Below are 110,350 nucleotides of genomic sequence, written 5' to 3'. Positions count from 1 at the left end.
GACTATTGTCACTAGAAACGGCTGATTTTTACATAGGCGTACAGAGGCCCATTATCAGCAACCATCAATCCTGTGTTCCAATAGCACGTTGTGTAAGCAAATCCTAGTGTACCATTTAAAAGGATAATTGATCATTATAAAACCCTTTTGCAATTATGTTAGCACAGCTGAAAACTGTTGTTCTGATTAAAGAAGCAATACACCTGGCCTTCTTTAGACTAGTTGAGTATCTGGAGCATCAAATCAAATTTATTTGTCACATACACATGGTTAGCAGATGTTAATGCGAGTGTAGCGAAATGCTTGTGCTTCTAGTTCCAACAATGCAGTAATTATCGTTATCGTAAGAGTAGGGGTGTTAAACCCGGTGTCCTGGCTAAATTCCCAATCTGTCCTTCACACCATCACGATCACCTGATCATCCCCAGTTTACAATTGGCTCATTCATCCACTCCTCTCCCCTGTAAATATTCCCCAGGTGTTCTCAGTCAATTTACCTGGTAAAATAAGGGTTAAATAAAATAAATGAATGAATAGGTGTCCATATTTTTGACTGGTACTGTATATACACACAAAAGTGTGTGGGCACCCCTTCAAATTAGTGGATTCGGCTATTTCAGCCACAACAGTTGCTGACAGGTCTATAAAATCTAACACACAATCATGCAATCTCCGTAGACATAATATTGGCAGTAGAATGGCATTACTGAGGAGCTCAGTGACTTTCAACATGGCACTGTCATAAGACCCCACCTTTCCAACAAGTCAATTTGTCAAATTTCTGCCCTGTTCCGGTGAACTCTTAAGTGCTGTTATTGTGAAGTGGAAACGTCTAGGAGCAACAATGGCTGAGCCATGAAGTGGTAGGCCACACAAGATCACAGAACGGGACTGCCGAGTGATGAAGCATGTAGCACATGAAAATTGTCTGTCCTCAGTTGCAACACTCACTACGGAGTTCCAAACTGCCTCTGTAAGCAACATCAGCACAATAACTGTTCATCGATAGCTTCATGAAATGGGGTTTCCATGTCTGAGCAGCCGCACACAAGCTTAAGGTCATCATAAACAATGCTAAGCGTCAGCTGGAGAGTTGTAAAACTCGTCGCCATTGACCTTTGGGATCAGTGGAAACGCATTCTCTGGAGTATTTAATCATGCTTCATCATCTGGCAGTCCAATGGACGGATCTGGGTTTGGTGGATGCCAATAGAACGCTACCTGCCCGAATGCATAGCGCCAACAGTAAAGTTTCATGGAGGAGGAATAATGGTCTAGGGCTGTTTTTCATGGGTCGGGCTAGGCCTCTTAGTTTCAGGGAAATATTAACGCTACAGCATAAAATGACATTCTAGATGTTTCTGTGCTTCCAACTTTGTTATAGAAGTTTGGGCAAGGCCCTTTCCTGTTTCAGAATGACAAAGCCCCTTGTGCACAAAGCGAGGTCCATACAGAAATGGTTTGTCGAGATCGGTGTGGAAGAAATTAACTGACCTGCACAGAGCCCTGACCTCAACCCCATTGAACACCTTTGGGATGAATTTGAATGCTGACGGTGAGCCAGACCTTATCGTCCAACATCAGTGTCCGACCTCACTAATGCTCGTGGCTGAATGGAAGCGTCCCCGCAGCAATGTTCCAACATCTAGTGGAAAACCTTCCCAGAAGAATGGAGGCTGTTATAGCATCAAAAGGGGGTCCAACTCCATATTAATGCCCATGATTTTGGAACGATGTTTGACAAGCAGGTGTCTAAATACTGTTGGTCATGACCTTGATCACTTCAGTAGCCCTGCACATCGTAATATAATGGTACTGGAATTGACCTGTACATAACTTGCTTTCTTGTGGGTTTTTTTCTTCTCATTTCTTGTTCTTCTGTCATCTGTATTACATTTATTCTGCATTGTTGGGAAAGAGCTCGCAAGTAAGCATTTCACTGTACTGTTTTACACCTGCTGTATCCTGTGCATGTGACAAAACGTGGACATACTGAGGAGAGTCCCTTGTGAATTGGATGTACCAGAAGAGATTAGGAGATGCTGGTAGTGTAGTTACAGCTGAAAGTTACGTAATCCTTCAAGGGCAGTAACATGTCCACTGCTGGTCAGCAGTCTCTTCACCTCTCCAATTTGAAAAAGTAATCGTTTTTATTATTAATGAAATTGTATAACTAATAGGTAACATCCAGACAAAAAATAATAAGGAAACACTAGGTCCTATACCATACCAAAATAACATTCAGCAAGGATCATCAAGTCAATGTGCCATTATGGTTAATGTATAGAAGAATAGACTTATATACTTTATGTTCCATCCATTTTAGCTAAGAAGTCTCATAACTGGGGCTCTACACTAAGGGAGGAGCTTATGGTATAATCAATTGTTTAGTTGAACTGGTAGATGGACTCCTTGTGAAATATGGCCCTTGTCTGGTTGATTTTGTTTGATATTTGGAACTATAAAATAATTGAAATTTTACAGTGTTTTCTTTTCCAAATAATTTCAAAATTATACTTTGACAGAAATATATTCATGTTCAGGCCAAATTAAGCTCATCTGACAAATAAACTCAGATGCGTGGATATTATTTTATCTGAAAGAAAGGCACAGACCAGTAGCCTATGGAGTAGTCCAGCATACACCTGGTCTATGCTGCCCAAAGCCACAGTTATCTTTACTATGCATTTAAAACAGTAGTCAAGTCAACTGATTTGTTTTATGATTGAAACCAATGATTGACACGGGATGTAACCATGATCATCAACCCTGTCATGGCAGCGCACATTAACGTAAACGTTGGGCAATGGCATCACAATGTGGCTATCTTATTACGCATGGGTTGTAGTCTCTCGATTTGGTCCATAAAATAAATGTCTCAGTACTGCCTGGAGTTAATCAAGTAGAAAACTGCCTGGCTCATGCTTTCCCTAATGTGGTGTTTCACTATCTCGTGAAGGTGAACCTCTGAGGGCGCACGGCACTGTGTCATATTAAACAATCACAGGACAAGTGTAACATCAAGATTTAGTAAAGCGTCAAGCAGAAACCAGGGCAAGAACGACTGACTCAACAGGACTGCGCACACAGAACGCTGTATTGGCGAGACCTTCACAAAGATCCAGCGCTTGGACGCAAAAGGATGGATTCTTTCAGACCGGGCTCCAGCATAGGACTGTCTCCCTCTCCAAGAGACCGACAATCACCCATCCGTTTTGATCGGGAGCACTCACAACCGGGAACAATGGCCGGATGTCGGGCGGGAACACTTGGCTTCCCATCTGAATCGTTGTGCGTAAAGTACGGGGAATTTTTAAAGAACACCGCCGCAGCAGCGGAGAGCAGTGGCGGGGAGCAGAGTCAGGATGATGACAGTGATGGCATTGGTCGGAGTGACATGGTGCTTTTTCCAGAGGAAAGGCTCATGGCATCAATGGCCAAATGTGACGCAGCAGGTAAGAAACACAAAGAGCAGAAGGTGTTGAGGCTCAACATTAACGCCCGAGAGAGGAGGAGGATGCACGACCTGAACGACGCGCTCGATGAACTGCGGTCGGTGATCCCCTACGCGCACAGCCCATCCGTACGGAAGTTATCAAAAATAGCCACTTTGCTCCTCGCCAAAAACTACATCCTCATGCAGGCACAAGCACTTGAAGAGATGAGAAGACTTGTCAGTTATCTTAACCATGGACCTGGCGTTACTGCTGCGAATACTGCTGGTGCACCCGGATTAGGGCGGTATGACCAGCAGACAGGATACCCATTCTCTGCTGGCGTTCCGGACCCTTTCAATAGCAATGCAAATCTCTTCAATAAATAAAAATGTCAACAATAAACCTTGAACAGTTGTGTCCGACACTAACAGGGGACTTCAAGCTTCGTGAACACAACTGAATTGACCGGATCAGCGTGACTGACAGAAGTAGTCACATATTACGAGAACATGGAGTTCTATAATATATGACTCTGTTCTGCATGGTGATTGCGTTTCGAAAATAGTTTTACAAAATCTAACTAAATGACAGCTAACATGGTCAAAAATGGTTAGCCGTTTAACAAATTATGTTTAGTCTTATTTAACCATTATGTCCTACGGTACATTTTCTTCCGTTTGATTAGATGCTGTTCGATGGATACATTGTATTGGTGACATAAGATAGATATGTTATGGTCTGTTTTCCAGTAGCCTATAACTCAATGCATGGGCTATGTACAATCAAACCCAAATTAGTTACAAAGAGCAATTGTGAATATTGGGTGAATTAATAGGTAGCCTATAGGCCTAAGTTTGATAATGATATCAATCAATGATAGTTTTACCGTCAAGGACTACATTGGAAGTGTTTTAATTCATCTTTAAGTGCTATTGTACATTTTGTTTTAGGCTATATATCTTTTACCCAAATAAATTCAATACAAATATTTTCATACATGTAATTTGGTCATTAATTGTGTAATTTACATTTCTCTAAATACTATTTAACAATGCAGGCATTTGACAAACTTGAATGGAATCATTTTATTACCAGGGACAGCATTAATGACAAACAACGATCAGAACGCTGTACTCACACAAGAGAGTTGGTCAAACAAAATAATTCCTCTGAGTATGAACCTTGCAGATTCACTGGACCAATTGAGAGAATAGGTCACTATTGGTAAAAATGTAAGGAATATGTAAGGAATACAATTACTGCCACATGCAGAACTGATTTGTCCAGTTTTCATTTATTTCATGAATTGTACATATTCTGTAGGACTCTTGAAATAGGAAAGACATTTGAATGTATAACTTAAATGGTTGGTTATTTGGTTAATGTTATAGAAAAATGAAACTAATAAATCAGTCATGTTTTAGGGACACCACCATATTTACAACATAAAGCTTTTATCACATTGTCCTTTTACCCTGTAATATAGTTCAACTATTTGATTCAACTACTGTTGTACAGTATAGATCAGGGATGGGAAACTTTGACAGTGAAAAAATGTAAAATAATTTGAGTTCATTTCCTGCAATTCTACACATTTTGTCATGTGGTGGAGAGAAATGTTTGCCGTTTTTTAATATGATATCTGAGTGAGAGTGACTAACAAAATCAATGGGGGTCCCGGTCGGTAATTCAACCACAATTACTACAGGTCAAGATAGCTGGCTAGACTAACTTACCAATCAAAAAAATGTATTGCTGACATGAGGTAATTGAGTGACTGACATAAGAGGTGAACTGCTGATGCACAAACACATTTTGAAATTGCACATTGTGTATTCTAATATTCTAACTCAACAGGAAGTTGAGACCCTGACAGTTCCTATTTCAAAAAATATATATAAATGAAATATTATTTCATTTTGCAACATTAATCCAGGGCCCCTATATACCCTGGTATATATGGTTTTATAATGCAAGGCATAATAAACAAACATATTTTTAGTATTCAAATAAAATACTATCTGTTATAATCAGCAAAAACTGTTAACAATTAATGGATCATTCTGTCCTATGGGATAAAACACCAAAGGTCCCTAGCTAGCAGATTCGCCAATCCTGCCCATTGTTAGAGTCTGTCCTAATATAATACATTGACAAATTAGCAATGCATTGCCGTTCAGTCAATAGCTACTTGTGTGAATAATAATCCATGTGTGTGTCCCAAATGGCACCCTATTGCCAATATAGTGCAGTACTTTTGACAAAAGCCCTATGGTTCCTGGTCTAAAGTAGTGCACTATGTAGGGAATAAATAGGGTACCATTTGGGATGCATCCGATGAGAAATCAAATCCATTAGCCACACAGGGCTCAGCCCTCTAGTGTTTGTTCATATACAGATGTCCTCCTCCTCTCAGGATCGACGTAGCCTGTAGCGGATCTGGACATCACTGGTAGGGAGCAGGATGCCCAGGCCAGCACGGCTGGGGTCCAGGGTACACGGCTTCTGCCCCTCCAACACATCCATGTCAAAGTAGAGTAGCAGCAGAGAGAGGAACTGCTTTATCTCATTCACCGCAAAGTGCCTTCCTGGGCACTTAGTGGAGCCCGAGCCGAAAGACATCCGGTAGTACTTCAGCTTCTGGCCGTCCTTATAGAAGTCTGTCTTTTCCTTTCCATTTTCGATGTATCGGTCAAACTTGTAGCTCTGTCAGAGGGGTAATATAAATAAGTATGTAAAACCTTTATTTTTCAGCGCCTTAAATAATAAAAGTTAATATTCTATCTTATTGCATATTCCAGGAATGTTTCCATTTTGCTTAGTCACAGATCATGGCAAGGTTATCAACAGTCACACCCAGATTACATTAGCATGCATGCAGTGACCTTCTGAAGGCCAGTGGGTGGATTCAATCTTTCACAGTCCATGCATTCTGCTCATTAATCTAACCTGTGGACACACACACCAGGTGGTGTGGGAAGGCAATTCAGCAGAACAACGAAACCCCCAGACCAGACACAGTGAAGGCGAGAGAGCCTACAGCCATTCTAGGACGCCCACAGAATCTGAACGATTGGTCTTCTTTACCTCTGGATTCTCGTAGATCCCGGGGTCCATGTGCATGCTCTGGGGATACAGGGAGATGAGATCTCCTTTCCTCACTCCAATGGAGCGCTCTCCCTCCAGCCGCAAGCTGAAGTCCTCCTGGGCCATGCGGATGTTCATGGAGGCTGAAGACAGCCGCAGACTTTCATTTATGGAGCTTTCTGAGAACACAACAGAACAGTTCAGTTAGTCACCAGAGGTATTTTGTTCAGGCCTATCTGAGGTACTTAAAAAAAAAAAATGTAAACCTTGAGTGGCCCAGTACTGACTCACTACTGTACATACACATACTCACACAGGAGGGAAAGCTTTGAGACTTGAAGGGCTATTCGTTAGAAACATGAACTGCTCTAGCAAAATGGATAAAACACAAGCTGAATAATCATAAGTCATACATAGCTTTATTTACAAATGCATACATAAAGGTATCTTGACTAGCAGTGTTTTTCATTAAAACCAATTACAATCTTAAGAGATAACACCATAGGAGAGAATAATACAAAACGTAGCTGAGTACCCCCTATCACTTATAAGAACAAACAGATGTGGAACAGATATTCCACTGTCTTCCCCTAAGGGAGATGACATCATTAGTAGTGTGAGAGAGAGGGAGCCACAGAGAATCTACACCAGTGGCATTTGTCCCTGAGCATGCAGTTGTCAGAAGAGATGAGGCTACAGTCTGCATGGTGGGTGCAGCAGTGTGATTTAATGTGACAGGTACAGAGCCTGGAGGGATTCTTTTGGGGGGTGGGGACAGGAGGATGTGCCTTAAATTGTACACACAGAGCACCTGCCTCTACAGAGTAGGAGTATAATAAGAAGCCCTGTATCTCTTTGTATAGTCAGACATATAAAGGATTGGAAGGCCCTCTCGAAGCCGCACTACCATTGACTCAACTGAACCCTGTGTGCTTGGGGCGGAGACCATTTAACACAATCAGGAGAGAAAATTATATGAAAAATGCTAAGGAAACTTGGACACTGCAGACAAACCTAATCTCTTATGACAGTAGAGTAGCTGATTTGGTTCTGGGTGCTGCGATTAAGACCAACCTAACAATAATACATCATAACAATAACCTACCCAGATTCAGTAGGCTGTCCAGCTGTTCTCTGGTGAAGGTGAGGTCTCTGTTGTGGTGTGTTTCTATTCCTGAGACCTGCAGGACACCATGGATCTCCTCACGCACAACTGCAAGGGCCTCTGGGTGCGTCAGCAGGTAATACATGGCCCAGAAGGTGGCTGGGACTGTGTTTCCCACCGACGCCCATAGAATGGCAAAATGATGAGCTGGGGCAGGTAAAGGTAAGAAAGAGATATTTTAATTAAATTAAAGTTCACAGATGTTAACAAAGGTGCAGTGAAATGCTTGAGTTTCTAGCTCTCACAGTGCAGTAATACATACATAATCCCAAAAAATGCTTGAAGAAAGAAATTAAGAAATATTAGCACAAGCAATGTCAGTCTGGCACAATAAAAAAATATATACACTACCGTTCAAAGGTTTGGGGTCTCTTAGAAATGTCCTTGTTTAAAATAACATCAAATTGATCAGAAATACAGTGTAGACATTGTTAATGTTGTAAATGACTAATGTAGCTGGAAACGGCTGATTTTTAATGGGATATCTACATAGGCGTACAGAGGCCCATTATCAGCAACCATCCCTCCTGTGTTCCAATAGCGCATTGTGTTAGCTAATCCAAGTTTCAGTTTAAAAGGCTAATTGATCATTAGAAAACCCTTGCAATTATGTTAGCACAGCTGAAAACTGTTGTTCTGATTAAAGAAGCAATACAACTGGTATTCTTTAGACTAGTTGACTATTTTTGAGCATCAGCATTTGTGGGTTCGATTACAGGCTCAAAATGGCCAGAAAAAAAGGCTGTCCTTCTGAAACTCGTCAGTCTATTCTTGTTCTAAGAAATTAAGGCTATTCCATGCGAGATATTGCCAAGAAACTGAAATTCTCGTACAACGCTGTGTACTACTCCCTTCACAGAACAGCGCAAACTGGCTCTAACCAGAATAGAAAGAGGATTGGGAGGCCCCGGTACACAACTGAACAAGAGGACAAGTACATTAAGAGTGTCTAGTTTAAGAAACAGACTAGAGGTCGACCGATTATGATTTTTCAACGCCAATACCGATTATTGGAGGACCAAAAAGTCGATACCAATTAATCGGACGATTTTTAAAAATTGATTTGTAATAAATGACAATTACAACAATACTGAATGAACACTTATTTTGGTCCTTCTGTAGCTCAGTTGGTAGAGCATGGCGCTTGTAACGCCAGGGTAGTGGGTTCGATCCCCGGGACCACCCATACGTAGAATGTATGCACACATGACTGTAAGTCGCTTTGGATAAAAGCGTCAGCTAAATGGCATATATTATTATTATTATATTATTACATCAATAAAATCAATTTAGCCTCAAGTAAATAATTAAACATGTTCAATTTGGTTTAAATAATGCAAAAACAAAGTGTTAGAGAAGAAAGTAAAAGTGCAATATGTGCTATTTAACAAAGCTAACGTTTCAGTTCCTTGCTCAGAACATGAGAACAAATCAAATCAAATTTTATTTGTCACATACACATGGTTAGCAGATGTTAATGCGAGTGTAGCGAAATGCTTGTGCTTCTAGTTCCGACAATGCAGTGATAACCAACAAGTAATCTAACTAACAATTCCAAAACTACTGTCTTATACACAGTGTAAGGGGATAAAGAATATGTACATAAGGATATATGAATGAGTGATGGTACAGGGCAGCATACAGTAGATGGTATCGAGTACAGTATATACATATGAGATGAGTATGTAGACAAAGTAAACAAAGTGGCATAGTTAAAGTGGCTAGTGATACATGTATTACATAAGGATGCAGTCGATGATGTAGAGTACAGTATATACATATGCATATGAGATGAATAAACTAGGGTAAGTAACATTATATAAGGTAGCATTGTTTAAAGTGGCTAGTGATATATTTACATAATTTCCCATCAATTCCTATTATTAAAGTGGCTGGAGTTGGGTCAGTGTCAATGACAGTGTGTTGGCAGCAGCCACTCAATGTTAGTGGTGGCTGTTTAACAGTCTGATGGCCTTGAGATAGAAGCTGTTTTTCAGTCTCTCGGTCCCAGCTTTGATGCACCTGTACTGACCTCGCCTTCTGGATGATAGCGGGGTGAACAGGCAGTGGTTCGGGTGGTTGATGTCCTTGATGATCTTTATGGCCTTCCTGTAACATCGGGTGGTGTAGGTGTCCTGGAGGGCAGGTAGTTTGCCCCCGGTGATGCGTTGTGCAGACCTCACTACCCTCTGGAGAGCCTTACGGTTGAGGGCGGAGCAGTTGCCGTACCAGGCGGTGATACAGCCCGCCAGGATGCTCTCGATTGTGCATCTGTAGAAGTTTGTGAGTGCTTTTGGTGACAAGCCGAATTTCTTCAGCCTCCTGAGGTTGAAGAGGCGCTGCTGCGCCTTCTTCACGACGCTGTCAGTGTGAGTGGACCAATTCAGTTCGTCTGTGATGTGTATGCCGAGGAACTTAAAACTTGCTACCCTCTCCACTACTGTTCCATCGATGTGGATATGAAATCTGGTGGTTCCTTTTAACATGAGTCTTCAATATTCCCAGGTAAGAAGTTTTAGGTTGTAGTTACTATAGGAATTATAGGACTATTTCCCTCTATACCATTTGTATTTCATTAACCTTTGACTATTGGATGTTCTTATAGGCACTTTAGTATTGCCAGTGTAACAGTATAGCTTCCGTCCCTCTCCTCGCTCCTCCCTGGGCTCGAACCAGCAACACAACGACAACAGCCACCATCGAAGCAGCGTTACCCATGCAGAGCAAGGGGAACAACTACTAGAAGGCTCAGAGCAAGTGACGTTTGAAATGCTATTAGCGCGCGCTAACTAGCTAGCCATTTCACTTCGGTTATACAAGCCTCATCTCGGGAGTTGATAGGCTTGAAGTCATAAACAGTGCAATGCTTGACGCACAACGAAGAGCTGCTGGCAAAACGCACGACAGTGCTGTTTGAATGAATGTTTACATGCCTGCTTCTGCCTACCACCGCTCAGTCAGATATCTAGATACTTGTATCCTCAGTCAGATTATATGCAATGCAGGACACGCTAGATAATATCTAGTAATATCATCAACCATGTGTAGTTAACTAGTGATTATAATTGATTGTTTTTTGTAAAGATAAGTTTAATGCTAGCTAGCAACTTACCTTGGCTTACTGCATTCGCGTAACAGGCAGTCTCCTTGTGGAGTGCAATGAGAGAGAGAGGCAGGTCGTTATTGCGTTGGACTAGTTAACTGTAAGGTTGCAAGATTGGATCCCCCGAGCTGACAAGGTGAAAATCTGTCGTTCTGCCCCTGAACAAGGCAGTTAACCCACCGTTCCTAGGCAGTCATTGAAAATAAGCATGTGTTCTTAACTGACTTGCCTAGTTAAATTAAGAAAAATACCAAAAAATAAATAAATCGGCGCCCAAAAATACCAATTTCCGATTGTTATGAAAATTTGAAATCGGCCCTAATTAAATTGGCCATTCCGATTAATCGGTCGACCTCTAAAACAGACGCCTCACAAGTCCTCAACTGGCAGCTTCATTAAATAGTACCTGGAAAACACCAGTTTCAACGTCAAGTGAGGAGGCGACTCCGGGATGCTGGCCTTCTAGGCAGCATTGCAAAGAAAAGCCACATCTCAGACTGGACAATAAAAAGAAAAGTTTAAGATGGGCAAAATAACAGAGACACTGGACAGAGGAACTCTGCCTAAAAGGCCAGCATCCCGGAGTCGCCTCTTCACTGTTGACATTAAGACTAAGGTACCACGTTCATCTGTACAAACAATAGTAGGCACTGCTCCAAAACCGCCATTAAAAAAAAGCCAGATTACGGTTTGCAACTACACATGGGGACAAAGATCGGTCAGGAAGTTAAAGCTTGGTTGCAAATGGGTCTTCCAAATGGACAATGACCCCAAGCATACTTTCAAAGTTGTGGCAAAATGGCTTAAGGACAACAAAGTCAAGGTATTGGAGTGGCCATCACAAAGCCCTGACCTCAATCCTATAGAACATTTGTGGGCAGAACTGAAAAAGCGTGTGCGAGCATGGAGGCCTACAAACCTGACTCAGTTACACCACCTCCGTCAGGAGGAATGGGCCAAAACTCACCCAACTTATTGTGGGAAGCTTATGGAAGGCTACCCGAAACATTTGACCAAAGTTAAACAATTTAAAGGCAATGCTACCAAATACTAATTGAGTGCATGTAAACTTCTGATCCACTGGGAATGTGATGAAATAAATAAAAGCTCAAATAAATCTCTACTATTATTCTGACATTTCACATTCTTAAAATAAAGTGGTGATCCTAACTGACCTGAGACAGGTGATTTTGTACTAGGATTAAATGTCAGGAATTGTGAAAAACTGAGATTAAATGTATTTGGCTAAGGTGTATGTAAACTTCCGACATCAACTGTACATAGGGCAGCAGTCTCCAAGGTGCAGGGTACAGTACCCGGGTGGTAGCCGGCTAGCAACAGTGACTCAGGGCAGGGTATTGTGTGAGAGATACCCAGAGTTACTCGGTAGGAGTTACAACTGAAGTTTGGAATGTCCTTGTTGAAGTCAAAGTAGAACATTTTATGTTGTAGGTGTATACAGAGAGAAAAGCATCTGTGTTTACCTGCTTTATCGACATCTCCCAAGGAGTCATACTGTTCAAGCACTGCTGCTCTTTCCTTTATGAACCCTGAGGTGTTGGACCATCCAGACATTCTCTGAGGGTGGAAGTAGTTGATCAGTTTATCCCGAGTGGCCTTGGTTCCTCCCAGCAGAGAGATGGGGATCCTGGCGATGAGGAGGGGAAACATGGTGTCGAACTTGACAAAGTCCTCTCGAAGCGTCACCATTCCGCTGTGTCTGCTGGAATGGGCAGGCTTGCCAAACAGGGTCAGGAAAGTAGCCTCAAACATGATTGAATTGCAGAGTTGGTACACACTTTCAGTCCTCCACTCGCTCTCCCCAGTAAGGTAGTCTTGTCGGAACACAAACATGAGATTTCCCATCAAGCTCTCTGTCAGGTTATTGAGGTTGTCGCCCTGTAGAAGGTGGAAGGACCTCTGGATGTGCTCGCTCATACCGGGGAACTTTCCGCTCCCGACAGGGGGGTAGCCGAACGTCAAGGGGGCCACTTGGTCAGAAAACTCATGGAAGTCCAGCTGTTTTTTATGTTTGATGACATACGGATACAGCAACGGATTCATTATGAAGGTCATGTATTTGCCTGAAGGGAAAATGTGAGGACAGGATTGTATTTCAATAGACATGAAACGTGTGTACTGTCTAATCATATTGTTAGTAACTTTACTATTTTTAAAGACCATTTAAAGACGATTATTTCGTAAGAAGCACAATACATATACATTTCATCAAAATTCCTTTGATCCTTTTTTAACCATTTTTAACTATGATCAAATGTATACATTAAACACCACTATTACCCACCAGCAATCAGCACAGTAAATACATCTCCATGTTTCTCCTTATGCACTGCCAGAAATCTATGTGCATTCTTCCCAAACTCCAAAGCCTTTCCAACGAACGGGATCCAACCATTTATAAGTGGAGGCTCCCCATCTCTCCTATAATAGAGAAGAACATAAGAAATGTGTATTTTACATTAGGTAAAAACAGATATACAGTATGTCATATCAACAAATATATCCATCAAAAATCTTTCAGATGAAATAAGAGAAAACATAGATCTGACTGATTCAAATACAATATAAATGCAAGCCTAAGTGATTAGAACTTAAGGACAAAGAAACTACAAACATCTTTGCAATATTCATGAGACAAGGCGTACCATGTGATCAGGGGTCTCCCAAAACTTCAAGGTGGATTGGTAGCAGCTACAACTCTCCTTTACCACATACAGTGTAACAACAAAAAAATACAGCAGCTACTGGTCAGCAAGGTATACTGAAGAAATCATTTAAAACCTGAAAACACAGACATGACACAGAGCATCATCTCAGACCGAATTAGCTGACAGAGCAGGAATCACTCCAGGTTTATAAAGAGTATCCAGCTCAAACAGCTGTATATTAAGTGAATGCAGATGGGAAAAAATTACAAAGGCAACATAGGAGTGAGTCCTGCATAGCAATGTCATAGCTCAGAGCGATTCCAGGAAGAGTTAGCTGATTATTTTCCCAAGGAAATAACATGGGCGGCAGGGTAGTGGTTAGAGCGTTGGACTAGTGGCCGGAAGGTTGCAAGTTCAAATCCCCGACCTGACAAGGTGCAAATCTGTCGTTCTGCCCCTGAACAGTTAACCCACTGTTCCTAGGCTGTCATTGAAAATAAGAATTTGTTCTTAACTGACTTGCCTAGTTAAATAAAGGTAAATTAAAACAAATCGTTCACTCTATCCTATAGTTCAAATTAAATATTATCTTCCTATCCGTATGTAGCTCCCTTTGAGGCTCATCACATGGTTTCTTTTATTTTCAAATCAACAAGCTTTGACAAACATTTGCCATTTAAGGCTATCAGAATCAGAGACAACAAAAATATGTTTCTGTCCCTAGGCCAAGGAATGTTATGATGGGCTATTAATAACTGTGGTGTCGGCGGGTGCAGTAACAACCATGCATTAGATTTGGCCTAAAGAAATGCTGGGGGCAATTTGTTGATCCTGTCAACAGGACTTATCCACCCACACACACACACACACACACACACACACACACACACACACACACACACACACACACACACACACACACACACACACACACACACACACACACACACACACACACACACACACACACACACACACACGACAGGCCTAATATTTACTACACTTTAAAGCTAGGCTTAGGCACAGGACATTATTTCTCCTTTATTGTGGATGATCTTGCGGAAGTGGCCAGAAAACTAATACAAAACTAGCTGCTTCAAAAAGCTATTATCAAATATTTTGCTAACACTTTACGTGATATGTAGCATTCATAACACTTTTATATGCATGACATAGAATCATAATGCCCTTCATATTATGATCTTTGAAGCGTAGGGATATGTTTACCAATCAGGATTCATTTGACCAGTTAGGAGATAGAGCTGGTGAGACATTTGCTTATATAGTCTATAGCCACAGGGTGTGTACACTAGACTATTAGCATACAGTGGCTGACCTAGGGGCACAATGTTACCCGTCATCTTATCCCATCTTTGCCCTATAGACACACAATGTCAGTGGGTTATCATACTGATGAAATTGAGGCAACATTGTAAGGTGCATTATCCTACAAAGCATTGTGCCATTAAACAAATAGATAGGCTAACTGTTACATCATCCTTCCTTTGCTGTGTATTTGTTTTTGGAAACACGTCTTATGCAAGGAAGTATCTGTGTATCTGGAGCTGACTTGGTGCAGCACAGATCAGTCTTCTTTGCCACAAAATAATGCATGAGATCAACAAAACAATACTAATCTGTGCAACATCGGTGCTAAACTAATATGTGTGCTTATCCATCCCAGGGCTAGTGTGGAGAGAGCGGGTCATGAGACGATCTGCTATCTGTGAGACCTCAAGCTGACAAGTCTCAGCCCAGGCTTACTTGTTGTTGCTATGCTTGTGCCCCCCCACCTAGTCCACACTACTGCCTGCCAGCCACTTGTCAGAAGCAATCAGGGAGTCTGATAGTGTCTGCCAGCAGTGAGCACATTTGAAGAGGCCAGCATCAGAATAAGGACCCCATGCATCAGTAACAATATTAGAACAGATGTCCACATAGCAGTGTATCAATTAGACCGCTTCTTCCTGATTCGGCTCATAACGCGGCTCGAACCCAGGACATCTGCCTTGCTCGTACACCTGACTAGGGCTTTTACAGTGACCGTATTACCGCCACACCTGCAGTCAAATTCCACCCTGATCATTTAGTCACGGTTATTAGGCTTCTCCAAGCTATGATGCTGCTGATCATTAGTAGCCTACCAAACTCGCTAACTGCCTGGTACTCAGCACTCTATTGTCCCTCTAATCACTCTGACATCAAGCAAAATCGAATCAAACATTTCACGAGAGCCCATGTTGCACAACATTTCTATAGGCTATGCAAAAAAAATCGAATCAAAAAAGAGCACCCTATCCGCTTTCTATAGGCTAGGTCTACTATATATTTTTCTCAACATTCCTAATATTAAGCACATTGCTTCTCTTTACAACTGGAGTACAGCCTACGTGGCTGGCATGAAAATAAACCACGGGGAAAAGCCTCCTCCATTCGCTATTTAAGTACATAGATGACGTATTGTTTTCCCCCCTACCTCCTGCTTCGAGACAGGTGCATGATAATGGCCCATTGTAAATCCCCAAAAATGTACACATATTATTTAGTATATGTAAAGACAAGATGAAATGAAGAATAGTCTGATGGGTGACAATATTAGCCTAGTACTTGTGAATGATGCTCCAGCTTGTGTGCAGTAAGGCAAGAAACGGCACATGCCTTTTTTGGAGTACTTTTTCAAATCATAGTCCCACACCTCATGTTGCCTAGCCCATAGGCTTATATGTTTTGGTAAAGTTTGTATCACAATTAAAGTGGCCAAATAACTTAAAATAACTTAAAATTAAGCACAATCGGTGTAGAGCCTAATAAGCAGTTTCAAGTTTGGGGAAGATCATTTTCACTACGGGGGATGGGATAGTAGACATAGGCTAGTGCTTTTGCTGTTTGTTAGGCCTACTCATCTTCTTGGCGGACGAAAAGTAAAACGTGGAAAGTTGTATAATTATTATATTCAGCCCAAAGGCACAAGGGCCACAAAAGGCAAGGATTTTTTTGGGGGGGGATTACATCCACACAAATGGGATGCCACTGGGAAATTTGAGGTTTTATCAAGTACTTGTCAAATTGTGAATAAGAGACTGATGAAGTGTGTACAGCCAGCACAAAAAAAGCAGAGCTCATGCCTTTCATGCAACTTATTTCAAAGCATTAGAGTCGCATCATGCAGCCTTACAATGTATTAAAAATCAAAACATATAGCCCAACGTATGTATCACAACTAAAGTTGGAAAATACCTAAATTAAGCATATAGGAGGACCTGTTTCTTTCTCTTAGTGATAGCCCACCTTTTACATTTTTTTTATTCTAAATGTCATACCCAAATCTAACTGCCTGTAGCTCAAGTCCTATGTGGACAACTACAAATACAGAGGTGTCTGGTTAGACTGAACTCTCCTTCCAGGCTCACATTAAGCATCTCCAATCCAAAATTAAATCTACAATCGGCTTCCTATTTCGCAACAAAGCATCCTTCACTAATGCTGCCAAACATACCCTAGTAAAACTGACCATCCTACCGATCCTTGACTTCGGCGATGTAATTTACAAAATAGCCTCCAACACTCTACTTAGCAAATTGGATGTAGTCTATCACAGTGCCATCTGTTTTGTCACCAAAGCCATATATACACTACCCACCACTGCGACCTGTACGCTCTCGTTGGCTGGCCCTCGCTTAATATTCGTCTCCAAACCCACTGGCTCCAAGTCATCTATAAGTCATTGCTAGGTAATGCCGCGCCTTATCTCAGCTCACCTGTCACCATAGCAGCACCCACCCGTAGCACGCGCTCCAGCAGGTATATTTCACTGGTCACCCCCAAAGCCAACTCTTACTTTGGCCACCTTTCCTTCCAGTGCTCTGCTGCCAATGACTGGAACGAATTGCAAAACAATCAATGGAGCTGGAGATTTATATCTCCCTCACTAACTTTAAGCATCAGCTGTCAGAGCAGCTTACCGATCATGGCACCTGTACATAGCCCATCTGTAAAGAGCCCACCCAACTACCTCATCCCCATATTGTTTTTTTTGTTGCACCTTTTTGTTGCACCCCAGTATCTCTACTTGCACATTCATCTTCTGCCGATCTATCACTCGAGTGTTTAATTGCTAAATTGTAATTATTTCGCCGCTATGGCCTATTTATTGCTTTACCTCCCTAATCTGACTACATTTTAGATGTTGACAATTAATCGGAATGCCCTATTAATTAGGGCTGATTTCAAGTTTTCATAACAATAGGTCATCGGCATTTTTGGACACAGATCATGGCCGATTACATTGCATTCCACGAGGAGACTGCGTGGCAGGCTGACTACCTGTTATGCGAGTGCAGCAAGGAGTCAAGGTACGGTGCTAGCTAGCATTAAACACATGTTATAAAAAACAATCAATCTTAACATAATCACTAGTTAACTACACATGGTTGATGTTGATGATATTGCTAGTTTATCTAGCTTGTCCTGTGTTGCATATAATCGATGCGGTGCCTGTTAATTTATCATTGAATCACAGCCTACTTTGCCAAACGGTGATTTAACAAGCGCAGTCATGAAAAAAGCACTGTTGTTGCACCATTGTGTACCGAACCATAAACATCAATGCCTTTCTTAAAAATCAATACACAAGTATATATATATGCAGCAGTTTGGGCCGCCTGGCTCGTTGCGAACTGTGTTTAGACCATTTCTTCCTAATAAAGACAGCCAACTTTGCCAAACGGGGGATGATTTAACAAAAGAGCATTTGCGAAAAAAGCACAATCGTTGCACGAATGTACCTAACCATAAACATCAATGCTTTTCTTAAAATCAATACACAGAAGTATATTTTTTTAAACCTGCATATTTAGTTAAAAGAAATTCATGTTAGCAGGCAATATTAAACTAGGGAAATTGTCTTGCATTCATTGCATGCAGAGTCAGGTTATATGCAACAGTTTGGGCCGCCTGGCTCGTTGCGAACTAATTTGCCAGAAATCTACCTAAGTATGACATAACATTGAAGGTTGTGCAATGTCACAGCAATATTTAGACTTATGGATGTCACCCGTTAGATAAAATACGGAACGGCTCCCTATTTCCGGATTTGACCATATTAATGACCTATGGCTCGTATTTCTGTGTGTTATGATATTATAATTAAGTCTATGATTTGATAGAGCAGTCTGACCGAGCAGTGGCAGCAGCAGCAGGCTCGTAAGCATTCATTCAAACAGCACTTTCCTGCGTTTGCCAGCAGCTCTTCGCAATGCTTCAAGCATTGTGCGGTTTATGACTTCAAGCCTATCAACTCTCGAGATTAGGCTGGCAATACTAAAGTACCTATTAGAACATCCAATAGTCAAAGGTATATGAAATTCAAATGGTATAGAGAGAAATAGTCCCCATAATAACTACAACCTAAAACTTCTTACCTGGGAATATTGAAGACTCGTGTTAAAAGGAACCACCAGCTTTCATATGTTCTCATGTTCTGAGCAAGGAACTTAAACATTAGCTTTTTTACTTTCTTCTCTAACACTTTGTTTTTGCATTATTTAAACCAAATTGAACATGTTTCATTATTTATTTGAGACTAAAATGATTTTATTGATGTATTATATTAAGTTAAAATAAAATAAAAAGTGTTCATTGTTCATTCAGCATTTTTGTAATTGTCATTATTACAAATATATATATATTTTAAATTATAATAATAAACATTTTATTTTTACAATTTTAGCAGTACCGGCTTTTTTTTGGTCCTCCAATAATCGGTATCGGCGTTGGAAAATCATAATCGGTCGACCTCTACTACATTTGCACACACTGTATATAGACTTTTCTGTTGTGTGATTGACTGTACGTTTGTTTATCCTATGTGTAACTCTTTGTTGTTTGTGTCACACTGCTATGCTTTATCTTGGCCAGTTCGCAGTTGTAAATGAGAACTTATTCTCAACTAGCCTACCTGGTTAAATAAAGGTGAAATCATAAAAAGAAAAAAGAAAAACATTTAAATGGTCCCAAAACTTCAAGTTTTGAGAACAAAGAGTTACACATTACACCTATCTGGTACTCCATGCAGTCTACTCTAGTCTATAGAGCAAACGCTCAAAGTATTAGAAATAGTTCAAATGGTATTTTAACCCACCAGGTCTGATCCTCAAATCAAATCCTGTGTATCTGCTAAATGACTCAAATTTACAAAATGTAAGACATTCATTAACTACAACCCACTGTGTTAGAAAGGGGAATTAATACAGGTCTTTAAGATTATGCAAACTATGGTCAAAGAGCAAACTCAGTGGTATACATAGGCTGATGCCATAGAATATTTACATTGTTACAATACTATCTATATCCCTCAAATTCAGGTCTAGAACTTAAAGCCCATTGTTCCCCTCTAATCAGGGACTGTGAACTTGTCTAAAATGTACACACATATGAGTGTGCCGAATTTGAAAAAGGCTTCTCATGTTCTTACACAAGTCTGACGCTTTGTCACAATAATCGATTGCTTGATATTAGTCACATAAAGAAAGAACTTGTGTTTAAAAAAACTTGGCCAGGATTCTCCAACAAATATGTTGATCAACTTCAAGGGTTTAGACAAAAGTTTAATTCCTAACATACAGCAACCAACGCGAACACCAACAAAATTAGGCATGGTAGCCACTAGGCAGGGTAGCCTAGTGGTTAGAGCGTAGGACTAGTAACTGAAAGGTTGCAAGTTCGAATCCCTGAGCTGACAAGGTACAAATCTGTCGTTCTGCCCTGAACAGGCAGTTAACCCACTGGCCGTCATTGAAAATAAGAATTTGTTCTTAACCTAGTAAAATGTTCTTTGCCTAGTAAAATAAAGGTAAAATAAAATAAATTAAAATCCACCACTTACCTTGTTCTCCTGAATCGCACGCTGAGTAAGTAGAGAGCCAAAAAGCCGAGAAACAATGGTAAAACAAACTCTAACATTTCGTTTGGAAATGATCAGACACTCCACAATAAATAAAGCCAAGGGAAGTTGTAATCGACAGCTGAAATCAACCGGTCTCAGTCCTACTGGTCGATAAGTTGCTAAATGACGTTATGAAGTTATGACGCGATGACGTCATTTCGTAATAACGTAAAACTGCGTCATTACGTAGAATACATACTCAAATTGACTGGCCATCTCGGCGAAAAATATGATTTGACATTTGTTAGTTTAGATTTGTTTGTTTATTATCATATATTTCTATTTGTAAAAGTAATATAAACACAACGCATTTTATATGATCACATTTTTATTTTTAAATACAACACATTGAATGATTGAACAATTACACATGATTGAACAATTACATTTTATTTATTTTCTTTTTAACTAGTAAACCTACACATTCTGAACAATTATAGTTTTAAGTAGTGTATTGGTAGTTAGTTAACATGCTACCTAACTGATCAACAATTATAGGTACAGGGTACAGTTTATACAGTGGGGCAAAACAAATATTTAGTCAGCCACCAATTGTGCAAGTTCTCCCACTTAAAAAGATGAGAGGGGCCTGGAATTTTCATCATAGGTACACTTAAAATATGACAGACAAAATGAGGGGAAAAAAAATCCAGAAAATCACATTGTAGGATTTTTTATGAATTGATTTGCAAATTAATTTTGTGTCATTTAGAGGGGAAATGTGTGCATTTTGGCATTTGGGTCACTTTTCAAAAGTTGCTAAAAGTTCCAAATACATTTTTAAAAGTTGCTACATTTGTTGCTAGGTGCTGTTTGAAAAAAAAGTTGCCAGGGTACTCTGAAAAGTTGCTAAATCTAGCAACAAAATTGCTAAATTGGCATCACTGCTGCCAACCAGTTCGGTTTTGGTCACGTGGGTTTGCACATAGTGATACAAATCATGAAATAGATTTATACAAATTACAGACAGTAGACTACAGCAAAATAAAACTTGATTGATTGAACATGAAATGTATTCCAATATGACTGAAAATAGGCCTATAGCCAAGTATGGTTTATATTTGAATGTTTTCTTTTTATACGTCACTTGTTTGTATCAATTGCAAAGACATTGGCAATTTTGTTCTGAAATTATCTGCGGTCACAAAGACGGATTAACCATGTGATTATATGTTTAGCAGAGATATTCTGTGTATAAAGTGACGCGGGAGGGCAAAAATCATTATGACGTTTGTATCTGTTTTACGAGTGGAGGCAGACGTTAGATTACGAGCGTTTTCAAATGCAACGTTAAAAACAATGGTTTTGGGAAACAGCTCGGAAGATTTAACGACGCTCCTACTAAGGTTCTAACGATGAATTTTAAGCCTTAAAATGGGCCCTGACCACTAGGCTATCTAACAAAGACCTGTGTTAGGCGGGACAATGTATCCTTTATTAGGCTACAGGAAGTCAGTAGAAGGCCTAAATTCACAGAGTTGATGAAAGAAGCCTTGTCTATGTGTAGCAATGCTATAGTGTTGAGCTCAATACATGTTTTTCTGTTGGATTTTGTCTGCGATCTAGTCTATTGCCATGTTCAAGACACCTAGGAACTCGGGGAAACGAGCTCTGACTGGGAAGACCCAAACTCGTAATTCCAAATCGGAAACATCGGCATCTTTCTAGAGTTCCGACTTTCCGACCTGAAGATTCACTGTCTTCATTATTTGACCTCGTTTTTCCCCCTAGTTCCCAGTTTTCTTGAAAGCACCATACCTCTAGAACATGGTCTAATATTTTAATCAACCTTTATTTAACTAGGCAAGTCAGTTAAGAAAAGAAATCTTATTTACAATGATGGCCTACCAAAAGGCAAAAGGCCTCCTTCGGAGATGGGGGCTGTGATTAAAAATGTAAAATATAGGACAAAACACACATCATGACAAGAGAGACCTAAAACAACAACATAGCATGGCAGCAACACATTAAAACATGAACATGTTTGAACAACACAAAAAAAATCTACAATGCATGAACTCCTGTCTTGTTGCTGCATGTGCACAAACAGCTAAATAACTGAGGCATAGGGCGTAGCCTACCTGCCTGGCCTTCCTGCCTTACCTACTACTGTAACCAAAGAACAATGGCATATAATTACATTAATTTATCAACTGGGTGGTTCGAGCCCTGAATGCTGATTGGCTGACAGCCATGGTATATCAGATCATGTACCACGGGTATGACAAAATGTTTATTTTTACTGCTCAAATTACATTGGTAACCAGTTTATAATAGCAATAAGGCACCTCGGGAGTTTGTGATATATGGCCAATATACCACGGCTAAATCTATGACATTAAAATGCCTATTTACTCTGTTCCATCTGAGCAATCCACTGTCTCTTCAGCCCAGGCACGGAAGTTAGAAACTTGATCTCCTCTATAAAAAGCATCTAGACATGATCTCACATTTCTTTTAGACTAAAATTTAGTTTTCAACAGTGGAGATATGTATAAACCTTACTCTTTGTCTTTGACATTTTCAACATTGTTTAAATTTTCAAATTCGATCTCCAACTGTCCCATAGTAATGAACGTGTAAGGGTCGGGAGTCGGGATGATAGAGGCAGGCAGCGTTTCTCAGCCAGTCGAAATCATGAATCAGCTGGCATCATTTTAATAAAAACAGAGAAATGTCAATTGAAAAAAGGTCAAATGAAACGAAGTGCAGCTCGTTTGCAGTCTTTCTAGCTTCAGTTTGAAGTTATTTTGTGTTATCTGTGTTGTTGGCTAGCTCCTCTGAACAACAGTGTCCTAACAAGAGAGCAAGGTTCTATGCCAGGCGAAATCGTGCCTCATTAGCTCATTGTTATGGACGTATCCACATTAATGTCACTAGGAAACAGCTTAAACAAATGTAGCTACTGTTGTTATTCTTTCTGCACTGTTTGATGTGATTATAAGTTAGCCGTAGTTAGCTAGCTAGCAAGCAAATACCCCTTGTATATAGTGTTGTTATTTTTATTTCATTGTGTTACTATTTTTCCTTTAGTTTATTTAGTTTTTTAAAAACTTTTTTCAACTCTGCATTGAGGTTAATAAGGGCTCGTAAGTAAGCATTTCACTGTTGTATTCGGTACATGTGACAAATAGATTTTGATTTGATGATGTGATAATGCACAGTATGTGAATAAATAATACTGTTCTACTAGGTTCTAACCCTGTATAATCTCTCGTGGACAGATTCGACCAAATTACGCAATATTTTTGTTCTGGCCTAACCGAGATTAGCCTGTCTAAGGTTGAGATAGAGCAAAATCCAAATGGAAGGGATTTTTTTATCAGAAAGAAACCCTCCAGCAACTGCATGCATTGATGATGACATGCCCTTGATTTAAGTGATAATGCCCGAGAAGACGGTTTTTAGTGGACATATTGGCACAGGTGTAGTTAGGCCCAAGACGAAGTCGAAGGTTACCAACATATTCAAATAATGATTGACATATTTTAATTGAAAACTTTATTTTGCTGAATTTATTCATACTATTTCATCCTTCCACAAGACATAGTCCCGAAACAAATTTTGGGTTGCTACCCAAGCCAGCTGATTGTTCGTTCCATTGGCTTGGTTGCCAGAGACGCGACCCAGTAGTTGGTGTGTTTGGACAATGATAGGTCCTTAGTGATGTGGACACCAAGGAACTTGAAGCTCTCGACCGTCTCCAATATAGCCTTGTTGATGTGAATGGGGGCATGCCCTGCCCTCCTTTTCCTGTAGTCCACAATCAGCTCCTTTGTCTTGCTCATGTTGAGGAAAAGATTGTTGTCCTGGCACCACACTGCCAGGTCTCTGACCTCCTCCCCATAGGCTGTCTCATCGTTGTCAGTGATCAGGCCTACCACATTTGCATCGTCAGCAAACTTAATGATGATGTTGGAGTCAAGCGTGGCCACGCAGTCATGGGTGAACAGGGAGTACAGGAGGGGACTAAACACGTACTCCTGAAGGACCCCCGTGTTGACGGTAAGCGTGGTGAATGTGTTGTTGCCTACTCTCACCACCTGGGGGAGGCCCGTCAGGAAGTCCAGGATCCAGTTGCAGAGGGAGGTGTTCAGTCCCAGGCTCCTTAGCTTAGTGATGAGCTTGGAAGGCACTATGGTGTTGAACACTGAGCTGTGGTCAATGAACAGCATTCTCACATAGGTGTTACTTTTATCCAGGTGGGAAAGGGCAGTGTGGAGTGCAATAGAGATTGTGCCATCTGTGGATTTGTTGGGGCAGTTTGCGAATTGGAGTGGGTCCAGGGTTTCTTCGATGATGACGTTGATGTGAGCCATGACCAGCCTTTCAAAACATTTCATGGCTACAGATGTGAGTGCTACAGGGCGGTAGTCTTTTAGGCAGGTTACCTTGGCATTCTTTGCCACAGGGATTATGGTGGTCTGCTTGAAACATGTAGGTATTACAGACGGGGTCAGGGAGAGGTTGGAAATGTCATTGAAGACACTTGCCAGCTGGTCAGCGCATGCTCTGAGTACGCGTCCTGGTAATCCGTCTGGCCCTGCGGCTTTGTGAATGTTAACTAGTTTAAAGATCTTAATCACATCGGCTACGGAGAGCACGATCACACAGTCATCCGGAAAAGCTGATGTTCTCATACATGGTTCAGTGTTGCTTGCCTCAAAGCGAGAATAGAAGGCATTTAGCTCGTCTGGTTGGCTCGCGTCATTAGGCAGCTCGAGGCTCGGTTTCCCTTTGTAGTCCGTTATAGTTTGCAAGCCCTGCCACATCCGACAAGTGTCAGAGCCGGTGTAGTAGGATTTGATCCTAGTCCTGTATTGAAATTTTGGGGGTGGATTTTTAAAAGTAGAAGCTCGAATTCTTTGGGCACAAACCTAGATAGTAAGACAGAACTCTGCAGGCTATCTCTGCAGTAGATTGCAACTCCGCCCCCCTTGGCAGTTCTATCTTGTCGGAAAATGTTGTAGTTGGGGATGGGGAAATTTCAGGATTTTTGGTGGCCAAGATTCAGACACGGCTAGGACATCAGGGTTGATGGAGTGTGCTAAAGCAGTGAATAAAACAAACTTAGGGAGGAGGCTTCTAATGTTAACATGCATGAAACCAAGGCTTTTACAGTTACAGAAGTCAACAAATGAGAGTGCCTTGGAAATGGGAGTGGTGCTTGGGGGTTGCAGGGCCTGGGTTAACCTCTACATCACCAGAGGAACAGAGGAGGAGAAGAATAAGGGTACGGCTAAAGGCTATAAGAACTGCTCGTCTATTTCGTTCGGAACAGAGAGTAAAAGGAGCAGATTTCTGGGCGAGGAAGAATAGATTCAGGGCATAATGCAGAGTTGAAGTCAGAAGTTTACATACATTTAGGTTGGAGTCATTAAAACTAGTTTTTCAACCACTCCAAAAATGTCTTGCTAACAAACTATAGTTTTGGCAAGTCGGTTAGGACATCTACTTTGTGCATGACACAAGTAATTTTTTAATTGTTTACAGACAGGTTATTTCACTTATAATTCACTGTATCACATTTCCAGTGGGTCAGAAGTTTTACATACACTAAATTGACTGTGCCTTTAAACAGCTTGGAAAATTCCAGAAAATGATGTCATGGCTTTAGAAGCTTCTGATAGGCTAATTGACGTCATTTGAGTCAATTGGTGGTCTCCCTGTGGATGTATTTCAAGGCCAACCTTCAAACTCAGTGCCTCTTTGCTTGACATCATGGGAAAATCAAAAGAAATCAGCCAAGACCTCAGAATAACAATTGTAGACCTCCACAAGTCTAGTTCGTCCTGAATGTACCACGTTCATCTATACAAACAATAGTACGCAAGTATAAACACCATGGGACCACGCAGCCGTCAAACCACTCAGGAAGGAGAAGCGTTCTGTCTCCTTGAAATGAACATATTTTGGTGTGAAATGTGCAAATCAATCCCAGAACAACAGCAAAGGACCTTGTGAAGATGCTGGAGGAAAAAAGTATATTTTTCCACAGTAAAACACGTCCTATATCGACATAACCTGAAAGTCCGCTCATCAAGGAAGAAGCCACTGCTCCAAAACTGCCATAAAAAAGGCCAGACTACGGTTTGCAACTGCACATGAGGACAAAGATTGTACTTTTCGGAGAAATGTACTCTGGTCTGATGAAACAAAAATAGAACTGTAGAAGATTCTTGAAAGTAGCTATGCAGCGATGCTCCCCATCCAATCTGACAGTGCTTGAGAGGATCTGTAGAGATGAATGGGAGAAATACCCCAAATACAGGTGTGCCAAGCTTGTAGTGTCATACCCAAGAAGACCCGAGGCTGTAATCGCTGCCAAAGGTGCTTCAACAAAGTACTGAGTAAAGGATCTGAATACTTATGTATATGTGATATTTCAGTTTTCAGGTTTTGCTTTGTCATTATGGGATATTGTGTGTAGATTGATCAGGGGGAAAAACGATTTACTCAAAGGCTGTAACCTAACAAAATGTGGAAAAGGTCAAGGGGTCTGAATACTTTCTGAAGGCACTGTAGATAAACCAACCAATAAATGGATATGATCTCATTAACAAAATATCTGAAATCAAACATAATTTGCTCCTCACATATTTGAGCATAATTGAAAGCTACATGAAGATTACAGTTTTACACCAGAAGTCAGATTATTCTGTTTATTAACCTTCAGTCGATTTACTGGTGTGTCAATCTAAATTTACATAACAAAAAAATCCCCATGAAAATACATCAGTTTTGGCCTCCCGGGTGGCGCAGTGGTTAAGGGCGCTGTACTATCAGAGTCCCTGGGTTCGCGCCCAGGCTCTGTCGCGACCGGGAGGTCCGTGGGGCGACGCACAATTGGCCTAGCATCGCCCGGGTTAGGGAGGGCGTGGTCGGTAGGGGTGTCCTTGTCTCATCGCGCACCAGCGACTCCTGTGGCGGGCTGGGCGCAGTGTGCGCTAGCCAAGGTGGCCAGGTGCACAGTGTTTCCTCCGGCGCATTGGTGCGGCTGGCTTCCGGGTTGGATGCACACTGTGTTAAGAAGCAGTGCGGCTTGGTTGGTTTGTGTATCGGAGGACGCATGACTTTCAACCTTCGTCTCTCCCGAGCCCGTACGGGAGTTGTAACGATGAGACAAGATAGTAGCTTCTACAACAATTGGATACCACGAAAAAGGGGTAAAATAAAAAAATGAAAAAAATGAAAATACATCAGTTTAAACTAGAGATATCATGTTTTTTCCAATTGATGGGTCCACCGCATCCGACAGTATCGCCCCCCAAGTTGTTAAATATGTGTAAAAAAATATGTATATATAAACAATATATATATCCTAGATTTAGGACAGACACTTCAAAACCTTGTTTCTTTTTTAATATGTCATTAATGCGTTTCTATGAGATTTAGTAGTAAAGGCCAAAATCAATATTTTATAAGAAAATACATAAAGGTGTCCTAAAATGTCACGCCCTGACCTTAGAGATCCTTATTTATTCTCCATGTTTGGTTAGGTCAGGGTGTGACTCGGGTGGGAAAATCTATGTTTTCTATTTCTTTGTTGTTTTGCGGAGTGTGGTTCCCAATCAGAGGCAGCTGTCTATCGTTGTCTCTGATTGGGAATCACATATAAATTGTGATTTTCCGTTTGGGTTTTGTGGGGTGTTATTTTCTGTTTAGTGTCTGTGCCTGACGGAACTGTTCGCTTTCGTTTATTTAAAAAAAAAAAAAAAAATTTGGGGGGGGGATTTGTTATTTTTGTTTGAGTGTTTCTTGAAAATAAATATCATTAACACTTTCCACGCTGCTCTTTGGTCCACTCTTCCTTCCCACGACGAGTGCCGTTACATAAAATTCTAAATCAAATAGCTAAATGATCCATAGTATGACCATCTTAAAACAATTCCATATGTCAGCTTAACACCCTTATTCCCCCAATGTCTTAGACTCTAAAGAATTAAAACATTTCACTCAGTGCTATGTTGATCACACATTGCACCAACAATTCCTTCTATAAGAAAGAAAACCGAGTTGTCTTTTGATGGGGCCTGGTGCCCGTGATTCCAATCAGAGTTTAATGAAGGTGAATTTGGTCTTCTTGGTGGGGCCACGAGCAGCAGCCTAGCCATCTGTCAACGTGATTGCATGGCGGCTGGTATCTCTGGAGAGTCATGATGGTACAGATTGGGCTCTGGCCTCCAGTCGGACCACATGCACAGAGCCAGATGGTGCGCGCGCGCACACACACACACTCACACACACACACACACACACACACACACACACACACACACACACACACACACACACACACACACACACACACACACACACACACACACACACACACACACACACACACACACACACACACACACACACACACACACACACACACCAGCACACGCACACGCACACCCACACACACACACTTATTACGAGTCCTTATCTCAGTGCAGGAGTGTAACCATTAGGAGTGTACAACCATTCCCCTCAGGAGCCTCACTCCTCCGTACACCCAAGCTGTTCCTCCTCTTCCTACATGCACAGACAGATAGGCCCCGTAGCTGGCATGGGTTATGCCAAGAAAGATGATTCACACATCGCTATAATCAACGTTGTTGTTTGGTTTGCATTTCTCTCAAGGCCTAGATGTTCTGAAAAGGAATGTGCTGTTTATTTAATATGGTATTCAAACAATTGTAAATAATTGTGACATTTTGTATTATTTTCGGTCCTATCCTAGAATCATGTGTCTGGGATGGAAAAATACCTTGATTTTCATATTTCAACATCCACCTTCTGCACACAGTTATTTAATGTTTCAAGTTTTATTGTCACATGCACAGGATACAGCAGGTGTAAAACAGTACAGTGAAATAAAAACGTACAGTGAAATGCTTAACTTGCGAGCGGGATTCAAATCAAAAGTAACAGTCAGTATCTGGTGTGGCCACCAGCTGCATTAAGTACTGCAGTGCATCTCCTCCTCATGGACTGCACCAGATTTGCCAGTTCTTGCTGTGAGATGTTACCCCACTCTTCCACCAAGGCACATGCAAATTCCGGACATTTCTAGGGGGAATGGCCCTAGCCCTCAACCTCCGATCCAACAGGTCCCAGACGTGCTCAATGGGATTGAGATCCGGGCTCTACACTGGCCATGGCAGAACACTGACATTCCTGTCTTGCAGGAAATCCAGCACAGAACGAGCAGTATGGCTGGAGGCATTGTCATGCTGGAGGGTCATGTCAGGATGAGCCTGCAGGAAGGGTACAATATGAGGGAGGAGGATGTCTTCCCTGTAATGCACAGCGTTGAGAGTGCCTGCAATGACAACAAGCTCAGTCCGATGATGCTGTGACACACCGCCCCAGATCATGACGGACCCTTCACCTCCAAATCGATCCCACTCCAGAGTACAGGCCTCGGTGTAACGCTCATTCCTTTGACGATAAACTCAAATCTGACCATCACCCCTGGTGAGACAAAACCATGACTCGTCAGTGAAGACCAGTCCTGTCTGGTCCAGCGACGGTGGGTTTGTGCCCATAGGTGAAATTGTTGCCGGTGATGTCTGGTGAGGACCTGCCTTACAACAGGCCTACAAGCCCTCAGTCCAGCCTCTCTCAGCCTATTGCGGACAGTCTGATGGAGGGATTGTGCGTTCCTGGTGTAACTTGGGCAATTGTTGTTGCCATCCTGTACCTGTCCCACAGGTCTGATGTGCGGATGTACCGATCCTGTGCAGGTGTTGTTACACGTGGTCTGCCACTGCGGGGGTGATCAGCTGTCCGTCCTGTCTCCCTGTAGCACTGTCTTAGGCATCTCACAGTATGGACAATTTTTGGCCCTGGCCACATCTGCAGTCATGCCTCCTTACAGCAAGCCTAAGGCACATTCACCCAGATGAGCAGGGACCCTGGGCATCTTTCTTTTGGTGTTTTTCAGAGTCAGTAGAAAGGCCTCTTTAGTGTCCTAAGTTTTAATAATTGTGACCTTAATTGCCTACTGTTCTTAAGCTGTTAGTGTCTTAATGACCGTTCCACAGGTGCATGTTCATTAATTGTTTATGGTTCATTCAACAAGCATGGGAACCAGTGGTTAAACCCTTTACAATGAAGATCTCTGAAGTTATTTGGATTTTTACGAATTATCTTTGAAAGACAGGATCCTGAAAAAGGGCTGTTTCTTTTTTTGCTGAGTTTAGTAATAATAATCATAATAAACATTACAGGAACATCGAATGGTCATATGAATTACTATAATCAATCAATCAATCAATCAATTATGGCGGCAGTGTATGTGGTACTTGCATGGTAATGAGTGAGTGTGAGTGTGAGTGTGTGTGATGTGTCAGTGAGTGTGCGAGCATAGGTGCCTTAGTGTGTGCGTATGTGGGTGTGTATACGTGAATGTGAAGAGTGAGTGTCAATGTAGGTGTGTGTGGCTATGGTATTGGAGACCTGAGGATGAGCCGGTAGTCAGTTGTGATAGTCTGTGGGAGAGAGGGAGGGCAGTGGTAGTTATCTATTCAACAATCTTACGGCCTGAGGAAAGAAGAGCTTTCAGAGCCTGTTGGTTCGCGACCCGATGCTCCGATACCCGCTGCTGTACGGGAGCAGAGAGAACAGTCCATGGCTCGGGTAGCTGTATTCCTTAGCAGTTTTTCAGGCCTTACTCAGACAACACCTGGCATGAATGTCTTGGCTCGCCCCCAGTGATGCGCTGGTCCGTCCGCACCACCTACTGTAGGGCCTTGCGGTCACTGGTGGAGAAATTGCCATACTAGGCGGTGATACAGCCAGCCACGATGGTACATTTGATTTTGTCAGCCACACATATTAGTTATTGTTTTGCTATGTGAGTCATGTTGACATTGACCAAGAAAAGATACAGAAATCCTGGAAACGTGTCAGAAAACCCTTTATTTACTCCTCTATTAGTCTGTCACGGCTGTCAGCAAACAGCTGGCCATCACTGACAATAACTGCTTTCCAGTGGCTCACACCCAAAAATACATCTTGGCTTGGCTCAGGTCCCATGACAATTATTGCCAAATTGATGAGGTTGAGAGGTATAAAAATTCTGGCCTTCAACAAAATTGCCATGAGGGGTGGCTAGCTCTTGGAACAGTATTTAATTTAATTCAAGCAATACAATGTAATGCAACACTTTACAGACCATCTGCAGATACAGTATTGGCATTCCATTCCACTCTGGGGATATTAAATCATAGGCTTGACTAAGGCTATTCTAAAATCACCAGTCTGTCGACCGCAAACCGCCTGGCTGATATACAGTATAAACCTTTTCAACGGCTTTTTGAGGTTTATAGACAGCTCATACTATCTCCACAGTCTATTGATGACCTGGGTCCTTTGGTTCGTACACAGTAATGACTACTGTAAATAATCACACACACTCCGCAGGGCCAGTATGGTAATCAATCAGGTGCATGTGTGTGTGTGTGTGCCTCTTCCATGCATGTTGCAGTGTTTTGACACCACACATAGAGAACCAGGCTGGGTGTGGGAGGAGCACCATATGGGCTGGGACTTCATGGTCTGATCTATCTCTGCTTCTTCTCCATAGGCTCCCTCCCTTGAATAGGAAACCGAGCATGAATGACCTTCAATGTGCCATGATCCTTTGTTTACAACATTAGCCTCCAACTGACAGAAACATCAAAAAAACACCTGTATGTAAATGTAGATGTCTGACCAAGATGATAGAGGCCGGTGTTCAGTAAACAATCCCAACCAGTTCAACCCATTATGTTTGGATGTATTTACTTGCTTTGATTCACCTCCAACGCTCACTCTTGAAGTTTAGATGAGATGGTACAGTATCAAATGTTGATCGTATAATTCAGATCTTGATGATTATTGTAAAGAATCCATTTCAGATGGAAACAGTGGTGGAAATAGTCCCCAACTGCCATACTTGAGTAAAAGTAAAGATACCATCATAAAAAATAACTCAATTAAAAGTGAAAGTCATCCAGTAAAATACTACTTGAGCCAAAGTTTAAAAGTATTTGATTTTAAATATACTTAAGTATCAAAAGTAATGGTAATTTCAAAAATATACTTAAGTATCACAAGTAAAAGTATAAGTCATTTAAAATTACTTACATTAGGCAAACCAGACGGCACAATTTTCAGTTAATTTTTTATTTTTCGGACATTCGGGGGCACACTCCAACACTCAGAAATCATTTTCAAATTAAGAATTTGTGTTTAGTGAATCTGCCAGATCAGAGACAGTAGAGATGACCAGGGAGGTTCTCTTGATATGTGTGTGAATTGGACCATTTTCCTGTCCTGTTATGCATCCATAATGTATCTGTAAGTACTTTTGGGTGTCAGGGAAAATGTATGGAGTAAAAAGTACGTAATTTTTCTTTAGGAATGTAGTGAAGTAAAAGTAAAAGTTGTCAAAAATAGAAATAGTAAAGTAAAACACAGATACCCCCCAAAAATACTTAAGTAGTACTTCAAAGTATTTGTACACCACTTGATGGAAAGATGTAATAATCTGAAAAACTCTCAACTCCTAAAAATATAGAATCTAGAGAGCAGGAGATTCAATATTCAACACAGCTAATGAGCCATTCATTTCACAAATAGGGATAATTACTTAATTACCTCAACTAATGATAATGACTTTAATGATTCAGCATTTTGGTTAAATGATCTTGATTGATTGCACACCAAACAGGGAAAGAGGATAAACAAGGTAATTTCCTACTCAGCGTCTTTGATCTTATCTGTATAATAAATAGTGCTATATAAATTAAATAGATTATTATTCATGGCAATGCTAAAACATATATATTTCACATGTGAAGCTACTCCACCGCCCTTCTCATACTTTCATTGAGCCATATTATTTGGACATTCTGAGCTATGTGGGCCCCATACTCTAGTCTAGCCCCTCGTGAAGGACACAATTGCTGTGAAAGCAACAAATCATCTACAACCTCTAATGAAATATCATTAAGGCCATTATCATTTCATAATCATGAGCTTGTTCCACCCACATCAAAGGCAGTCAGGCTCTGATAAGAGTTAATAAATAATGTATTACCAAGTGGTTCTCATTCAAAACAATGTTGCATGCCCTTACCTTAAGCCCTATTCTATTTAACAAAGCTACAATATATCGAACCTCCTGTAGCTTCTATCATGCCACCTCCCTGTTGTCTGTAAAGAAAAACCTGGCTGCGATAGTTTGTGTGCTGCTAAGTAAATATGTCTCAGTAGGTCCTGGCACAGGTCACTCTCATGCCCATCGACACTTCTTCCCCTCTGAATACAGAGTACTAAGAAGAAGTCTAATACACAACATTCATGAACACAACATGTATTGTATGGGAATAGCTATTGGCCGGGGGTAAATTATCTAATTTTACATAGCTCTGCCCATTTCCTTCTGCTCTTTATATTGTACTATTAGATAAGATCAATTTAAGTATTATGCATGTATTTTTTTATCGCTTTTTCTATGAAAAGTATTAACATTACAAGATCGGAAAGTGTATGTATAGCGGACATGAGCCAGGCTCGTGGTCTCATAATGAGGTACAGTAGCCCTGCCTGCGACTTCAAAATCAGTGTCTCCCTCGGCCCATAGGGAATTTCCTCTTGGTCTAACGGTCAACACTTTGGTATCTTTAGTGAGAGGTCAGGGTTCAGACCCGCTTTGATATATGCCCACTCTATAACACATTAAGAACACCTGCTCTTTCCATGACATAGATCAGGTAAAAGCTATGATCCCTTTTTAATGTCACTTGTTAAATCTACTTCAATCAATGTAGATGAAGGGGAGGAGACAGGTTAAAGAATAATGTTTAAGCCTTGAGAGAATTGAGACATAGATTGGGTATGTGTGCATTCAGAGGGTGAATGAGCAAGACAAAATATTGAAGTGCCTTTGAACGGGGTATGGTGGTAGGTGCCAGGCGCATTGGTTTGAGTGTGTCAAAAACTGCAACACTGCTGGGTTTTTCACACTCAACAGTTTTCCGTGTATGTCCCTGTGGAACTCTTTCGACACCTTGTGGGGGGGAGTTGGAACACCTTCCAACTAAATAATATGAAGGTGTTCCTAATGTTTGGTATACTCAGTGTATATGATAAATACACTGCTCAAAAAAATACAGGTAACACTTAAACAACACAATGTAACTCCAAGTCAATCACACTTCTGTGAAATCAAACTGTCCAGGAAGCAACACTGATTGAGAATCAGCCTGTAGTGTGGTTTTCCACTTTAATTTTGAGTGTGACTCCAAATCCAGACCTCCATGGGTTGATAAATTTGATTTCCATTGATAATTGTGTGATTTTGTTGTCAGCACATTCAACTATGTAAAGAAAAAAGTAGTTAATAAGAATATTTCATTCATTCAGATCTAGGATGTGTTATTTTAGTGTTCCCTTTATTTTTTTGAGCCGTGTATATAAATCCAGCAATTTGGTGGATTGACAACTACACAATGATGATGCAATACTGACACCCTATGTCTACTGTATTGTACTGCAACACTCAATATTTTACTCTCATTTTATTATTTAAAGAAAACTGCTGACTAAGTCACTATGGAATGCAAGCAATATTTGGTAGCGTAGAGTTTGATATTCAGACAGAGGTAAGCTCCTGAATATAAGGCGGAAAAGTAGAGGCTTCCTTTTTTATTGTTCTTACAGTATGCATGGAGTGTGCTGCTGAATGCAGTTTGCCCAGTGTTGCATTGTGAATAAAAGGCAGCGATGATGATGATAGCGGGCAGATTCCCAAAGGGAATTCCATTGATGCTTCTCTGCTGAGGTCACATGGGGCTTTGCTTCCTCTGCATTTTCATTGGGATTGTCAGTCAGTCACACAGTCTGCCATATGACAACGGCAGCACTGCTCTTTTCTGTCTGTAGGTCTTGTGGCTGTCCTGTTTTCGCCTCTACTTCAATAATACACCAACTGTGTGGTGAAACTAAACATAGACTTGATGTATGGACAGAGCTCTTTGGGAGTGCAAGTTAACATTTTCCTTCCAATCAGTTGAGCAGGTCACTAGAGCTGGGACTACAGCAAAGATAAGTCTGTGGAAAGAACCGTAGCCTAAACCCATAAATGAGGCTCTTAGCATAATTCTCATCCTCTGTTCTCCTCTACAGGGCCCCACTGGTTTCAAATGTGGGAGGTTAGACATTTTCCAAGCCTATTGGGTCCACCGTAATAGTGAGAAGAGCATGCATTATGGGAAGGAGCTCAAAGACAAGGCCCTTTTGTAATGTCCCTGGGGAACAATATTGTTTCTCTTCACTTTTTGGGGAATTCAAAACACAAGCAAATCATACAGAGGGAAGCCAAGCCAGTGGGAAACGGAGTGAAGCAGTCAGACACTTCTCAGTAATGTGTAAAAGACATCAGTTGTCAGTAAAAGGGAAATGAATTCATTCATTGAAACAAAACCATGTTATATTGTGTACATTTTTAATTGTCATGTTGAACAAACTGTCATATCCTCAATTCAAGGCAGTACCCTATCCCATCAGCATCCATAAAATTAACAATTGGACATTTCATATAATAACATTGTTTTTTAATATTATTTTATATAACTCTTAGGAACATACAGCTCACTCACAATGGCCCATAACACTACAGACAAACTGACAGGCAGCATACATACACACAGAACATTCCTGTGATTGGTGTTCATACATTATCGGTGGAAAGAACCAACTCAAACAGGTTGTAATACGTGAGTGATTAGACCGTGGATTATATGATAGAAATTTCCCCTGAGTCGAATAAAGCTGGCAAACAAAAAGGCCGACCTGATTAAATGTTAGTTGATCTAATAAATGGTTTCTGGGGGGGGAAAAGCAAATCAATAACAATACAAAGACATTAACATATTTCTAGTGAATGACTTTGTTGGTAAACAATGCACATTGATTGAGTGTGAACAACTATACAGTATTTGCAAATAGCATGCATTCTGCCCTGGCATGATGGTCACAATCTAGTCAGGTGTGATTGTACGAGGTGGGAGAGTCTATAGGACATGTTTTTGCAAGCAACACACAAATACAAGGAGAGGACAACAGTACATTTCTAGACAATTCTATACAATGATTTTTTTCCCCCCTCCATAGACAGAAAATTACACTTTCAAGAAACACTTGGCAGAAACTGAACTTTTCCTTGAGACAGTGGCTGAACTTTAAAAAGGGATTGTTATGTGGAGATTTACTTTGAACAGTAATAAACTCAGCAGAAACATTTCCCATTCATACACTGTAACATGCGCTGAAAACATAACCATTTCAGAAGCTGGGTAATGGACAAGTGATCCATTAAATTAACCAAACAATTCAAAACATTCACTGTTCAACACTTACAGATGACCCTGACAGAAGGCAGCACCCACATGAGTTTAACCACAGGTTTAAGGACACTGCTGGCCAATGCATTTCCAATTAAAATCTAACACAATGTGTATTTCCATCTACATATATTTAGAGAAAAATAATGTTAGGTTTAGCCTAATCTCGGTATGCCCAGAACTAAAATCTTGCGTAATTTGGTCAAATGCTCAACCATTAATGTTTATGTAGTCTGTCCACGAGAGATTATGTTTAGCCTTGTCTTATTTTTAACTATGCGCTAAATCATACAAGACATTGGGGAAAGGAATGTTGTTCCCCAAAAATTGTCAGAGGCTGTACCTTAAAGAGGAACAATCCTCTTCCTTAGGAAATATATCCTAATATTGTTCTGTAATGAGTAATACCAAGCCAATAAAGCATGACAGCACATTGTTAGAGAATACCACAATGTTCAGACTGTGCAAAATATTCATGCTTTTACTGTAGATAAAACGTCTCTTCTCCAACCAGCCACACAGTCCATTAAACATTGCTCATAATCCTCCACATATATTTCATGAATGATTTAAGTTGGCATTGGAATTTAAAGAGTACCCACACAAGTTGATACAGTGTCTGCATCAGTAACCTTTGGTATGTTAAAGTAAGGAGCCTTACAGGCTTCAGAACTAAAGCAGACAGTCAGTCATGCAAGGGCATCCATGTAAACAGAATGAAACGAAAGGCACCATAACTGGACACATGCTGATTACTGCATATTCTACAATACGCATTGAGAAAATAAGGAAGGAGGTCTGTTATTGTTCAAAGGTCAGTCAAAAAGACCCAGAAAGAATGATTTGAAGGATCTGAAATCAAACTACAGGAACTTCATTTTGTGGCAACGATTCTGATGGATCAATTCCTATTAAATGGTGCCACAATAAAGCTCCTCACAATAAGACATTTTGGTTTTCAAATACATGGACCCATTTACATTTGCAGAAAGAATAGTCTAGCTCTCAATCAAAACCCAAAAGATAAGAAATAAGAATCCATTCCAGAAGCTGGTCCTCTCCCTCAATGGCTTGGTGATTCTGTATGGTGCCAGGTGGGAGTGTGTGTAAGATTGTGGGTGCGTGCATGAGTGTACTGCATACCGTTGGAATCGTTTGTTGTTACACATTGCCTTTGGCAGTCCAGCTCTTTGGCAGCTGGGAGCCTGATTCTGTCTGAAGAGGTGTAAGTGGTCTGGGAGTCACCAGTAGAAAGAGCGGGACAGAAAGTTAGCAGCAGTGCCTAGCCAGCCTGCTCCGTCCTGCCCTGTGCCCACGCTGGTTACAGCCTTGTCTGGCTCCTGGGATGGGCTCTCCTCCTCTGGAAGATAGTCTGGAAGATTCACATTCTGCTCCACTGCTACCGAACCATCCTCTGGGAATGGGATGATTACCTATACAGCAAAAGGAAGTGCTCAATTCAATGTGTACCACAAGGTAGATGATATTCCTGGCATACAAGGTCAAGGACAATGGTATTTGAATTTAGATTCTGATTAGATACCAAACTTATTTTTGTAAGCTTCGTCCTTGAGATAAGATCATTCCTTAATATTTGTAAAGACCTTCTCTGGGAATCAAATTGACAGACTAGAAAATAACAGAGATTCAACCAAGGCTCTGTTAAGACAACAGAAACATAAAACTGGAAATGAATTCAGAAAGACAAACCTCATTTCCATCCTCTCCCCTGACCACCTGTTGAGCTTTCATTACTTCAGTTGATGCGATGGCAGAACCCAGAGCCTACAGAGGAAACAGATATTTGATTTAACAACGACACACATCAGCCATGATTCCCTCAGCATGTGTTACAGGGCCGCAGGTTGTATAACTCAACTTAATCTCTTGTAGACATACGTTTAACATCTGTCCAAGGACTCTGAGATTTGATGAATAATGAGGAACAATTGTTCCAGTGTGCAGATTTTTCAAGGCTGGTTATTTGGACAAATCAAGATTTCGCAGGGTGTGCACCTACACCTGGCATCTTTCAACTTTGGGAAGGGGAGGAGACTTTTGCCCCATACACTTGCCAGAAACTTGCAGAGAGTTGGGTTGAGCTACCAAAGAGGATCCATCCAGGTTCTGCCACTCACTCTGCCACTCAGTGTTTGTTATATCTCATATCTCCCTCCATCTAATTAAGCAGCTGCAAGATATTGGTTCTGGGATGCCGAGATTAGACTCACTTCTGGCCTCCGCCATCTCCTCCCCAAAATATTATGTAATAGGACAGACAGAATGTGACTAACCTCTGCCTTCAGGTCTGAGCGGATTCTGATGATGCACCTCTTAACGGCCATCTGGAATGTGAAGCTGATGACACCTCGGATCTTCAACAGGGCCTCTTCACAAAGGCTCCTCCGGCTCTGGAGGAGATGAATGGGAATAACTGTATAAACTCATTTAACATCAGGTAATGGATTACCAGAACTGTCACCTTAGCTAGTAACTATAGCATAATGTATTACAGAACCCATCATTCTTTGTGTGACATATCAGGTTTAACTTAGTAAGGAAGTTACTGGAGCTAGCATGGTGTGCAGTCTCCTTATCAATATACTTATTGATCAGTATAGGGGCACTCACAGAGTCATCCAGGCCATCTATGTGGAGGACCACTGTTTTGGCCTGCTTGTTGGTGGAGCCCAGGAAGAACTGGGGCTTACGTCTGCAGGAGGGCTCCTTGGGCTTGTATGCATCCTCAGTGTTAGAGGCCTGGAGGAGTTCATAGATTTCTGAGGCCAGCAGTTTGGTCTCTCCCGGGGTGGTTGTCCTAAGGGGGAAAGGGATGGAAGATTTTAGTCATCATCTCAAAATAGTGTTAACGTACTGGCTCTTAAAGGCCCAATGCAGCCGTTTTATCTCAACATTAACTAATTTCTGGGTAACAATTACCCAGTACCTTACTGTGAAGGTTTTTATTTAAAAAAAAAAAAGTCAAACAATATTGCTCTTTGCATAGAAGTGATTTAAGTAACAAATTTTCAACTGTCTGGGAGTGGGGAAAACTAAAAACATAGCCGTTATAGATAAACCGGTTATTCCCATATTATACTTATGCTAAATAAATATTTTATTCTACTGAGCCATTTACTTTATGTTGGTATTTTTATCTTTTATTATTTCTTATTGTTTTTGCATTGTCAGAAGGAACCTGCAAGTTTTAAAATGTTTGAACCTTCAGACAATTGAGACAGATTGTGCCTTTGAACACGGTATGGTAGTAGGTGCCAGGCGCACCAGTTTGAGTATGTCAAGAACTGCAACGCTGCTGGGTTTTTCCATGCTCAACAGTTTCCTGTGTGTATCAAAAGTGGTCCACCAACAAATGGACATCCAGCCAACTTGACACAACTGTGGGAAGCATTATAATAATAAATGCCATTTAGCGGACGCTTTTATCCAAAGCGACTTACAGTCATGTGTGCATACATTCTACGTATGGGTGGTCCCGGGAATTGAACCCACTACCCTGGCGTTACAAGCGCCATGCTCTACCAACTGAGCTACAGAAGGACCACTATTGGAGTCAACATGGGCCAGCATCCCTGTGGAAAGATTGACACCTTGTAGAGTCCATGCCGTGATGAATTGAGGCTGTTCTGAGGGCAAAAGGAGTTGGCACTCAATATTAGTAAGGTGTTCCTAATGTTTTGTACACTCAGTGAACATTACAGAAAGTTACGATAGTCAATTGAAACAATTGCAAACTTCAGCAAACTCATTTAACAACAGTCTTAAAACTGTCCTATCGGCACCAGGGAATCCAGGTGGAATTTGTTTTGTAAAGTATTCCATAACTGTGGTGCGTTAAAACTAAAGGCAGATTTACCAAACTGTGTGGAGACAGCGGGAGTTAACCAACCTTGCAAATGGGTTAGGTATCTCATATTTTTTTATATTATTTCAACAGGGAAGTGAGGTATGTTGGAAGCTTGTGGAGCAGAGCTTTGTAAACAATAAGGGAGTAATGAAGTGATCTATGGGACTTTAGTGAGGTCCAGCCGGCTAACAAAACTTATTGGCAGAGAGGTTTGGAACTCTTTCTTATTCATCTATCAACGAATTTACCTCCTAGTGATGTCACCAGGCCGGCCAAATCTCCATCCCCCCAAAACAGGCTGAAATTTAAACTTCAGCGTGGAAATATACAGTATTTAGTCAGCCACCAATTGTGCAAGTTCTCCCACTTAAAAATATGAGAGAGGCCTGTAAATTTCATCATGGGTACACTTCAACTATGATAGCTAAAATGAGAAGAAAAAAAAAATTTATTTGCAAATTATGGTGGAAAATAAGTATTTGGTCAATAACAAAAGTTTCTCAATACTTTGTTATATACCCTTTGTTGGCAATGACAGAGGTCAAACGTTTTCTGTAAGTCTTCACAAGGTTTTCACACACTGTTGCTGGTATTTTGGCCCATTCCTCCATGCAGATCTCCTCTAGAGCAGTGATGTTTTGGGGCTGTTGCTGGGCAACACGGACTTTCAACTCCCTCCAAAGATTTTCTATGGGGTTGAGATCTGGAGACTGGCTTGGCCACTCCAGGACCTTGAAATGCTTCTTATGAAGCCACTCCTCGTTGCCCGGGCGGTGTGTTTGGGATCACTGTCATGTTGAAAGACCCAGCCACGTTTCATCTTCAATGCCCTTGCTGATGGAAGGAGGTTTTCACTCAAAATCTCACGATACATGGCACCATTCATTCTTTCCTTTACACGGATCAGTCGTCCTGGTCCCTTTGTAGAAAAACAGCCCCAAAGCATGATGTTTCCACCCCCATGCTTCACAGTAGGTATGGTGTTCTTTGGATGCAACTCAGCATTCTTTGTCCTCCAAACACGACAAGTTGAGTTTACACCAAAAAGTTATATTTTGGTTTCATCTGACCATATGACATTCTCCCAATCTTCTTCTGGATCATCCAAATGCTCTCTAGCAAACTTCAGACGGGCCTGGACATGTACTGGCTTAAACAGGGGGACACGTCTGGCACTGCAGGATTTGAGTCCCTGGCGGCGTAGTGTGTTACTGATGGCAGGCTTTGTTACTTTGATCCCAGCTCTCTGCAGGTAATTTACTAGGTCCCCTAGTGTGGTTCTGGGATTTTTGCTCACCGTTCTTGTGATCATTTTGACCCCACGGGGTGAGATCTTGCGTGGAACCCCAGATGGAGGGAGATTATCAGTGGTCTTGTATGTCTTCCATTTCCTAATAATTGCTCCCACAGTTGATTTCTTCAAACCAAGCTGCTTACCTATTGCAGATTCAGTCTTCCCAGCCTGGTGCAGGTCTACAATTTAGTTTCTGGTGTCCTTTGACAGCTCTTTGGTCTTGACCATAGTGGATTTTGGAGTGTGACTGTTTGAGGTTGTGGACAGGTGTCTTATACTGATAACAAGTTCAAACAGGTGCCATTAATACAGGTAACGAGTGGAGGGCAGAGGAGCCTCTTAAAGAAGAAGTTACAGGTCTGTGAGAAATCTTGCTTGTTTGTAGGTGACCAAATACTTATTTTCCACCATCATTTGCAAATAAATTCATTAAATTTTTTTTCCTGATTTTGTCTGTCATAGTTGAAGTGTACCTATGATGAAAATTACAGGCCTCTCATCTTTTTAAGTGGGAGAACTTGCACAATTGGTGGCTGACTAAATACTTTTTTGCCCCATTGTACACTGAACAATAATATAAACGCAAAATGTAAAGTTTGTATAATGAACTGAAGTTAAAGATGCCAGAAATGTTCCATACACAAGAAAATGTTGTTTCTCTCAAATTGTGCACAAATTTGTTTACATCCCTGTTAGTGAGCATGTTTCCATTGCCAAGATAATCCAGCCACCTGCAAGGTGTGGCATATCAAGAAGCTGATTAAACAGCGTGATCATTACACAGGTGCACCTTGTGATGGGGATAATAAAAGGCCACTCTAAAATGTGCAGTTTTGTCACACAACAGTCTCAAGTTGAGGGAGCGTGCATTTGGCATGCTGATTGCAGAAACGTCCAACAGAGCTGTTGCCAGAGAATTGAATGTTAATTTCTCTACCATAAACCGCCTCCAACGTTGTTTTAGAGAATTTGGCAGTATGTCCAACTGGCCTCAACCACAGACCACGTGTAACCACGCTAGCCCAGGACCTCCACATCCGGCTTCTTCAACTGCGGGATCGTCTGAGACCAACCACCCGGAGAATTGTTGAAACTGTGAGTTTACACAACCAAAGAATATTAGCACAAACTGTCAGAAACCATCTCAGAGAAGCTCATCTGCGTGCTTGTTGTCCTCACCAGGGTCTTGACCGGACTGCAGTTCAGAGTTGTAGCCGACTTCAGTGGGAAAATTAGCACTTTCAATGGCCACTGGCATGCTGGAGAAGTGTTCTCCTCACGGATCAATCCAGGTTTCAACTGTACCGGGCAGATGCCGTCGTGTGGGCGAGCGTTTTGCTGATGTTAACGTTGTGAACAGAGTGCCCCATGGTGGCAGTGGGGTTATGGTATGGGCAGGCATTAGCTATGGACAAGGAACACAATTGCATTTCATCGATGGCTATTTGAACGTGATGGCAACTTGACCTGTACACAATTCCTGAAAGCTGAAAATGTCCCAGTTCTTCCATACTCACCAGACATGTCACCCATTGAGCATGTTTGGGATGCTCTGGATTGCGGGTTCCAGTTCCCGCCAATATCCAGCAATTTCTCACAGCCATTGAAGATTGGCACAACATTCCACAATCAACGATCTGATCAACTCTATGTGAAGGAGATGTCTCACGCTGCATGAGGCAAATGGTGTTCACACCAGATACTAACTGGTTCTGATCCACTCCCCTACCTTTTTTTTAAGGTATCTGTGACCAACAGATGCATATCTGTATTCACAGTCATGTGAAATCCACAGATTAGGGCCTTATTTGTTTCAATTGATTGAGTTCCTTATATCTGTAACTGTGAAATTTAGCATGTTTCGTTCATATTTTTGTTCAGTATATAAAACACAGACAATTACGTTTTTGACTGCACTGGGCCTTTAACTGTGAGCCCCAAGCAAATTTGCAAATGCATTTTTTCAACAAAAATACCTCTAGTTCTTGCTCAGAATGTTTGTTTCTCTATTTATTTTATGCATAATCACTACATCTTAGAGAAGACGGAACACACACAAAATGCTACTTAGAGAAACATCTGTGTCTAAGGAGATGAACTATAAAATGTTTGACATGAGTTTAGGAACTGTTGCATTTTAAAACTGTGCGTCTCACACGGAAAAAGTAGACATGCAAAGAAACATTTGCAAATAATTACAAATATTTTCTATTTGATAATGATATCAACAGAGAAGATGAGTGAGACAAGACCATCATGATTTGGGCTTCTGCAAGGGCCATATACTCACTTTTGCATGACATTCTGAAGACTTAACATCATCCCAAGCTCTCCCCTCATTTTCTCCTTGTTTTGACGGCATTCTGCGAGGTAGCGCACAGCCTGAAGGGGACACAATCACGATTTAGGAACATAAGAAATGCATTCATCCCACAGCAAAATTACATTTCCACATCCAATGTTAAGGAGCTTGGTATTTGAATTAAGATCAAAGACAGACAAGTCACTTCAATAACCATGTCATTGAGCAGCTCGGCCCGACTGTCTGCAGTTCACTACTATTATTTCAGGCACATTTTTTCACAAGAAGTACTGCACCAAATAGTTTAGCTAGATGTAAAATTGCACAACTAAGACCTCCCTGGCAAAAATGTCAAAGTCAATGATAGATTTCTTGATCTTAGATTACTTCAGACTATTTTGAGGAAGTCTTACTACGTTGTTGCAACGGTGGCTCAAGAGGGACAGTAATATTGCAGCTTTTTTCTTGTTATTCAAGTGAAAGTCTTTAGGGAGTACGCCTAGCCAAGATCTGCTAGTAGCAAACCAAACGTATGTATGCAGACACTTTTAGAACGCAATGCATCCGCTACTTGGGGCCTTACCAGGAGTGCTGAGTAGACAACCTGGGGGTTGGGGTGGTCCAGAAAAATGATGAGTCCCGGTAAGCAACCTTGGTCCTGAACGATGGCTCTTCTGTTCATGGGATCTGCAGCAAGATCCCTCAGCTGGTTCACCACAGCCAAAGCATCTGGCTCCCCACTCATGATGCTGCGTCTTACAGACCCATGCAAGACTGAATCGACTGAGGGAGAGGAGATGGAGGGGCTGACATTAGGAAACATGTAATCTACTGCTGTTAAATGTCTTAGCTAACGCAATAGTAAATGCAATACTCTAGCTACTGTAACCCTAGTATGGAGCTAGATAGCTACATTCCCCAGAGCAACAAATCTAATTTTATTTGTCACATACACAGGGTTAGCAGATGTTAATGCGAGTGTAGCAAAATGCTTGTGCTTCCAGTTCCGACAATGCAGTAACAACCAACGAGTAATCTAACCTAACAATTTCACAATAACAACCTTATACACACACAAGAGTAAAGGGATGAAGAATATGTACATACAAATATATGAATGAGTGATGGTACAGAACGGCATAGGCAAGATGCAGTAGATGGTATCGAGTACAGTATATACATATGAGATGAGTAATGTAGGGTATGTAAACATATAAAAGTGGCATTGTTTAAAGTGGCCAGTGATACATTTTTTCCATACATTTTCCATTATTAAAGTGGCTGGAGTTGAGTCAGTTTGTTGGCAGCAGCCACGCAATGTTAGTGGCGGCTGTTTAACAGTCTGGTGGCCTTGAGATAGAAGCTGTTTTTCAGTCTCTCGGTCCCTGCTTTGATGCACATGTACTGACCTTGCCTTCTGGATGATAGCGGGGTGAACAGGCAGTGGCTCGGGTGGTTGTTGTCCTTGATGAGCTTTATGACCTTCCTGTGACATCAGGTGGTGTAGGTGTCCAAGGGGGCAGGTAGTTTGCCCCCGGTGATGCGTTGTGCAGACCTCACTACCCTCTGGAGAGCCGTACGGTTGTGGGTGGAGCAGTTGCCATACCAGGCGGTGATACAGCCCGACAGGATGCTCTCGATTGTGCATCTGTAAAAGTTGTGAGTGCTTTTGGTGACAAGCCGAATTTCTTCAGCCTCCTGAGGTTGAAGAGGCGCTGATGCGCCGCCTTCACCACACTGTTTGTGTGGGTGGACCAATTCAGTTTGTCCGTGATGTGTACGCCGAGGAACTTAAAACGCACTACCCTCTCCTTTACTGTCCCGTCAATGTGGATAGGGGGGTGCTCCCTCTGCTGTTTCCTGAAGTCCACGATAATCTCCTTTGTTTTGTTGACGTTGAGTGTAAGGTTATTTTCCTGACACCACACTCCGAGGGCCCTCACCTTCAGTACCCAGTTGCACAGGGCGGGGTTGAGACCCAGGGTCTCGAGGTTGATGACGAGTTGAGGGTACTATGGTGTTAAATGCTGAGCTGTAGTCGATGAACAGCATTCTCACATAGGTATTCCTGTTGTCCTGATGGGTTAGGGCAGTGTGCAGTGTGGTTGCGATTGTGTCGTCTGTGGACCTATTGGGGCGGTAAGCGAATTGGAGTGGGTCTAGGTTGTCAGGTAGGGTGGAGGTGATATGGTCCTTGACTGGTCTCTCAAAGCACTTCATGATGACGTAAGTGAGTGCTACGGGGCGGTAGTCGTTTAGCTCAGTTACATTAGCTTTCTTGGGAACAGGAACAATGGTTGCCCTCTTGAAGCATGTGGGACAGCAGACTGGGATAAGGATTGATTGAATATGTCCGTAAACACCCCAGCCAACTGGTCTGCGCATGCTCTGATGACGTGGCTGGGGATGCAGTCTGGCCTGCAGTCTTGCGAGGGTTAACACGTTTAAATGTTTTACTCACGTCGGCTGCAGTGAAGGAGTGTCCGCAGGTTTTGGTAGCGGGCCGTGTCAGTGGCACTGTAGTCCTCAAAGCGAGCAAAGAAGTTGTTTAGTCTGTCTGGAAGCAAGACATCCTGGACCGCGACGGGGCTTATTTTCTTTTTGTAATCCGTAATTGACTGTAGACCCTGCCACATACCTCTTGTGTCTGAGCCGTTGAATTGTGACTACTTTGTCTCTATACGGAGGCTTAGCTTGTTTGATTGCCTTGGAGGGAATAGCTACACTGTTTGTATTCGGTCATGTTTCCGGTCACCTTGCCCTGATTAAAAGCAGTGGTTCACGTTTTCAGTTTTGCGCGAATGCTGCCATCAATCCACGGTTTCTGGTTTGAGACTGTTTTAATAGTGTCTGTGGGTACGACATCGCCGATGCACTTGCTAATAAACTCGCTCACCGAATAAGCGTATTCATCAATATTGTTTTTTGACACAATGCGGAACATATCCCAGTCCAAGTGATCGAAGCAATCTTGAAGCGTGGAATCAGATTGTTCAGACCAGCGTTGAATAGACCTGAGCAAGGGAGCTTCCCGTTGTAGTCTCTGTCTATAGGCAGGGAGCAACAAAAGGGAGTCGTGGTCAGCTTTTCCAAAAAAAGGGCGGGGGAGGGCCTTATATGCACGGAAGTTAGAATAACAATGATCCATGGTTTTGCCAGCCCTGGTAGCACAATCGATATGCTGATAGAATTTAGGGAGATAATGCAGGTCGACATTTGATTGTGAGGAATTCTAAGTCAGGTGAACAGAAGGACTTGAGTTCCTGTATGTTATGATCACACCACGTCTCGTTAATCATAAGGCATACCCCTCCACCCCTCTTCTCACCAGAAAGATGCTTGTTTCTGTCGGCGCTATGCGTGAAGAAACCAGCTGGCTGTACCGACTCCGATAGCTGGCTGTACCGTCTCAAGTGAGCCATGTTTCCGTGAAGCAAAGAACGTTACAGTCTGATGTCTCTCTGGAATGCTACCCTTGCTCGGATTTCATCTACCTTGTTGTCAAGAGCCTGGACATTGGCGAGTAGCATGCTCGAGAGCGGTGCGCGATGTGCCCGTCTCAGGAACCTGACCAGAAGACCGCTTCGTCTGCCCCTTTTACGGCGACGTTGTTTTGGTTCGCCGGCTGGGATCCGAACCATTGTCCTAGGTGGTGGGCAAAACAGAGGATCTGCTTCGGGAAAGTTGTATTCCTGGTCGTAATGATGGTGAGTTGACGTTGCTCTTTTATCCAATAGTTCCTCCCGACTATATGTAATAAAACCTTAGATTACCTGGGGTAGCAACGTAAGAAATAACACAGGAAAAAAATAAATAAATACTGCATAGTTTCCTAGGAACGCGAAGCGAGGAGGCCATCTCTGTCGGCGCCGGAAGTTGTAAATAATGTGTGTTTAGGGGACATACAGTGTCTTCAGAAAGTATTCTCACCTTTGACTTTTTCCACATTTTGTTGCGTTACAGCCTGAATTTGAAATGGCTTAAATTGAGATTTAGGGTCACTGATCTACACACAATACCCCATAATGTCAAAGTGGAACTATGTTTTTAGAAATGTTTACAAATTAAAAGCTGAAATTTATTGAGTCAATAAGTATTCAACTTGAAGGCACTGTACCTAGATTAACTGTTACTGCCAGGATCAAAATTAGACAAAAAGTGCTCTTGGTAGCTAGCTATCTATCTATCTATCTATCTATCTAGCCCTCGGCAACTAGGTGGTGTTCTGCATTCTCCCTACAGCTTTCAGCCATTAGTTCTCCTTCTTCAATGAGGTTTAACGGCTTCCAATAAATGTTGCATTACTGCCACCTACCAGACTGGAGTATAACTTCCTTATACTTGCTTTGCTTAATTATTTTGATCTCAAAAGAAAAAACAACAAATACCCTACCATCTAACAATACATTCACAAACAAATAATTAATACCATACTATGCTATTTAAATGCATTTAGTCCTACTTCAGGCCAACAGCCTGAAAGGATGGTACACCACCACTTAACACTCTTTGGACACAGTGTTAACAACCATCCAGGCAAGCTTCAATGCCATACAACTCTCCTTCCGTGGCCTCCAATTGCTCTTAAATACAAGTAAAACTAAATGCATGCTCTTCAACCGATCGCTACCTGCACCTACCCGCCTGTCCAACATCACTACTCTGGACGGCTCTGACTTAGAATACGTGGACAACTACAAATACTTAGGTGTCTCTCCTTCCAGACCCATATCAAACATCTCCAATCCAAAGTTAAATCTAGAATTGTCTTCCTATTTCGCAACCTTCACTCATACTGCCAAACATACCCATGTAAAACTGACCATCCTACCAATCCTCGACTTTGGCGATGTCATTTACAAAATAGCCTCCAATACCCTACTCAACAAATTGGATGCAGTCTATCACAGTGCAATCCGTTTTGTCACCAAAGCCCCATATACTACCCACCATTGCGACCTGTACGCTCTCGTTGGATGGCCCTCGCTTCATACTCGTCACCAAACCCACTGGCTCCAGGTCATCTACAAGACCCTGCTAGGTAATGTCCCCCCTTATCTCAGCTCGCTGGTCACCATAGCATCTCCCACCTGTAGCACACACTCCAGCAGGTATATCTCTCTAGTCACCCCCAAAACCAATTATTTCTTTGGCCGCCTCTCCTTCCAGTTCTCTGCTGCCAATGACTGGAACGAACTACAAAAATCTCTGAAACTGGAAACACTTATCTCCCTCACTAGCTTTAAGCACCAACTGTCAGAGCAGCTCACAGATTACTGCACCTGTACATAGCCCACCTATAATTTAGCCCAAACGCTTACCTCTTTCCCAACTGTATTCAATTAATTAATTTATTTTGCTCCTTTGCACCCCATTATTTTTATTTCTACTTTGCACATTCTTCCATTGCAAAACTACCATTCCAGTGTTTTACTTGCTATATTGTATTTACTTTGCCACCATGGCCTTTTTTGCCTTTACCTCCCTTATCTCACCTCATTTGCTCACATCGTATATAGACTTGTTTATACTGTATTATTGACTGTATGTTTGTTTTACTCCCTGTGTAACTCTGTGTCGTTGTATCTGTCGAACTGCTTTGCTTTATCTTGGCCAGGTCGCAATTGTAAATGAGAACTTGTTCTCAACTTGTCTTCCCGGTTAAATAAAGGTGAAGTAAAATAAAAACACACAATGTAACTCTTCTGACTTGAAGTCTCACACACCCAAATACCTCTCTGCAGCTGCCACCACAACCTCTATTTTCTACGGCTTACGTCCCATCCCTGCTGTGCAGTTGATAACTATTACTATAAATGCCAAAAATCCAATCTTACTGAAATATATCACTTGTTGGTTTATCCCTCTGTACTGGTACAGATCTACTACTTACACCACTCCTCTCAGGATCCCTCCCCCTTGACCCATCGTCCCCTACTTTCTCAGCATATGACAACTTCTGCACTACTCTAACCCTGGAAACCTCAACCTGCCTCTCGCACGGGTCTGCCATTCGTTTTGCCCCCGACTACCTTGTGAATTACAATCCCAAAGTTATGTTTTAACGTTTAGAAAACGTCAATAATCATTGCTTGGGTACAACATTCTAAACACATGGCCCTTATTTAAAAAATAAAATAAAACTAACACTTACGTAGCAGTTTTGTACAGATCCATACAACTAGATGCCTCCATCTGATTAAACGGCCCATCCGCTACACATTAGTTCATTAGCACAGGTGGCCCCCTCTTTTATAAACAAGCACTGTAACAGAGATATGGCCGTGTGCGAACACTAACCCTATAAGAGGTGTGTACTAAACCATTTGAAAATAATTTCTCGCTGATATGAAAAATCGTTCCTAATAACACATGTTAAGATTGAGCATCCGTGCTCCTAACAAAACTCCCCCCGTACAGAAGACACCTTCGTCCAATGAGTCTTGTATAATGGAACTGTATGGTTAAGGGCGTGTTTGGAGGACAGGCGAGTGAGTTTATAACATTATTGTGGAAAATATAGCTAGCTAACGTTAGTACATTTATTTACCTAGATACTGTTAACTATTGGCTGAGTGTAACTTAATTGTTACCAAACTTGCAAGATTATTCACCATTGTTTTGCATGCAATTACAACAGTATTTAGCAAAACAAGGGCTCAAATCATTGAATACCGCGAACATCTCTAGTTAGCATTGCCAGCTAGCTAACATTTTCTAGCAAAACAGCCGCATACCTTCAAATAAATGGTTCTTCCGACCAGCACAATGTGCACACAGCGTCAGAGAAAGACAGCATGAAGCAAATCCGACGGGTGAAATAACACATTTAGCTTTTTTTTAACATGTTATTCCATTACAGAAATCTGGTATTCGGCAAGCCACAAACAGGACTTTTTTTCCTTGGTGAGCAGGGTCGTCAGTAGTTAACGCAACCACACAGTCATAAACCGTGCCTATTTTTAAAATGTATCTTCTTGAAATCTGATTTTAGAGCTATCATTAACTACACTGTTATCTTTAAATGAAGACCAAAAAGTACATTTTTGTTTTCATATTTAAAAAAAAAAAAGATCTATACAGTTTTACGGAATTTTGCCTTTGTGGATGTGTTGTCGAAGCGGCCACTCTCCACTATAAACGTCTCTGATTGGCCGTTGGAGGCGACATGCCATTCAGCTGCATTGTTCTTGAAGTGGAAGAGCCGACGCCCTGTGCTTGATGTTGGGCGTGTTCGAAGCGGATAGTGCAGCCGACTTCCGACGGACTAATCTGCAAATCACCTTCCATTATAAATAGCTACTAATTTTTATTTGTAGATCAGTCAGTCACATGATACATCTATATGCTCTCATTCAGTACTGTATGGTGCTGCCTGACAAAAATGCATACGGTTACATGTTTTTTAAATGTTGTGGCTATTCTAATCGGCTCAAGGGAAACAAGTGGGCTCAGACATCGATTTTATTTTTTTGGGGGGGTTTCAAGGTTCCTTAAAGGATGTTCAAATCAAAGTTTATTTGTCACCTGTGCCGAATACAACCTTAGTGAAATGCTTACTTACACGCTCTAACCAACAGTGCAATTTTTAAGTAAAGAAATAGGTATTAGGTAAACAATAGATAAGTAAAGACATAAAATAAAAAACTGTGAAAAGACTGAATAACAGTAGTGAGGCTATATACAGGCACTGGTTAGTCGGGCTAATTGAGGTAGTATGTACATGTAGGTATGGTTAAAGTGACTATGCATATATGATAAACAGAGAGTAGCAGTATCGTAAAAGAGGGGTTGGTGGGTGGCGGGACACAATGCAAATAGTCCGGGTAGCCATTTGATTACCTGTTCAGGAGTCTTATGGCTTGGGGGTAAAAGCTGGTGAGAAGCCTTTTGGTCCTAGGCTTGGCGCTCCGGAACCGCTTGCCATGCGGTAGTATAGAGAACAGTCTATGTCTAGGGTGGCTGGGGTCTTTGACACATTTTAGGGCCTTCCTCTGACACCGCCTGGTGTAGAGGTCCTGGATGGCAGGCAACTTAGCCCCAGTGATGTACTGGGCCGTACTGACCCTCTGCAGTGCCTTGCAGTCAGAGGCCGAGCAGTTGCCGTACCAGGCAGTGATGCAACCAGTCAGGATGCTCTCTGTTGCAGCTGTAGAACCATTTGAGGATCTGAGGACCCATGCCAAATCTATTTAGTTTCCTGAGGGGGAATAGGCTTTGTCGTGCACTCTTCACGACTGTCTTGGTGTGTTTGGACCATTCTAGTTTGTTGGTGATGTGGACACCAAGGTACTTGAAGCTCTCAACCTGCTCCACTACAGCCCTGTCAATGAGAAAGGGGGGTGCTCTGCCCTCCTTTTCCTGTAGTCCACAATCATCTCCTTAGTCTTGGTTACGTTGTGGGATAAGTTGTTATTCTGACACCACCCAGCCTAAAACCCAAAACAGCTTGCAATGCAGATGTAGAAGCACGGTGGCTAGGAAAAACTCCCTAGAAATACAGAAACCTAGGAAGAAACCTAGAGAGGAACCAGGCTCTGAGGGGTGGCTAGTCGTCTTGCCGGGTGGAGATTATAACAGAACATGGCCAAGATGTTGAAACGTTCATAGATGACCAGCAGGGACATATAATAATAATCACAGTGGTTGTAGAGGGTGCAACAGGTCAGCACCTCAGGAGTAAATGTCAGTTGGCTTTTCAAAGCCGATCATTCAGTTAGAGATAGTTAGAGTTAGAGACAGCAGGTGCGGTAGAGAGAGATTCCAAAACAGCAGGTCTGGGACAAGGTAGCACGTCCAGTCTTTAAAGTCTTTGACGGGGCCCAGGACATGACCCACTGGAAAAAAACAGGTAAAATCAATGTTATTTCCAAAGAATTTCAACCCCCAATATTAAATGTGATGATGTTGAATCAACGTGGAAAATTGATTGGATTTTTAAAAAGTAATCAATGTATGGGAATTTTGTCTTTTTTTCACCTACATCCAATGACATGGTGATATATTTAGTTGATTTCACATTGAATTCACGTTAGTTGACAACTTAACCAAATATAATCAAAACTAGATGTTGAACTGACATCTGTGCCCAGTGGGGAGTGTGTCCTATCAGGGTAGCCAGTGGTGGTTGTAGTTCTGGGGTTTGACCAGCTTCCACAGCTAACTGGTCATTCTGGGCAAGCTGCAGCAACAAGGGCAGTATCCTTCCTGTATGACTGGGTGGGTATTGGGGCTGTGGGGTGATCAGTTTCCATTTCTATAGTTCGGTATAGGCAGTTAGTAGATGCAGCTTGCATGCCAATGAGACCCATTGACCAACTGAAATGTTATCACAGCCTTTATTATGCTGGGGATACTCCAGTTGTGGAATGGTTGGTTGTCTGTTTGTGAAGGAAAGTCTGAAAGGGCTGTCACAAACATACTTGCTTTTAGATCTTTCCAATGCCTAATGTGTAGTAACCTTTATTACCTAGGCAAGTCGGTTAAGAACAAATTCCTATTTACAATGACGGCCTACCCCGGCCAAACCCAGACAACGCTGGGCCAATTGTGCGCCGCCCTATGGGACTCCCAATCACAGCCGGATGTGATACAGCCTGGATTCAAACCAGGGACTGTAGTGATGCCTCTTGCACTGAGATGCAGTGCCTAGACCACTGCATCACTCAGGAGCCCTTATTGGCCTGTGGGTGGAGTTTTTTATGTTGAATGTGGCAAAAAGTCCTGCAGGTCACGTCCTACGTATTTCTTTATATTCCTTTGGAAGTCGGGTAGGATTATAATTTGGCCGATATTAACTGTGGGTTGTTGGCATTGATTACAGACTGGAGCACACCCAGCAGGAGATGTGGAGAGTGAACCTGTGAGGGTGACCTCAGGTTACTTAGAGGTTACTTGGTGTAGCGAGGTCATATACTACTATAGCACAGCTCCACACACATATACACTACCGTTCAAAAGTTTGGGGTCACTTAGAAATGTCCTTGTTTTTGAACGAAAAGCACATTCTTTGTCCATTAAAATAACATCAAATTGATCAGAAATACTGTGTAGACATTGTTAATGTTGTAAATGACTAATGTAGCTGGAAACGGCAGATTTTTTATGGAATATCTACATAGGTCCATTATCAGCAACTATCACTGCTGTGTTCCGGTGACACGTTGTGTTGGCTAATTGATCATTATAAAACCCTTCTGCAATTATGTTAGCACAGCTGAAAACGGTTGTTCTGATTAAAGAATCTGGAGCATCAGCATTTGTGGGTTCGATTACAGGCTCAAAAAGGCCAGAAACAAATAATTTAACAAACTATTTAATGAAGCTGCCAGTTGAGGACTTGTGAGGCATCTGTTTCTCAAACTAGACACTCAAATGTACTTGTCCTCTTGCTCAGTTGTGCACCGGGGCCTCCCACTCTTCTTTCTATTCTGGTTAGAGCCAGTTTGAGCTGTTCTGTGAATGGAGTAGTACACAGCGTTGTACAAGATCTTCAGTTTCTTGATAATTTCTCGCATGGAATAGCCTTCATTTCTCAGAACAAGAATAGACTGACGAGTTTCATTCGAAAGTCTTTGTTTCTGGCCATTGTAGAGCTAGGGAGAGTGTCAGTGTCCAGGGTTGGACATTATTTTTCCTTTCATTAGAGCCTCCCAGTTGCCTCATTGATCCTCAAAGAAGCTTGTGACATGAAATGCTTGGACTTGCCATGCCAAGCAGTCTGTTGCCTTTTTATATATCTAGACAAAGATGTTTTGAGTGTATATGGTGGCCATTTTCGATTCCTAACATATTTGAAGTACACAAAAATATTGAGTTCAGGTACACACAACAAAACAAATCTAATTTAAAACATGTACATATACAGGTGATTAAACAACCATTTAACAGTATTGTAGCAGACATATTGAATTTAGAGAAAAATCTAATGGGGGCTCCTAACATATTTGCAAGACTAGGGGCTGAACATGTAACAATCCACAGAGTAACCTTTGACTGAATTTGTTTGACAGTTTTCAGTGTCTGAGCTGATAGCAATAGCCACAACATCAACACATGTAACTGTATGCGTTTGTTGTCAGGGAGGACCATACAGCATTGAATGAAAGCAAAGTTCATAAATATTCATAGTTGATATTTACACCTATTGTATGTGTGCTTACATGTCTATATACCCAAAATGCTTAATATATCCTAATGCTGTGTGTGTATATCTATCAATTGAACCACTTGTAATAAAATGTTTACAACCATCCATTTCATATATATTCATTGGTCCTAGGCCATCATTGAAAGTAAGAATTTGTTCTTAACTGAATTCCCTAGTTAAATAAAAAGGTACAATTTAAAGAAAAACATTTTTAAACGAGAAGTTAAAGATATGGGAAAGAAAAAGTCAGACAAAAACTAAAGTCCTTTTTGAGGATGGACCTCTAGCCTACTAGAGCTGTATTAATGGCAGACCTTTACAAAGTGATATGTCGATACAATAAAACCACAGATCAAAGGGAAACCTTTATCACCATCTTTAATGGAGAAAAAAAATCTAAATCAACACTATCAAAACCCAATCATGCCTTTGCACTCTTATTTATCCCTCTATGCAAAACCCCAGAGAGAGAACATTCTTTGTAGAACTGTAAAGAACGCCTGGGGCTTTAAACTGGACAGAGAAAAATAGAGCAAACGCATAAGTGTGACAAGTTGTTTTATTAATGAAAAAGTAACTGCAACTGGCATGTATCAAAATATCAATTTGGCAAAGCTTTTCACAAAATAGTTTGCCACGCAAGTTCCTACCCAAAAATGACTTAGATCAAAATGGTAAACAGTTTTATCAAACAGTCTTGCAATAGTAACCAGAAAATACACGTTTGCCATAATATGAAAAGCACCGGTTTTCATTGGATATACTGAAAGTCCAACCAGAGACACAATCGTGTCTTGTGTACAGAATCAAAAAACAATACCAAAAATAAATTAAATATGGAATGTTTTATGTTATGGCTGGATCACTGTCCAATCTACTAATGCCAAGTAATTTCCTTTTCACACCAGAGGCAAACAGTCGGACAATGCATTGAGAGAAGACGATCGACCTTATAAAAAAAGATTAAAAATTTTAAAAACTTTAAAAAAAGAACTGGTTTGGTCACTTAGTTTTGTGCATAGTTTAAAGGTATCTGTTGCCAGTCTTAAAAGTTGTGTTTGCATTCTAGAAAGGGCTTCGACTCTCTAAAATAACATTGTAGATCATGGTACAGCCCTACCAGAGGCAGACCACCTAATATCAACTTTAATAAGTAGTCATGCTGTTTATACCCTCAACTCAGGTCATCTGTTACTAGTATGGAAGAGTGGTTATTCAAGTGTTGAAAGAATGTTAATGCCATAAAAATAGAATCTAGATTCTATTTCTATGGTTAAGGCCACACGCATGCCCTGTTTCCCCATTACAAAACATTGTTATTAGGCTACGGTTAAATCCCCAACACTGTACACCATATCAGTAAAGAAATACATAGATTTCATACCACATCCAATGGACTTTTTTCACACAAGTAGTCTCTGAGCTGACTGACTATTGGGTCATAAAACCTGTTATAGTTCACAGTGCAAGGAGCAACGAACGGACCAAAACAGTCCTTTCAGGGCATTTGTGTTGTTCTGCAATCAGATGTTTGTTCAGTGTGTTGTCAACAGGACAAGTACTTCATGTGAGTGGTTATTCACATACAGTATGAGCTTTTTTTTTTACAGAACCAATGTTTAATTTGTGAAATGCAGCACAAAAGACGCTTGTAAACAGTCTTCAGAGGCAGCAGTGAAGTGGGCTCGTCACATTTCCTGTACGAGGAAGTATTACCATTAGTCTGAAATGCAGCAACACATAGTAGCTCGTCTCATTCATTCAACATGAACCTCTCTTTTTGAATACAAGGTTTCCTCACTTTAAAAACATTAACAAAATGTTTGCAAATGGCACTTTAATCAGAAGGGTCTTGTTGAAAACATTCCCTTCAGGTCTCTGTTAAAAGGGTGATGTGTCAAATTAGTGATGTCAGAGCAGAACTACAGTACAAAATTAAATAAAAATACATACAGCAGAAGCAACATGAGGTATATATGTATTGCTCTGTTAAAGTAAAGGGTCCAAATTCAATAAATTAAGTTAAATTACATAAAAAACAAAAACAGTGGTTAACCTAGATGCGGAGCGTGCGGCTGAGTTGCTGTGGTGCAGGGAGTGCTGGGTAATGTCGTTTCTGTCGGATGCGGAGATTCGTTTCACTCTTTCTCACCTCACCGTGGGCGTGGCATGTCATGACCCTTTGCTTCCCTGAGGTAATACTTTGGAGTTTGAGTCTTTGGCGGCAGGAGTCGTCTGTTCCTCTGAGGCCCTACTAGAGCTAGCCTCCTGCTTGTCCCTCCCCTCATTCCAGCCTTGCTTGTTCAGGCTCAGGTGGCTCATCATGGTCTGGGACAACCGTGTGTCGGAGAAGCGTGACCATTCCACAAACAGAGGCTCTACCACGTACGCCATGAAACCTACAGGAGAAGACATCTCTCATTCAGAGCAAGTTCTGACAATAAATCACACAATGCTGCTAAGGTCAGAAGCAGAAACAACCACAAACAAATGTATAAATATGAAGTAGGAGCACATTTGAAATCATTGTCAGTAGTCTTATCCGAGCCAGAATCGGCCAGAGTCCAGGAGGATCTACTATGACGGTAGCATGAGGCAGCTTGATGTTCAAGTACACCCCTGGACAGGTCACTAATTCATAGTAAAATATTAATTAATCATATACTTAATCATATGCAAACTTGGATTAAGAGGGGTAACCTTACCAATCTGTATATTGGCAACCGAGTTGGATTGCCTGTCACAAAGTGGGGTTACTTCAAGATTATGTTTCCGCTCAATGTCACCTGATGAAAAGAAGGATTGGTTAATACTTAGTATATAAACCATACTGTCACGCTTGGTTGCACTCTTAATAAACACCTGGATTAAGATTAGAGAGGATTAGCCCAGTACAGGGTTTCATGATATAGTACCTTGGTGGAAGAACTCCTCTGTCACTTTCTCGCTCCACTGTTTGCTGAGTTTCCACGGTCGGCAGGGGTTGCAAATGTCCGCACACTTCAGAGCCATCTTTACAAGGTCAATGAGGAAAACAGAGCGGAGACTCAGGAAAAGGACAACATATAACTCAGTTTGTCTCTGTCTCTCTTTTTCCTCTCCATCAGCCTCAACCACATTGACGATTCACTTTTACTGTTTCAAGCTGCACATTTTGCAACACTTCAGTCCCGCAGAGATTCACATGATCTCTTAATGCCACAAATCACATGACAACAGTTCAAAAGGGTGATGGATAGTACAGTCATTTATGCTGCTTTTGTTAGGTGGGAAACACCTTGCTCACCTGAAGGATAAAGAGTCGATGTCCTCCGTTAGTGAGGCAGAGGTCTCCCTTGTCCAAGTGTGTCCTGAACTCTGAAAGATAGTCATTCTGCCTGCTGATGTCCGTAGCCAGAATCAGGGATCCAAGCCGCTCCTCCATGTTCAATCTAAATGACAACATCCAATCGATATTTATTAGTATATAGAGTAATGAAACAGTTATTTTCATAAACAAACAAAAAAAATGACTTTTTTACTGCAATGTTGCAATGGGTGATTACACAAGTCTGAAGATACATTTAAATGAGCTAAATCTGTGGACCCCATAGTTAGTATTACACTACCGGTCAAAAGTTTCAGAACACCTACTGATTCAAGTTTAATTTTTTTTTTACTATTTCCTACATGGTAGAATAATAGTGAAGACGTCAAAACTATGAAATAACACATATGGAATCATGTAGTGACCAAAAAAAAGTGTTAAACAAATCAAAATAAATACTTCAAATAGCCACCCTTTATGACAGCTTTGTACACTCTTGGTATTCTTCTCAACCAGCTTCATGAGGTAGTCACCTGGAATGCATTTCAATTAACAGGTGTGCCTTGTTAAAAGTTCATTTGTGGAATGTCTTTCCTTCTTAATGCGTTTGAGCCAATCAGTTTTGTTGTGACAAGGTAGGGGGGGTATACAGAAAATAGCCCTATTTGGTAAAAGACCAAGTCCATATTATGGTAAGAACAGCTCAAATAAGCAAAGAGAAACGACAGTCCATCATTACTTTAAGGTCGGTCAATACGGAACATTTCAAGAACAGTTAATGTTTCTTCAATGTTTCTGCAGTCTCTAAAACCATCAAGCGCTTTGATGAAACTGGCTCTCATGAGGACCGCCACAGGAATGGAAGACCTAGTGTTACCTCTGCTGCAGAGGATAAGTTAATTAGTTACCAGACTCATAAATTGCAGCCCAAATAAAAGGCTTCAGAGTTTAAGTAACAGACACATCAACATCAACTGTTCAAAGGAGACTGTGTGAATGAGGCCTTCATTGTCAAATTGCTGCAAAGAAACCACTACTAAAAGGACACCAATAAGAAGAAGAGACATGCTTGGGCCAAGAAACACAAGCAATGGACCGGTGGAAATGTTTCCTTTGGTCTGGAGTACAAATGGGAGATTTTTGGTTCCAACCTCTGTGTCTTTGTGAGACGTGGTGTGGGTGAACGGATGATCTCCGCATGTGTGGTTCCGAAGCATGGAGGAGGAGGTGTGATGGTGCTTTGCTGGTGACACTGTCTGCGATTGATTTAGAATTCAAGGCACAGCATGACTAACACAGCATTCTGCAGTGATACGCCACCCCATCTGGTTTGGGCTTAGTGGGACTATGATTTGTTTTTCAACAGGTCAATGACCTAACACACCTCCAGGCTGTGTAAGGGCTATTTGACAAGGGAGTGATGTGTTATTGACTGTACGTTTGTTTATCCCATGTGTAACTCTGTTTTGTTTGTGTCGCACTGCTTTGCTCTATCTTGGCCAGGTCGCAGTTGTAAATGAGAACTTGTTCCCCAACTGGCCTTCCTGGTTAAATAAATTTGAAATAATACATTTTTTAAAAGATGGAGTGCTGCATCAGATGACCTGGCCTTTAAAATGCCCCGACCTAACCAAATTGAGACGAGTTGGACCGCAGAGTGAAGGAAAAGCAGACAACAAGTAGTGCTCGGCATGTGGGAGAACTCCTTCAAGACTGTTGGAAAAGCATTCCAGGTTAAGCTGGTTGAGAGAATGCCAAGAGTGTGCAAAGCTGTCATCAAAGCAAAGGGTGGCTATTTGAAGAATCTCAAATAAATACTTTTTGATTTGTTTAATACTTTTTTGGTTACTACATGATTCCATATGTGTTATTTAATAGTTTGTCTTCACTATTATTCTACAAAGTAGGAAATAGTCAAAATAAAGAAAAACCCTTGAATGAGTAGGTGTTCTAAAACTTTTGACCAGTAGTGTACATAAACTAAATGTCTTAGTGTATGTAGATGTAGTTAAATAGACTAGATCTGATCACTGGCAGTAATCACAGGCATCTCATATATCCAAATCAAGCACATTACATAGCGATCCTAATCCAATCAAACTTTTTCCACGGCACACATCAAAACATCAAAATTGAGGAAACTAAATTCAGAGGATGGCCTCTCATTCTCTATCCAGTAACAAAACAAAAATGTGTCTCTCTCTCCCCCTAAGGGGACAAATAAAGTTTGAATTTAATATAGCAGGTGCCCTGTCTGTGAACTGACCGGTCTTCAGTGGTGAGGTGGGACAGCAGGTCTGATTCGCGGAGCAGGCCCACCGCAGACTTCCAGTGGTGATTCTCCAAAACTGAGCTATTCTACAAAAGGACAAACACAACCAAAAAAATACTTGCATTACTCATTACAGAGGTCAATATATTGTACATGGGCTAGTTGATGTCTGATGCCAGCTATTAACATGTATTTCAAAGTCATTCAACATTTGATGGAAAACTACATCAGCATTTTATCCATCAGAGACTCAAATAATGACGAGTAGAGAGAGAGAGAGAGAGTAGTACTTTATTGATCCCAGTTTGGGAAATTGTTTAATCACCACAAGCATCAGCATTGAGCCACTGTGTTATTTCTAGTATAGGGCCTTACCTTGTACAGTGCTGCTAGGTAATGGTCAGTTTTGATGAGGAAAGGCTGGTTGACACCTGGATGGTCCAGATCATGGGTGGCAGCAGCCAGCAGACCCAGCAGGAGATCACAGGAGGTCAGCGTCTCAGCAAGCTGCAAACACACAGAACCCTCCTCATCAGACTCCTCACGAAGAGTCACAGTTGGAACAAACCTCTCCAGGTGTACTTGTAGAGTCATATTATTTTACTGAAGGATACAAGCTCAAATGTCTTACCAGAATCTACACATCCTTCTACAAAAACAAACAAAACAAACAAACACAAAAACACATACAGAGTTTCGAGTATCGATATACTTTATGACCTTGTTCTTACAGAGTATATAATTCAGGTGTAGATGAGCAATTTGTTAGTGGTAAACCATGTCATTTTTTCACACCTTGGGCTCCTGCAGGTAACAATACATGGCCTGAGTCACATCTGCAGCGTGGACTGCATTGTGGTAGGGGTTCTGGCAGCGGTAGTCCTCTTGGATCATGACTAATAACAACACAAACACATTGGTTATTCAGTTAATTTGCAGATGGTTTCAACTATGCATCACCACTTCATTCAAGTAGACAATATTGGGTTTAAATAAATCCATGTCCCAATGCAATATGGTGCATTTAATCATTAACATGTATTTATTTCCATACCTAAAAATCTTCTAAGTTTAACCATGTCCAACTGGAAGAGCTCAATTAACCCATAAGTGTTGAATAAGTGAAAGGTCAGGTTGACGAGACTGTTCCCTGTCAGAAAGCAGAACAGAAACAATGAATTAACAAATGCGTAATAACACTAGAGTTTGTAATAACAGACAAGGGACACATAGTCTTACTCTTTAATCTAAAGTTGAACTCCAAACACATAATTAGTCTGACTAGCAAAACGCCATCCACAACAAAATCACATCACATGCAAATTTATACAAACTAATGTTTCATGACTGAACATTCTCCAAATAGAAATGGAGAGCAATATGTGTCAAGGTGAGCCATAAAGCCAGCATGTATTGCATCTGCAATTCATAAACAGCAGAGGGCAACAATCACCTAGGAAAACACCGTACCGTTCGTAAGTCTGTCAAACAGGAAAATATCAAAGTTCCAGTTTCCAACCTTCTGCAGCATTAACTGAAACATATGAAATATTATACAGTTAGGCCTGCTCAGTGATACTACAACACTAACATCTACAGAAATGATGTACTGTTGCTAGATAGATTGGCAGTGGCACTGACCTTGGCTTGACCTGTGAAGTCATCGTCAAGGATGTAGCCTAGAGGGTTGTTGGCTGGGATGCCATGAAAGAACCGTGACGAGTGGAGGTACCTCTGAAAGCTCAGCAGCCTTCGGACATTCCTGGCAGACACAGGCCGCGCAGCCTCAGGTCGGGCTATGGAAACATAAGTACAGAACCATTTACATTACCTATGGTTGAAATGCACTGACTCTCTTTTAAAGCTATGCCAAGTTTATGTAGCTAACAACTGAATCCATTTCAAGTAAGAGTAACATCATGCTTTGTTGCATTATCTTTCAAGAAGATTTCAGGAGATGTCCATATATTCTATCACAGAATTCATAATCTTCATCTGCTTGTAAAACAAAGGAATGTACACTCTCTGTATTAAAAACATAGCACTGCATATCATTCAGGACAACGTAAAATACACACCAATACAATAAGTCAATAACAAATCAGGCTAATACTGTTAGTTAGTTTGTTGTACTAACATCAATATACCGTACAACAGATGCATTTCACAGAGTGTGAATAACCTGTTTACTGAGAAAACTTGATGAAAAGACGAAGGAAGACTACCAAGTCAATTCAAACAGTGAGTAGCCCTAAAATCCCATCTGCACGGACAGAGGACAAACAGAGGATTTGAGCCTGCCATACCGTGGCCACCCCCACCAATGTGACTAGTGCAAAGGGGTGTGAGTGTGCAGACATGCTGCTGACACAGCAGTCCATTCTCCAGCCAGCTGGCAGCCCACCAATCTCAGTCCTGCATTGTCAACGCACACTCACCAACCATGGCAGACTAGCAAGCCTCAAAAAGCCTTTTGCATCAAACTAGCATTCTAGAAAATTATTTGAAAGATCAAGGCACCTACAGACAGAGCCAGAACAAATTAATGTCTAACAGGCGATGGTCCCCAACACTTCTAAAATGCAATATCGGTTGCTGGAAAATGTTGCACTGTCAGCAAACACAATACATAAGGTCACATCAATAGGACAGCCAGCTGGATGGCTTCCATTTATCAATTTTTTAGAGACACTTTGAACAATGGTCTTTTTATAGACCTTTTTAGACAATTCAATTTAACAAGTGACTAATATCATAAGTGCTTTCATTTCATTAATTCAAGCAGATGACAGTTTAAAAGTAGCAAGAATAACACTCAAGTTTCATATCCATTAGATGCACCACCTACATTTACATTAGTGATGTTTAGTGTTTACTTCATACAGTATCTGCCATTTAGTTCATACATCTATGTATCAGACAACGGGTTACTTCGATCATAAGAGCAACAAATCATGGATTGCAAAAAGGTTCAGCTTCTTCATTGATAGAAGATATTTCAAGGGGTGGTGGCACATTGAAATGGGAGTTTTTGGTTCTTACTTACAATGCAAAGTTCGGAAATCGACATACAAGTAGGGATGTGACCCTCTTCGCTCTGGTTCAAACCCCATCTGGCTTCTGACTCTCACATCTCCTAGAAGGAATGGGAAAATATAGTCCTCAAGGTACTTGCAATAATGAGAGAGGTTTTATTTAGTAAATCATTGGGCCTGTTAAGACTGAGGCTGTGTCCCAAATGGCACCGTATTCCCTATGCAGTGCACTACTTCTGACCAGGGCCCCAAAGGCATCTGATCAAAGGTTGTGCACTTTACAGGGTATAGGGTGCCATTTGGGAAGCAAAGGCTGAGACGACACAGACAAAGCTAAACAGGAAGCCTGGCTGTGACACAGTGCCAAAGTGACTATTAGTATTCACACTGGTGTCAGTGTAGAGCTGGAGAAGAGGCAGGCCTCTCTATTCAGACTAGATCAAAACAGGCTCTGCAGTTTTACTAGATAAGAGTTATGTAGTTAATAGGTAATACAATATGCGATCTTATATCTTACATTCGTCACCTGTGATATAAAATATATTTAAGTACTGTTATCCATACGGACTAAGAAAGAGTACGTGTTTAAGATCCTGTATTCATAATTGACAATGAATAAAGGATCTTAAAACAGAAACACATACCTAGCCATACTGACTGAGAAAGAGTAAGAATACCCACAGATGTCTTTCATTTCCAACCTTGTGTGTACATTGCAGCAGCAGAGAGATTGCTTACAGGGGCTTGCGAAAGTATTCACCCACCTTGGCATTTTTCCTATTTTGTTGCCTTACAGCCTGGAATTAAAATGTATTTTGGGGGTTGGTTTGAATCAATAGATTTACACAACATGCCTACCAGTTTGAAACAAGACAAAAAAAAACAGAAAACTTGAGCGTGCATAACTTTTCACCCCCCAAAGTCGATACATTGTAGAGCCACCTGTTGCTGCAATTACAGCTGCAAGTCTCTTGTAGCATGTCTCTATAAGCTTGGCACATCTAGCCACTGGGATATTTTGCCCATTCTTCAAGGCAAAACTGCTCCAGCTCCTTCAAGTTGGATGGGTTCTGCTGGTGTACAGCAATCTTTAAGTCATACCACAGATTCTCAATTGGATTGAGTTCTGGGCTTTGACTAGGCCATTCCAGGACATTTAAATGTTTCCCCTTAAACCACTCGAGTGTTGCTTTAGCAGTACGCTTAGGGTCATTGTCCTGCTGGAAGGTGAACCTCTGTCCCAGTCGCAAATCTCTGGAAGACTGAAACAGGTTTCCCTCAAGAATATCCCTGTATTTAGCGCCATCTATAATTCCTTCAATTCTGACTAGTTTTCCAGTCCCTGCCGATGAAAAACATCCCCACAGCATGATGCTGTGGGGATGGTGTTCTAAGGCGATGAGAGATGTTGGGTTTGCTCCAGACATAGTGTTTTCCTTGATGGCCAAAAAGCTCAATTTTAGTCTCTTCTAGCCAGAGTACCTTCTTCCACATGTTTGGGGAGTATCCCACATGCTCTGGGGATTCTCCCATGTTTGCTTATATTTTTCTTTAAGCAATGGCTTTTTTTCTGGCCACTCTTCCGTAAAGCCCAGCTCTATGGAGTGTACGGCTTAAAGTGGTCCTATGGACAGATACTCCAATCTCCACTGTGGAGCTTTGCAGCGCCTTGAGGGGTATCTTTGGTCTCTGTGTTGTCTCTCTGGTTAATGCCCTCCTTGCCTGGTCCGTGAGTTTTGGCAGGGAGCCCTCTCTTGGCTGGTTTGTTGTGGTGCCATATTCTTTCCATTTTTTAATAATGGATTTAAATCGTGCTCCATGGGATGTTCAAAGTTTTGGATATTTTTTTATAACCCAACACTGATCCTTATTTAGGGGCATCAAAGCAAAGGGTTTAATATATATGCACGCACCACGTTTCTGTTTTCCATTTTTTTGAAACAAGTCATCTTTTTCACTTCACCAATTTGCATTATTTTGTGTATGTCCATTACATTGATATCCAAATAAAAATAAATGAAAATGACAGGTTGTAATGCAACAAAATAGGAAAAACACCAAGGGGGATGAATACTTTTGCAAGGCACTGTATCTACTGAATAACAAACCATTACTTAAATAATCAATATCCTTATGGATGGTGAAAAGGTAGGTGAAGGTCATACGATATGTTAAAATATTCATGGAGTGATAAGAAATAAGATCCAGTGAATATCATACCATACGTACCGAGCATCCGAATGTAGAGAGCCGTTTGATCCTCACTGTCATAGGAGATCGCCCCTCGTCTCTGCAAGAAAAGGATCATTTAGACAAAACTCTACAATAAAACAATTGTTGGGGTGTTTTGTTCACCTCTAGGAAAAGGATGACAAACATTGACAATTCCCCTAGGTTGTGAGCTGTATTTCAAAAGCTCTCCAAATTAATGAACATAAAAACTTGAATGACGTACATTTTAAACAGAGGGGTGGTGGTAAAATAAGCAGGTTAGCATTTTTCGTCATGAATCTTGCTCTGGAAGCAGCTCTGCAGAGTGGTCACAAGCTGGCACAGCCAAAGTCATAATCAGATTTTAAACCTAACCTTAACCACACTGCGAACCTGCATGTCAATTAAGGCAGCCCCCTGCACCTCTGACTCAGAGGGGTTGGGTTAAATGCGGAAGACACATTTCGGTTGAATACATTAAGTTGGACAACTGACTAGGTATCCCCCTTCCCCTTTAACCGGAATGCCTAACCCTAAAGACCAAAAAGCTTTTATTTTTTCTGTCCAATTTTGGCTTTTTGGCTGTGGAATCTGACTTTGTGGATGTGCTATCTAGTGGAAAACAAGTCAGTTCCTCTCCTCTCCCTCTGCAGCAAATGCTGGCTCAGTGCCACATCTGGGGACACTCAAATCTATCTATGACGTCAATCTGCGCAACCTATTTGTATAAATGATATTCCTCCATCAGCCCATCCCTAGCCCCAAAAGTGTTGTTGAATGCAAAGGCATAAAACATAAATGCCATACGGACTTCTTTGGCCAGTGGCTGTATTTATAAAGTCTAGCATGTGACCTTGCATTGAAGTTAGATTACAAGACCTGATATCAAATTAACTGCTGGGCAATACCATACCAGTATACAACTGTAAGCCAAGTCAAAAAAGATCAGAGAGTACTGACAGCGAACAGGGGTGATTACAGAGTAATATGCTCCAGGGGGTGACCATGCAGGAAAGCCGAGGAAGGCTGAACTACAATATAGGAGCTGGGCAATTCCACACAAGATTGGCCCAGGGATAATTATGATGTTTTGAATCTTCCTGAAATTAAATCCATATAAAGATCATTTGGGGGAAGGGGGTTTTGGCATAACTTTGAAATCTGTATCCAAAATAATTATTGAGAAATAACTAATTCAAGTTGGGAGATGTGACATTTTGTCCTGCTTTCAGACACTACAACAATGAGTCTGTAGTTGCTTTAAAAATCTAGTTTTGGTATCATTTTAAATTTACCGTGTGCTCTGTATGATTAGTGTTTGGATTAAGAATACCATTTCTGCTCAGAACTGAGCAGGTCGGGCATAACACGTCAACCCTGTTACCCATAGATAGACTGGCTAGACATTTTCTTTTTCAATTTAAGGAAGGCCAGCATCCTGGAGTCACCTTTTCACTGTTGACAATGAGTGTTTTGAGGTTACTATTTAATGAAGCTGCCAGTTGAGGACTTGAGGCGTCTGTTTCTAGCTAGCTAGCTGTTTACATAGCTTTGTGAATGATTCTTTTTCCTTGACAACGGGAGAAAAGTGTTGCACCGTTCCCGGAGGTACGGAGCAAGCCCCATTTCCGACTCCCTGTTCGAAAAATCCATTTAATATGTAGTCCCCCGATGGGGGGGGGGGGACTGATAAGAACAGATACTACACTTGATCTGAGCCAAAAGGCCGAGAAGCGATAACCCACAATGTACTTGTCCTCCTGCTCAGTTGTGCACCGGGGCCTCCCACTCTATTCTTTTTATTTTTTACCCCTTTTTCTTCCCAATTTCGTGGTATCCAATTGTTTAGTTTGTTTATTGTCTTGTCTCATCGCTCATCGCTACAACTCCGTAGGGGCTCGGGAGAGACAAAGGTTGAAAGTCATGCGTCCTCCGATACACAACCCAACCTAGCCGCCCGCACTGCTTCTTAACACCGCGCCCTCCAACCCGGAAGCCAGCCGCACCAATGTGTCGGAGGAAACACTGTGCTTCTGGCAACCTTGGTTAGTGCGCACTGCGCCCGGCCCGCCACAGGAGTCGCTGGTGCGTGATGAGACAAGGATTTCCCTACCGGCCAAACCCTCCCTAACCCGGACGACGCTAGGCCAATTGTGCGTCGCCCCACGGACCTCCCAGTCGCGGCCGGTTACGACAGAGCCTGGGCGCGAACCCAGAGTCTCTGGTGGCGCAGCTAGCGCTGCAGTACAGCGCCCTTAACCACTGCGCCACCCGAGAGGCCTCCTCTTTCTATTCTGATTAGAGCCAGTTTGCGCTATTCTGTGATGGGAGTAGTACACAGATCTTCAGTTTCTTGCCAATTTCTCACATTGGAATAGCTTTCATTTCTCAGAACAAGAGTAGACTGACGAGTTTCAGAAGGAAGGTCTTTGTTAGCTAACGCAACGTGCCATTGGAACGCAGGTGTGATGGGGCTCTGTACGCCTATGTAGATATATATTTTTAACGGAATAAGAAAATCTGCCGTTTCCAGCTACAATAGTCATTTACAACATTAATGTCTACGCTGTATTTCTGATCAATTTGATGTTGTTTTTCTTTCAAAACAAGGACATTTCTAAGTGACCCCAAACTTTTTAATGTTAGTGTACATGTAGGTAGAGTTAGTGACTATGCATAGATAATAACAGAGAGTAGGAGCAGCGTGAGAGGGGGGAGGCTTATGCCCCCTCCTTGTTGCACACAACAAGCTTCCATTCCCTCTGTTACAAGGGGTCTTATGGCTAATTTAAGATGAAAACGTCAACCCTGTTAAGGTCATCTCTTTTACTTTATTTGGCAGCAATTACTATAGCAATTTAACATCGAGATGGGAAAATGCGTTTTTTAATGAAGTTGAACTCTATGACAGAATGTTAAAATTAGTTGAAATTAAAAGTTCTATATGTCCAAGTTACACTTCTCAAAAGGCATCGAATTGGTGGAACAACCCAAAAACTGGCTGTGACCCCTGTCTGTTTACAGAGTTGTTTTCCTATTGTGTTTATGGAGCAGCTAATGACAAAGTATTTACTGAAATGGATTGGACATTGCGCTGGTTCTCTACTATTTATTGAGTGAGAGTGACTCATCCTCATTTCAAACCACATACTGGCAATTGCACAAGGTCTTAGTTTATGGGCAGACAATACTATAACATTACATATCGCCTAGGCTATAGTTTAAAAAAAGCTAATCTAATATGAACTAAAACAGACAAAGCAGTATATGAAGCCTTGGTTTAAAGGCAGTATTTGTAGTACCAACAACGCCATTGTTAACACAAATCAGTTGTTTATGGCAGCCAAAGCCGGGGTATATTAGGCCCTCACACAAGGGCTGCAAGACATCCAAACCTGCTGTGCCCAAATGTGCTTCAGACAAGCTATCCAGACAAGCAACTGGCATCTCCCTTTACATGGCGCTATGTGGGCTGTGCCGGCTTGCCTCGCTGCACTCCAAACACTGTGGCGTCTGTCAGGCTGGGAAGGACATATGCCTCCATTCCTCACGCCACTCGCTCCTGTTAAAAATGCTTGACCTTAGATGCTACATTCACAAGTCAACACACAACTGCTGCTCACGACTCTGCTATCAGCATAATCTCAATGCAAGTGGACTGGCTTCATCATTCAATAAATCTCAGTACGTCATTGTGATTGATTACTTTTGACAACAATGGAATCAGACACACACACAACATCCTTTCAAACACAGTGGTACAGTTTCTTCCAAAAACCATAAAGTTTGGTGAATGAACAGAAATGCACTGTTATTCCTTGCTACCCACAATTTCTTCTAACTCAACATCACATTCAGATGATTTATTTCAACCCTGTGTCCCAATTCAGTTATCCATCATAAAACTCATAAGACTTGTTGTGACTGGCCTGTCTTATCAAGACCTCATCTTTAAAGTCCACTAATAAAATAAGCAATCAATGATGTTTCTATGATTCTGCTGCTAAGCCAATATACTACTACTACTATTTATGTTACTACATATACTACCACTGTACTACTATGACCAGAGATCTAAAAATTTAAAAAACATGTAAAAAAAAAAAAAAAAGAGTTAACACTGGTGCTCCCCATTTTAAAAAGTTGGGAGCACCAGAAAACACTTTTTTTCTAGTGATTGAGATACAGCCTACATTAATTCTAGCTACTTTTGAAGCACATGTTGTGCCCTAGAAACCCATATGTAACCCTGTATAGGCATTTGTTTATTATAAAAGGGTTTATTATTAAGGGTCCATGATTACAAGTTATCAAACCAGTTCACACAGTTGGTTAACTCTGGAGACGCCTTTAGTGTCTTCAGAGTTACCTAAAGAGTGATTTACCTTTTCTGCTCCATATGTTCGGAATAATCGCCCCAAAACAGTACTCAGAGGCCTTAGTGTCCCTGGGACAGTTTAGAAGGTGGACAGAAGAATTTGAATGAAGAATGTGTGTTTTAGTCGATTGTGTTTTGTACGAAAAGATTGTGCCGACAGATATGGCAGCTCTTCGAGCTGACAAAGAAATTAGTCTAATTTTAATGGTTGGTTTATTTGAACAGTGAGAGACAGAATAACAACAAAAAATCCAGAAAAACGCATGTCAAAAATGTTATAAATTGATTTACATTTGCTCGACAGGAAGTAAATCTTGGCTTGTCTGGCCGGTTGTCACCACCAGTCCCACATCAGAAATGCCTTCAGCGCACCTTGGACTATGTGATACACGCTAGCCTTAGTTCAAGTCAGCAGTTCAACAGAGTGAGGGACAAAGAACCATGTGACTCTGACACAGTTACATCAGGTAACATGCAACCTACACCAGGTCATACAACCCTCGCCAGCCCGAGTAAGGCCAACAACCAGAGGAATGGGGGGGATAAAAGAAGAAAGCCACCAGCAGTTTCCTACTTGTTCCCATGCGAACCCCTGCAGATCATCTACTCAAGGTGAATATGGCGTAACCCCCACCACCAAGACCTTGCCAAGTACCTTGCCCGCAGCCAGTTGGTCACTACAGGGTTAACTACATTCGATGGTGAATCTGAGAACTATTAGGCTTGGAGAGCCTCATTTCGTAATACCACATCAGAGCTAGGCCTTTCAGCAGGAGAAGAGCTTGACCTGCTCATCAAATGGCTTGGCGCAGTCTTCTGAGCAGGCGCGTAGGATAAAGGCAGTCCATGCCAGACATCCGCCAGCTGCGCTGATGATGCTCTGGAAGAGACTTGAGGAAAGCTATGGTTCATATTAAGCCATTGAAAGGGCTCTCTTTGCCAAGTTGGAGAACATCCCCAAGGTGGCAAATAAAGATCCCCAGAGACTCTGACCGTAGAGATCTACCATTGGAGCTCAAAGCTTCAAAGCAAGATGGCTACTTACCTTGCCTATTGTACCTGGACACATCCAGAGGGGTAAGCCCTATCGTAGAGAAGCTCCCATATGGCCTGCAGGAAAAGTGGACATTATAAGGGTCAAAATTCAAGCTAGAAAACAACGTCACCTTCCCTCCATTCTGGGTATTCACCAACTTCATCCGTAGAGAAGCCAAAGTCAGGACAGACCCCAGCATCAACCTTTTTTCCTCCCATGCGGCACCCGTCAGAAGAGACAAGCAAGACAGACACGGGAAGACAGTATCTGTCCACAAGACAAGTATCTTCAACAGAAAACACGGGGGATCAGAAGAAACCAGTGGATTTGAATAAGCACTGCCCGATCCACAACAAGTCTCATTGTTAAAGAAGTGTAGAGGTTTCAGAGAGAAGTCCCTGGAAGACCGCAAACAGTTCCTCAAAGAGAACTGTGTGTGTTTTCAGTGCTGAGCTCCAAATGCTTTGAGAATTTCTCCAAGTGGAACAGTCTCATAAGGACAGTAGCACGCTTAATCCACATAGCTCAGATCTTCTCTCAGCCTGCACAAGAGAGCATCTGCCATGGATGGCATATCGGTCTGAAGAATCGCACTGAAGAAGAGCTGGAAAGAGGCAAAGTCCTTGTGATAGAGTGTCCAAGATGAGTGTTATGCAGAGGAATTTAGGTGCATAGCAGCAGAACGCAGTTTTCCTACCTGACAGCAGTCTACGAAGTCCCATCATGACCGTGACAGACTGCTCAGAGTTGGAGGCCGAATCGAGCAATCTAAATTGGGAACAAACGATGTCAACTACATCATTCTAGTTCCTCACCACCTGGCAACCTTGCTTGTGCGTCACCGCCATGAGGCCGTGAAGCATCATGGGAGACATTTCACAGAGGGTGCCATACGAGCAAATGGATTCTGGTTGGTTGGAGCTAAGAGATATCAGCGGTGCACTCTTCAAGTGTGTCACATGCAAGAAGCTCAGCGGGAAGACAGAACACCAGCAGATGGCATAACTGCCAGCTGAACAGCTACAGGTAGCGCCACCTTTCACCTAAGTAGGCACGGACGTTTTCGGCCCATGGGAGGTGGTCTCACACGTTGACTGTGCCTTTAAACAGCTTGGAAAATTCCAGAAATTTATGTCATGGCTTTAGAAGCTTCTGATAGGCTAAATGAAAACATGAGTCAATTGGAAGTGTACCTGTGGATGAATTTCAAGGCCTACCTTCAAACTCAGTGCCCTTTTGCTTGACATCATGGGAAAATCAAAAGATATCAGCCAAGACCTCAGAAAAAAAATGTTGACCTCCACAAGTCTGGTTCATCCGTGGGAGCAATTTCCAAATGCCTGAAGGTACCATGTTCATCTGTACAAGCAATAGTACGCAAGCATAAACACCATGGGACAACGCAGCCGTCATACCGCTCAGGAAGGAGATGGGTTCTGTCTCCTAGAGATGAACGTACTTTGATGAGAAAAGTGCAAATCAATCCCAGAACAACAGCAAAGGACCTTGTGAAGATGCTGGAGGAAGTAAGATACAAAAGTATCTATATCCACAAAAAAACTAGTCCTATATTGACACAACTGGAAAGGCCACTCAGTGTGTGGTGAGGAAAGTCAACATGAAAGTCGTCAAGGAGGGAACTATGAAAGTCTTCTCTTGGCCTGCTCCAAAACTACCATAAAAAAAAGCCAGACTATGGTTTGCAATTGCACATGGGGACAAAGATCGTACTTTTTGGAGAAATGTCACCTGGTCTGATGAAACAAAAATAGGACTGTTTGGCCATAATGACCATCGTTATGTTTGGAGGAAAAAGGGGGAAGCTCGCAAGCCGAAGAACATCATCCCAACCTTGAAGCATGGGGGTGGCAGCATCATGTTGTGGGGGTGCTTTGCTGCAGGAGGGACTGGTGCACTTCACAAAATAGATGGCATCATGAGGTAGGAAAATCGTGGACATATTGAAGCAACAGCTCAAGACATCAGTCAGGAAGTTAAAGCTTGGTCACAAATGGGTCTTTCAAATGGACAATGACCCCAAGCATACTTCCAAAGTTGTGGCAAAATGGCTTAAGGACAACAAAGTCAAGGTATTGGAGTGGCCATCACAAAGCCCTGACCTGAATCCCATAGAAAATTTGTGGGCAGAATGGAAAAGGTGTGTGTGAGCAAGGAGACCTACAAAGCTGACTCTGTTACAGGAGGAATGGGCCAAAATTCACCCAACTTATTGTGGGAAGCTTGTGGAAGGCTACCCAAAACATTCGACCCAAGTTATACAATTTAAATGCAATGCTACCATGCATGTAAACTTCTGACCCACTGGGAATGTGATGAAATAAATAAAAGCTCAATAAATCAATAAATCTCTATTATTCTGACATTTCACATTCTTAATATAAAGTGGTGATCCTAACTGACCTAATACAGTTTTTATTTCTAGGATTAAATGTAAGGAATTGTGAAAAACTGGAGTTTAAATGTATTTGGCTAAGGTGTATGTAAACTTTGACTACAACTGTATCTCCAAGAACAGAAATGTACCTGGGTGTTCAACCCACCTCACTCATCCCATGTGGGTGGTGCATAGAAGCGGATGATTGGCAATGCACGTCGTTTCCTCGACTGCATGCTCCTCCAATGTGGATCTTCCCGCCTTACACATGAAGTCCTGACAACACCGATGGTCGAGGTCACAACAGTGATGAATGGCAGGCCTCATCCTAGTATCTTCAGACCCGGAATCACCCCTCATCCTCACTCTAGCTATGCTCTTGACCCTGAAGACTGGCGTCCCCCCTCCTCCACCAGGCAAGTTCGGGGAAGTTGAACTCTACAAGCAAGAGTGGAAGCAAGTACAAAGTCTAGTGGACACCTTTTGGAACAGGTGGTGGAGCGAGTATGTCTGCATGCTGCAGAGCCAACGCAAGTGGCAGAACAAGAGGCCAGATCTTATAGAAGGGGATGTTGTCTTAATGGACAGTCAGGCTAAAATAAATGAATGGCCATCGTTGTAAAGACCCTTCCCAGCCGGGAAGGGATGGTGAGGAAAGTCAACGGGAGAGTCATCAAGGAGGGAACTATGAAAGTCTTCTCTCTGCCCATTTCCGAAGTGGTTCTCCTTCTTTCTTCGGAAGACACCAGTGGTCAGAGTTAGGTTTATGTGGGATTGTTAAATAACCCCAGGAGGGGAGTGTTCTGGACCTGTTAGATGTTTAGCACCCTGAGTGGGAATTTAAGTGCAGCAGTGTAGAATTTACCTGTTTGTGTCATGTGACAAGAAGCAGTTCAGAAGAGAAGCAATGTGTAAGATGTGCAAGTTCTCCCTAGGAACACCTAGCTAAGCAATATCAAGCATACAGTTGCATTCTAGTAACTTTATATATTTGGCTCTAGATTGAGTACTCTTACTCCTATTTTCATACATTTAGTTCAGTTATTGTGGAACACATTCTGTGCTCTATTCTAGTGTAAGTGAAAACATGTACTTTTGTGTTTGTTGAGGTTTCACAATGTGATTCAAGTAAAAAGTGTTTAGCTAACTGGATAGCTGGATAAGGGCTACTGTACATTTAGTGAGTTCAGTATACAGTACATTCTATATACTCAATTTTACATCACAAATAGTACAGTTAGTATGACTATTTGAACACAGCTATAGTTTGATGCCCTTCCATTGGCTCCGTTCCAGCCATTATTATGAGCCGTCCTCCCCTCAGCAGCCTCCACTGGATGTAATGCACCCTGGACTGAAGAGGCAGACAAATAGGAGAAATGCGTTAGACCATCCATTAAATTACACATTTCGACGTAGGAATATTGCAAAAATATTATCAAATGGCTCACTTGAGAGGAGACAACCTCCCGTGTTATGTCATCGGTCAGTATTGAAATCTGACATGTATGATAGACGTTTACCTAGGGAAGTGATAGAACATCACCCAGAGATGCACAAAAACAATACAACATTCAAAATGGGTGAATCGTTACTTTAAGTAGCTAATGGGATTTAAAAGGGATCTGTGAAAGATTCCAGTACTGTTGGCCAAAAACCCTTACCCAAGCTCAGTTTCAGCTAAAGAAACAGAACACCGCTGGCCCGTGGGAAATTGCTTGCAGAGAGAAAGCTGTCTAATTAGCAGCAACAGGATTGGGTTTCAGGATTGTCCACTGGGAAAATCCCACAAACCACATGGAGCAAAGAGAACAACTCAAATGTCACCACTCACTTTCCCACCACCCAAGGAGTCAATGACACCTCAATTATTTTGGACATAGAGCTTTTGTCATTAAAGCCCCCATGCAGTATTTTTTAAATCATCACCATGTATCTAATAAATCACTGTGTGTATTTTTTGGTTGAAAATAACTCCAAATAATATTTTCAGCATTTATTTCCCTGAGCCTCCTTTTGCCATTGAAATGTTCAGTCTGATCATGTTGGCGAGTTGATACTCATTTAAATATATTTACATACACAGCCCTGATTGGGAGATCGGTTCGTCAACAATCTAGAGAGCCTACCCCCTTACCACTTCAAAGTAGGAGGTCAAATATGCAAATAAAAGATGACTTGTCATTGGTCAGAATAATCAGATCAGATTGTAATGTTATGCTCTGGACCAGAAACTCCATCCCACCTGAACAGGCTGAAATTCCAGACAAAATTCCTTACACTAAAAGGGCATTATCATAATTTTCACAATTTCAGAGTATAATTTTGACCTTAGTGTGGAAATATCATTAAAAAAAACAGGAAATCACTTTTGACAGCACTGCCCCTTTAAGTACTTAAATTATGATGGAACCATAACATGTCCCCACTGGTGTACCTAAAAGATAAACAACAAGCACTACAACATTTGACCATACTACTACGAAAACTATTTCACTAAAATTCAATGTGCTATTCTGCTTATACTGTACCATTTGAAAGTCTCAACTGTTCCTGATGAAACTAGTCAAAATCAAAACAAAATATCAGTCCCTGAGAATAGCAGACGATCACAGTGTGAGCTCATAGTGACTCACACCCCACCTCCTTTCCCAGTAAGGAAGTAAACAGACACACAGTCCATCTGTCTGTGCTGGAGAGATCCTTTTCAAAATCAAATCAGCTCAGTGTTGATAAAGAGACAGCTATAGTTTATCTCGTAGTCCAAACTGACTATCTGCTGGTGTCAAGAGTCCCTACCGTACCTTGTGGGAAATCCACCTCATTAGAATCAAAACCAAGGACCAGATAAGTACAATTCCCATTGGACCTCACGGCCGAGGATCATAGTCCCTCTCCCTGGCTGTACATGCGTGTGATTCTGTGTCGTGGTCTCAGCCCTGATAAATATTAGCAGACACGCAGACGAAGGACAGCTCAAGGCCCAGGCAGGCAGGGGGGGACAGAGGGACGGACCGGGAGTAAGTGGAGCCTTGTGCAGCTGTCTTAGCTCCAATGCTAGCCATCACCTGACTGACTGCCCACTCCTAACACTCCTGGGACTGCCTGACTGGCTTGCTGGCTGTATAGGGGAATGCACCAGGTCACCCAGCTGCCAGCCAAGTGAAGGGCTGGTATGAGTGTCACACACCACGATCTCTCTCCTTTCAGGGGGGTAGAGGAGCATGGTGTACATCACTCTTACACTTCTGTAATGTTTTTCATGACGTCTGGGTTTGACAAACTAACAAAGAGATGACTGCCTAGCCTGGCGTCTACAGTATGTGTGCCTTTCTGTAAGCATGGACATTTTGGGAGTTGGCATACAGTCATATGAATAGTCAATATGAAACATGGAGCACATAATAAGAGCTATGCTTTTAGTCAAATCAATCCAGCGTTGATAAAGATAGATTTGACCTAGTAATCAAAAATCCGCCTTGTGGAAAATCCACTTTGTTAGAATCACAACCAAGTACCAGATCAGTACAATTCCCATTGGACCATCTGGCAGAACATCATGAGTGTTCCCAGCCCTTACTGTACATGTACTTCATCTTGCCACAGCAACATGAGTCCAACATGATGTGCTGCCAAGGTTAAAACAAAAAGTTTATAATAGGAGTATTTAACATGAGGGGAATGAGATCACTGACGTTCCCAAGTCTCTGTTCTACTATGCACTTAACGTCACCAGAACAATGTGGCTCCTTTCGCTACATAAAGAAAGATTCAGTTGTACTGTTAACATGTTACACAAGACAAGTCAGCCTGGCAAGCTGAAGAGAGCGAGACAAAAAGAGGGGAAAGTTTCTCTGAGACGCTCTGAAGCTATAGCCTTAAATAAATTCAGTCCCAAAACTGGAGGAGTTAGGTATGCCCTCATACCCAGGCAGTGCACAGCCCGAATTAGACTCCCAACCTACGTTGACATCACAGCTGATAAGTGTGGCAAACGGGGACCAGAATTAGAACACCATTACAAGGCCTCTTACATAAAGAGCATCAGACCAGGGCTCAGACCCACAGCACTGCACAGGAACAGGAAGTCACACATGCTCATGGCTTGGGAAACTGTCCTCCATGCAGCAGCAGAGTTCCTGCAAGGACAGCTATGCAAACATTCCACTCAAAAAAAAAAAAAAAAAAAAAAGCTAACGGGACACTTGGGATGTTTCCTGATTATTCCCTCGACTTCAGCGTCATGGAGGGGCCACTAACACACGAGGATAGTTATGATTTCTCAACAATAAATCCTTATTCCTCAAAATGATTAATATAACAAACACCAGACCTTAATGTTGAAAATGTCATGTCAAAAGGTCAGTTGTTAGAAAAAGAGAAGATGGCAGGCATTTGAAAGCAGGCCTAAATAGTAACCAAATGTCAGTTGTAACGTTAACTTCCTATTTTTCATATGTTGGGAATGGGAATACAAACACTACTTTTTCATAAGTGTGCTGTGTCCTACAAAAACAAACTGAGCAAGCTCTTTCAAAAGATAAAATGGAAATCCATTTAAGAGATAATATTCCACATAACACTTTCCAGGGTAGTAATGTGACGACAACAAACAATCTTATACTGGACAGGTCTCTGACTGCGTCCCAAATGGCAGCCTATTTCCTCTATAGTGCGTTACTTTTAAAAACAGGGCCCATAGTGCTTTGGTCAAAAGTAGTGCACTATATAGGGAATAGGGTGTAATTTGGGATGTAGCATCTGCCCCTATAGTCACGTGCGATGATGATAAGTGCGATGGTGATAAAGCCATTCGAGTGCTGGAAACAGCATAACACAGGTTTGTTTGCTTTTCCAGCTCATCATGTTTCTGTCTATATGATCGGGCAGTTGGGGAAAGCTACAATAACACGATTTTAATACACGTGCTAGGCCATTCATTCCATTCAAGGATTTACAAGGCATTTCATTCTGAAAGCATGTGTGAGCTTTGAATACAAGACTTGTTTGAAAACACATGTGAGCTTGTTTTAAAGAAGACTCGTTTGAGCTTTAATTCCAGTTTGGCAGGACACAAACATGCAAATGAAACTGGGTAAAAAATAAGGTCATAAGACAAACTTTTCTTTATAGTGCTGGACTTAGTCAAAAGACAGATTATTGGGACACAACCTGGGCTTGCGTTTAGTATCAGTCCCCCCTTAAGCCTAAGAAGCTGTCAAATATCATGCAAATTCAAACTTCATGCAAACCAAACTTGACCATATATTCAAATCTGACAGGATACTGGTCCACGAACAGTGTGACAGGTAAATTTACCTGAAGCTTGAACAAGGCTATCCTATCAGCTACAGGCCCGTGGAATACCAAGATATTGTATATTTGTAACGGACACATCACCACGTAGGGTACTGTCATCTCCCCCCTATTTTGCATAGAACCTCAGGGTGTAGGAAATGACCATTGCGCTGAAAGCTGAAATACGCTAAAAGCTGAGATGACCAATAACTTAACTAGAGACAGTACCTGTTGTCCAATAAAATAAAAACATTGCTGCAGAGAACAGACAATGCAATGCATGTGTTCAATGACCGTTTTTGATTCAGATCAGATGCCTTTGACATAGTTCAACTATGGACACGTCACACAGTCACAGGGGCTTTGGCTCTAATGTCTCAACAGGCTCCCCAGTCCTACGGACGCCACTCAGACTGCATCTTGACATCACTGGCCCTTCCCTACCCATTCAACAGCAGTCCCCTCATCTCCATCTGCATCATTCTTGATTATTCAAAGTTCTTAACACCTGGGCAAGGTTTAGTATATGCTTACCTTAGTCACAGACCTATCTGCAACTGTGCCCTTGCCCACTTAAGCCTAATTGCTCCAGGTGCATTGACCCCACTCCCTCCGGGTGTCTCAGGGGAGTTGAGAAATGCAAAGAAAATATTTCCATTACACGTGTGTGTAACAGGACAAATATAAGCTAAATTGTATATAAAATATAAATTATACTGGGCTGGCTGACTTCAAAGCTGTAACCAATAAAGCTGAGTGAGGAGGAGGACAGAATGGATTAACTCTCCCCTAGCCTCTGTGTGTCCTGTCCCCAAAACACATGCTGTCTCTAAACGGTAGAAGGGACAAAAGCTAAAACTGTTCTAAGGTGCTTCACAAATTCAAAGCTTCCCCATGAATTGTGGCACTTCAGTGTGGAAAGCAGTGTGAGCATCTCCATATTCCTCCCAGTGTGTTGCCTGTAGTAAATCACACATCAGACTGTGTGTGTGTGTGGACTGGATGGACCATTCTCGTTAATGGAACAGACCACGGGTCTGACTCAGGGAGGGCCATAAAAGACCATCAGAGATATAGGGGAAAGGCAAACAGTCTTGATGGTAGCATTCTAAGGGGTTCATAAACTAATCACACACCCTTACTGGCCTCTCACAGATCCCAGAGTGATGCAGGCCTGTGAAGTCTGTGTGAGGTAAGGGCCATCATGTCATGTCGGCCTCATGAATAGCTTCCATTTGGACTCTGTTATTATGTAAACATAAAACAAGTTTACCTTCCTTTGAGTCATTACAATGAGGTCTTGAACAGTACAAAGTTATCTTAAAATGTTAAATCATATCAGGTATTGCCAATATTCAATGCATTTCAGCAGCTCTGAATTTCAGCAGCAGAAACAGATAGATGTCAATGACCACAGCAGAAGCACTATACAAGAGAATTAACATCAGAAAACAACCCTATACGATGCGTTAAACTGAAATATATAAACCCAAAGAAACTCTTAAGACCAGGCACCATACAGAATAATACAGTAGGCCTATGTTGTATTAATTACTGTGTTTAAAAAGTTGCCAAAATAGACTGCATGATGGCATCAAAACAACCCAAATCACATAACGAGATTGAGTCACTCAACTCGGCCTCTAAGGCTCAGTCATTACCTCCTCTGACCAGAAATACAAGGGTTAGGCTACACAAGTAAGTTGTGAAACTGCACCTCCAGCATTCTTACCACACTGCACATTGAAGACAGACTGACTAACTATCACAACCTTATCTAAACTAAAGAAAGAAATCAAACTAGAGTCTAGGGTTCTTTCAAAAGAAGTAAAACAACTGCTTGTTAAAATGATTTATCAACTACATATTACCTAATAATGAAGTGCCTATTAAAGGGATACTTCAGGATTTGGGCAATGAAGACCTTTATGAGGAAGTTAGAAGTAGTTTTGCGAGCCAATGCTAACTAGTGTTAGCACAATGACTAGAAGTCTATGGTAACAGCTAGCATAGCACTATGACGAAGATAGATGTCCAGTCATTGCTCTAACGCTAGTTAGCAATTGCGCTAATGCTAGTTAGCAACTTCCTTCAAACTGCACACAGAGACAAAAATGGTATCCACGAGTTCATTTGACTCTGGGGAAGACAAAGGGCTTCATTGCCAAATCCCAAAGTATCCCTTTAACTACTTACAGACCCTTTACAACCCCCTTAAAAAAAGGGTACCTTGAGGTAAAGTGTTACCCAATATTCTTTATCATGGCTACTTAGATCAAGCACCTTTGATTGAAATAATAGCTTTGTGTATACTGTGAGGTTATGCTGTGGTTATTATGCGTTTTTCCTTTTCTCTAGGTTTGTTTGTTAAAGTGTCAGCAGGCTTCTACAGTATATCTGCCATACGCCTGCAAAGCATCCAGAGACATATGGGGCATAGAAACCTCCAGCGTACACCAGGCCATCCCAGCAAGCCTACCCAAGACTACCCCTTCTGCATGGATGGCTCAGCACCAATGACTGATGATGGATTATGGACTTGTTCAGCAGTTTACCGTGTCATCCTTACAAGTTATCTAGAGATGTATGAGTTATACAGAAACTCTGTTCTCAAAAACTTTCTTTAAGGCATGAAAAACAAGGCCTCTACTATAAAATGTTGTCAACAGCCCAGACCAGACAGTACACTAAATATTGTGTATTTTTGGAGATGGATAAGCTGTTTTGGTTAACTTCAATCAGGTTTAAATGGCTCAATCTCTATGCATTACATATTAGGGGGGCATAAAACATTAGTACAATAATATCACTAATGTTTTTCATTGGTCATATTATTATGGATGAGGGTTTTATCATACAGGTCAAGTCAGCCACCTCACTGACTTAATAACAAAGATTGATAAAGAATGTTAAAGAATAATAAATGAGGCTATTGTGAGCATTCCTGTGGAGGGGTCATATAGGTCAATATGAGGCAAAAGTTGCCTAGTTGCTATAACACAATTAATTTGGTGGGCCACTCAAAATGTAAAAGAATAGCTACTTTGTTTCCATCAAAATATATCAATATTAAACTAATTATTGTAGTAATTTCCCAGCATCATGCACTGCACAACCCCAACATTGATGTGATAGCTGGAAATTAAAAGATCTAATTGTTTTCCACCCAGATTGCTCTTTGCCTTGCGCTTACCTTGGACAGCTGTCTTGGGGCAGGTCCACCAAAAAGAGACGAACTGGAGCTGAAGCTAATGGCTCCCCTACGGCTGAGAACATGTTTAGGAACCGGCCTGTCTAGAGGCAAAACCGGTAACTGATAACATACTTCCATTGAACAGTCAAAGCTCGGTCCAGCTCAAATTGCAATAAAAAAGCAACATACAAATCATGTAAAAAAAAATGTTGCATATATGCTAATGGCACAACTGCAAATGTGCCAATTACAACAGCACCCCTTCCCTTAATTTGAGTCAAATAGATTTAGTGATTGTGACTACAATGGCCTGTTATCTTTTTTTGATGCTTCAAACTTGCACGAAACGTTATCGAAAGCAATCCCACTCGTCTAATATTACATTCCAATAAGTCCCATGATATCCATATTTTATCCATTTGAGTTGTTTACCATTTTACCCTATTGAACTCAAATCCGGCCTTGAAAACGGAAAGGCCTCTGTCTTTTTGGTATCTCTGTAATAAATAGCTTCCTCATATAAAAAAAAACTCTTATTTCCCGGAGACAGTGCAACGTCCAAGCAACCAAAAATCAGATGATGAAAACGATTCAGAGACGGAAAAAATATATTCAGAAAATAAGAGCGGTCATCTACAAAGGTATATAAAACTTTCATTTACAACTAAATGTGTGTTTATTCTGTCCCTGCATGGAGCGGTGCCTTGGCGGTAGAGAAAGTAATCAGCTTGCATTCAGTCCATTTCCCCCTCATTGATGGCATAAATTATGGTAGCGCACAGACGGTAATCATTGTTCATATAGCATTACGAGGGAAATATGCGTTCTTCACCTCGAAACAAACAAGTATCCATGGGTCCAAAAAATAAAATTAAAGAAGCAAACGACAACAAAGGCTACAACGCCACCGTAGTCCGTATATTTCGCTGTTCTACCCTCTTCCCAAACGTAAGTTCCCACCAGCGATTGAGCTATCGACTATCTGATGAGCCCTGTCTGAAGCATCCAATTGTATTTGCTTACGTGATGTTACCCTCTTTGGGATTGGATGAAGATGTACCACATGTATAATAGATAGAAGTCTATTGGCTGAATGGAAAGCACAGCACACTCCCGTTGCATTACTGGGCAAAAGATCATTGCACATCTGTATTTTATACAATCCTTTGCCATTGACCGAATATAAACTATTTTGTTACTGTACTGGGCAAAGACGTCAGATCAACGCCCAAAGTTGGTTGATATTTGATTGAGTTGTCAACACGTTCAAATATAGCATATTTGAACAAAACCTTGATTGAACCTTGTATAGGCTATTGGGGTTAAAGCTGTATGAAAGAAAGAAAACGATGTAATGTGGACGTTTTGAAGATTCAATCAAGAAGCCACGATGATGCAAATGAGTGATTACGTCAATATGGTGAAATTGCTTAGAAATAATGTTGACTCAAACATTTTGGTCTATTTACTCCTCAAGGCTATATCTGATTGAGTATATCTTGATTGTTTACATAGCACTAGCAGTAGGGTTTAGATTACCCTGTTACAGATGACCCCGTCACAAATATAATGTATTTGTATACTACATAGGCTTTTTTATGTTAAAATGCCAATTGTACAGTGTAAACTACAGGTAACTTGATTGATGGATTATTGCAGAGATAACCTCTGCATCAATGGAGAACAGAATCATGTAATAGGAGTACTTTGGCGTACATAGGAGTACTTTGGCGTACATAGGAGTAATAGGAGTACTTTGGAACAAATCCAGATCAGATATGTGTCATTCTGGACACATTTTAGTTGAAAACTATTGTTTTTACTTCATTGTACTGTTGTTCTACACTTTTCAGATTCTAAATGCATCAAGGTGGATGGCCTGAAGGGAGTAGCCCTAGGCAAACCTTACTAAACAAATATGTCATTTGGATGATACACAAAGTAATTTGACTAAAGCACTAAACAGGAAATACGCCTGACTGAGCATTAAAACTTTGCCTCCATTACAAATGGCACCCTATATCCCTTTTATGGGCCCTGGACCTTATCCTCCCTGGTCAAAATTAGTGCACATTTCAGGGTATCATTTGGGACACAGAATATGACTTTGAGAGAGAGAAAAAAAAGTCCCTCATCCAACCATGAGGTCTGGTGTGTGTGTGTGTGTGTGTGTGTGTGTGTGTGTGTGTGTGTGTGTGTGTGTGTGTGTGTGTGTGTGTGTGTGTGTGTGTGTGTGTGTGTGTGTGTGTGTGTGTGTGTGTGTGTGTGTGTGTGTGTGTGTGTGTGTGTGTGTGTGTGTGTGTGTGTGTGCGTGCGAGAGAGGGAGAGAGAGAGAGAGAGTGAGAGTGCTCCAGTCCAAAAGTAGGCCATGTATGGGAGCTCCAGGCCAGCAAAGCAGGATATGGGGCAAGGATTTACATCTGCAGCTACACTAAACACCGTTACAGTGCTGATAAAGTACAGGCCTACAATACGGATGCTGCATCATGAACTCACTGCATATTCTACAGCCCTATGGCAGCCAGCTGGTATCCACATAGATCAAGTAAATATTCAGAGACAAGAGAAAAATAGCACAGGTCTTGTAGAATTAATAGAGGTACTCCATTTCACAAGCACACTTTTATGATTTAAAATAGTTTTAACGATTTTAATGGATTCAATTTTTTTAAATGTGATGGATTCAATGTGTATTTACACATTTGGTTTCCCTGTGATTGTAATTGAAGCTTTACTACACCTGTTAAGGCCTACCACTGTGATGAGGCAAGTCAAAGGGCATCCATTTCAATTAATGATTTCCCTCAACAATGTAGACCCTGGGACACCACAGACTATTCCCAGGGAAGACATTGTTATCATTGGCGGGACCCCTGAAGAGCCAGCCAGGAAGCCACTAGTACAACACAGGTGAGCCTTTCCACCTGGGTGTTTCCTAGGAGACCTGTGTGTGTGTGTGTGTGTGTGTGTGTGTGTGTGTGTGTGTGTGTGTGTGTGTGTGTGTGTGTGTGTGTGTGTGTGTGTGTGTGTGTGTGTGTGTGTGTGTGTGTGTGTGTGTGTGTGTGTGTGTGTGTGTGTGTGCGCACTGTATGCTCAGTCACCACCACCACATCATCCCACAGGGAGTCCAAATAACAATTATGGCTCAGGGATTAGCAGAGGTGCACTGTAAACAGAATCAATGTTGTTGTTCTTTTCCCAAAGGAACATTTGCATTAACGTCAGAGGACATAGTTCATAAAACAGGAGGAACTAACTATTCACTCCTCCTGCCATATGTTCACTTTATCAGCCATATGCCCTATGTATTTTCATTTAAAATGTAATACGATTCTAATTTAAAATGTAATACTATATTTAAGCAATAAGGCCTGAGGAAGTGTGCTATATGGCCAATATACCATGGAAGGTCTGTTCTTAGGCACGACGCAACACGGCTATATACCACAAGCTCCTGGGTTGTCTTATTGCTATTATAAGCTGTTTACCAATGTAATTAGAACAGTAACATATATATATATATATATTTTGTCATACCCATGGTAGATTGTCTGTTATAAACTCAGTGGTTTGAGCCCTGAATGCTGATTGGCTGACAGCCGTAGTATATCAGACCATATACCACAGGTTTGACAAAACATGTATTTTTACTGTTCTAATTACATTTGTAACCAGTTTATAATAGCAATTAGGCACCTCAGGGGTTTGTGGTATATGGCCAATATACCACGGCTAAGAGCTGTATCCAGGCACTCCAGGCACTCGTGCTTAAGAACAGCCCTTAGCCAAGATTAATTGGCCATATACCACACCCCCTCGGGCCTTATTGCTTAAATATATATCAGCATTCAGGACCCAAACTACCCAGTTTCTAATCTAATTTAAAATGTGATACTGTAAATGTAACTGGCATTACGTTATATGTACAACATTATATTGGCATTACAATTTAATTTTCTGTTATTCAGTGTCTCCTGACCTACTGTACTCTACTCCACTACAGTGACAGTGCACCAAAACATTCCTGTGTGTTTGTCACCACCCTGCTATGAAAATATGCTATTACATACAGTTCTATTATAAAAAGTGACAGTAAGTTACAACAAACCTTTGCACACTGGGAAAAAGAGTTTTCACAACTATCCTCCACTACCCATGTCCATGTGCTAGGTGGCAGTATTTCCTTTGAAATGGTGAATGTAAGCCTTACCTAAAAAATATTTACATTTTGTAGTTAAATAATTATACATATTTTCCTCATTTCCTCTTTATGCAAGTGCTGGATTTTCACCCACAGGGGTCAATCCACCATTCGTTCTGTTCTTAACTCCAACCCGCCGATGTCCACAGATAACCCATCTTTCCCAGTATAATACAATTTAGTGTTTTCCTTTATCAAATCAAATCAAACTTTATTTGTCACATGCGCCGAATACAACAATACAACACATTACCGTGAAATGCTAACTTACAAGCCCTTAACCAACAGTGCAGTTCAAGAAAGAGTTAAGAAAATATTTACCAAATAAACTAAAGTAAAAAATAATAAAAAGTAACACAATAAAATAACAATAACGAGGTTATATACTGAGGGTACCGGTACCATGTCAATGTGCGGGGGTACAGGTTAGTCGAGGTAATTTGTACATGTAGGTGGGGGTGAAGTGACTATGTATAGATAATAAACAGAGAGTAGCTGCAGTGTACAAAACAAATGGAGGAGGGATCAATGTGGCCATTTGATTAATTGTTCAGCAGTCTTATGGCTTGGGGATAGAAGCTGTTAAGGAGCGTTTTGGTCCTAGACTTGTTGCTCCGGTACTGCTTGCCGTGCGGTCGTGCCCTCTTCATGACTGTCTTGGTGTATTTGGACCATGATGGTCAGTTGGTGATGTGGACACCAAGGAACTTGAAACAATATACCCGCTCCATTACAGCCCTGTTGATGTTAACGGGGGCCTATTCGGCCAGCCTTTTCCTGTAGTCCACGATCAGCTCCTTTGTCTTGTTCACATTGACGGAGAGATTGTTTTCCTGGCACCACAATGCCAGGTCTCTGACCTCCTCCCTATAGGCTGTCTCATCGTTGTCGGTGATCAAGCTTACCACTGTTGTGTCGTCAGCAACCTTAATGATGGTGTTGGAGTCGTGTTTGGCCACACAGTCGTGGGTGAACAGGGAGAACAGGAGGGGACCAAGTACAGTCGTGGCCAACATTTTTGAGAATGACACAAATATTAATTTCCACAAAGTTTTCTGCTTCAGTGTCTTCAGATATTTTTGTCAGAATGTTACTATGGAATACTGAAGTATAATTACAAGCATTTCATATGTGTCAAAGTCTTTTAATGACAACTACATGAAGTTGATGCAAAGAGTCAATATTTGCAGTGTTGACCCTTCTTTTTCAAGACCTCTGCAATCTTCCCTGGAATGCTGTCAATTAACTTCTGGGCCACATCCTGACTGATGGCAGCCCATTCTTGCATAAGAATCTGTGGGGTTTTGTTTGTCCACCCTCCTCTTGAGGATTGACCGCAAGTTCTCAATGGGATTAAGGTCTGGGGAGTTTCCTGGCCCAAAATATCAATGTCTTGTTTCCCAAGCCACTTCTTTATCACTTTTGCCATATGGCAAGGTGCTCCATCATGCTGGAAAAGGCATTGTTCGTCACCAAACTGTTCCTGGATGGTTGGGAGAAGTTGCTCTCGGAGGACGTGTTGGTACCATTCTTTATTCATGGCTGTGTTCTTAGCCAAAATTGTGAGTGAGCCCACTCCCTTGGCTGAGAAGCAACCCAACACAGGAATGCTCTCAGGATGCTTTACTGTTGGCATGACACAGGACTGATGTTAGCGCTCACCTTGTCTTCTCCTGACAAGATTTTTTTCCGGTTGCCCCAAACAATCGGAAAGGGGATTCATCAGAGAAAATGACTTTACCCCAATCCTCAGCAGTCCAATCCCTGTACCTTTTGCAGAATGTCCCTGATGTTTTTCCTGGAGAGAAGTGGCTTCTTTGCTGCCCTTCTTGACACCAGAACATCCTCCAAAAGTCTTTGCCTCACTGTGTGTGCAGATGCACTCACACCTGCCTGCTGCCATTCTTAAGCAAGCTCTGTACTGGTGGTTCCCCGATCCCGCAGCTGAATCGAATTTAGGAGACGGTCCTGGCGCTTGCTGGACTTTCTTGGGCGCCCCGAAGCCTTCTTCACAACAATTGAACCGCTCTCCTTGAAGTTCTTGATGATCCGATAAATGGTTGATTTAGGTGCAATCTTACTGGCAGCAATATCCTTGCTGTGAAGCCCTTTTTGTGCAAAGCAATGATGACGGCACGTGTTTCCTTGCAGGTAACCATGATTGACAGAGGAAGAACAATGATTCCAAACACCACCCTCCTTTTGAAGCTTCCAGTCTGTTATTCGAACTCAATCAGCATGACAGAGTGATCTCCAGCCTTGTCCTCGTCAACACTCACACCTGTGTTAACAAGAGAATCACTGACATGATGTCAGCTGGTCCTTTTGTGGCAGGGCTGAAATGCAGTGGAAATGTTTTGGGGAGATTCAGTTCATTTGCATGGCAAAGAAGGACCTTGCAATTAATTGGAATTCATCTGATCACTCTTCATAACATTCTGGAGTATATGCAAATTGCCATCATACAAAAGCGTCTGCTAAATGGCATATATTATACAAACTGAGGCAGCAGACTTTGTGAAAATTAATATTTGTGTCATTTTCAAAACTTTTGGCCACGACTATACACGCCTCAGTGTTGAGGATCAGAGCCCCAGTGTTGAGGATCAGAGCCCCAGTGTTGAGGATCGGCGTGGCAGACGTGTTGTTGTCTACTCTTACCACCTGGGGGCGGCCCGTCAGGAATTCCAGGATCCAGTTGAAGAGGGAGGTGTTTAGTCACAGGGTCCTTAGCTTAGTGATGAGCTTCGTGTGCACTATGTTGTTGAACACTGAACTGTAGTCAATAAACAGCAATCTCACATAGCTGTTTTTTTAGTCCATGTGGGAAAGGGCAGTGTGGAGTGCGACTGAGATTGCGTCATCTGTGGATCTGTTAGGGCGGTAGCGAATCGGAGTGGGTATTGGGTATCTGGGAGGATGCTGTTGATGTGAGCCATCACCAGCCTTTCAAAGCACTTCAAGGTTACCAATGTGAGTGCTACGGGGCGGTAATCATTGAGGCAGGTTACCTTCACTTCCTTGGGCACAGGGACTATGGTGATCTGCTTGAAACATGTAGGTATTACAGACTTGGTCAGGGAGAGGTTGAAAATGTCAGTGAAGAGACTTGACAGTTTAGCAATGCATCCCTCCCTTTTACTGTGATGTCTAATGAGGGTCTTGAACCTCCCTATTTGTAACATTTATACCAATATTGTCCTAAAAATTTATACTTTACCTAATAGTATAATGCTGATTGACGGATTGTGGGGTTTCAGATCCCTTAACAGTACAGTTTGCAGTTCAATCTGAAACCTGATATTATGACATGAAAACCATTCCTGGGCCTGGCTCCAAGAACGAGCCACTGATGGACAGTACCAGAAAAGATGCTCTATTGATTCTGTTTCCTCATGGCAAAGTCTGCACAGGGCTGACTGTTCAATGCCTCTTATATCTTAAGCATTATTTTTGTAGCAAGTATTTTCTACAACAGCTTCAATTGAAACAAATGAATTGATGTGTCAATTGTTGTTTTATCTACTGTACCAGTTCATAGACCCGATGCCAAGGTATTAGGACATCAAAGACCTGTTCTCAACTCACTGGAATTGTATGCGGGCATTGCTGTCAAACTTTTTGAGTTGAAGTGAAACTGCTATATTTATACTAATCATTCTCCCAGACCCTTACCAAGGAGTTGTCATGCCTACCTTCAGTCTCACACAATACAAGCAGCAGACCGTCTCAGCTGAAACCTGATCAAGCCTACACAGGCGTGTAGAGTAGACCCATTGGTGGCCTGGGAAACTCAAGACCTCTAGTTTATGAATGTTTCATTTCACCGCACCTCATGTCTGACAAACAGTTGCTAGCAGTCCATTGCAAGTCCATCGTCACCATACACCTCACCAGGTAGGAAGAGGACTTCAACTGAGGACTTTGATACCATAAAGGAATTATAAGGATAACTGCTGCATAAAATTAGGGAAGCTAGGTATTTATTTTGTCTCCTTGGATGATCATTTATTTTCTGTCAAAAGAGAGCTTCATGGTTTGACGGAGTGTGTTTTTTTAATGGTTGTACTGGTATGAATGTAATTCACCATTGTCTGCCCTCTTTCTCCAGCAGGTAATGGTGGTAGGATGTCTGAACCAAGGCAGCGCTCCCTGTCCACCTCTGGAGAGTCTCTGTATCAAGTGCTTGGGCTAGAAAAGGGCTGTACCCATGATGACATCAAGAAGTCCTACAGGTGGGAAATAAGGCACAATCAATTCACATCTATCTATCTATCTATCTATCTATCTATCTATCTATCTATCTATCTATCTATCTATCTATCTATCTATCTATCTATCTATCTATCAAGGATTCAGAAGGTATTCAGACCCCTAGACTTTTTTCACATTTTGTTACGCTACAGCCTTATTCTACAATTGATGAAATAAGTTTAAAAAATCCTCATCAATCGACACACAATACCCCATAATGACAAAGTGAAAACAAGTTGTTTGAAATGTTGCACATTTATTCAAAATTAAAAACAGAAATACCTTATTTACATGCATACTTTTCTATGAGACTCGAAATTGAGCTCAGATGCATCATGTTTCCGTTGATCATCCTTGAGATGTTTCTACAACTTGATTGGAGTCCACATGTGGTAAATTCAATTGATTGGACATGACTTGAAAAGGCACACACCTGTTTATATAAGGTCCCACAGTTGACAATGCATGTCAGAGCAAAATAAATCTAAGGAATTGTCCGTAGAACTCTGAGACAGGATTGTGTCGAGGCACAGATCTGGGGAAGGGTACCAAAACATTTCTGCAGCATTGAAGATCCCCAAGAAGACAGAAGCTCCATCATTCTTAAATGGAAGAAGTTTGGAACCACCAAGACTCTTCCTAGAGCTGTCCGTCTGGCCAAACTGAGCAATCGGGTGAGAAGGGCATTGGTCAGGGAGGTGACCAAGAACCCGTGATCACTCTGACAGTTCCTTTGCGGAGATGGGAAAACCTTCCAGAAGGACAACCATCGCTGCAGCGCTCCACCAGTCAAGCCTTTATGGTAGAGTGACCAGATGTAAGCTAATCTTCAGTACAAGGCACATGCCAGCCAGTCTCCCAGTCCCAGGCAGGGACTGGGAGACTAGTCAGGATTGAGGGAAATATGAGTGGAGCAAAGTACAGAGAGATCCTGGATGAAAACATGCTCCAGAGTGCTCAGGACCTTAGACTGGGGAGAAGGTTGGAGAAGGTTCACCTTTCAACAGGACAATGACCCTAAGCACACAGCAAAGACAATGCAGGAGTGGCTTCGGGACAAGTCTATGAATGTCCTTGAGTGACCCAGCAAGAGCCCAGACTTGAACCCAATTGAACATCTCTGGAGAGACCTGAAAATAGCAGTGCAGTGACTCTCCCCATCCAACCTGACAGAGCTTGAGAGGATCTGCAGAGAAGAATGGGAGAAACTCCCCAAATACAGGTGTGCCAAGCTTGTAGCATCATACCCAAGAAGACTTGAGGCTGTAATCACTGTCAAAGGTGCTTCAACAAAGTACTGAGAAAAGGGTCTGAATACTTACATATGTAAATGTGAAATGTACGTTCTTTATCTTTTGTAAATTCACAAAAATGTATACAATCCTGTTTTTGCTTTCGTCATTATGAGGTATTGTCTGTAGATTGATGAGGGGGAAAAAACGATTCAAACAATTTTAGAATAAGGCTATGACGTAACAAATTTGGAAAAGGTGAAGGGGTCTGAATACTTTCCTGAATGCACTGTATATCTATCCCATCTACTGTACATCACTATCATATCTATTATCTATCACTATCTACATCATCTATATCTATAACTGTCTATATCATCAATATCTATCACATCAATATCTATCACTATTTATCACATCTATATCTATCACATTTTATCTATCACTATCTATCACATCCACGTGTATATCTATCAATCACATCTACATGAATATCTATCACTATCACATACGGCATACATAGAGAATACCAAACATTAGGAACATCTTCCTAATATTGAGTTTCATCCTCCCCATTTGCCCTCAAAACAGCCTCAATTTGTCGGGGCATGGACTCTACAAGGTGTCGAAAGCGTTCCACAAGGATGCTGGCCCATGTTGACTCCAATGCTTCCCACAGTTGGCTGGATGTCTTTTGGGTGGTGGACCATTCTTGAAAAACACGGGTAACTGTTGACCTTGAAAAACCCAGCAGCATTACAGTTCTTGACACAAACCGATGCGCCCGAACTGGCACCTACTACCATACCCCGTTCAAAGGCACTTCAATCTTTTGTCTTGACTATTCACCCTTTGAATGGCACACATACAAAATCCATGTCTCAATTGTCTCAAGGCTTGAACATCCTCCTCTTTATCTACACTGATTGAAGTGAATTAAACAAGTGACATCAATAAGGGATTTTAGCTTTTACCTGAATTTACCTGGTCAGTCTATGTCATAGAAAGACCAGGTGTGCTTGATGTTTTGTATACTCAGTGTATACAGTATCTATCATATACTGTATCACATGATGTTGGGAAGAAAGGGTGTGATCATCACTTACAGACAGTCGTACCAAGATGACTCACATTTTCCATTGCAGACTAATCAATACTAAATCTATGCACACTCGTGTTCCACGAGTGTTTTGTTTGTTATGGAAACTAGGCATAAATGAATTTAACTTAAATTAATGAAAACTGATAGGACATTACAGTGCTCTAATGTTGTTTAAACAAAGGATTTAATACATGAATAGATTCATGCCTGATGCTCCGATGATCTATTTTGACGTAAGATGGTAGTTGCAATGTTTTTATTAATTGCAGACATGAATAACCCCTAATTATGTTCATGCACCCCCTGATAAATCAGAATAAAATAAATAAATCATCTCTAAGTACCCCACCCCCTAAATATTTTCCCGCAGCCATGCTCCGAAGTAGTTTGTAATACTAAAAAAGACATGTTCACGCACCACAGCAGATGCCACATCTTCGTTGCGTTGTTGTTTTCCAGACACCAGATAGGGCAGTAGGCTTAGTGCCAGCATGGCTAGATCCAGACAAACAAGTGTGTGTCTAGATAAATGACCATAATGAAATCCATAGAGAATAGAGCTGTATGGTAAACACTAAAGAGACAATACAGCCTTTGTCTTTACACACCATCTCACCCAGTTTCTGAAACCACATAGGAGAAATCCATATTTTTGTGTGTACATTTATTTACTTTTGAATTCCTTTCAGGAAATTAGCTCTGAGGTACCACCCGGACAAGAACCCTGACAACCCAGAGACAGCAGAGAAATTCAAGGAGCTCAACAGCGCTAATTCCATTCTGTCAGACGTCACCAAGAGAAACATTTATGACAGCTACGGCTCCCTTGGCCTTTATGTGGCCCAGCAGTTTGGAGAGGAGAATGTCAACACCTACTTCATGCTGTCTACCTGGTGGGCTAAGGTGAGCTTCCACAATCATCTGGAATCCCTGGATGGTTTTATTGTGCATGGAGGGGAAAGATTGGTGCGAGCTGCTGCATTTGTGTTTGAGTCTGTCTGCGTGAGTGCGTGCATGTTTTTGTGTTTTGTTAACCTATAGTATATCTCTCTCCTGTCAGGGTCTCTTTGCCTTGTGTGGCGTGATAACGGGGTGCTACTGCTGCTGCTGCCTGTGCTGCTGCTGTAACTGCTGCTGTGGAAAGTTGAAGCCCATGCACCCCGGAGAGGGAACAGATAGCTATGTCTCCCCTGAAGACCTGGAGGAGGAGATCCGCCACGACAAGGAGACTGGTGAGGGGACACAGTCAGTGGGTGAAGACACATATACAGTGACACACACACACACACACACACACACACACACACACACACACACACACACACACACACACACACACACACACACACACACACACACACACACACACACACACACACACACACACACACACACAAATACAGTTGAAGTCGGAAGTTTACATACACTTAGGTTGGAGTCATTAATACTAGTTTTTCAACCACTCCACAAATATCTTGTTAACAAACTATAGTTTTGGCAAGTCGGTTAGGACATCTTTGTGCATGACACAAGTAATTTTTTCCAACAATTGCTGACAGATAGAGTATTTCACTTACATTTCACTGTATCACAATTCCAGTGGGTCAGAAGTTTACATACACTAAGTTGACTGTGCCTTTAAACAGCTTGAAAAATTCCATAAAATGATGTCATGGCTTTAGATGCTGGAGGAAACAGGTACAAAAGTATCTATAGCCACAGTAAAACAAGTCCTATATCAACGTAACCTGAAAGGCTGCTCAGCAAGGAAGATGCCACTGCTCTAATGCTACCAAATACTAATTGAATGTATGTAAACTTCTGACCCACTGGGAATGTGATTAAATAAATAAAAGCTGAAATAAATAATTCTCTCTTACTATTATTCTGACATTTCACATTCTTAAAGTAAAGTGGTGATCCTAACTGACCTAAAACAGGGAATTTTTACTAGGATTAAATGTCAGGAATTGTGAAAAACAGAGTTTAAATGCATTTGGCTAAGGTGTATGTCACGCCTTGGTCATTGTATTTTGTGTTTTCGTTATATATTTGTTCAGGCCAGTGTGTGACATGGGTTTATTGTGTTGTCGTATTTGGGGTTTTTGTAGGCATTGGGATTGTGGTTGATTAGGGGTGTGTCTATTTTAGGCTTGGATGCCTGAGGCGGTTCTCAATCAGAGTCAGGTGATTCTTGTTGTCTCTGATTGGGAATCGTATTTAGGTAGCCTGGGTTTCACTGTGTATTTCGTGGGTGATTGTTCCTGTCTCTGTGTAGTGTTCACCAGATAGGCTGTATTAGGGTTCACGTTTCGTTTGTTGTTTTGTATTTGTATAAGTTATTTCATGTATCGCGATTCATTCATTAAAGAACATGAGTAACAACCACGCTGCATTTCGGTCCGACTCTCTTTCGACAAACGAAGAATGCCGTTACAGAATCACCCACCACACACGGACCGAGTGGCGTGGTTTCAGGCAGCGACATCTGGAGCAGCGAAAGGAGGCACTTACGAGAGCTGAGAGACGCTGTTATGAGGACGTTATGGACAGCAGAGGCATGGAGTATACGACGTGGGATGAAATAGACAGGTGGGCGGTCGACCCAGAGAGAGTGCCGGAGCCCGCCTGGGATTCGCTGGAGCAATGCGAAGAGGGCTATAGGAGAATGGAGTCGAAGAGAAAGACACGGCGGCGCAGAAAGAAACCCGAAAGTCAGCCCCAAAAGTTTATTGGGGAAGGGCTCAGGGAGAGAGTGGCAGAGTCAGGAGTCAGACCTGAGCCAACTCTCCCTGTTAATCGTGAGGAGCAGCGATCAAAGGACTTCTGGACTTGGGAGGAGATATTAGACGGAAAAGGACCCTGGGCTCAGCCTGGAGAATATCGCCGTCCCAAGGAAGAACTGGAGGTGGAAAAAGCGGAGAGGCGCTGCTATGAGGAGGCAGCACGGCGACGCGGATGGAAGCCTGAGAGTCAGCCCAAAAAATGTATTGGGGGGGGGCTTACAGGGAGTATGGCTATGCCAGGTAGGAGACCTGCGCAAACTCCCTGTGCTTACCGGGGGGCTAGAGAGACCGGGCAGGCACCGTGTTATGCTATGGAGCGCACAGTGTTTCCAGTGCGGGTGCATAGCCCGGTGCGGTTCATACCAGCCCTTATTGGCCGGGCTAGAGTGGGCATCGAGCCAGGTAAGGTTGGGCAGGCTCGGTGCTCAAGAGCTCCAGTGCGCCTGCACGGTCCGGTCTATCCAGAGCCACCTCCACACACCAGTCCTCCGGTAGCAGCTCCCCGCACCAGGCTTCCTGTGCGTGTCCTTGATCCAGTATCACCAGTTCCAGCACCACGCACCAGGCCTTCAGTGCGCCTCGCCTGTTCAGCACAGCTAGAGCCTTCCTCCTCTACAGCGCTGTCGGAGTCTCCCGCCTGTTCAGCGCTTCCAGAGCCTTCCTCCTCTACAGCGCTGCCGGAGCCTCCTGCCTGTTTGGAACAGCCAGAGCTGTCAGCCTGCATGGAGCAGCCTGAGCTGTCAGTCTGTATGGAGCAGCCTGAGCTGTCAGTCTGCATGAAGCAGCCAGAGCTGTCAGTCTGTATGAAGCAGCCAGAGCTGTCAGTCTGCATGAAGCAGCCAGAGCTGCCAGTCTGCAAAGAGCTGTCAGTCTGTAAGGAGCTGCCAGTCTGCAAGGAGCTGCCAGCCTGCATGGAGCAGCCAGAGCTGTCAGTCTGCAAGGAGCTGCCAGTCTGAAAGGAGCTGCCAGTCTGCAAGGTGCTGCCAGCCTGCATGGAGCAGCCAGAGCTGTCAGCCTGCATGGAGCAGTCAGAGCTGTCAGTCTGCATGGAGCAGCCAGAGCTGTCAGTCTGCATGGAGCAGCCAGAGATGTCAGTCTGCATGAAGCAGCCAGAGCTGTCAGTCTGCATGAAGCAGCCAGAGCTGTCAGTCTGCAAAGAGCTGCCAGTCTGCAAGGAGCTGCCAGTCTGCAAGGAGCTGCCAGTCTGCAAGGAGCTGTCAGTCTGCAAGGAGCTGTCAGCCTGCATGGAGCAGCCAGAGCTGTCAGTCTGCAAGGAGCTGCCAGTCTGCAAGGAGCTGCCAGTCTGCAAAGTGCTGTCAGCCTGCATGCAGCAGCCAGAGCTGTCAGTCTGCATGATGCAGCCAGAGCTGTCAGTCTGCATAGAGCAGCTATATCTGCCAGTCAGCCATGATCTTCTAGATCTGCCAGTCAACCAGTCTCTTCCAGATATTCCAGTCAACCAGAATCTTCCAGATCCGCCAGCCAGCCAGGATCTACCAGAGCCTACTACCTGCCTGAGCTTCATCTCAGTACTGGGCTTCCTCTCAGTACTGGGCTTTCTCTCAGTACTGGGCTTTCTCTCAGTACTGGGCTGCCCCTCAGTCCCGAGCTGCCCCTCAGTCCCGAGCTTCCCCTCAGTCCCGAGCTTCCCCTCAGTCCCGAGCTTCCCCTCAGTCCCGAGCTGCCTCAGTCACGAGCTGCCCCTCAGTCCAGTGGGGTTCTGGGTGAGGACTATTAGGCCATGGTCGGTGGCGAGGGTGGATTATCCCAGGACGCGAAGGGGAGGAACTATGACATTAATGGAGTGGGGTCCACGTCCCGAGCCGGAACCGCCACCATGGACAGACGCCCACCCGGACCCTCCCTATGGTTGTGAGGTGCGTCCGGGAGTCTGCACCTTAGGGGGGTTCTGTCACGCCTTGGTCATTGTATTTTGTGTTTTCGTTATATATTTGTTCAGGCCAGGGTGTGGCATGGGTTTATTGTGTTGTCGTATTTGGGGTTTTTGTAGGCATTGGGATTGTGGTTGATTAGGGGTGTGTCTAGTTTAGGCTTGGATGCCTGAGGCGGTTCTCAATCAGAGTCAGATGATTCTTGTTGTCTCTGATAGGGAACCGTATTTAGGTAGCCTAGGTTTCGCTGTGTATTTCGTGGGTGATTGTTCCTGTCTCTGTGTAGTGTTCACCAGATACGCTGTATTAGGTTTCACGTTCCGTTTGTTGTTTTGTATTTGTATAAGTTATTTCATGTATCGCGATTCATTCATTAAAGAACATGAGTAACAACCACGCTGCATTTCGGTCCGACTCTCTTTCGACAAACGAAGAACGCCGTTACAGTGTATGTAAACTTCCGACTTCAACTGTCCTAGCATGTTAGCAGATACCAAACAAGGGCACTGCGTTCATCCACCTCTGGCCTGCTCGCCTCCCTACCACTGAGGAAGCACAGTTCCCGTTCAGCCCAGTCAAAACTGTTCGCTGCTCTGGCCCCCCAATGGTGGAACAAACTCCCTCACGACACCAGGACAGCGGAGTCAATCACCACCTTCCGGAGACACCTGAAACCCCACCTCTTTAAGGAATACCTAGGATAGGATAAGTAATCCTTCTCACCCCCCCCTCTTTTAAGATTTAGATGCACTATTGTAAAGTGACTGTTCCACTGGATGTCATAAGGTGAATGCACCAATTTGTAAGTCGCTCTGGATAAGAGCGTCTGCTAAATGACTTAAATGTAAATGTAAATGCAGATAGACTTCTTGACTTTGCACTAACGCTAGTTAGCATTGGTTTGTGAAACTACCTCTAACTTCCTTCATACTGGACACAGAGACATGCAAATGGTATCCACTAGTTCATCTGACTCTGGGGAAGTAGATAAAGGGCCTCATTTGCCAAAATACGAAGTATATCTCTTGCCCTATGATTTCAACAGCACAATATTTATATAACATCCATGTTAGAAAAAAGGTCCCTGCTTACAAATTCACTGTTTTACTTTGAATGGTAGTTAGAGGTTTATTACATGTTTACAAATTTGTGGTAAGCAGTGTAGACAGATATATAGCTCATTGTTTGTGCCAACGCATCAATTATGAGAAGTTGATGGGCGAATTTGTACAATGAGTTCATGTCTCTGGAGATTCAACAACAAGTAGTTGTGATGGCTTTGCGTTGATGTGATACATCATCTCTGTGCCATTCAGAAACATTTTGTATAACATCTCGGCAGAATAATAGAGGATAAAATCATTTCTAAACATACCTTTACATCTTCTGCAAACAACAAACAAACTAACTATACTGTTAAGTAGTGAAAGCAAAGTGTAACATCAATGAATGGAATGAGAGAAAATACAACAATGAGATTGACAAAGGTATCCATGTTGATCATTTGATATTGTAGGGAATTTTAGTGTCATTATTCACAATGTTGTTGTGTAATCCTAGATGTGGACACTCCGGTTGTGCACCAGCCAACTAATGCCAGTGAAAAGACACAGCTGATTGGGGACGGCCACCGAAGCTACACCTGAACCTGGACATCTACAAACCTTAGAGTGGCACTAGACGACATAAACACTACACAGTCCATTGCTATGTCAATGGCTGTTCCCACACTCTAACGTCATTACATTCTCTGTAAATAAGTGCTTTTGGTTGTTTTTTTTGTTTGTTTTTTATCTTGATTTCTGTTTTCATTGGAGGTAGCTGATGTCGTTGTTCTCCTGCAAACTAAATCCATCATCTCCTTTCACTTACCTAAACACTTTGAAGTGCATTGACTTCACTTGTCACATAGTACAAATAGCTCAGTGTGTATATATTAGAGTATGTGTATGTATAAAAATAGAACAAAAGTATTTTGTTGAAAATAAATGTATGATTTTATCTGTCTATACAGTCAACATGAAATGGTATCTGATTTATTGGTACGAGTGTATATATATATATATATATATAGGGTATATTTGTTTTAATGCTGTAGGCTGATGACAGGTTCAGAATCAATGTGTGTCTGGGGCATTGCTTACAGTATCAGCATAGTGTAATGTATTCAAGGTCACACTGGTATTTTCTTTAAAATTAGGTGACTAATGTTTCACAATAGATTATGTTTGTCATTGGGATATGGACTGGTGTCTTTTGACATTGATGGCAATCATTTCACAGATGTAGGCCATCTTGAATGTTTTCTACAAAAGCATTATTGCATTATAGGGCAATTATTGTTTATTGATTAACAACTCTAAAAAACGTTATAGCCCACTATTGTTCAAGAGTCAGATCAGTGACTTGCCATCGTGAGTTTGTTTGAAAGGCTCTGTCCGGGGGGAAATCTAGGTACAGATCTAGGATCAGCTTCCCCTCCTCCAATCCTAACCTTAACTATTAGTGGGCGAAATGCAAAACTGACCCAAGATCACTGTATAGGGGCAACTTCAGCCCACTCTGTTTGGTAGAGGTATGGGCTTACCCCTTCCTGTTTCAGAGGTGGTAACAGCTGGACCCTCTAACCCTTCTCGTGACATTTTCATATATGGGCAAGTAAGCATGGCAACCCTTGACGTGGGGGTTTCTAAAAACAGCCTGTGACACTCAGTGGATTGCCAGCTCGGGAGCAATGCGATCCGTTCGAAGGAGCTTTGAGGGCAGCAACGAGCGCCTAAGCAGGCCCAGTGACTCTGCATTGTTCTAAAGGAGTAGACATCTTTAATCTTTGCCAAGTCAGTTCTTTAGGGATTGAGGGACCGTTGGGGGACTGTTTGTTGGTATCCCTAAAGACAGCAGTAGTGGTTTTGTTTTTCCACTGTGCAATGAATATATCTCTGGGGTATTCACATTCCACAAAGCAAGACAGCAACATGGACAGCTTGGAGAAACAGCTCATTTGCCCCATCTGTTTGGAGATGTTTACCAAACCGGTGGTGATTCTCCCTTGTCAACACAACCTTTGTCGAAAATGTGCCCAAGATATTTTCCAGGTAGGTTGGTTATTTCAAAGCTGAACTTTTAACCTTTAACCTTTACTGCTGTCTCTTAAAGGTTTATCCATTCATATACATTACATGTACAGAATTCTGACATTGTAGTGAAGGTATTGCTCATCCTTTAATTGTCAGTATTCAATTACCACTTATTCTATAATGCTGAAAAGAAACAACGTGTTTCCTCTTGACCCATGCCATTACAGAATCAACTAACACACATTTTAACCAGTAAACAACGCAAATACTACTAACCAATATTAGACAACGGTAGGCCTATATTTAAACATTTCCACTGGCTTTATCTAACGCCATTGATACACTGATGTCCTGTGTAGGCCTCAAACCCTTATCTATCGACCAGAGGAACCACAGTATCTTCAGGGGGACGTTTCCGCTGCCCGTCCTGCAGACATGAGGTGGTCCTGGACAGACATGGAGTCTATGGCCTGCAGAGGAACCTGCTGGTGGAGAATATCATTGACATGTACAAACAAGAACAGGAGTCCTCAAGGTGAGACAATAAATGCCTAAAAGAAGACAGCAGGCCAAAGACAATTGGTCTGAGACAGACAGAATATCATTGATATGTACAAACAGGAGTCCTCGAGATGAGACACTACAGGCCTATTTAAAAAGATTGGCAGACAATTTAGTCGGAGGGACTCAGCAGCAGTCCCATGTATATCTGGCCAATTAGACAAACAGCAAACCCTCACACCAACAAATCTGGACATCAAGAAGACTACATACTATCCCAAACAACATATAGAATGAATCGGAAAACTACTGATGAGAATTGGAAAATTGAATATATATTTGTTTTTTCATTGTGAAAATGGGGTTTACTCATGAGTGGCTGGACACATTGCCCGTTAGTTAGATTTTGTTTTTATAATGTAGGCCAATGAGGCAGCAGTCAGTTTTATTCCTATTTGAGCCGTACTACATTCTCTAGACATCAATATAGTATTTCGTCTGCTTTTAGGAGAGATAGACAGTACACAAGTAGTTGACAAAAATAGTTGACGTAGGAAAACCCAATGTTTTTAAAATACAACTTCTGTCATTAACTATCCATAGTAGATTATCTGTTTATAGCTACATGTAAATTCACTTAACTACATCCTAATAAACCTAAACAGTAGATCTCTGAAAAGACGTCATCTGCTCCTGCCTTTTTAGCATATCATTTTTGCACAATCAATTTAAAGTTCTTGAGTAGATTACCGGGACAAGACAAATACAATTTTCACATTGCTTGAATCTGGGAGCCAAGTGCAGAATAGCCAAGTGCAGAATGCATTTTAGCGTTTTAGCCACAGTGGTGTGATAGGCTCATCAAGCAACTGTGGATTAGGACTACGTGACACAAGTGGACTATTAAAAACAGTTATTCAAAATGTTAGCATACTCTTGGTTGCCAAATAAACATAAATTATGGCTATTCTGAAATGCTAACATTCCATGAGGAGAAAGTATGTTTGTCTGTACTACATTTGTTCACTCACTTTGATGTTATAATATTATGGCTTGAACATTTTAGGCACTTTGGACACAAAGGTGTTTTTGTGACTTGCCAGTGTGACCTACATAGCTTCCTCGCTCACAAACTCTCACTGGTAACTCGATTACACCAGGGTTGTTGAGTTTTTAAAAAGGTCACCAGGAAATCTTTGTCCAATGTGTGGTGTAAACAGGATCCCCAAAGTATAACTGTCACCTGTTCTGTAGCAGCAAGCCTGAGCCTGAGCCTGCCAAGTGTGACCAGCCCATGTGTGAGGAGCATGAGGGTGAGAAGATCAACATCTACTGTGTGACGTGTGGCGTGCCCACCTGCTCTCTCTGCAAGGTGTTCGGAGCCCACAAAGACTGTGATGTGGCCCCACTCAACACTGTATTCAATAAGCAAAAGGTTAACTTGTTTATTTTACATTTATATCTGTCTATTTCCTTTTTCATAATGATGCTTTACAGGTATGTCAAATTGAAGTCAAACTTCCCCTTTTTTTCTAATGAACAGAGTATCAGAGTTGGTACATAAAATGTCATTTAAAAAAAAGTTATGCTGGAACTGTGTGTGTGTGTTCCAGACTGAGTTGACTGACTGTATAGCCATGCTAGTGGGGAACAACGACAGGATTCAAGGCATCATGAGTCAACTGGATGAGACCTGTAAGACAGTTGAGGTAAAGCCTTCAACCTTTTGTCCTTTCTTACATTTCGTCTATAACAGCATTTTCACATAGTATAGAACTTCAACAATATTGATGGTAAAAATGGTATGCTTAATTTTTATGCGCCCTCATTTTTTTGCTACTGACAAAATCTATATGACCTAGTTATTTGTCAGTTTAACCTTACAGTACAATCATGGCTGTCTAACAGGAGAATGGCAGGAGGCAGAAATCCAAAGTGTGTGAAAGTTTCGATCACCTTTATGCCGTCCTGGAGGAGCGGAAAGGAGACATGACCCTGAAGATCAACGCGGAGAAGCAGGAGAAACTGGACTATATAAACGGCCTCATGAGGAAGTATAGAGAGCACCTGGAGAACATGGCAAAGATTGTGGAGACAGGGATACAGACAATGGAGGAGTCAGAGATGGCTACTTTCCTGCAGGTGATGAAAAACACAGACAAATAACCACCACATAAAATAGTCATGTAAGCATCTGATATTCTGTGTCAGTGATAAATCAATATCATAATTGGTTATGTACCATGTTAGAATAAAAAGTGTAAAAGTGTAAGTTATTACAAACATGTTGTGCAATGTCTTCTGAGATGTTTTCTCAGAAGACATGTTGTGTCCACATCAGAGTTTTCTGAGAAGTAATTCCTTTCTCATCTTTGCTCCCACAGACTGCAAAGCCTCTTCTACAAAAGTGAGTACACATACCCTTCTTTCCAGTTTCAGACTATAGTTCTGGTCCTCAGAAACTACAGTGTAACTGTGATCTCTCTCTCGGTCTACCAGGCTCATTGCAGGCACTAACATCTCCCACCTGGACAAAGTGGAGCGTGGCTATGACAACATGGATCACTACACAGCTAACTTTGAGCGGGAGAGGAGGGTACTGCTCACTATAGACTTTGTGAAAGGTAGGGATTATTGAGTATTGAATGAGACATTGGCATTTCAATGTTCTTTCACAATGTCCAAAATCACTACTTCCAGTGCCACAAAATAAACTATGCAAATAACAATAGCAAGTTCAATGTAAAACTGCAGTAAAATTAAACAATTTACTATTTTCATGTTTTGAACTCTTGGTTGTTGTTCAGATGTTGAAGACGATGAAGAATTTGAAGATGGAGAAGAGGAAGTAGAATTGAGGCGGATGACAGGGGCGACCCGTACAGATGTCTCCCCCTCTGCTGCAGGGCCCTCTGTCGTTAAGGCCAACCCTCCACAGCCCCAGCAGCAGGCAGCACCCCCACCCCTTCCTCAGAGACCTATTGAGACCCTAGGTGTCATGGCTACCCTGGCCAACCCACAGGGCCCCGTCCGTGCCACAACCCCAGTACAATTCCCATCCCTAACCCCAACACCAACTGCCACCACACAGGCCAGCCCAGTCCACTTCCCAACCACAACCCCTGTTCAGTTCCCAAACACAAATCTGGTTAACTTCCCATCAGCGGAGCCACCGACACAGGTGAGAGGAGTGTTTTTGACACACTACAGCCTAGCTGTGAAATTTACTGAAAATGTCTCAGTATAATACATGATAGAATAATAACTCATGATCCCTGGCTAACTCCATCCCAGCAGCTGCCTAGTGCAGTGACAGTCAAGGTCACATTTGAGTTCATAAACCATATGGATATTTTTAAATATAAAACTAATATTATTATTGCTTGGCTTTTATCTCCCGTACTCTGTATGAGGAAAATGTGGTTATTGAAACCAGTCAATATCCAATCTGTATCAGAATAGCAGTCATTGTTTAAAACAGCTGTGCTCTACTCAACTCAGAGTGGGCCTGCATGGGCCCTGGCCTGGGTTACGGCAGTGGCTTTCACCTCAGCAGGAGGCTTTAATGATGAGACACCTGCCTGCTCTCTGGTTGCCATAGCCCTGCGTGTGTTAGGGGTGAAGCAGGGAGGGGGACACTGCTGTTTTCATAGGGATAATTATCAACCACTCTGTTACATGTCATCACCATTGAGTTTCATTTGCATGTGGAGTGCTAATTTGAATGAGCATAGAGTTTACACCAACATAATCATGTGGATTCAATTGAAAAGGGAAAAGCCACCTGGAACAGTTTGTATTCATTCCAGAGGGGAAAAAAATGAATGGCCTACAGATTCATAGAGGCGTTTATCAGAAAGGGTCAGTGTGTGTGTGTGTGTGTGTGTGTGTGTGTGTGTGTGTGTGTGTGTGTGTGTGTGTGTGTGTGTGTGTGTGTGTGTGTGTGTGTGTGTGTGTGTGTGTGTGTGTGTGTGTGTGTGTGTGTGTGTGTGTGTGTGTGTGTGTGTGTGTTTGAGTGGCAAGTGCATAACCTAAAATCATCCTGCTTACAAAAACTCTAATAATCCAGAAGAAATCAAGCTTGGTTGTTTTGATTCCTCACAGGAAGTGGCTTTCTGTGTCACAGTTGTGGCTTTGTTTATTTTACTGCATCAGCTTTGGAGTCTGATAAAGTCTACCATTAGGATATGTTTATTTCTTCATTTGTGCACTGACTAATACTTAAGCACTCAGTCTATCACACTTAAAAGGTTACCCGCTTGAAATTGAAAACATGAGAAGTTTCAATTTAGTGCAATTTTTCTTTCTCAGGTCAAATTGCTGACTGATCTTGTATACTCTGAGGTTATTGTATGGATGTGGATATGGTAATTCAGGACATCATATTGATTGATACAGGACATATTGTGGGTGTGAGCAGGTGGGTATTAGTGTGGTGAGATAAATATGGTATACATTTCTTTTTATGTTAGAGTTATTTTGTATTTGGTACCTCAAAGAAGCTCTTTAGACTCTACAAAATATTTGATTTCCTTGTGTTAAATTAATGCTTTGGAATATGTAAGCAAGAATATTTTCTGTTGAGGCATGTAAGAATTCCTCCTTCATTTGACTTCTAATTTTGCATGGACCTTAAGGACATGCTACAGATTACATAAATATTTATTTATATTCTCTCTAAATTATACTTTACTTATTCAGCATGCATTGCGAGTTTTAATTTGATCCCACTTACAAACCCAATTCTGAACAATAGACTATTTATACAACCAGTAGCTTTGCAATAGTTTGAGGGGACCTTTAATGTTTTTGCTCTTTGTTTTTCACAGGTGACTTCTGATGCGGCATCAAGTCAGCAAAACACAGATGACAAAGATGGACCCAAACACGTCTTCTCCTTTTCTTGGCTGAACAACCAGAAGTAGATGTTCATTTTACCTCAAGACATTGTTGTACTACTAGGTATTGTTTTGGTTGAGTCAGCATCCCGCTGCAGGCACGGTTTAAATAATTACTATGTTACCGTTATATAACTGTAATTTCTCTGTAAATCCTCTCTAGCATTTCTATACTACCGTAAAAACAAATGTCATTGGGCAGATTTCTGGTTTGAGAAAGCCGTGCGTAATTTGGCACACATTTTGGTAATAGATTTACGCGTGAGTCAGAAAAACGTCTCAATGTATTAAAACACTCAATTTAGTCTACACAGCAAGCAATGAATATAACTTTGGAAACTTTTTTTATTACAAATATAAATATCAGACATTCTCTTGCACAACAAATATGATTGGTTGCTGATAGTCATATGATTGGCCTATTTTATTATCAAACTTGAAGCAGTTGTACAATGAGAGGGAATTCCAGAGAGAGAGGATGAATGTTTGGACAATATATACAAAATACGTTATGCTTGAATATAAGTTAAAGAACATTAAAGGATATTTGTGTTCAGCATTTCAACTGGCCTTGCCTATTTCTCATCACACTATGTAATAACTACAAAGCGAATTACAACTCGATTTTACAAATCAATAAAAAATAATAACTGAAAGAACGAAAGTTAACCAATTCAAGAGTAAAACAAAAATGGAACAGTAACGTACAGTTTATGTAAGATGTACACAATGTATTTGGTAAATGTATTTCTATCACTTTCATTTCCCGAATATGTCCATCATTTTCCGGTTACTATACGCCTGCTGAACTAATTGCTCGTCTCTAGCCATTTCTAGAACTTCCCTCAGCAGATGGAACGTCAGGTCCAATGAGATCGGTGGCTCTTCGCCCGGCCAGGTCCGCTTTCCTCTCTCCGTGGAATCATCCATCTGGTTAGCGTAGCTGTTCAGAAACCGATTGCTGTTACCGACTTTACCTTGCAGAAGACGCTGCGTAAACTGAAGTAAAGCCCTGTTGACCGTTGTTGACCGCGCAGAAGCTCCAGGAGATGTATTCGACAATGAAGACTGGGGCGAATTTTGATTGGAGTTGTCAAGTCGAATGAAGTATTCCTCTCCTAGTCGCAGAAGAATAGGTAGTTGCTGTTGCAGCTCTGCCTGTAGATTGTGGAATGGATCGAGTGCTCTGGGGGTTTCAATAGCTCTACATTCATAGCGGGGTTGGAAGGCACCAAGTAGAGCCACAGCGGAAACGAAGAAATTCAACTTCATCTCAGGAGATTAGGATGAATCTGAGAATTAAATATAGCCTCATTTTCACATGTTCATAATCACAATTAAACTAATTAAAGTGAAGATACATGTTGAGTAGCCTAGGATCTGGGTGTCACTTTGACAATCTTTTTACATTTTGTATCTGTATTGTATTTGTATTTATTGCCATTTGACATCGAAAAACTAAATAAAAGCAGTTGCTTATGTTGTAATTGCTTATTTAATTACAATATTGTATTATTCACTTTTATGTTAACTATTAGCACCTCATTGAATAATAGTTAATACTGTATGAATCAACAGTTAAGTACTACAATTTATGGTAACTAGGAAAACATTTCTATCAATAATTAAATTATCTGCACACAACACCACAATTACATCCTTAAAAGAAACAAACAATTCAAGATGTTGTCAAATACCTGAGTTTAACTGTGACAGAAGATGTTCCTCTGAAGTTGTAACGAAAATGATATCCTATTCTACAGTTATTTTGCCTTCCAATGAGCCTGTAATAGTGAGTTTTAAAAAAAGCATCGAAACAACACTTATATATCATAGACCTGAGGCCATGTCATCATGCTCTGACATGATGATCTGCGCAAGCAGAGGCATCATGCCCGTAGGGGGCACAGTGGCATGTGCCCCCTCATATTTGTCCTGTAAAAAATTCAAATACAACATTTATTTAATGTATTTTTTATTTTTGTTGTTTGTCTGTAATACTACTAGCCACCTAGCAATTTTATGAAGTTGGCTTTAGCTAGCCTGGATAGGTTACCAATCTCCTAACCTCATAACTACCAAGAAACCATTTCAGGCTGTCAATCAAGTTAGAGTAGCTAGCTTGTCTAACTATCTTAGCTGCCATGCCTGCTGGCAAGGTTGGTAGTCAGGAGGATATAGACAACTCAAGACATGCAGAAAAATAGACATATCTTTGTTTAAACATAGAATTAAGCATAATGACCATGGCTCTAGATTGCAGGAAAAAGCTGTTTCAGGTGATTGAAATATGTTCCAACTTATGGTCGGGGCCTAGTCCCCCCTGGACCCCCCCCCCCAGCCATCCTCACGTACTTCGGTTTTGCCCCCTTTGATTTTTGGGATGCATGACACTCCTGTGCCAAAGTGCTAATGTAAAGAAGACTTGGCAACACCAGAATATGAATGGGAAGCCTCCCTCAGTCCACAGTGGGGTTAATATCAGATGAGTCATACAGTAGGTCTAATTGGGATGTGTCATTTTCCGGAATCTAGAGTGCCATTGTTCAACTAACTATGGACGTGGCCTTGTTCCTGCATGAGTTAATAAATTCATGAATTAATGTTATGGACAGTGGTACAGGGTCAGTAGTAAAATACAATCTTCATCATCTTCACCACCACCAACACTCTAGTAAGAGTCAACCAAACATAAGTTGGATGTCATGAATGTACATTTTACCCCACAATAAAGTAAGGAATTTATTTTTAATTGGCTGCAGAGATCGATCAGAAATATGGTCATTGCCCAATATTGTTTGATTCAAAATGTGTACCAAGTAGATGTCACTGTTATATTTAAACAACATGCAGTTTGGAAAGGGTCAACGCAATGGCAAAGGTCCAGATACACTTACCCGCCTGCCAAACTGGCAAGATAGGTGGGGTGCCTGCACTTATGGAACACAGGAAAGACACCTGTGACCTTTTCCAACAGAAATGACTTGGATTGAATCACTAACATTTCAGACAGGACGACCTGAAATAGCAGAAGAGATTACAAGGGAGAAGTAGCATTTTTGAGGGAGAAAATATTATATATATTTCACAGAATCATATTATCGCCCAGAGTAGGTTATGAATATAGTTCATTCATATGCCACATAATGAAAGATATGAACTTGTAAGGCGTACATACTGGCGGTAGAGAAGTCAGGCGCAGGAGAGCAAAGACTGTTACAACGGCGCAGTTTAATGATAAAAATCACCGTGAACAAAAACCATATAAACAATGGGACAAAAAACCCAGACATAACGTGCACAAGCACTTACGATAAACAATACCGGACAAGGACATGTGGGGTCAGAGGGTTAAATACACCACATGTAATTGATGGTATTGAAACCAGGTGTGTGGGAAGACAAGACAAGTCACGTCGACCGCCGAAGACAAGACACCGGTGACGTCAACCGCCGAACGTCGCCCGAACAAGGAGAGGGACCGACTTCGGAGGAAGTCGTGACATAACTTAAGATGTCTAAATCTGTTCACGTCTCAATTGAAAATGCACTGCAAGCATGTATGTTTACCTGACTGCACATATACAGAGAAGTGATGAGAAACATCCACAGCATTATAAAGGTGTGAGTCAGCCTGAAACCCCAGCATTATGTCACCCATGCAAAGTGTAGGTGTGTGAGGGTGACATTTGAATGAACTGTTCTGTAAGACCTTTCATGCATCCCTTCAAGAGCGAAGTTTCCTAAAATGTTGTTAGCACCAAGATCCTAATTACAGCTGTTGAATGATTCTCTTCCCACAACACATACTTTAAGTCCAGGTTGTGTCCCAAATGGCACCGTATAGTCCACTACTTTCGACTAGGGCCCATGGCGCTCT

General features: G+C 41.8%; 7 protein-coding genes and 1 pseudogene across 25 annotated transcripts; 3 read left to right on the top strand and 5 right to left on the bottom strand.

The window, feature by feature from the left end:
• The first annotated feature begins 2,762 nt into the window (after positions 1–2,762).
• Positions 2,763–4,431, top strand: LOC118394624 (class E basic helix-loop-helix protein 22-like). Its single transcript, XM_035788028.2, has one exon. The coding sequence runs from the start codon at positions 3,143–3,145 to the stop codon at positions 3,821–3,823; it is 681 nt and encodes a 226-aa protein (XP_035643921.1). The 5' UTR covers positions 2,763–3,142; the 3' UTR covers positions 3,824–4,431.
• Positions 4,432–4,507: 76 nt separating this feature from the next.
• On the bottom strand, positions 4,508–20,516 carry LOC118394623 (cytochrome P450 7B1). 2 transcript variants are annotated; one of them, XM_035788027.1, is made up of 7 exons: positions 20,345–20,476; positions 13,459–13,515; positions 13,098–13,234; positions 12,277–12,876; positions 7,630–7,836; positions 6,525–6,703; positions 4,508–6,143 (listed from the first exon to the last, which is right to left on the bottom strand). In XM_035788027.1, the coding sequence occupies exons 4-7, from the start codon at positions 12,866–12,868 to the stop codon at positions 5,850–5,852; spliced, it is 1,272 nt and encodes a 423-aa protein (XP_035643920.1). In that variant the 5' UTR covers positions 12,869–12,876; positions 13,098–13,234; positions 13,459–13,515; positions 20,345–20,476; the 3' UTR covers positions 4,508–5,849. The 2 variants fall into 2 exon arrangements, with proteins under 2 accessions (XP_035643920.1, XP_035643919.1); XM_035788026.1 differs by lacking the exon at positions 13,459–13,515 and having other exon boundaries at positions 20,345–20,516.
• A 15,353-nt stretch (positions 20,517–35,869) lies between these two features.
• LOC118394621 (armadillo repeat-containing protein 1-like) lies at positions 35,870–51,460 on the bottom strand. Of its 3 annotated transcripts, none has more exons than XM_035788025.2 (7): positions 50,991–51,460; positions 44,837–45,036; positions 44,242–44,333; positions 39,421–39,607; positions 39,084–39,200; positions 38,500–38,574; positions 35,870–38,222 (listed from the first exon to the last, which is right to left on the bottom strand). In XM_035788025.2, exons 2-7 carry the CDS (start codon positions 44,996–44,998, stop codon positions 38,031–38,033), a joined length of 825 nt encoding a protein of 274 aa, XP_035643918.1. In that variant the 5' UTR covers positions 44,999–45,036; positions 50,991–51,460; the 3' UTR covers positions 35,870–38,030. The 3 variants fall into 3 exon arrangements, with proteins under 3 accessions (XP_035643918.1, XP_052319679.1, XP_052319680.1); XM_052463719.1 differs by lacking the exon at positions 50,991–51,460 and adding an exon at positions 50,408–50,805; XM_052463720.1 differs by lacking the exon at positions 50,991–51,460 and adding an exon at positions 45,663–46,626.
• A 4,487-nt stretch (positions 51,461–55,947) lies between these two features.
• Positions 55,948–83,505, bottom strand: LOC118394618 (high affinity cAMP-specific 3',5'-cyclic phosphodiesterase 7A-like). 10 transcript variants are annotated; one of them, XM_035788009.2, is made up of 13 exons: positions 82,528–83,505; positions 66,237–66,306; positions 64,028–64,117; positions 62,623–62,777; positions 62,452–62,515; positions 62,036–62,131; positions 61,777–61,877; positions 61,357–61,488; positions 60,976–61,067; positions 58,689–58,833; positions 58,318–58,414; positions 58,108–58,188; positions 55,948–57,801 (listed from the first exon to the last, which is right to left on the bottom strand). In XM_035788009.2, exons 1-13 carry the CDS (start codon positions 82,663–82,665, stop codon positions 57,575–57,577), a joined length of 1,488 nt encoding a protein of 495 aa, XP_035643902.1. In that variant the 5' UTR covers positions 82,666–83,505; the 3' UTR covers positions 55,948–57,574. The 10 variants fall into 10 exon arrangements, with proteins under 10 accessions (XP_035643902.1, XP_035643903.1, XP_035643904.1 ...); XM_035788010.2 differs by having other exon boundaries at positions 64,028–64,114; XM_035788011.2 differs by having other exon boundaries at positions 66,246–66,306.
• LOC118395273 (uncharacterized) lies at positions 67,794–67,965 on the bottom strand (annotated as a pseudogene).
• LOC118394620 (dnaJ homolog subfamily C member 5-like) lies at positions 83,072–100,019 on the top strand. Of its 6 annotated transcripts, none has more exons than XM_052463717.1 (6): positions 83,072–83,168; positions 85,344–85,437; positions 90,843–90,963; positions 94,006–94,219; positions 94,377–94,548; positions 99,555–100,019. In XM_052463717.1, the coding sequence occupies exons 3-6, from the start codon at positions 90,857–90,859 to the stop codon at positions 99,638–99,640; spliced, it is 579 nt and encodes a 192-aa protein (XP_052319677.1). In that variant the 5' UTR covers positions 83,072–83,168; positions 85,344–85,437; positions 90,843–90,856; the 3' UTR covers positions 99,641–100,019. The 6 variants fall into 6 exon arrangements, with proteins under 6 accessions (XP_052319677.1, XP_052319676.1, XP_035643913.1 ...); XM_052463716.1 differs by having other exon boundaries at positions 90,840–90,963; XM_035788020.2 differs by lacking the exon at positions 85,344–85,437 and having other exon boundaries at positions 83,083–83,168; positions 90,840–90,963.
• A 692-nt stretch (positions 100,020–100,711) lies between these two features.
• LOC118394616 (E3 ubiquitin-protein ligase TRIM63-like) lies at positions 100,712–107,029 on the top strand. Of its 2 annotated transcripts, none has more exons than XM_035788006.1 (9): positions 100,712–101,089; positions 101,431–101,606; positions 102,830–103,007; positions 103,186–103,281; positions 103,481–103,714; positions 103,957–103,979; positions 104,072–104,196; positions 104,380–104,753; positions 106,402–107,029. In XM_035788006.1, exons 1-9 carry the CDS (start codon positions 100,922–100,924, stop codon positions 106,495–106,497), a joined length of 1,470 nt encoding a protein of 489 aa, XP_035643899.1. In that variant the 5' UTR covers positions 100,712–100,921; the 3' UTR covers positions 106,498–107,029. The 2 variants fall into 2 exon arrangements, with proteins under 2 accessions (XP_035643899.1, XP_035643898.1); XM_035788005.1 differs by having other exon boundaries at positions 102,827–103,007.
• A 200-nt stretch (positions 107,030–107,229) lies between these two features.
• Positions 107,230–108,319, bottom strand: LOC118394617 (corticoliberin-like). Its single transcript, XM_035788008.2, has 2 exons — positions 108,168–108,319; positions 107,230–107,762 (listed from the first exon to the last, which is right to left on the bottom strand). The coding sequence occupies exon 2, from the start codon at positions 107,740–107,742 to the stop codon at positions 107,230–107,232; it is 513 nt and encodes a 170-aa protein (XP_035643901.1). The 5' UTR covers positions 107,743–107,762; positions 108,168–108,319.
• Positions 108,320–110,350: the final 2,031 nt, after the last annotated feature.

The sequence above is a fragment of the Oncorhynchus keta genome, chromosome 15, assembly GCF_023373465.1.
Source record: "Oncorhynchus keta strain PuntledgeMale-10-30-2019 chromosome 15, Oket_V2, whole genome shotgun sequence".
NCBI classification, from domain to species: Eukaryota; Metazoa; Chordata; class Actinopteri; order Salmoniformes; family Salmonidae; genus Oncorhynchus; species Oncorhynchus keta.
This window is presented reverse-complemented; position numbering and strand designations above follow the sequence as displayed.

Coding starts and splice junctions, on each gene's coding strand:
- LOC118394618 (XM_035788009.2), bottom strand. CDS start 82,665: ATGGAAGTATGTTATCAGTTACCGGTTTTGCCTCTAGACAGGCCGGTT. Junction 62,778..64,027: donor CGATTTCCGAACTTTGCATT/GTAAGTAAGAAC, acceptor ATGTTTCCATAG/CCCGACCTGAGGCTGCGCGG. Junction 58,415..58,688: donor ATCGACTCTTTATCCTTCAG/GTGAGCAAGGTG, acceptor GACCTTGTAAAG/ATGGCTCTGAAGTGTGCGGA.
- LOC118394620 (XM_035788020.2), top strand. CDS start 83,105: ATGATGAAAACGATTCAGAGACGGAAAAAATATATTCAGAAAATAAGA. Junction 90,964..94,005: donor GACATCAAGAAGTCCTACAG/GTGGGAAATAAG, acceptor AATTCCTTTCAG/GAAATTAGCTCTGAGGTACC. Junction 94,220..94,376: donor TGTCTACCTGGTGGGCTAAG/GTGAGCTTCCAC, acceptor CTCTCCTGTCAG/GGTCTCTTTGCCTTGTGTGG.
- LOC118394617 (XM_035788008.2), bottom strand. CDS start 107,742: ATGAAGTTGAATTTCTTCGTTTCCGCTGTGGCTCTACTTGGTGCCTTC.
- LOC118394624 (XM_035788028.2), top strand. CDS start 3,143: ATGGATTCTTTCAGACCGGGCTCCAGCATAGGACTGTCTCCCTCTCCA.
- LOC118394623 (XM_035788026.1), bottom strand. CDS start 20,421: ATGTTAGAGTTTGTTTTACCATTGTTTCTCGGCTTTTTGGCTCTCTAC. Junction 13,235..20,344: donor GTGCGATTCAGGAGAACAAG/GTAAGTGGTGGA, acceptor TCTCTATTATAG/GAGAGATGGGGAGCCTCCAC. Junction 12,877..13,097: donor ATTTACTGTGCTGATTGCTG/GTGGGTAATAGT, acceptor TTTTCCCTTCAG/GCAAATACATGACCTTCATA.
- LOC118394616 (XM_035788005.1), top strand. CDS start 100,922: ATGAATATATCTCTGGGGTATTCACATTCCACAAAGCAAGACAGCAAC. Junction 103,282..103,480: donor AGACCTGTAAGACAGTTGAG/GTAAAGCCTTCA, acceptor GCTGTCTAACAG/GAGAATGGCAGGAGGCAGAA. Junction 103,980..104,071: donor GCAAAGCCTCTTCTACAAAA/GTGAGTACACAT, acceptor TCGGTCTACCAG/GCTCATTGCAGGCACTAACA.
- LOC118394621 (XM_052463719.1), bottom strand. CDS start 50,465: ATGGGCCGTTTAATCAGATGGAGGCATCTAGTTGTATGGATCTGTACA. Junction 38,575..39,083: donor GCTCAGACCTGAAGGCAGAG/GTTAGTCACATT, acceptor TTTCCTCTGTAG/GCTCTGGGTTCTGCCATCGC. Junction 38,223..38,499: donor GGGGAGAGGATGGAAATGAG/GTTTGTCTTTCT, acceptor TTTGCTGTATAG/GTAATCATCCCATTCCCAGA.